We start from the raw sequence: 142,012 nt of genomic DNA, 5'->3' as shown, positions 1-142,012 counted from the left end.
TCTGGGCCTTTAGCTTAAGTTTTGTTTAACAGAGGAGAATTTTTCAGTTCTTCTTTTCTTGTTTCTTGCCCTGCTTGTGTGGTGCCTTTCCACCCCCCCCCCCCCACATTTAGGAGGGTCTACTTAGATATTATAGGCCCCAGCCAGATTTTCCCAGACCAAACTGGCCTCCTATCAGGAGGAAAGAGTCACCTGCATCGGTTTTCCCTGAGGGTGAGACCCAGCAGGTTGAAAGACTTTCCTGTGAAGTCTCTGGACTCTGTTTTTCTTATCCTGCCCTGTGTGTGGTGCTTGTCTGACTGCAGGTGCCACCAGCATAAGATGATGCAGTACCTTTAACTTTGTCAGACTCTCCCTGCTGGTGGCATGGTGGAGACAGAGGAAAGATTGTAGGCTGGTTTTAATGGCTTCAAATTATCAATCCCTGGGGTCTGAATTCCTTGAGGGAGGGATTCCACCTGAGTTGGGCTTCACCCCTCCCCTGGGGAAGGTACAGGCTCCAGACAAGCCCCCAAAAGAGCTCACTTCTGCCTATGCCTGGGGCAGTTGCAGCCTGAAAAGTCCTGCTGCTCTATCCAGAGGCAGTCAAGCCTTTGTAGATACACAGCCACAAAAACCTCTGTTTCCTTCTTCCCCCCCCCCCGACTTTTTTGTCAGTCCTGCCCCCTTGGCGCTGGGGCAAAAATGAGCAACCTCTGCTTTGATCAGGTTCACCTAAGCTGGGGGCCTATTTTTAGTAGTCAGAATTTGTTAATTAGTTCCACAATTGGCATTTGATTGTGCCCCATCCCTACTGCCGGTAAAGTCCTTTCCTTTCCCCTCTGGGAAGTGGCCTGTGGGGGAGGGGCACTGGCCGCCACAGCTTTGGGAACTCACGGTTCTGGGGGGTGCTTGCAGCCGATCCAGCTGGTCCAGCTGGTCCAGATTGGGGTACGCTGTGTGTCTGGTCACTGACGTGGCCCCAGGAGCTGTTCTGTACTGTTTCTGGTTATTTAGTAGTTGTTCTGGAGGACGAACTAAAACGTGCACATTGTTAAGCCGCCATCTTGACCAGGACTATTCTGCCCATTTTTAATTGGGTTGTTTGTCTTTTTGTTGTTGAGTTGAAAAATCTCTCTATATTCTGGATACTAAACCCTTACCTGATACGTGGCCAAATATTGTGTTCCATTGCATAGGCTGCCTTTTTACTTTCCTGACAAAGTTCTTTGATTCACAAAAGTGTTTAATTTTGAGGAGTTCCAATTTATCTAGTACTTCCTTCAGTGCTCATGCTTTGGGTGTAAGATCTAGGAAACTGCCTCCTATTACAAGTTTTATGAGATATTTCCCTACATCTCCTTCTAAAAGTTTTATGGTCTTAGTTCTAATGTTTAGGTCTTTGATCCACGTTGAGCTAATTTTTGTATAAGGTATGAGATATGGATCCTCTTGCATTCTTTTGCACATGAATATCAAGTTCTCCAAGCACCATTTGTTGAAAGGCTGCTCTGTCCCAGATGAGTTGGCTCAAATGCCTTATCAAAGATCAATTATCCATTGATGAGAGGGTTTATATCTGAACACCCTATTCTATTCCATTGGTCAATATATCTATCTTTATGACAGTATGATACTGTTATGACCGCTGTAGCTTCATAATATGCTTTAAAGTCAGGATTTGTGAGACATCCCACTTCATTTTTGGTATAATTGACATCTTAACTATATTTAGTATTCCAATCCATGAATATGGTATGTCCTTTCATTTATTTGGGTCTTTCATTATTTCTTTTTAAATATATTTTTATTCTAAAAACTTAACAAACATACAAATGTTCTTGACATGCAAACATTTCATACATGGTGTACAATCAATGGCTCACAATATCATCACATAGTTATGTATTCATCACCATGATCACTTTTTTTAATATTTTCATCACTCCAGTAAAAGAAAGAAAAAAAGAAAAGACTCATACATACCATAACCCTTACCCCTCCCTCTCACTGGCCACTAGTATTTTGATCCACTCAATTTATTTTAACCTTTGTTCCTCTGTTATTTGCTTAGTTTTTTAGTCCATATTTTTACTCCTCTGTCCATACCCTAGATAAAAGGAGCATCAGAAACAAGTTTTCACAATCACACAGTCACTTCAAGAAACATGACTATGGAACACAGCTCAACAGTTTCAAGTACTTCCTTCTACCACTCCAATACACCATAAACTAAAAAGGGGATATCTACATAATGTATAAGAATAACCTCCAAGACAACCTCTCAGCTTTGTTTGAAATCTCTCAGCCACTGGCACTTTATTTTGTCTCATTTCTCTCTTCCCCCTTTTCATCAGGAAGTTTTTCCCTATCCCTTGATGCTGGGTCCCAGCTCATCCCCAGGATCTCTGTCCCAAATTGCCAGGGAGATTTACACCCCTGTAAGTCATGTCCCACATAGTAGGAAGGCAAGAGTCCACTTGCAGTGTCGGCTTAGAGAAAGAGAGGCTACATCTGACCAACAAAAGAGGTGCTCTAGGGGTGATTCTTAGGCCTAATTTTAAGTAAGCTTCATGTGGTAGTTAGATTCAGGCATCAACTTGGCTAGGTGAAGGTGTCTAGTTCTATTGCTGTGGACATGAGCCAAAACCTTATCTGTTGTTCATTACATCTGCAGTTGGCTAGAAGGCGTTCCTGCTATAATGAATGATGTCTTATTTAATTGGCTGATGCTTAAATGAGAGAGCTCAGTGTAGCACAGCCCAAGCAGCTCAGCATACCTCATCTCAGTCTTGCAGCTCAACTCAGGCCTTGGAAGATGCAGAAAGGAATCACCCGGGGGAAAGTTGTTGAAACCCAGAGGCCTAGAGAGAAGGCCAGCAGAGATCACCCTGTGCCTTCCCACAGGGTGGGAAGTTGAAAGTTAGCTGCCTTTCCTCTGAAGAACTGTACATGAACTAAATAAACCCCCTTTTATTGAAAGTCAATCCATCTCTGGTGTATTGCATTCCAGCAGCTAGCAAACTAGAACACTTCACCTATCCTTTGGAAAGATAAGTTTCATAGGGGCATGTCCCAAGATTGAGGGCTTGGCCTATTGGTTTGGTTGTCCCCACTGCTTGTGAGAATATCAGAAATTCTCCAAATGGGGAAATTGAATATTCCCCCCCTTTTACTCCATTCACCCAAGGGGACTTTGCAAATACTTTTCTATTCAGTGCCCAAACCACTCTGGTATTTATCAGGGCATCACACTAACCTGGACAAACAAACAGAATTGCATGCCCTATTCAAGATTCCATGTACTTATGGTGTTCAGCTAAACTGACCATACAAGTTAAATTAGGAGACACACTAGTGGAAATATAAATTTTGCACTAAATAAACATCTCTCCCTTTACCAGCACACAGAAGTTGAAGCTTTAAAGTAAGGATAATATCATCCTTTACCCAGTCTTCTGATATACCTAATTCCCATCCAGATCAGCTTCATTCATATCTCACTCAATGTCTGATCACTTTTTCAACTTTTTTAACAGTTCCTGTTAAAAAAAAAAAAAACAGTTACGGCTGACTTTTATGACTTCAGAACTCTAACTCTGAGTCTCAGGTGTCACATAACTACCTGAAGATTCTGGAAAAGACCATGTTATATACAAACAGCCCCATACCTGAGAATTTAGAATTAACAGTTACACCTCCTAAATATATTTGACCGCTGTAAGAACTTGCAATCGAGGACCTTTTACAATACACCCCAACTTGATATCCCATGCTCTCAAATTTAGCTCACCAAATTTTTATATTATAGTTAGTCCATATGATTGAGGCATGATAATATTTGTCTTTTTGTTCCTGACATTTCATTCAACATACAGCTCTTATGGTTCATTCATCTAATTGCATACCTCACAACTTCATTCCTTCTTGTGGCCACTCAGTATTCCATTGTTGTATGCACCATAGTTCCCCCTTTCATTCCCAGTTGTTGAATGCATAAGCCACCTCCATTGATTGTGGATCATGAACACTGCCACCAGAAACACCAGTATGTAAATGTCCATTCATGTCCACACACTCAGCTCCTCCAGGCATATACTGAGCAACAGAGTTTCATTGATCACATGGCAACCCCACCCCTAGCATCCTGTGGAAGCACCACACTGCCCTCTAAGGGGTGGCACCTCTCCCCTCCTTACTGACAGTGAATAGGTATATCTCTTTCCCCACATTTTCTCTAGCATTTTCTCTCTGTTCACTTTTAAGCAGTTTTATTCACACATCATAGAATCCAGCCTAAGTGTAGAGGCATGCCTTCACCATCATACATTTTCTTTTCTTAGACAAAGAATCTATACCCCTTTCCCAATTCCTCCACCTGTTGGCACTTAGTTTTGGCATAATGCCTTTGTTACAGTCATTGGAAGCATATTACGCTGTTACTATTGACTATAGACTCTAGCTTGCATTGATTGTACTTTTTCCCATATACCATCTATTTTCAACACCCTGCAATATTGACATTCATTTGTTCTCCCTCATGCAAAATGTTTTTTAATTTGTACATTTAATCACCATCAATGTACACTCTAGGCACTCCTAAATTATACCATCTCAATCTTTATCCTCTATCTTTCCTTCTGGTTTCATACATGTCCCCAGCCCTTCTTCCACTATCATACTCACATTCAGCTTCATTCAGTGTACTTATATTATTGTGCTACAATCAGGTAGTATTGTGCTACCCATTTCTGGGTTTTTAGAATCAGTCTTGTTGCACAATCTGTATTCATTCAGCACCAATTGCCCAATCTCTATCCTATTTCTATCTCCTGATAACATGTGTTCTTAACAATAACTTGTGTTCTGAACTTCAATTCTCCAAGTTCAGTCATTAATGTTAGTTCATATTAGTGAGACCAGACAATATCTGTCCTTTTGTTTCTGGCTAATTTCACTCAGCTTAATATCTTCAAGAATTACAATTTCTTGTAGCTTTCTGTGCATAGGTCTTTTGTATCCTTAGTTAAATTAGTTCCTAAATATTTTATCCTTTTGGTTGCTATTGTAAATGGATTTCTTTCTTGAGTTCCTCCTCAGATTGCTCATTTCTATAGAAAAAGACTGAAATTTGGGTGTTGATCTTGTACCCTGCCTCTTTGCTGTACTCATTTATTAACTCTAGTAGCTTTGCTGAGGATTTTTCAGGAATTTTGACATATAGTATCATATCATCTGCAAAAGGTGAGTTTCTTAATTTTTCTTTCCAGTTTGGATGCCTTTCATTTATTTTTCTCATCTAATTGCTCTGGCTAGAACTTCCAACACAATGTTGAATAACAACGGTGACAGTGGGCATTCAGATCTTGTTCCTGATCTTAGGGAGAAAGCTTTTGATCTTTCCCCATTGAGGATGATGTTAGCTGTGGGTTTTTCATATATTTCCTTTAACATGTTGAGGAAATTCCCTTCTATTCCTATTTTTTATTTGAAGTGTTTTCATCAAGAATGTATGTTGAATTTTGTCAAATGCCTTTCCTGCATCAATCAAGATGATCATGTGGTTTTTCTGCTTTGATTTGTTAATGTGGTGTATTATACTAATTGATCTTCTTATGTTGAAATATCCTTGCATATCTGGGTTAAATCCCACTTGGTCAAGGTGTATAATTCTTTTAATGTGCTGCTGGATTTGATTTGAAACTATTTTGTTGAGGATTTTTGCATACATATTCATTTGAGAGGTTGGTCTGTAATTTTCTTTTCTTGTAGTATCTTTGTCGGGCTTTAGTATGAGGTTAATGTTGGCTTCATAGAATGAGTTAAGTAGCTTTCCCTCTTCTTCACTTTTTTGAAGAGTTTGAGCAGGATTGATACTAATTCTTTCTTGAATGTCTGGTAGAATTCACATGTGAAGGCATCTGGTCCTGGGCTTTTCTTTTTGGGGAGATTCTTGATGACTGATTCAATCTCTTTACTTGTGATTGGTTTGATGAGGTCACCTATTTCATCTTGAGTCAATGTTGGCTATTCATGCCTTTCTAGGAAGTTGTCAATTTCATCTACATTGTCTAGTTCATTAGCATGTAGTTGCTCAAAGTATCCTCTCATTATCTCTTTTATTTCTGAAGGGTCAGTGATTATGTTTCCTCTTTCATTTCTGATTTTATTTCTTTGCCTCCTCTCTTTTTTTTCTTTTTGTCAACCTAGCTAAGAATCCATCTATGTTACTGATTTTCTCAAAGAACCAACTTCCTGTTTTGTTTATTTTCTCAATTGTTTTCGTGTTCTCAATTTCATTTATTTCTGCTCTAATCTTTGTTATTTCTTTCCTTTTGTTTGCTTTGGGTTTAGTTTGCCACTCTTTCTCTAGTTCTTCCAAGCGAACAGTTAATTCTTTGATTTAACTCTTTCTTCTTTTTTAATACAGGCATTTAAGGCAACAAATTTCACTCTTAGTACTGCCTTTGCAGCATCCCATAAATTTTGATATGTTGTGTTTTCATTATTATTTGCCTCAAGATATTTACTGATTTCTCTTGTAATTTCTTCCTTTACCCACTGGTTGTTTAAGAAGATCTGTGAATTTTCAGGCCCTCTGCCTAGTATTGATTTCCAACTTCATTCCCTTATGATCCAAGAAAGTGTTTTGTATTATTTAAATCTTCTTAAATTTATTGAGATTTGCCTCATGACCCAGCATATGAGCTATCCTTGAGAATGATCCATGAGTGTCGGGATTTCCCTGAAGAAGAGGAGAGAAGAAGGGGCATCGCATAGGATTAAGAAACAGCAACACAAGAAATCAGTTACGTGGGTTCAGGGGACTCAAGCTCTTCAGAAGCAAGAACAAGAGCCCCAAATGTACTGTCATCCATATTTTTATTGTGCTCTTACACAGGAACTGCTTTAGGAAGTATAATCAAAGCAAGATTATTCTTGAATATCTGTCATGCCTGCAAAACTACAAAGTTTGGTTCACAGTTCCTGTCCCAGGAACTGTTTATTAGTTTGAGAATGCTCTCTATTCAGGTCTGTTCAGGCTCTTGAGTCACTGTCTTTGAGAGCATTTGCTTCAGCAGTTCACCACATTAGCAGGGTGTGGTAAATGCCCCATGCCCTTGGCTGTCAACCAACCACTCGAGCCCTCAAACAACTGTCTTACACATGAGCACTTGAGAAGAAGGTGTATCCTGCTGTTGTGAGGTATAATGTTCTGAAAATGTCGGTTAAGTTTAGTTTATTTATTGTATTATTCAAATTCTCTGTTTCTTTATTTGTCCTCTGTCTAGACGTTCTATCTGTTGATGAGAGCAGGGAATTGAAGTCTCCAACTACTATGGTAGAGTTGTCTATTTCTCCCTTCAGTGTTGCCAGTGTTTGCCTTATGTATTTTGGAGTACTCTGGCTTGGTGCATAAATACTTATGATTGTTATGTCTTCTTGTTGAATTGTTCCTTTTATTAATACATAGTGTCATTCTTTGTCTCTTTTTATTGTTTTACATTCAAATTCTAATTTGTCAGACTTAGTATAGCTACTCCTGCTCTTTTGTGATTGTTGTTTGCATGAAATATCTTTTTCCAAACTTTCACTTTCAGCCTATTTTTGTCCTTGGGTCTAAAATGAGACAGCATATATATGGGTCCTGTTTTCAATCCATTTTGCCAGTCTATGTTTTTTTATATCAGACCCCTCAGAGCTCATAGTCTGAGGGAGGGAGGAATGAGTAATACTGGAGTGACCACACTGCTTTTTCTGATGGAAATGAGAGTCCATCAAAATAATTCGTTTTTATCTTTGGAACCACTCTTTAAACATTCAAGTCACTGCCCCATGTCAAGATCTCTGAAATACTCAAACTTCTGGTGTCCAGCCAAAGCAGAGAGGAGGGACCATCCAGTGAGCATTCTCATTTCCACATTCTATGAGATCTGTGACTGGTATAATGAGCTCCAGAAATTGGGTACTACTGTCAGGTCTTTCTCTCCCTTGTGTTCTCACTGCTTTAATTTTAAATGCATCCCACAATTTATGCCATGGAATTTTTGTCACATTTTAATCTCCAGATAACATCCTCTATGTCAGAATCCCATAGTATCTCCACTCTCTGACACATTCTGAGTCACAAAGCCTTCAGGGGCAGTTAAGACTTCAGACCCTGGAGTCAGATCCTGGATCCACATCCTATTTGGATTGCTATATTGATTACTGTCCAATATTTTGCCCTTAGCTCAACTCAAGACATTTGTTATGCTCCCAATAAATACTTATGGAACAAATGAAATTTGGGTGAGTTAAGGGACTATGAAACTTAACATGAGAGAGACAAGAGCCAAAAACTTATATTTGATCCAACAAAGGCTCTGTAGGAAATCTGGTTGCTGGTAACCCCATGTGAACCAGAACTTGTGAAAGACAGGATGGTTGGCAGACTCATAGTTGGGCCCCCAGTGATCCTTGCCACCTGAATTACCCTTGGGCAATCCCTTCCTCTGAGCCTAGGGCTGGGCTTTGGTGAACAGAGGAGAATTCCACAAAAGAAATGTTTAATCAATTCCTAAGTGGGGTTACAAAAACCATGAATTCCAACTTGCTAACAGACTCTATTGCTTCTCAATTTGTGAGCTTGGATGAGGCAAATATCCATGTGGAGGTGCCCATGTGACAAAGAGATGAGAACAACCTCCAGCCAACAGCCACAGACCAAGGTCCTCAATCCACCAGTTGGTTTAAGAGAAGTAAATGCTGCCAAGCACCAGGTACATGACCTTGGAAGAGGATCCTCCCTAAACCAAGCATGCAGTGAGACTGCAATCCCATTGCCAATGTTCTGCTCTCTGCTAACACCCTGTACTTTATTTCCAAATATTGGCACAATATGTTATTAAACAATTGTTTGGATATTTAGATAGCATAGTCAGGAAGGAAAAATCATGTATTTTTCTCACAATAGCATACCCAGCCACTAACAAAATGTCTGTTCCATTTTCATGATCAATAGATTCTGAAAAGCAAATTTAAACATCATTACACTTGTATGTAAGAACATATTTCCTTTAATATGTAAAGACAGAGGACCATATAAGAGAACCATAAAGTTCAGATTCATTACCAAAAATTCCTAGTGCTAAAATAATGCAGAATATTTTTAATTTTTTTAAATTTTGATTTTATTTTTAAAAGGAAAGGACAAAATATTTCCTCTGGAAACAAACATCTCTCCCAAAAATTTCTATATATTTCTTGGTTTTTTCTATACAAATTTATTTTTATTTCTCTCAGGAGATGTCCTAGAATCTTTAAACTTTGCACTTTATTTTTAAAACAGTTGAAAAACATCATATCTGTAATGAAACTGGATAATTTATACCTCTGAATGCCTAATATTTAAGGCTTGTAGGATTTTACAGTCTTTAAAACATATATTAGTTTGCTAATGCTGCTGGAATGTAATATACCAGAAATGAAATGGCTTTTATAAAAGGAATTTAACTTACAAGTTTACAGTTCTAAGGCCATGAAAATGTCCAAATTACGGCACCAACAAGAGGTGACCTTCACTCAAGAAAGGATGATGCCATCCAGAACACCTCTGTCAGCTGGGAAGGTACGTGACTGTCATCTGCTCGTTCCTTGCTCCTGGGCTCTGTTGCTTTCAACTTCTGTTTCCTGTGGAGTTTCATCACTTGACTGCTCCAGGGCTGGGCTTCATCTCTTGGTTTCACTGCTGGTTTGAAAGGATTTATGTACCCTAGAAAAGTCATGTTTTAATCCTAATTCAGTCTTGTGGTCGCAGTCTTTTCTTTTAAACCTTCTTCAGTACTATAGGTTGGAAACATGATTAAATTATCTCCACAGAGATGTGACTTGCCCATTAGCGGGTATTAACCTTTGATTAGAGGGAGATGTGACTCCACCCATTCCAGGTGGGTCTTGATTAGTTTACTGGAATCCTTTAAAAGAGGGAACATTTTGGAGAGAGCAGGGCCACGAGAACTACCAGAGTCCACGTAGCCAGAGACCCTTGGAGATGAAGAAGGAAAACAGCCCTGAGGGAACTTCATGAAAGAAGAAGCCTGGAGAGAAAGCTAGCAGATGTCATCATGTTCGCCATGTGCCTTTCCAATTGAGAGAGAAACCCTGAACATCATCGGCCTTCTTGAATCAATGTATGTTTCCCTGATGCCTTAGATTGGACATTTCTATAGCCTTGTTTTAACTGGGACATTTTCATGACCTTAGAACTGTAAACTTGTAACTCGTTAAATTCCTCTTTTCTAAGCATTCCATTTCTGGTATACTGCATTCCAGCAGCTAGCAAACTAGAACAGCATCCCTTGGCTCTCTCCAAGTCCTGGCTTGCTTAGCATCTCATGGGAAGGCACATGGCAACATCTGTTGGGCTCTGCCCATATCTAGGCACCTGCTCTCTGTCAGCACTCCAAGCATCTCCAAACATCCATGTCTCTGTCCGCTCTGAACCAACTTTCTCCAAGTGTCTACATCTGGTGTTTCTCCAAAATATTTCCCCTTTTAAAGGACTCTGGTAAACTAATCAAGACCCATCTTGAATGGGTCATATCTCCATCTATTCAAATGGCCACACCCACAACTGGGTGTGTACATCTCCATGGAAGCAATCCAATCAACTTTCCCACACTAAACAATAGGTCTGGCCCCACAAGATTAAAACATGGCTTTGCTGGGGTATATCATAGTTTCAAACTGGCACAAGGTATCAGATAAATATGAAGAGACCTGTGTTCTGTGGTATTTTTCTACCTTGGTAGTAAAATATTTTTCTACCTTGGTAGTAAAATATGTGCATACTAGATGCATGAAAAAATAGCTTTCCACTAAATATGTCTTGGCCACCTAACTGTTTGTACTTATACAGAGCAGCATGACATCCTGATGTTGTCTTCATAAAACATGATCCTATATATAATTAAGCCTGCCTGATTCCACATCAAACCAAGAAACACATCTCTTGTTTCTGAAGATGCATCCACAAGGAATTGGAGGGAAAAAATCTTTCTAAGACCAGTTCAAAGTGAGAAAGGCGATTTGAGCTTTTACAGTCCAAACAGACACAGGAATGCAAAGGTCTAAAAGAAAGAAGAAAATAAAATAAAAATAATAACTAAGTAAAAGTCACAGGATTCATTAAAATTGCATAATGGCCACTTGCTGCATTTTGTTTGGTCAGCATATCCTGTTATCTAGTAGGCCCTTATATCTTTGTTGAGCATTCAGGGCTCTGATCTCATCCTTCATAAAGAGGGAAGGTGCTGATATTAGACCATGTGGTTTTCACCCTGCTCTGGGTGCTATTTTATTCCTGCAAGCAGAACTAGGGAAACCCTTATTAATGTAACGAAGAACAGAGAGCAAACAGTTTGGATTATGCCAGTGAGGATATTTAGGCTTGAAATGAATAGAAGGAGGAAGACGCTCTTAGTTCTGAAAGGTGGTGATAGCATCCTCAGTGATGACCAGCATCCCCTGAATTTTCCATCTCTTTGAGTCCACGTGGGTACTGTAGAGAATTTTCCCCAGGAGAGATGAACATTATTTTGTCATAAATTAATTTTAATCTGAAGATAATTGTGTGATCTCACTGCAGACATTTAGTGGCAGACTATCTAAGGGTAAGTTTGGTTATTATTCAGAAGGAATTCCTCTGGGATTTAATCCATAAATAAAGGTCAGAAAGGAATCTTCCTTATTTTAAGCTTCTGGGGTATATTTTCTACGATTAGTCCCACTGGGGTGATGGGAGACAAGGAAATGAAAAAATAAATAGCATATGTGAGAAAGTACAGGCATTTCCTGAAGATGAAATAGTACTCTGTTCAAGGTATCTTGGCTAGAAAAGGGGAAGGCTAATATAGGTGGGTATTCAGAAAAGGGAAGCTTTGGAGAAATTAACATTTAAACTGACAATGAAGGAAAACAAATAAGGAGTGGGCATAAGTGTGTCATGGACTGGAAGGGGGTCAAAGATGACAATACTGTTCAGTGCAGAGCGAATAACAATTTACCATAGTGTTACTTTGGTGCTGCAAGGGGGTTTCAGAAATTAATTCCTGGATGCCAAGTGGAGCCATTAATTAAAATTGGAAATGTGAGGATGTAACTTGTACTTGTTTGGGGGAAGGTAATGTCTTCAATTTGAGATATATTTTAATTTAGGTTCCAGTAACTGTTGGGCAGATATAAATAAAAGCAAAATCATCTCCCAATCCAAAAGCTCTCTGCAAAAGAAGAGAAAGAAAAACAATTGTATTATTAAATAAGCACTAAAGCAGAATGTTTTGCATCACTGGAAATCCACAAAGAGATTCAAAGAAAGAAAAAATCTTATGCTTTTTTATGGAACAAAGCAGATACAACCTATTTCATAAATAATCTCAAGTCATTTCTTCTATCTTCAGAGCCAGAGGTAGGGTTACAATTTGGAGCCAGGAACTCCCACCCCCAAACCTGATGGCCAGATGTTATGCTCATCTCTTATCAGAAAATTGGGAGAAATATTCTTTAATTACATTTCAAAAAAAATGGCTTCCTTTCTTGTGTAGACCTTCCATGGAAAAAATTTCAAGAGACTTATTTAAAATTTACACACATTAAAAGGTACATGCATTTCAAAGAAAGTAGTATCTCTTATAACTGTGGATTTTCTAAATAAATGCTCAGAGAGATGGGAAGGAGAAGGAAGACTCTTCCCTTATGGTCAACGGAGAAAATAAAGCTGTCTTCCACTTTTAAATTTGTATTTGCCCTTGTATAACAGGCAAATGAATAGAGATAAAAATCTCAGAAACGAAATCCAGATGATAATGTGTTCACTGTCATTGGAGGGATAGAAATGAAGGAAATGTCATTAATCTGAGATATGGGTCATCATTTCAGTAATGAAATGAGGAGAGAAGAGAGGCTAGAATTGATCATCAAGATGTTTCAATAATATTATATGAGGAGTATTTTAGTTTCTTTCACTGCTCAAGCAAACACCATGCAAAAGGGTAGTTCAAATGATGTCAATTTATTAGCTCATTGTTTTGAGGCTAAGAGAAAATCCAAATCAAGATGATGTCAAGGCCATTCTTTCTCTGAAAAGACTGGCATTCTGGGGTTGCCTGCAATCTTTGGTCCTTAGGTTGTCACATGGCAAGGTACGGGTCAGTGTCTCCCTTTTCTTCTGGGTTCTGTTGATGTTCCATTTCTGGCTGTTCCTTCTGTGGGGGTCTCTCTGTTTGGACTTGAACCTCTTGGAAAGGACTCCTGTAGGTGGATGAAGATCCCTCAATTGAGGTGAGCCACACCTTAACTGAAGTCGCCTCATCAAAAGTAACTCTTGTCTCGCCAGGTCAGAGGATGGGACGAGTCCTTTTACCACAGAATCAAGAAAAATTGTTCCAGTTAAAGTCACAGAAATTTAAATAATAGGCAGCAAGAAAAGCATTTGTAAAGACAAAAACTGGCCCCTTAATAGTAAGGAATGTCCCTAATGGGGCTTGATTGAGTTGTGATCTACAGTCTTCTGTCAAGATTGCTTTGAGAATTACTGATCATCATGACAATCTAACAGTTAAATGTAATGTGCCAGAATCTGTTCTAAGCATTTGACAACATTAGTTTTCTCATGAACTCTCTTAGTTAGACACTGTTACCATCAATCCCACTTTCTGAAGAGTAACTGGAAGGACAGTGAGGATAAGCCAATTGCCCAGAGTGGCACATCTATGAAGGAACATCCCTGATACTGAAACCCAGGCGAGGCAGCTGTCACTATTGAGCTGTGGAACGTGAGGCCAGGAGAGGCCTCTCAGCTTCTCCCAGGATTACCCTGGAGAGAACACTCCAGCTATCTTCAGGTACACTTGGAGGCTGAAAATTTCAAACTCCTTCACCTCAATCATCTTTATATACTCTTCATCTTAAAGAGATGAACACTCATGTTATAAAAAGTATTCACTCTCTGGGCGGGCCGCGGTGGCTCAGCGGGCAAAGTGCTTGCCTGCTATGCCGGAGGACCTCGGTTCGATTCCCGGCCCGAGCCCATGTAACAAAAAACGGAAAAACAAAGTACAATAAAACAAGAAAATGTTTAAAGATGTTTCCCTTTCTTCCTTCCTTCCTTCCTTCTCTCTGTCTTTCCTTTAAAAAAAAAAAAAAAAAAAAAAAAAAAAAAGTATTCACTCTCTTTGGTTTCAAAATACATACACATATATTTATCTATATGTATTTATTGTTTGATTGACTTATAACCATAATACATACATACGTATGTATAAATACCTACATATAATACATATATTAATTTTTTTCAACTTCCCACATATCTGTTCAGTGCCAGCTCTACCCAATGCTCTGTTAAATGAGCCAGGAAGTTTAACGATAAGAACCTTCTTGGAACTTCATGCCATGAGGAAGCGCACAGAGCTGGTCTCTTCATAGAACATTCAATGCCTCACCTCATGGTTAGCCTAAGACAGCTGGGAGGTGTCCTAGCTCTGAGAGAAGCAGTGGCATATTGAAAGTCCTTCATTTTCTACGTTCAGTGTACCCTGTTGTCCTGGTTTGAAAGGAAGTATGCCCCCTAGAAAATCCACGTTTTAATCAAAATCCCATTTCATAAGGGTAGAATAATCCCTATTCAATACTGTATGTTTGAAACTGTAATCAGATCATCTCCCTGGATGATGTGATTTAGTCAAGAGTGGTTGTTAAATTGGATTAGGTGATGACATGTCTCCAACCATTTGGGTGGGTCTTGATTGGTTTACTGGAGTCCTATAAAAGAGGAAATATTTGGGAGAATAAGAGATTCAGAGAGAGCAGAGAATGCTGCAGCACCACGAAGCAGAGAGTCCACTAGCCATCAATCTTTGGAGATAAAGGAAAATGCCTCCCAGGGAGCTTCACGAAACAGGAAGCCAGGAGAGAAAGCTAGCAGATGATGCCTTTTTTGCCATGTGCCCTTCCAGCTGAGAGAGAAGCCCTGACTGTGTTCACCATGTGCCTTCTCACTTGAGAGAGAAACCCTGAACTTCATCGGCCTTCTTGAACCAAGTTATCTTTCCCCAGATGCCTTAAATTGGACATGTCTATAGACTTGCTTTAACTGGGACATTTTCTTGGCCTTAGAACTGTAAACTAGCAACTTATTAAATTCCCCTTGTTAAAAGCCATTCCATTTTTGGAATATTGCATTCTGGCAGCTAGCAAACTACAACACCTGTACATTAAGGGGCATGAGGCTACCCCTCTTTTGGAAAGCAGAAATAACCTTGGAATAATTTGCCCTTCTTTCTTTCAGTTTTTTAATATTTTAAATAAATGTGATATTTGTGTATATAAAATCATTGCTGGTATCCTATCTCCCTTACCTCTTTCTCGGGGACCTACAGAGACCATAGTTTTGTGGCCCCATCTCTGGCTTCTTTCTTGAGCCTTGAAGTGTCCCAAGTTCCAGATCAGGGGTCTCCACATGTTGCCCTCCCTTCAACTGCCCACCTTGCACTTCAGCCTCCCCAGTGCTTTTCTCAAAGTTGGAGAGTAAGTATCAATAAGTAGAAGTATACAGGAGGGCTCTACCCAGAAAACAGCAGTTGTCAACAGAAGGGGATACGAAAACACCGAACAGTTGGGGAAATCCAGTCCCTCATTTCTCCTAACCCTGAAAACACTACCAAACTATTTGAGAATCACTTGGCAAAGAGACACATCTTGCTTTATTTTTTCCATGGGAATGGTTGATTCTAAGGGAAGCTGAACAGATTATCTAGGTATCCTAGAATTCATGGTTAAAAGGCAGGAGTGGAAGGATGAGAAGCAAAGTCCAGAAGAATATGACTGGACATTTCAGCCCTGGCTTATGGGTTCAGGATACTACTGCAGCAACATTGCTGTACCAGCAGGATTTTTAAATTAATCTTGAGGATGAATGAGTCATTCCTAATCTGCCAGGTGTTTCCCAGTGGAAATAGTCTAATTTTACACTAGGCAGAACATAGAGAAGTGATTTCATTTTCCTTGTCACAGCTACAAAGAGAAAGATGGGAAAACATGGATGAACCACAGAACTCACTTCTCTCAAGTAAGAATTGTGGCAAAAAGAATCAAGGGTGGACTCTTATATGACAAGTTGTTACTCTGAAACTTGCTCGTGAGGTTTTTAAAATTCAGAATAGGCCATGAAAGCATTAGAAGATGGCACAGATACTATTCTGAGCTCTTTAATTGTTCCCACCCAAACCTTACAGTAGCCCTCTGAATCAGGTTCGGCTTTCATTCTCTTTATATGTGGATGGTGACAGCGATGCAGAGAGTAAGACACAGTGAGCTTAAGATTCAGTGGCAGCTGGAGACCAGTGTTCAGGCAGCGCAGCAACTAAGACACTTATTAGGAGCACAGGGTGCGTCAGATTCAATGATATAAAGCCTTCCAAGAATGTCATTTCTTTTCTCCGTGTAAAACCAGCTTTGCAATTCTAATTAACTTGTTAAGTGTTCCCTCCCTGGGGACAATGTTTACATTGGGCACACATGAGAAATTCAGAAGAATTAAAAATAAAAGAGGCTTTTATACTTATATATTGGAAGCCCTGGCAGGGATTCCTTGGGGCAGGTTCCAAGAAGCAGGTTTGGAGAAGGGGCCTCAAACACCTCTTATGCTTAAGCAGCACCCTGCTGGGGTTCTGTGGCCCCTGCAGCTCTGTGGCCCTGAGATGGAAACACTGGGTTGGGCTGCCATGCTTCTATGCTGGGCAGGTCACCTTCATCGAGGCTCAATAAATTCACCAACAAACTGAGTATCTCCTATCTGAGTATCTCCACCTAGTGGAGGGTGATGCCGATGGAGACCGAGAGGACACCCTTTGTGATGCAGTAGGAGCGCTGTCATGGGACTGGCCAGATGGTAGGGTCGGGAACAGAAGCCTGACATGGATGGGGGACTGGGGTAGGGGTGGAGGCCCCCCAGCTCCTGCTCCTGCTCCTGCTGAGCCTGCGGAGGAGTCCATTGCAGCAGGCTCCAACTGACCGGTCTGAGCGCAGTCCCCTGACCCAGCCAGCACAACTGCCCTACCCCGGGAGGCAGTGCCCAAAGCCACTTGCCAGCCAGAAACACCTCCCTCCCCACTCCTGACTGGTGCCGCCTCTGGAGGAGAGAGATGGTGGGAACAGGAGAGACAGACGGTCCATTGCGGAAAAGGAGGGACAGACGGTCCCATCTCAGGAGCAGGAGGGACAGACGGTCCCATCCTGGGAGCTGCAGAGCAGGAAGGACAGACGGTCCCATCCTGGAGCACTAGGAACAGACAGTCCCATCATGGAGCAGGAGGGACAGACGGTTCCATCGTGGAGCAGGAAGGACAGACGGTCCCATCCTGGAGCTGGAGGGGCAGACGGTCCATCGCGGGAAATGGGATATTCCTGGCCTGGGCTGCTTGGGCTGCTGCATTGGGGGAGCAAAGAGCCACCCACTCAGACCTGAGCCAGGGGTGCTTTACCCGGGCGTTTCCTTGGATTTTTGTTTTTTCATAAATAGTGAGAACAAAACCTTCTTCTTCTTTTTTTTTTTGATCGTGAAGATTTTTATTAAATTAAAGCATGTTACATTTTTTTGTCCTAATAATAAGATTTTCATCTTTAGGGTATTGTGATATAAAAACCTACTTGATCACATTACTTCTTGAGTTTCTTTTGGGCAGCTTTCTTCTTGACCATCTGTAATCGCTTCATGGCATTGAGCGGTGATTCTTGTGAAGTTGGACCTTTGAGGGATGCTGAGGGAGAGCTGCTCGATTCTGAAGTGGTTTTGCTGGTGGTACTTCCACTAGGTCCTGCTGTCCCACTATTTCCATGCCCACTTAGTTGGCTGCTGCTTCCTGGAACTACACTACTAGGACTAGGAAGACCTACTTTGCTAACATTGTCACAACTAACTGAGCGACTGAGGCCAGTTTTGCCCAAGGTAAGAGGTGGAGGTGGTTTCAGTGGTACAGTGGGCATAGTGCTATTACTGGAACCTATTTTGGAACCTATTCCACTTTTGGATGATGTTGCCAGACCAGTCAAACCCACAGGCTTCTGGTTAGCTGATGAAGGAGCCAGTTTCCCGCTATTGTTTCGTGTTGTTGAACTCAATTTTGCTGTTGATGGACCAGCAGAAGAGGTTTTGGCTGCAAAAGCTGCCCAACCAGTTAGGCCACTAGTTACTGAAGAAGAAACACCCGTACTAGAAGAATTTCCTGAAATAACAGCAGATGTCTTGACTTCTGTTCTCTTGAATGCTAGAAAAGTTGTCTCTTGTTTGAGTTTAGTTTCTGGTTTCTTAACCAATGGATCTTTGACAGCTGGAGCAACAGAAACAACAGTGGGGGCTGATTTCTGTGGTGGTTTCTGAGTTTTTTGAGCCATTCTTTTCATTTGTCTGGTACATCGGGCACAATACCACACCAGGCGAGGGTCATTCACTTCCTTGTCTGTCACCTGGGGCTTATGGCAATCTTAGTGGTAGAGATTATGGCATTCCTGACATTCTACTAATTGATTACCAGATGCCACTGTCATTTGCCTACAAACAGCACAGGCCAATCCCATCTCCATTGCAAAATCATCAGCACTGGTCTCCTCAAAACTGGACAGGTCAGCCATACCTAAATCCTTGCTGGTTTGGACAGTAATAGGAAAGGACTGTGTCTCTGGTTTCTCCAGTCTAGGTTTCTTTGGAACATCAACTCCTTCATTGATGTCTGATTTCACTTTATCAGCAGGCCTCTTTTCAGCTTCCTTCTTTACCTTTTCAGTTGTGAGCACCTTGCCATTATTATTACCAGAAGAAAGACTGGGTGACGTTTTGGGCTCTTGCTTAACGGGAATAGTTTTTGTACTTGAAATTTTGGGTGGTTCCACATCCTTTTGAGATGGACGGTAACTTGAATCAATGCCTCGAGCCAAAGATTCATCAAGCAGTGCCTTTAGTTTTTCAGCAGAATCCTTACTCTTTGAATGTAAGAAGCCTAGTGCTTTCAAAAAAATGGGATCGAGTTCCAAATTCACAGCAGCAGCCATTGTAAACCCCGCCGCCGCCCCACAAAACCTTCTTTTCTGCAGTGATCCCATGTGGTTTATTTTCTACGTTCTCAGGCAATATTTTAACAAGACATATTTTATCAAAGCATCCATTCATCGAGGGCTTTGCCAGCTAGAAGCCTGGCCTAAGGTGGGCCATTTTATGGAATCAGGTTTCTCACTAGAGACAATCCTGATAAGAGATTTAGGGGAGGGAAAAGCATCCAAACACTGAAAGGGACATGCAAAATATTTCAGTCTTCCAGTGGGTCAAGGTGGGACAGGCCAGTCCCTGCTGAGCTTTATTAGAGTCAACATTAAAGGGAAGTGGTGCTCCATGTGTGGGCTTTTATGAATTATTTTTCCTGCACCATTTACATAATTGAAAAAATTTTGAAAAATTTACAAGACCTGGTAATGCAACTCCCAACATTGATTTTAAATTTTATTTATCCCAAATTCCAACATTTATAATAATTTTACTTTCCTGGCTTTAATAAAAGCTAATTTTTGAGGGCAGGCAATGGTGGCTCAGTGGCAGAATTCTCACCTGCTGTGCTGGAGACCTGGGTTAGATTTTTGGAGCCTACCCATACTAAAAAGAAAAAGAAAAAAAGGAAAACAGCAAACTTTTGAGTAAAATTTTTGAAGTAAACCTTTTATCTTCTTTTCAAATGACAAAATTGCCACATTGTACAATTTCTCATGACCAAGTGAGGCTCTTCAGTTCCTTTTATTTAGCTTGCTGAAATGTCTTTTATTTCAGTGCGACTGATTGTTAGGAAAAACGGTGCACATACGGACGGATGATTGCAGGTGGGAAGTTTATGGAGAAGCTCTGGGCTGAGGGGTCTGAGGGATAGACTTCAGCCCCTCTGGGAGGGTTGTACAGCATTGTATACACTGTGTCACATGGGACAAGGAGGGTATGCTGGTTTGAAAGGATTACTACCCTAGAAAAGCCATGCTTTAATCTTGATCCATCTTTCAATCCCTATTCAGTACTATAGGTTGGAAACTTGATTAGATTATCTCCATGGAGATGTGACTCACCCAATTGTGGGTATTAACCTTTGATTAGAGGGAGATGTGACTCCACCTATTCCTGGTGGGATTGCTTAGTTTACTGGTGTTCTAGTTTGCTAGCTGCTGGAACGCAGCACAGCAGAGATGGATTGGCTTTTAATGAAAGGGGATTTATTTCATTAGTTCTTCAGAGGAAAGGCAGCTAACTTTCCACTGAGGTTCTCTCTTATGTGGGAAGGCACAGGATGTTCTCTGCTGGCCTTCTTTCCAGACCTCCGGGTTCCGACAACTTTCCCTGGGGTGATTTCTTTCTTCATCTCCAAAGGCCTGGGCTGAGCCGCGAGAGCTGACATGAGGTATGCTGACCTGCTTGGCTGTGCTATGTTGTGCTCTCTCATTTAAGCACCAGCCAATTAAGTCAAACGTCATTCATTGCAGCAGGTCCACCTCCTAGCGGACTGCAGATGTAATCAGCAACAGATGAGGTTCACACACCATTGGCTCATGTCCACAGCAATAGATCTAGGCACCTTCACCTGAAGACTTAAACCCATCCCTTTCCCTCCTTAATGTAGCCAGAGTATCTAACAACAACTAGCCAATATCTCTATATGTCTTATTTCCACAAAACTCTGTAAAGGTGTCAAAAACATTATCCCCCAGAGTCTGGTTTCATACAAGTGAAGCATTAGGACAATAGAATGGTGATATTTTGACTAACTCTTTTGCCAACTCACTCCATGTGTTGGAAGTGTCATTCTGATTATGGGAATCAGAGTCCTTAGTGCCTTTGAGTTCAGAGTAGAAAATCATTCATAAAAACCCATTTTTAAGATTCTGTTTCTTAAGAACCACTCCTGGTACCAAGATGTATTAGTTAGGGTTCTCTAGAGAAACAGAATCAACAGGGAACACTCGCAAATATAAAATTTATAAAAGTGTCTCACGTGACCATGGGAATGCAGAGTCCAAAATCCTCAGGGCAGGCTATGAAGCCGACGATTCCGAAGGAGGGTCTGGATGAACTCCGCAGGAGAGGCTCACCAGCCAAAGCAGGAAGAGAGCCTGTCTCTTTTGAATCCTCCTTAAAAGGCTTCCGGTGATTAGATTAAGCATCACTCATTGCAGAAACTCCCCTTGACTGATTAAAAATGGAATCAGCTGTGGATGCAGCTGATATGCTCATGATCTAATTCTATGAAATATGCTCATTGCAACAGACAGGCCAGCACTTGCCCAGCCAGAAAAACAGGTATCATTACTTGGCCAAGTTGACACATGAACCTGACCATGACAACTGAAATCCTTTAAAAAAGGAAACATTTTTTGGGAAGCACAGCAGAGCCATAAGAGAACCACCCCAGGGGAGTTTCATGAAGCAAGAAGTCTGGAGAGGAAGCTAACAGACATCACCATGTTCGCCATGGGCCTTTCCAGTTGAGAGAGAAACCCTGAGCATCATCAGCCTTTCTTGAGTGAAGGTAACATTTTGTTGGTGCCTTAGTTTGGACATTTTTATAGACTTGCTTTAATTGGGACGTTTTCATGGCCTTAGAACTGTAAACCTGCAACTTAATAAACTCCCCCTTTTGAAAGCCATTCCGTTTCTAGCATATTGCATTCCAGCAACTTGCAAACTAGAACAGAGGGGTTAGTAATAGCTGATGGGTTATATTATGATTGGTGGAAATTACGGTAAGGAGAAGTGGCATTTTGACAGCTAGTGGGACTTGGTTATGGGTGTGGGGTGGGGTGGGGCGAGTTAAAGGCAAATGCAAGTTGCAGGGGCCTTTCTGTTTTATCTGAGATTAAGTGGAGCTGCTTCTTTTCCTGGGCTTGTTCTTATGGCCTTAGGAATCCCTTCTGTTTATAGGAATTCAATTGCTCCCTCTGTTTGCCTTTAAAGTAGACTTTCACTCCCTCCTGGGTGCTCTGTTGTATGATTTAATGCAGGGAGTCCTTTGCCCCAGGCTACTTCTACTTTATGTCATTCACTACTTTAGCTGTCAGCAAGCTGCTCCTCTGCCTGCAGGACAACTTTTTGGAGGAGAAGCCTGTCTTTCAGACTTCTACCTACTGGATTGTCACTGACGTACAGGAACACCAGTATGTGCTTGGGGGTGACTCTGTTCCCTCCAGAACAGTGCTGGGGCCCACGAGGGCTTGAAGACACCTCCACACTGAGCCAAGGAGGGTGGAGGAGCATCTGTTGAGGGTACCAGGAGTTTCGTCTCCCATTTTTCAGGCTGCTCTCCCTTGATTTGGCACTTGCCCAGTTACTGCAATTCTTTAACTACATGGTCTGGAGTTTTGAGAAAGATGGCTTTGCCGGTTTATGCTAGTTGTTCGAAGATTCTGTGGCAGGATTGTGTCTGGAGCATCTTATACTACAATCTTGCTTAACCAGATATCTTACTTGTCTGTAAGCTACAGTGTATCTACCAGTACCAGGGACACTGCCCCAGTGACGAGGAAAACTGTACCTAGAACAGGACACCCATGAGTTCAGCCTTGGTTAATGAGCTTTCATGATTCATTTAGAGCTGCCTCTAGTCTCGTTTATGTTTTATTTAAATGTGATTTTATTGAGATATATTCACCCACTGTATAATACATCCAAAGCATACAATTGATGGCTCACAGTATCATCACACAGTCATACATTCATCACCACAATCAATTTCAGAACATTTTTTATTACCCCCAAATAAAATAGATACCCAAAACATCCCATACCCCTTATCCCATTATTTATTTGTTTGTTTGTCTTTATTTTATTACTCATCTGCCCATACGCTGTATTAAGGAAATATCAGTCACAAGGTTTTCACAATCACCTAGTCACATGATAAAAGCTATATAGTTAAACATCATCATCAAGAATTAAGGCTACTGGATTACAGTTCCACAGTTTCAGGTATTTCCTTCTAGCTATCCTAACACACAAGAAACTAAAAAAAAAAATACCTATACAATGCATGAGAATAACCTCCAGAATCACATCTCCACTCTATTTGAAATCTATTAGCCACTGAAACTTTATTTTGTTCCATTTCATGCAACAGTCACTTGGGTTCCTATATATCAGTAATTAACAATCTGAAAAGGAAATCAAGAAAATAATTCCATTTACAGTAGCATCTAAAATTTTTTTAAAAACCTAGGAATAAATTTAACTAAAGAGGTGAAAGAGCATGCACTGAAAACTACAAAATATTGCTGGAAGAAATTAAAGACCTCAATAAATGGAAAGACATCTTGTGTTCATGGATTGGCAGACAAGATTGCTAAGACATCAATACTGTCTAAAACGATATATAAATTCAGTGCAACCTGTATTAAAATTCCTGCAGTCTGTTTTGCAGAAATGGCCCCCTCCCATTCAAGGGGGCCCAAATAACCAAAATAGTTTTGAAGAACAACAAATCTGTAGGACTCACACGTCTTGCTTTTAAAACTTACTACAAAGCTACACTAATTAAACAGTGTGGTACTGGCATGAGGATGGACACATAGACAATGAAACAGTCATTTCCAAAGATCTATAGCCATTGGATTTGAACGAGGTGCCGAGTCCATTCAACAGGGAGAGACAGGTTTGCTCGAGATGGGGATGGGGCCCGGCTCTTTCCCAGGCCTCCAGCCCTCCTCTGGGCAGTTCCTTTCTTCCTTCTCCTCTGTCCATACTTACAACTCAACTCAACAGAAAGTCCTTCAGCTCTGGGGGCAAACAACACAACTGACTAATGTTGGGGCCTCTCTTTCAGTCAGGTGGCTGGATTCTCACTGTGGCTGTCATCACGCTTGTTGTCACTCATCCTTCTTGCTCTCCAGGGGTCCGGGCCTCGTGTCCTTGAAAGTGAGACTTGTGCCCTGAAGGCGCATGCACTGTAACACAGATGATGTCAGAAGGGCCCTCACATATGGATACCATGTCCAGAGTGGCCCTCCAGAAAACCACCCAGCCACCTGATGAGGACAGCGCTGGCCACTAGCAGCAGAGAGGTCCCTCCAGCAGCCTCACTCACATCTGGTGGTCTGATAACTCTCAGAGACAAGCTGGATCTCTGTCGAGGCTGGAAGTCACTAGGGTATCATGAGAGGCCATGGCTGGGTCCCTCAGTGCCCAACTTTGGGATGTAGGGTGCCTCAGAAACATGCTTGGCCCCATCTGGCTGGAGAGCTCTTAGGGTGGGTCCTTTCACCCATGAGGAGCCTCCAGACCACCAACCATCCCTGATCCCACCCTGCAGCTGCTTGTGGGTCTGAGGGCCCCCACCACTGGCTTGCTGGGGCCTCTGGGGGGCACACTTGGCCGGGCTCCAGGCCGAAACCATCGCTGCGGCAGAGACCACGGCCGGGCAGTTCATGGCCAGCAGCCGGCCTGGCTGGACGAGGGCCCAGGGCAAACTGAGAAAGTCTCCACGACTCCACTGACCTCCAGGCTGGGGTGCAAGCCACCCAGGTGGCAGGCTGGCTGGGAAGGGCTCTCATCCACCTCCCACCCCTGGCCTTGGATGGCCCTCCTGGCCACCTTGGCGCTGCCTGGAAGGTGGTCCTGGAGGCCCACGAACTGCTCCTCATGTGAGGGCAGGGACCAGGAGGTCTGAGCCTGGTATCCCCACCCCAAGCTGGGGAGAGTTGGGATGAGGGGGGAGATGGAATGTTCATTTTCAGTAAGAGGGTAAGGGTGGCATCACAGTTACTGTGGTAGTCATGAGGAGGCCAAGTGGCCCATGAGGGGCCTTGGGCACCCGGCGCCAGGACCAATGTCCCTCCCACGAGATACCAAGACCATACCTGAGGTCAAGAATTGCCTGTGGTGGCCTGGGAAGGCCTGGAGGGTATTCTCAGACCCTCCTGGGTGCCCTTTGGTGCCCTCTTGTCCAGTGAGAGTCACCAAAATTTTCTAAGCCTACGGCAGAGGCATGGTGGACACCAGCTGGCCAGAAGGCGCTGAGCAGTGGGTCCCTCCACCTGGCCCAGGTGCCTCCTGTGTCCCCGACTGTGAGTGCACACCCACCTGCATAGTGTCTCCCAGGACCACCCGGCCCCGTGTGCTGGCGGCTCCAAAGCAGTCTCGCCTCAGCCCCAGCCTCTGCGACCTTGAGTCCATCCCACCTACTGCCAGCACCCAGTCAGCTGGCTAGGGAGACACAGGGGCATCAGCAATGGTAGTTACCTCCAGCCTTACTTTTTTTCACTTTGTCAGTCCAGCCACAGATCTGCCAATTCTATTCATCTTTTCGAAGAACTAATTTTTGATCGTGTTGATTCTATCGGGTTCTTTTGTTTGTTTTCTATTTTATTTATCTCCACTCTAACCTTTATTATTTCCTTACTTCTGCTTGCATTGGATTTAGTTTGCTCTTCCTTTTCTAGCTCTTCTTTGAGGTTCTCTGCTTTTAAGTCTGTCTTTTTTTTTTTTTTTAATGTAAGCATTTATAGCTATAAAGTTCCCTCTCAGAATTGTCTTTGCTGTATCCTGTAAGTTTTGGTATGTTGCATTTTCATTTTGAATTGCCTCAAGATATTTCCTAATTTTGCTTCTGATTTCCTCTTTAACCTATTGTTTTTAACAAGTATGCTATTAAATTTTCACATACTTGTGAACTTTCCGTTTTTCCTTCTGTTATTGACTTATAGCTTCATTCTGTTCTGTTGGAGAATATACATTGTATGATTTCAATGTTTTTAAATTTATATAAACTTGTTTTGTAACCCACCATATGATCTATTATGCAGAATGACCCCTGTGCAGTTGAGATGTGTGTTCTCTTCTTGCTAGGTGAAGTGTTCTATAAGTGTCTGTTAGGTCTAGTTGGTTTAGAGTATCATTCAGGTCTTGGACTTATGGCTCTTTTGATTAGATGTTTTATCCATTATTGAGAGTGATATATTAAACTTTCCTACATTTCTGCAGAACTATCAATTTCTCCCTTCAAATCTGTATTTGTTTCGTGTATTTTGGAACTTTGCTGTCAGGTGCATATATATTTATAATTATTACATTTTCCTGTTGAATAGTCCCCTTTATCAGTATATAATGACCATCTTTGCTCCTTGCAACTGTTTTTTACTTAAGATCCATTTAGCCTGATCTTGTTATAGCTTCCCCAGCTCTCTTTTGGTTACTACTTAATTGGTACATTTTTTTTATGCCCTTTCTCCCTCAACCTACTTTACCTTTGAATGTAAGGTAAGTCCCTTAAAGACAGCATATAGTTGGGTCATACTTTTGTATCCATTCCATCAAGCTCTACCTTCCAACTGAGATTGCCTTTTGACTGCAAATGGAGAGTTTAATCCATTTACATTTAAAGTAACTAGTGATAATGCAGGACCTTCTTCTGCCATTTTGCTATTTGCCTTTTGTAAGTCATAAACATTCTTGTCCCCCACTTCCATTAATGCCTACTTTTATATTTATTTTGAGTTTTGGGTTGTAGCATATCGAGTACCTTCTCATTTCCATTTGGATATAATTTTCATCTATTCTCCTTGCGGTTACCATGGGGTTAAAACTTAACATCCTAAATATATAACAATCATATTTGGTTAGATGACAACTTAAATTTAATAGAGTACATGTCTATTTTTCCTGTAGAAAGAAGTGAAGTTACATGCTTTGCTGGTTTGAAAGAATTTGTGTGCCCTAGAAAAGCCATGCTTTCATCCTAATCCAGTCTTGTGGGAACAACCGTTTTCTCTTAAACCTTATCAGCGCTGTATATTGGAGAGTTGATTAGATTACCTCTAGGGAGAAGTGACTCACCCAATTGTGGGTATTAACTTTTGAATAGAGAGAGATGTGACTCCACCCATTCCAGGTGGGTATTGATTAGTTTTCTGGAATCCCTTAAAAGAGGAAGCATTTTGGAAAAGACTTCATAGTCTGAGAGAGTCAGAGTCCACCAGCTAGAGACCTTTGGAGATGAAGAAGGAAAACGCCCCTGGGGGAGCTTCTTGAAGCAAGAAGCCTGGAGAGAAAGCTAGCAGACATTGCCATGTTCACCACGTGCCTTTCCAGTTGAAAGAGAAACCCTGAACATCATTGGCCTTTCTTGATTGAAGGTAACCTCTTGTTGGTGCTTTAATTTGGGCATTTTTATAGACTTGCCCTAATTGGGATATTTTCACAGCCTTAGAACTGTAAACTAGCAAATTAATAAATTCCCCTTTTCAAAAGCCATTCCGTTTCTGTTATATTGCATTCTGGCAGCTGGCAAACTAGGACACATGTCAATTGATAGGCCTCAATAATACTGGCATTTATAATTACCCAGATGGTTACCTTTAGCACAGTTCTTTATTCTTTACGTTGCTTTGAACCACTGTCTAGTGTTTTATAACCAGCTGGGTGATGACAGAGTTTTTTTTATGCTCAGCCTTCCTATGGGAAGGTCTCCTCAAGGTGGATGCAGCGTGCAGGGTTTTCCTGTGTTTCTGGGTCTCTGTCTTGTCCTGGGCCCTTGCTTGTTTGCTGTTTTTGAGTCCCCTGTTTACAGGCATTTGGTTGACACTGTGTTTCCCAGGAGACAGACTTCAGTGATTGAAGCGGGAAGGCCTTAGTCCCAGACTGTCTACCTCTACAGATTTGTACATGCCTCTCATTGTCTCAACTTGCACAGAGGGCAAATTCTGGGAGGAGGGGGCCACAGGAGCACAGGTTTTCCCAGACTAAAGAGGACAGCAATCCCTCAAGGAGGCACAGACTAACTCCAAAGCAGCCTGGGGAGCTTATGGAAGGACACCAAGACCTTCTCCCAATAAAATGCTGCCATCTGAAAATTTGACTCTGATATGTCTTTTGACACGTCCAATAAATTATTGTGGAAGTGATAAAATGAACACAAAAGTACTTTTTAAACTGGACTAAAGACTTCTGAGGTCTTTTCCAGCCACAAGAAATTGGTCACCTCTGCAGGAGCGAGAGTGCTGAGATTCTGCCTGCCAACCCTAAATCTGCCAACACTTCCGTGAACATGTGCAGGACAGAGTCCAGAGAACACTTGTCTCTCTTGACCTGAAAGTGGCCTGGCCATCACATTAATGACAATGCAGGGCCTATTACAAGCAAGGAAGCTGAGCTTAGGCCTCTCCCCAATATGTGCTTTCTATGGCTTTCAGCTTGAGGCCCCACAACACCAAACCAAGCCCTGCCCCAAAGTCCAGGAGCAGCCGACCACTGCCCCTAACACCCCAGGTGGGCAGTCACCCAGGAGCAAGCAGACTGTGTGCCCGATGTCTAGGGATCGCCCTCAGCCCCCCTCCTTCCACACCCTCCAAACCCAAGCCTTCACCAAGTTCTGGCAATTCTACCTTCCAAATATGTCTCAAATCCACACATTTTCTCTCTCTCCTCTGCCACCACCCCAGCTCACAGCTTCACCTCCTGGGCTTGTGCAACAGCCTACTTAGCTACACTGCAGCCACGGAGATGGTTTCTTAACCCTTTTTGGTGCACTCTGCTCTCAGAGTAAAACCCAAATCCCCGTCGTGGCCTGACGGGTTTGCACGATGGGACCCGGGCCTCTCCAGGCTCACCTGGGGCTTTACGTCGTTTTCAGTCCCCAAAATTTTCATCCTCTGCGTGGACAGTTTCCCCTGCCTAGCTTAGCTGGCTTCACCTGCCCTACCTCTCACCTGCTCCTGACACATTTTCTTCGGACTCCGCTCAGTATGTAATTTCATAAGTACAGTCACTTGATTTATACCTGCCCGCCCCGCTGGACGCCAGCACCAAGGAGACAGCTGGAGCGGGGCCTGGTGCGCAGCTCAACTACACAGGTGCTCGCTGGAAGGGCCGGTGCCCGCACCTGAGACGGCGCTCCGAGGCCGGCTGCAGCCGCTAGAAATGTGCTCAAATTCACAGAAAATTATACATTTAAAAACTGCCTGGTCACTTATGTCCCTCACCTAAGGCCTCCACCCCTCTCCATCCCCAAGGAGGACAGCCAAACCCGGAGCCGAGGCGTAGCGCCCTACAGCTGGACCTCTCGGACCCCGACGGCCCCTCCCTCCCCGCGGGGCCACGCCCACCGCAGAACTGCGCCGCCACGGCGCAGGGCAGCCCCCGCGGGTCCTTCAGGCATTAGCCGGGCAGCCCCCAAGGGGTCCTCGCGCCGTTGCGTAGCAGCCGCGAGGACGCGGAAGGGCAGGGTGCGGAGGCTACGCCATGTCTTTCGAACAGGCTGCAGCCGCATCCGCGCGCTCTTGCTGTCCTCGCCCCGGAGCCAGGTGAGGCTGGGTAGCTCCTCGGCGTGAGGACGGTGTCCGGAGACGTTGCCCCGCAGGGTCAGCCGCGGCCGTGAGGGCTTGGGGCAGGAAGCCACGCGTTGGTTTAGCTCTTCACCAGTCGGTCCGACTAAGGGATGCAGGTGGGATGGCGGACCTTGTTTACTAGTTTCTCTGCGGCTCTTGAGGTCGGGAAAACGGGGCTTACGCCGTGCCCGCGCAGAGGCAGCAGCCGGGCAGTGACAGGCGGGACACTCGGGCGCACAGCCCTGTTCTGGCTCTTACCGCTCTAGACGCTGCCGTCGTGTGTCTCGTGCTCTCTGAACCTGTGCTCACGGTGAACACTCGGTAAGTGTGCCTCATCACCGTGCTGCCCCGTCGGCATCGTCTGTGTGCTCCCAGCTCGCCCCGAGTCTGGAATATGGCCCATGCTCAGTAATGCTTTTTAAGTCGTTTTTTGCTTTGGGGGAGTGCAGGGAGTAGGGTTTGGGGTGAGTAGGAATTAAATATTTGTCTTTAACGTGTTGTTTGTGCCCAGCAGACAATTTCACATGGGAAGCTGGCAATGAAGGGACATCAGCATTTAGAAGATATCTGGACCTAGTACAGGTTGAAAGAGTCTTGGAGAAGAGAGACTGGGGACCCACCAGCGTGGAGGGAGGGAAGCATCCACTATATGCAGGAGGATGGAGAGTAAAGGGGAGTTGAGAGGTTCAGGTGGAGGACCTGGAGTGCAGGCTGTAGGGGGTGGTAGGCTTCATCAGTGATAGCAGCTCAGGTTAATTCACAGAGCACTAGCCTTGCCAGACACTGTCTTACATCAAACCTATAAGATGGGCACTGTTTTTTTTTTTTATTCCTGTTTTACAAGCAAGAAGGCTATTTTGTATGTAAAACCTGTAAAGCTTCAATAGGGCTTTAAAATAGTCTCTTCAAGTGACAGTGGTTGGGCTGGTATTGAGCACAGCTGCAGGAGAGAGAAAACATTGAGAAGTCACCTGAAGAGGATGATTGCCAGATAGTCTTGGTGGGGACTGCATTATGGCCCCAAGGCTCGGCATGTGGTGGCTAGAGTTATGGTGACCAGAGTAGGATTTGAGTGGGGCTTTGGGCCCTTCCTTCACTGGCTCACTGACACCCCTCTCAAGGTAAGGGGAAGAAGTAGGGTAGGCGAGGAGGCTTATCTCTCTGAATAACAGCATCCTCTTCTTGACTCTCCCAGACTGTAACAAGACCCCCTCCCCTGGGCTGAGCCCCTCTCCACAGCCAGGAGCCAATGGCTGGGGACAGAGCCAAACCCTGTGAGCTGGACCAAGAGAAATATGATGCTGATGAAAACGTGAAGATCATCTGCCTGGGCGACAGTGCGGTGGGCAAGTCCAAGTATGTTGGGAAATTAGGGAACAAGATTAGGGTCTAAGCAGAGGTCAGCAGGCCATTAGAAAAGTCCCACAGAGGCACAGGACCATGGCTTCTTGAGGCTGGTGAATGGGTAGCCTTGGCCAGAGCCCAGGAGTGCACAGGGCATTGAGGACAGAGCAGTCAACAGCTCTGTGAAACATCATGGGTATGGAAGGCCCCTGAGCTTTGTCCAGAGTGCCTGGCCCAGGTGTGGGGTGAGCCACCCTGGAGACTCTTGAAGCAGTCCAGACAAGGAGGTGAAAACTGGGGGTTTTGTGTGTGGACTGATGGGTTGAGAGGGTGGTGACAGGGAGAATGAAGAGAGGAAGTGTGTGAAGTGTGAGCAGTACATCTAGTCGCAGGTTGGGTGAAGGAGGTAAAGTTGTTTTTTTCCGGGGAGCTCACTGAGACTGAAAGGACAAATGACGGCCTTCATCATCATGAAGGTTTGCTTACCTGTGTGCACAGCCGGGAGAGCTGAAGGGAGGCTGCATGGTGAGGCAGCTGGTCTCTATAAGACATCAGCCTCAGGACATTCTGTTTCTCCCTGCCTGGGGCTGGTGAAGGCACAAGCCCATCTCTGCCTTCACATGGTGCTGAGCAGGGTCAGTTTGGTCCTGTATCCTCAGGGCTCTACTTTCATCTTTATTAGCACACCTTGGACTCAGGTAGTTGTGTTTTTTCTTCCTTCTGGGACTTCAATGACATGGATATTGTTTTTTCTTATAGTCCCACAGGTTCATTGTTTTTCATTCATATTATTTATCTTGGGTTGTTTTTACTGTTATATTTTCAGGTTCAGTGATTCTTTCCTCAGCTTCTCCATCCTGCTGTGAGCCCATCCAGTGAGCTTTTCATTTCAGTTATTTTACAGTTCTAAAATTTCCATTGGGTTCTTATCCATATATTCTATTTCTTTGTGAGACTTTCTTTAAAACCTTTGTCAGGTAATTGTAATTCTTTGTCATTTCAGTGTTAGCATCTGCTTTTTGTGTGTGTGAAAAAATATGCATAACATAAAAATCACTTCAAGTGAACAATTCTGGGACATTAAGTACATTAAAAAATATTGTGTAACCTTCATCACTGTCTATTTCCAGAACATTTTCATCATCCCAATCAGCAGCTTGTACCCGTTAAGCAATAACCACCATTGCCCTCTCCTGCTACCCCTGGTAATCATGGTCCTGCTTTTCAGTCTCTATGAATTCGCTTAAGAGAAATTGTACAGTATTTGTCTTTTTGTATCTGGCTTATTTCACTCAACATGATGTCCTCAAGGTTCACCCATGTTATCAGGACTTCCTTTTATAGCTTAATAATATTCCATCATGTTTATATACCACATTTAGTCCATCCATTCATCAGTGGTGGATGCTGGGATTGCTTCTGTCTTTTGGTTGTTGTGAATAATCCTGCAATGAACATTGGTGTGCAAATATCTGTTCAAGTCCCTGCTTTCAGCTCTTTTGGTTAAATACCTAGAAATGGAATTTGTTGGATCATATGGTAATTCTATATTTGGCTTACTGAAGAACCACCAAATTATTTTCCATAGCGGCTGCACCATTTTATATTCCCATCAAACTAGTGCTACTATTTCTCTGCAACCTCACCAAATCTTATTTTCTATTTTTTTAATAATAGCATCCTAGTGGGTGTGAAGCAGTATTTCATTGTTAGTTGTGATTTGCGTTTCTCTAATATGTAATAGTTGCACAGTTCTTCATGTGCTTACTGACCATTTGAATCTCTCTTTTGTAGAAATCTCAATTCAGATACTTTGCCCACTTTTAAATTGGGTCTTTTGTCTTATTGCTGTTGAATTGCAGGAATTCTTTATGTATTCAGAAGTTTTTTGTTTTGATTAAGTCCAATTTATGTGTTTTCTTTTGTTGCTCAGGCTTTTGGTATAAAAACTAAGAATTCATTGCCTAATATAGCGTTCTGAAGCTATTTCTCCTATATTTTCTGCATGAGTTTTATTGTATTTGGATAATTCGGTGCAAGGCTGGCTGGTGCACACACTCACTTTCACACCTGTTGAGTTTGTGGGTCACACACACTGCCCCAGTGTCTTCGTTTCTTCCACTGAGCTTGGTGCTCACCCTGACAAGGGGAAGCAGCTGTAGGTGCTGAGTTAGGCTGCAATAGAGAGGTGCCATGTGCAGACCTCAGGTGAGCCAGGAAGGGAGGCACTGTGGGGAGCATGGAGACATGCAGGTGACCCCAGGGTGATGCCTGGGTGTGACGCAGCGTTGCGGGGGAGGCCCTGGGCTGGCTGGTTGACCACCCTGCCCTCCTCCTTACAGACTCATGGAGAGATTTCTCATGGATGGATTGTATCCTTCAAGATGTGAGATAAACCTGCCACTTGTCGCTGCAGCCCTTCCCATGGGCACCTCAGCCCCACAGCTGCCCAGCAAGGTGTTGGGTGAGAGTACCCAAGTGGCGTCTTGTGAGTAGCACTGCATCTTTTGTCACTTGCTCATGCTCTGGTTTGTCTCATATTAGGAAGGCAGTAGAACAGCTAAGAGCTCCTCATCTAGGGTCAAATTCCCGGCTTCACATCCTGCTTCCCCCTCATCAATAGCCTCTGACTTTGGTAGGCCCTTTCACCTCTGAGCCTCAGGTTCCTTGTTGAGCAAGCTGGGAGCTTGTGGCCTGGTGCCACCAACCCCAGGAGGACGACATGGCCTGAAAGAGGACTCTTCCCTGGTCTGCCCAGGCTCTGGCCGTGGTCTCCAGTTTGTTCAGTGGAGTCCCCACCACCACTCTTGCCCCTGTCCCTCCCTCTGTCATCTGCCCTCCATCCTGGGTCTCCCCTGCCAGGCCCACCCTCATCCCTCCCTCTGTCCATCTGCCCTCCATCCTGGGTTTCCCCTGCTGGGCCCACCCCCCGTCTCTCCCTCTGTCCATCTCCCCCTCCATCCTGGGTCTCCCCTGCCAGGCCCACCTGCTGAGGAGTCCTGATTCTCACACCTAGGCCTGGCCTTGCTTGTGCCCCGTGGAGGCCCACTGTCTCCTGCTGCCCGTGTCCTCTGTGAGCTCAGAGCAAGGCCCTTTGATGATGAACAGGTTCTCAGGCCTTAGTGAAGCCCTGTCCAGGCAGAGCTTCCAGCCCCCCCTGCCATGACTGTCCCCTTAATGCAGGTTTAGTGTGAGCCCATCTTGGAAACAGGGATTTTTTTTAAAAACTGCCCAAGGACCCCACTGAGGATACTGGTGAGAAGAGCCAATTGGAGCCCTCAGCACCCTGCCCTGGCCCCAGCAGCCCACAGGCATTGCGCCTTCCTGGAGGAAGGTGGCTGCTGCTGCTACCTCATCCCAAGTGCTCTCCACGCAGCAGCACCATCCACACACCCCTCTGCTGGCCAGGTTGCCTGGGTCTTGTAGCTCCAGACATTCCTCTCAGGCACTTTGGGCTTCACACAAGGCAAACTATGCTTCATGAGCAGCTTGTCCACTGTCTGCTGTGGGAGCTTCTCCCTGGCCTGCTCCAGTTGCTGCCTGGGTCTGAGTCCTCCTGAACCTGCAAGAGGCCTGCCCTAAACGGGCTGCGTTTTCCAGCTGCATGATGCCATGTGTGACATCCCTGGAAAATTCTACTCGATGTCTTACCTTGGGCTTAAACTGCAGGATGAGCCTGTGGCCCCTCCACAGAGCTGGCAGGCAGAGCTGGGTGGACATCTGAAGTGAATACTCTGCCTAAAACCTCAATAACTCCAAAAAGGAAAGGAAGCAGAGGGCCCATTGTCCCCTAGCCTCTCCCCCAGCCCCTTTCCTTGCTGCCCTTTTGGTTTGCCTTTGACTCCTTAACCCATGCAGTCAGCCGCAGCAGCTGTCCACGTACGCCCTGACCCTGTACAAGCACACGGCCACAGTGGACGGCAGGACCATCCTTGTGGGTGAGCAGCTTGGGGCTAGTGGCCGAGTGGTAGGAGGGGATGGGCTGAGGTGGTAGAGGTGGGGCAGTCTGGGCAGAGAGGAGACTCCAGGCAGGAGCAGATGCCGGGTGGGACCCAGCATCTTGGCCAGGACAAGGGTGAGGCTGCAATGAGGGAAGGCTGGAAGGAAATGTGGCCATTGGCTTCATCGTAGGAGACCTCCTGTGTTTCAGGGGCTCTCATTCAGGTAATGCAGAGAAATAGCAATTGTGGTCTGAAGACTGTCTCCCACCATGGCTGTGACCTTCTCCTTGGCCAGTCCACATGCTCCGGCTGAACTGGCCACCACCCGTGGCAATCAGCCTAGCCTTGACCTTGGAGGTGCTCCTGTGTGTGTGCACCTGCTTTCTCCCCTTTCTCCCTTGTGGGCTTTCTGCCTGTGTTCTCCATTCCCCTCCCCCCAGCTGCTGGCCTGGCCCTCCTTCTGCCCAGGGCATGCCCAGCACACCGTTCTATCTCCTACTCATGTGGGAGCTGTCTGATCCCACACTTTTGTGCTTGTTAGTGCACACAGGCATTCAGTACTGCCCACTTTTTTCTCCCTAGGAGGTCTGTTCCTCCAGTCCCCATCAGGCTGTTTACATTGCAGATTTTTGGGACACGGCAGGCCAAGAACGGTTCCAGAGCATGCACGCCTCCTACTACCACAAGGCCCATGCCTGCATCATGGTACGCAACCTGCTGAGGCCAGTGGAAGCACTGGGCACACCTGCCCGAGGGGTAGAGGGGCAAGGGGTCCAGCAGCCCCAAGCCTTCATAAGGTCTGGGTCCTGGGAGGTGGGATCAGAGCCCCCAGGGGCTGACACGCCCACATGCTGCCAGAGGTTCCTAGAGAGGATCAGGCCAGGCAGAGCCTCTCGGGTGGGGGCGGGTCACTCCAGCAGCCAGGGTGAAGACAAGATGAGGAACGGCTATTCAAGCAGGTGGGCACAGGAGGGCTCCACTCCAGGTGTCACATCCTGGAGGCAGATACATGAGTGCAGTGGGCCACAGCCCTCCTGGGTGGAGCCCCTGCCCAGACAGGCTCTAGTGGTGGCCCATCTGCCACCACCTCGGCAGGCGTGGGCACTGGGGGCCTGTGCTTCACAGGGTATACTCCCTCCTAGACTAGCCCCTCCCCTCCATCCACGCCTCTCAATGGGCTGTGGCCCAGGATAGCAATGCCCAGAGACCCTAGCACGCAACCTTGGGAAGAGACATAAACGCCTGTCCTTTCGGATCTCATTCGTATGAACTTCTTGGATTGGTGTTCAGGACAGCACTTCTAGATGCTAAAAAGGAGCCTGCTTCTCTCTGATTGACTCACAAAACATTTTCGTGGATATATGCCATCTATAGCATATGAAGTAATAGACTTGTTTTCCAAATTATGAACCCTAGTTGCTGTCAGCAAGTGAAAACTTGAAACTTCTTACAACAGTATTCAGGGTGTTTTTTCTGTACAACCCCCAAGGTCAGAACCAGGGCAGGGAACAACAGGGACGGCGTCTCTGCTCCACCATTCTCACAGGCTGCATCTTCAGGGAGCCTCAAGCTTCCCCAGAGAGCAGCCTAGCAGGTCAGGAGGGGGCCCATGCCCTGGAGAGGACTGAGGGTGCTGCACCCTCCCCTGAGAACCCTCCTGGGGCTCTGAGTCCCACCAGCTCCTCCTTGGCATTCAGAATAAGGAGAGGACACTGGGAATTGCAGGAGGGTGCGAGGAAACCAGTCCTGCATGGGAGTTGACTGGTGCAGATAGCTTGGTGTGAGCGGATTCCAGAAGTTCACAGACACTGGACAGGGAATCTTTGTTGGGGATCCAGGATGGGTGGTCATTTGCTGAAATGATCCTGTGCCCGGTGCTGTGCGAGGGGCTGACTGGTCAGCAGTGAGGGGATAGGCCACCCACAGGCCAGCAGGGTGTCTGTCCCTTCTACACACACACTCAGGGCCTGCAGCAGCGGTGGTAGTCTCAAGAGTTGGTCCTTCCTAGTTTAAAATAGGTAAAAGCAATTATAAAAAGTTAATGAAATTAAGATAAATGACAACACAGGTAAAAATTGCTTTTAAAAAATGTGAATACAAATGAATAGAAGGTAAAGAACTTAAAAGTAAAACAGTAGTAACTGAAGGGAAATTCTAGAAACATAATTTTAAATTACTTCAAAGGAATGTTAGAGCAGAATTTAGACAACAAGATTAAGAATAAATTTTAAAAGCTATCATTTCTGTCAGCCTTTATCACTTGGTACAATGATGCAACTTATATGGTTGAAGTAGGTAAATGAGAGTAAGTGGTAAGATAATAAGAAAAGAGTGAAAGATGGTAACAGTAGCAGTGCACAGGTCCACGGCCCCGCCTGGCCGGCAGCTGCCCCTCTGTGCCCTGCACACCCGCTGGCCAGCAGCCGCCCCTTTGCACCTCTGGCTGGCAGCTGCCCCTCTGTGCCCTGTGCACCCACTGGCTGGCAGCTGCCCTCCTCTGCTTGTTGCAGGTGTTTGATGTGCAGAGGAAAGTCACTTACAAGAACCTGAGCACCTGGTACACGGAGCTTCGGGAATTCAGGCCAGAGATCCCCTGCATCGTGGTGGCCAATAAAATTGATGGTGGGGGCAGTTCCTGCCTGGTCCTGCCCTGCCTCCCACTCCCAGGGCAGCCTGCCCTATGTGACCACCCCCTTCCCAGCAGACCCTGAGCTCCAGCTCTCCCAGGGTACCACCTTGCCCCTGCCTCTGCCCGGGTGCACAGGCCATGACCTGCCCTCTCCCTCTACAGCAGATATAAAGGTGACCCAGAAAAGTTTCAATTTTGCCAAGAAGTTCTCCCTGCCCTTGTACTTTGTCTCAGCTGCTGATGGCACCAACGTTGTAAAGGTAATGGTGGGTGGTACAGGGGGAGGGAGGGCTGGGGGAGGGGAGGGGTGGTGAAGTGATGGGCACGTGCACAGGAGGGGATGGGAGCCCCGCTGCCACATCCCCCTCCCCACCTCCTCCCCCTGACCTGCAGCTCTTCAATGATGCTATCCGACTGGCCGTGTCGTACAAGCAGAACTCCCAGGACTTCATGGATGAGATTCTGCAGGAGCTGGAGGTAGGTGGGGTGCAAGCAGGGGTGTGGGACAGAAGCACCGCATGGAAACACAAGCACCGCATGGAAATGCGGGGGACCTTACATGCCGCCTTGCCCACAGAACTTCGAGCTAGAGCAGAAGGAGGAGACTGTGCCAGGTCAGGAGCCGAATGGCAGTGGAAGTCCCCCGCCCTGCTGAGCCTGAGAAGGGCTCTCGCCACGGCTCCCCTCAGGCTTCCATCTCATGAGCCATAGGCGGGTGTGGAAGGCCTGAGCCCCTCCCTCCAGCAGCCGTCCTGCAGACCCACCACCTTTTGCCCTCCTGCCACCATTGCCCATGACACCTGATGCTTCCACAGCTGACCCCTCCCCACATCAAGGACAAGGATGGAGTCAGCGCCAGTAAACTCCCTGGACAGCAAAATTCTATGAAGAATTAGGGGTCAACGTTCTAACCCAGGCCTGAGCCAGGGGAGATAATCAGGGAACACACCCCCAAGTCTCTGAAATAAAAGGAAATTAAGTTATTTTTCTTCACAGCTGATCTCTGGGCCTGTTCCTTCATTTTCACCAGGGGAATGATTTCTAGTCCTAAAGACCCATGTGGAATTTGGGAGGCCTCCATACTTTTCCAGCATGGTCTAGTACCATTTACTCTTCTAGGCACCTTGTTCTAAAGAGTGGATTTGAGTATCAGCTCTTTGTGTCACGGGTCTTTGAGCACCTGTGTTCCTGGATGACTTTGCAGTGCAGCCAGTGCATTTGATGACCATGAAGCTAAGCTCCCAGCGACAGCTTGTAGAGCAAGGTGACAAACCGAGTAAAGTTATTGCTGGTGAATGTCAAGGTTGGTTCCGCAACGCCCCAAGGAAACCCATTGGGATGGCAAGACTAACTGTGAGAAGCACTGCCTCAGCCCCTGTGTGAGCACAAGGGGCATTCCTTCCCTCTTTGAGGAAGTTAGCAATTGTGCCCTCGTGGGCAGCCGAAGGCCACCTCTTCCACAACTGCTGGTGTGGCCCCAGGGCACTCGAGGTAGCTGGTGCACATTGGTAAGGGAGCCTCATGCATTGTTTGTGTTTTCATCTTGTCTTGGCTGTTGCTTCCTTTTCAGTTTTTTTTTTTTACAATAAAGGTTAAATTACATGAACATTAAGTATTTTTGCAAGCTTTGTGAGTCTTAAATGTACTAGCATAAAAGCGATAAAATAATTTACAGCTTTTTAATGAAGGGAACCTGTATGGTCTGTCACGCTAGTGACCAAGTTAACTATCAAGGTGCTGTAAGGAAGCATTTGGATGAGATCTAGTGTTTTAAGGAAAGACTGTTAATTTGGAAGTTCAATTTTTCCTGTTTAAATTAGTGATGTTTACATTTTCAGTATAAGAGATTTCACCTGACCAGGAATTTTCAGGCAGGTAATTACCTGGTAAGGTGGGGCAAAAAAAGGTTCTAGTTATCATAAACAAGTAAAATCAGTGGTTTTTTCTTTTTGGTTTTTTTTTTTAATGTAACAGCTTTTTAATAAAATTCACCAACTATTGTGGATCAAGTTCCCTGGAAACAGAGCTGGAGTAGGGGGTTTCTTGTTGAAGCCGTTTTTTTGGAACTCATCTCAGGAGGAGATGAGGAGGGGGCAGGGTGGGGCAATGGCAGGAAGCTGGGGCAGCACATGGTCTTGGCTGGGGGCTTCAGCCTTGCCTCTCAGGGAAGTTGTGGAAGACAAACTGCCCCCCGAGCTGGCCCCACTTTGGGGACCTTTGTCCCAGTGAGGTTGGGGGAGGGAGGAGCAGAGGTATCAGCATGGAGCTGCCAGTGTAAAGGGGCTCCTGGTTTAGGAGGGTCCTCTGGAGGGGTAGCATGGGTTTATGTACCTGGGGCCTCCTGCCTCTCCAGCCAAGCTCGGTCCACCCTGGGAGAGCTCCTTGGGGGAGACGTACAAGAGGGTATCAGCGGGACCCTGCGTTCAGTTGGACCTCAGGCCAAAACTGACCTTATCAACTCTTCCCTCACACATCCGAGCCCTGTCCTCTCCCAGTCTGGTGGGGTGGTGCTGACCTGACCCTCATGCCTGAAGGCCTGGGTCCTGCTTCTCATGGCCTTGCCTGGTGGGTGCTGTGAACTGCGGGCATGGGGGTGCCAGGGGGAGCCCAGGATCCCTAGCACCAGCCAGTCCTCTGTGCCCTAGTGTGTGGCAACATCTTCCCCTCATGGTGATGTCGGGGTTGGTTGTCGCCTCTTTCCAGAGGGCTGACTTCTTTGCTTGCCAGTTTACTGGCACCAAGCTCAAGGCATCCAAGCGGCTGCTGTAGCTTTTCCACTTGGTGGAGACCAGGACCTCAAGGCAGTGGCTAAAGCTGCAGACAAACTCCCCAGACACGTCCCTAGAGCCATGGAGCAGGGCCACTCCTACTCCCCACCTTGCTCTAGACCTGTTGTGGACGCAGAACCATTAGTGGCCATTGATTTACAGTGCATGCCACACCCTGGAGCTCTCCATGCCGGCAGCAATCATCACCAGACTGGAACCTCCGCGGTGACTCCCAGAGACCTGGCCATCACACTGTCCAGGCAGAAGTTTCTGGATGGTGTGGCTTGTGATGAGGCTATGGCTTGTTTCTTCATTTTTTTCTTTCATACAGGTTTTTTAATGTCATATCTAAGAACTCTGCCTAGCGCAAGGTTATAAAAATTTTCTCCTGTTCTAAAAATTACATGGTTTTAGGTTTAACATTTATTTTAAATTATTGTAATATGTATACATATCATAAAATCATCTTAACCACTGTAAGTGGATAATTCTTCAATATTTAGCACATTGACAAGACTGTCCTTTCACCACTATTTCCAGAATATTTGCATTATCCCAAACCAATTTGAAACTCATTTAGCAATACCTCCCCATCCCCCTCTCCTGCCTATCCCTGGTAACTACTATTCTGTTTTCAGTCTCTCTGAATTTCCTTATTCTAAGTATTTCATATAAGAAAAATCATACAATCTTTGTCCTTTTGTGTCTGGTTTATTTAACTAAACATGATGACTTCAAGGATCCTCCATGCTGTCACATGTACCCTTCACTTCTTTTTACAACCGAATAATATTCCACTGTAGGCATGAACCACATTTTGCTTATCTAGCCATATATTTTTATGACTCTTGGATTATTTCCACTTTCTGGCTATTCTAAATAATGCTGCTGTGCTGTGAATATTGGTGTGCAAATATCTGTCCGAGTCCTGCTCTCAGTTCTTTTGGATATGTACCTGTTTCAATTTGCAAAATCTGCCAGGATGCAATATGCCAGAAATGGATTGGCTATTATAAAAGGGATTTATTAAGTTACAAATTACAATTCTAAGGCCATAAAATACCCAAACTAAAGCATCAACAAGAGGATCCCTTCACTCAAGAAAGGCCAATCACATCTGGAGTTTCTCTTTCAAGTGGGAAGTACAGGGTGACGTCTGCTGGCCCTTTTTTCCAGTTTTTTGTTGTTGTTTCTTTCAGCTCCTGTTCCAGTGGATTCCTCTCTGAGCTTCTGTCTCCAAGCATCTCCAAATGTCTGTATCTGATTCATCTGCCTTCTGTGTTAGCTCCTTTAAGGACTCCAGTAAATGAATTAAGACCCACCTTGCATGGGCAGGGTCACATCTCCATGAAAATGATCTAATCAAAAGGTCCCACCCGCAATTAGGTGGATCACATCTCCATGAGAACCACCTAATAAAAAAATCTTATGCATAATAAATCTGTACCCACAAGGGTGGATTAAAAGAGCATTGCTTTTCTGGGGTACATAACAGTTTCAAACCAGTACAATACCTAAGAGTGGAAATGCCTAGCATATGGTAATTCTATCTTTTGATTATCTGAGAAACCACCAATCTGCTCCACAGTGGCTGCACCATTTTACATTCCCACCAACAATGTGAAGTTCCTATTTCTCCACATCCTCGCCAACACATTATTTTCCATTCCTTTAAGAATACCCTTCCCAGTGGATGTGAAATGGTACCTTATTGTAGTTTTCATTTGCATTACTCTAATGGCTAGTGAGGTTAAGCATCAAATATTCCCCATTCTCTATCTTCATTTTGTCTTCCGGCAATTTATATTCTAGATAATAATCCCGTGCGTTTGCTCATTATATTTAATTCATATTAGTGAGATCAAACCGTATTTGCCCTTTTGTGTCTGGCTTATTTTACTTGAAATAGTGTCCTCCAGGTTCATCCATGATGCTGCAAGTATCAGGGATTAATTCCTTCTTATAGCTGAATAATAGTCCATTGTATGTATATAACACATTTTATTTATCCGTGTATCAGTGGACGGATATTTGGATTGCTTCCATCTTTTGGAAGTTGTGAATAATGCAGCTATGAACATCACTGTGCAAATGTCTGTCCACATCCCTGTTTTCAGTTCTTCTGGGTATATACCTAGTGAAGGATTGCTAAATCATATTGCAGTTCTATACTTAGCTTCTGAGGAGCTGCCAGACTGTCCTCCACAGCAGCTGTATCACTTTACATTCCCACCAGCAGTGAATAATGTTCCTATTTCTCTACATCTTCTCCAAAACTTGTAATTTTATGTTTGTTTAATAGTGGCCATGGAAGTAGATGTGAAATGGTATCTCATTCTGGTCTTGAAATGCATTTCCCTAATAGCTAGTGAAGTTGAACATCTTTTCATGTGCTTTTTAGCCATTTGTATTTCCTCTTTGGTAAAAAGTCTACTCATATCTTTTGCCCTTTTTTGAAACTGGGATGTTTGCCTTTTTATTGTTCAGTTGTAGGATTTCTTTATATATTCCGGATATTAAATCCTTATCAGATATGTAGTTTCCAAATATTTTCTCCCATTGAGTAGCCTTTTTTCAATTTCTTGACACAGTCCTTTGAAGAATAACGTTATTCATTTTTGAGGAGGCCCCATTTATCTATTTTTTCTTCCATTGCCTATGCTTTGGGTATAAAGTCTTAAAAAGCACTGCCTACACAACATCTTGAAGATGCTTCCCTATATTTTATTCTAATTGGTATTGGCTCTTAAATTTAGGTCTTTGATTCATTTTGAGTTAATTTTTGTATAGGGTGTGAGGTAGAGCTCCTCTTTCATTCTCTTGGGTATGGATATCCAGTTCTCCTAACACCATCTGTTGAAGACTGTTCTGTCCCAGCTGAGTGGGCTTGAGAGCCTTGTCAAAAATCCATTGGCACAGTATGCCAAACCCCAACCAATAATATTCCTGAAAACCCTAAAGAATACCTTGGGGTCTATTTAAGCCTCTGTAAAGTTTACTTAGTAAGTTTATTTTTTTTCAGAAACTTAAGGCCTCCAGATTGTTCCTAGCCCAGATAAGCCCAGAAACACAGAGGTACAGTCTCTCCAAGAACATCAACTGGGTTCATTCCTCTACCACATAAAGTCGACACCCCTTTCCATCATGAAGAAGTTAAAATGGTCATTGCTAAGATATCCCTGAAGATTGAGAGAAAGTTCGATTGAGAGGGAAGAGGTATAACTAAGAAATTAGGATTTAGCAAATGATTATGACTACTGAATCATTATATGGATGTTTCTAGTGTATTGGAATAGCCAGAAGGAAATACCTGAAATTGTTGAACTGTAATCCAGTAGCCCTGATCTTTGATAATGCTTGTTGTATTGGTTTATTAATGCTGCCAGAATGCAATGTACCAGAAATGGGTTGGCTTTTATAAAGGGAATTTATCAAGTCATAAGTTTACAGTTCTAAGGCCATAAAAAATGTCCAGACTTAGGCATCCAGAGAAAGATACCTTGACTAAACAAAGGCCAATTGTGTCCAAACACCTCTATCAGTGGGGGAGGGACATAGCTGACATGCGTTGTTCTTTGGCTTCTGGTTTCAAACAGCTTCCACAGGGGCATTTTCTTTCTACATCTCCAAATATCTCTGTCTGTGTCAGCCCTGAAACAACTATTCTACAAGCATCAGCATCTGAAGTTTCTTCAAAATGTTTCCCCTTTTAAAGGACTGTAGAAAGCTAATCAAGACCCACATTGAATGGGTGGAACCACATCTCCATCTAATCAAAAGGTCACACTACAATTGAGTGGGTCAATATCCATGGAAACAATGTAATCAGAGGTTTCCACCTTAAACAATAGGTCTGACCCCTCAAGATTGTATCAGGATTAAAACATGGCTTTTCTGGGGTACATAATAGTTTCAAACCAGCACAATCGTATAACTATATAGGTTTTATTGTGTAACTGTGTGATTGTAAAAACTTTGTGACAGTTACTCCCTTTATTCAGTGTCTGGGTATGTTCTAGTTTGCTAGATGCCAGAATGCAATATACCAGAAATGGAATGACTTTTTAAAAGAGGAATTTAATGGGTTGCTAGTTTACAGTTCTAAGGCCAAGAAAATGTCCCAATTGAAACAAATCTATAGAAATATCCAATCTAAGGCATCCAGGGAAAGATACTTTGGTTCAAGGAGGCCAATGAAGTTCAGGGTTTCTCTCTAAGCTGGAAGGGCACATGGCGAACATGGCAATGTCTACTAGCTTTCTCTCTAGGCCTCTTGTTTCATGAAGCTCCCCCAGGAGAAATTTTCCTTCTTCATCTACAAAAGTCTCTGGCTTGTGGACTCTCCTTCATGGTTCTGTGGCTTTCTGAAGCATTCTCCAAACTACTTCTTCTTTTACAGGATTCCAGTAAACTAATCAAGACCCACATAGAATGAGTGGAGACACATCTAATCAAGTTTAATAACCGCAATTGATTGAATCACATCTCCATGGAAATAACCTAATCAAGTTTCCAACTAAATAGGGATATTTAGTTCCAACTAAATAGGGAACTAAATAGGGATTAGAAGAAACCTTTGCTCCCACAAGATTGATTAGGATTAAAACATGGCTTTTTTAGGGTACATAAACCCTTTCAAACTGGCACAGGGTAGATGAGTGATAAAGACATGCATGGAAAAAAATACAGGTCAGGAATATGGGGGTGGGAGTGGAATACCCCTACATAAAATATGGACAATATTTATAGCATTATTTTAATAATCTTACATGAACTGTAACAAACATAATTGTCAAAAAAATAGTAGAATTACAAAAAAAAAGTATCATCAACTATAACAAATTTACCACACCAATGCAAGTGTTGGTGGTGGGGAAGTGTATGATAATCCTGTATTTTATGTATCAGTGTTCTGTAAATTCACTTCTCTGATAAAGACAGATTTAAAAGAAAATTCATTGAGCATAGATGTGAGGGTCTATTTCTGAACTCTCAATTTGATTTCATTGATCAATATGTCCCTCTTTATGCCAGTACCATGCTGTTTTGATGCCTGTAGCTTTAAATTATGTTTTAGAGTCAGGAAATGTGAGCCCTCCAACTTCATTCACCCTTTACAAGATGTTTTTGGCTGTTTGAAGCCCGATAAATTTGACAATTGGCATTTTCATTTCTGCAAATTAAGCTATTGGAATTTTGATTGGGATTGCATTGAATCTGTAAATCAATTTGGATAGAATTGACATATTAATGACATTTAGCCTTCCAATCTGTAAGCATGGCATGGCATGTCCTTCCATTTATTTATGTCATCTTTGATTTTTTCACAATGTTTTATAGTTTTCTGAATATAGGTCTTTTACATCTTTGGTTAAGTTTATTGGTAGATATTTGATTCTTTTAGTTGCTATTGTAAATGGAATATTTTTCTTGATTTTCTCCTCAGATAGCTCATTACTAGTGTATGGAAAACTAATTTTTGCTTGGTGATCTTGTATCCCAACACTTTACTGAACTCATTTATTTTAGTAACTTTGTCATCGATTTGGGGTGCTTTCTAAATATAGAATCATATGGTCTACAAATAGTGAAAAATTTACTTTGTCCTTTCTGATTTGGATGCCTTTTATTTCTTTTTCTTGCCTAATTGCTCTATCTAGGACTTCTAGCATAATGTTGAATAACAGTGGTGACAGTGGGCACCCTTGTCTGGGAGGGAAAGCTTTCACTCTCTCACCCTTGAGTATGATATTAGCTGTATGTTTCTCATACAGCATATTTGTTATGTTGAGGAAGTTTCCTTTGATACCTTTCTTTGAAAGTGTTTTTATTAAGAAAGGAAGCTGGATTTTCTCAGATGCCTTTTCTCTGCCAATAAGATGATCATGTGGATTTTCCCCCTTCAATTTGTTAATGTGGTGTATTACATTAATTGATTTTCTTGTGTTGAACCATGCTGCATACCTGGAATAAAAACTTGACCAGGGTGTGTAATTCTTTTAATGTGCTGTGGAGTTCAGTCTGAAAATGTTTTGTGGAGGATTTTTGCATCTATATTCTTTAAAGATATGGGCCTGAAATTTCCTTTTCTTGTAGTATCTTTATCTGGCTTTGGTATTAGGGTGATATTAGCTTCATAGAATGATTTAGATCATGTTCCCTCTTCTTCAATTTTTTGGATGCATTTGAACAGGATGAGTGTTAATCCTTCTTGGAATGATGGAATTCACCTATGAAACCACTCAGTCCTGGGCTTTCTTTGGAGGTTTTCTGATGACTGATTCAATCTCTTGTGATTGTTCTTTGAGGTCCTCTATTTCTCCTCTATGCTGGTTTGAAAGGATGTATGGATGTATGGATGTAAAGCCATGTTTTAATCAAAATCCCATTTTGTAATGGCAAAAATAATCCCTATTCAATACTGTATGTTTGAGTCTGTAATTAGATCATCTCCCTGGAGATGTATCCCAATCAAGAGTTAAACTGGATTAGGGGAGATGTGTCTCCACCCATTTGGGTGGGTCTTTTTGGTTTACTGAAGTCCTATAAAAGAGGGAACATTTTGGAGAATGGGAGATTCAGAGAGAGCAGAACGACATAGCCACGAGAAGCAGAGTCCATCAAGCAGTGACCTTTGGAAATGAAGAAGGAAAATGCCTCCCAAAGAGCTTCGTGAAGGGAAGCCAGGAGAGAAATCTAGCAGATGACGCTGTTTTCACCACATGCCTTTCCAGATGAGAAAGAAACTCTGACCGTGTTCACCATGTGCCCTTCCAGCCAAGAGAGAAACCCTGACCCTGTTCACCTTGTGCCTTCTCACTTGAGAGACCCTGAACTTCATCGGCCTTCTTGAACCAAGTTATCTTTCTCTGGATGCCTTTGACTGGACATTTCTATAGACTTGTTTTAATTGGAACATTTTCTTGGCCTTAGAACCTCTGCCAGCTGGGAAGGAGCATGGCTGGATCTTCTGGTCCCTTGCTCATGGGCTGTGTAGGTTTCAGACTCTTTCCTGTGTGGGTTCCTCACTTGGCTTCTTTGGGACTGGGTTTCATCTCTTGACTCTCCTTGGCTGTCTCCAAGTTCTGGCTTGCTTGGCATCTCATGGAAGGCATATGGCGACATCTGCTGGACTCTGCATCTAGGTGTGTCTAGGTGTCTGCTCTCTCTGTCAGCACTCTAAGTATCTCCAAATGTCTGCATCTCTGTGTCAGCTCTGAGCTTTCTCCAAAACATTTCCTTTTTTTAGATCTCCATCTAATCAAAAATCACACCCACAGTTGGGTGTGTCATATCTCCATGGAAACAATCCAACCATAGTTTCCACCCCACAATGTTGAATCAGGATTAAAAGAAACATGGCTGCCCATGTTTGGATCTGGAAAAAGGACATGACTTTTCTGGAGTACATAACAGCTTCAAACCAGCACACTGAAACTTTGCTGAATTCATTTATTATTTTTTCTTTTTCTTGCCTAATTGCTCTGGCTAAGACTTCTAGCACAATGTTGAATGGCAGTCATGACCATGGGCATCTTTGTCTTGTCCCTGATCATAGAAGGAAAGCTTTCACTCTCTCACCATTGATTATGATGTTTCACATATGCACTTTATCATGTTGAGGAAGTTTCCTTTAATTCCTAGCTTTAAAGTGGTTTTGTCAAGAAAGAATGCTGGATTTTCTCAAATGCCTTTTCTGTGTCAATTGAAATGATTGTGTGGTTTTTCTCCTTTGAGTTGTTAAAGTGTTGTATTATATTAATTGATTTTCTTGTGTTGAACCACCCTGCATACCTGGGATAAAACCCACTTGGTCATGGTGTATAATTCTTTTAACATGCTATCAAATTCAATTTGAAAGTATTTTGTTGAAGATTTTTGCATCTAAATTCATTAGAGAGATTGGTCTGAAGTTTTATTTTCTTGTAGTATCTTTATCTGGCTTTGGTGTTAGGGTAATGTTGGCTTCATAGAATGATTTAGGTAGTGTTCCTTCTTCTTCAATTTTTTGGAAGAGTTTGAGTAGGTATTCATTCTTCTTGGACTGCTTGGTGAAATTCACCCGTAAAACTGTTCAGGCCTGGGCTTTTCTTTGTTAGTAGGTTTTTTTTTTATTAATTAATGGAAAAAAGAAATTAACCCAATATTTAGAAATCATACCATTCTATATATGCAATCAGTAATTCTTAACATCATCACATAGATGCATGATCATCATTTCTTAGTACATTTGCATCTGTTTAGAAGAACTAGCAACACAACAGAAAAGATATAGAATGTTAATATAGAGAAAAGAAATAAAAGTAATGATAATAGTAAAAAAAAAAAAACCCTATAGTTCAGATGCAGCTTCAATCAGTGTTTTAACATGATTACTTTACAATTAGGTATTATTGTGCTGTCCATTTTTGAGTTTTTGTATCTAGTCCTGTTGCACAGTCTGTATCCCTTCAGCTCCAATTACCCATTATCTTACCCTGTTTCTAACTTCTGCTGGACTCTGTTACCAATGACATATTCCAAGTTTATTCTCGAATGTCTGTTCACATCAGTGGGACCATACAGTATTTGTCCTTTAGTTTTTGGCTAGACTCACTCAGCATAATGTTCTCTAGGTCCATCCATGTTATTACATGCTTCATAAGTTTATCCTGTCTTAAAGCTGCATAATATTCCATCATATGTATATACCACAGTTTGTTTAGCCATTCTTCTGTTGATGAACATTTTGGCTGTTTCCATCTCTTTGCAATTGTAAATAACGCTGCTATAAACATTGGTGTGCAAATGTCTGTTTGTGTCTTTGCCCTTAAGTCCTTTGAGTAGATACCCAGCAATGGTATTGCTGGGTCGTATGGCAATTCTATATTCAGCTTTTTGAGGAACCGCCAAACGGCCTTCCACAGTGGTTGCACCATTTGACATTCCCACCAACAGTGGATAAGTGTGCCTCTTTCTCCGCATCCTCTCCAGCACTTGTCATTTTCTGTTTTGTTGATAATGGCCATTCTGGTGGGTGTGAGATGATATCTCATTGTGGTTTTGATTTGCATTTCTCTAATGGCCAGGGACATTAAGCATCTCTTCATGTGCCTTTTGGCCATTTGTATTTCCTCTTCTGATAGGTGTCTGTTCAAGTCTTTTTCCCATTTTGTAATTGGGTTGGCTGTCTTTTTGTTGTTGAGTTGGACAATCTCTTTATAAATTCTGGATACCAGACCTTTATCTGATATGTCATTTCCAAATATTGTCTCCCATTGTGTAGGCTGCCTTTCTACTTTCTTGATGAAGTTCTTTGATGCACAAAAGTGTTTAATTTTGAGGAGCTCCCATTTATTTATTTCCTTCTTCAGTGCTCTTGCTTTAGGTTTAAGGTCCATAAAACCGCCTCCAATTTTAAGATTCATAAGATATCTCCCTACATTTTCCTCTAACTGTTTTATGGTCTTAGACCTAATGTTTAGATCTTTGATCCATTTTGAGTTAACTTTTGTATAGGGTGTGAGATATGGGTCTTCTTTCATTCTTTTGCATATGGATATCCAGTTCTCTAGGCAACATTTATTGAAGAGACTGTTCTGTCCCAGGTGAGTTGGCTTGACTGCCTTATCAAAGATCAAATGTCCATAGATGAGAGGGTCTATATCTGAGCACTCTATTCGATTCCATTGGTCGATATATCTATCTTTATGCCAATACCATGCTGTTTTGACCACTTTGGCTTCATAATATGCCTTAAAGTCAGGCAGTGCGAGACCTCCAGCTTCGTTTTTTTTCCTCAAGATGTTTTTAGCAATTCGGGGCACCCTGCCCTGTTAGTAGGTTTTTGATGTCTGATTCAATCTCTCAGCCATTGACAATTTATTTTGTCTCATTTCACTCATCCCCCTTTTGATTGAGAAGGTTTTCTCAATCCCTTGATGCTGAGTCTCAGCTCATTCTAGGATTTCTGTCCCACTTTGCCAGGAAGGTCCACACCCCTGGGAGTCATGTCCCACATAGACAGGGGGAGGGTGGTGAGTTTGCTTGTTGTTTTGGCTGGAGGGACAGGCCACATCTGAGCAACAAAAGAGGTTCTCTTGGGGGTGACTCTTAGGCCTAATTTTAAGTAGGCTTGACCTATCCTTGTGGGATTAAGTTTCATATGAACAAACCCTAAGATTGGGGGCTCAGCCTATAGCTTTGATTGTCTGCACTGCTTGTGAGAATATCGAGAATTCAATTTAGGGAAGTGGAATTTTCCCCCCTTTAAGAGACTCATTTTAGACCCAAAAGATACAAACAGGTTAAAAGCGAAAGGATAGAAAAAGCTATTTCATTCAAGTGGTAACTAAAAAAAAAAAAAAGCTGGGGTAAATGATGTAAATATGATAATATCAGACAAAATAGACTTTAACTGCAAAAAATGTTATGAGATAAAGAAGGACACTAGATATTAATAAAAGGCACAATTTACCAAGAAGAAATAATGATCATAAATATCTATGCTCCTAATCAAGGAGCCCCAAAGTACATGAGGCAAACATGATCCATCTATACACTGCTCACAAGAGATTCTTTATTTTATTTTAGCTTTATTACTTTTTAATTTTTTTAAAATACCAGAAAACTGGCAAAACTGAAGGGAACAATAGATGACTCTACCATAATAGTGGGAGATTTCAACATACCACTTTCTCCATTATATAGAACATCTAAACAGAGGATCAATAAAGAAACACAGAAACTAAATAATATGAAAAATAAATAAGACCTAGCAGACATATATAGAACATTGCATCCCAAAATAGCCAGATATACACTTTCCCAGTGTTCATGGAACATTCTCCAGGGTAGACTGTATGCTGGGACACAAACAGGTCTTAAGAAATTTAAGCACTTTCTCTAATCATAATGGAATGAAACTGAAAATCAATGCACAAATATACGGAGGTTAAATAACACACTCTTAAACGATCCATGGGCCAAAGAAGAAAATTACAAAAGAAATCAGTAAATATCTTGAGATGAATGGACATGAGAATACAGTGTATCAAAACTCATGGAATGCAGCAAAGTCAGTGATGAGAGGGAAATTTTTAGCTCTAAAGCCCATATTAAAAAGGAAGACAGAGCTAAAACTAACAACCTAATGGAGAAGCTGGAGAAACAACAGCAAACTAATTCCAAAGCAAGCAGAGGGAAATAAATAACAAAGATTAGAGCAGAAATTAATGAAATGGAGAATAAGAAAAGAATAGAGAGAATTAATAAAACCCCAAAGTTTATTCTTGAAAAGATCAATAAAATCGATAAACCCTTAGTAAGACTGACAAAGACAAAAAGAGAGCAGCTGCAAATAAATAAAATTAGAAATGAGAGGGGAGGCATTACCAGACCCCAAAGAAATAAAAAAGATCATAAGAGCTTACTATGAATAACTGTATGGCTACAAACTAGGCAACTTAGATGAAATGGACAGATTCCTAGAAACACATGAATAACCTACACTGACTTGAGAAGAAATAGAAAACCTCAACAAATCAATCACAATTACAGAGATGCAAATGTTCCAAGAAATAATCATGAATATGCAACTATGTGATGATATTGTGAATTACTGATTATATATGTAGAATGGAATGATCAAAAGTTAAGAATATTTGCGTTTGCTTGGTGTTTTCTGGTATTTTAAAAAAATTAAAAAGTAATAAAACTAAAATAAAATAAAGAATCTCTTGTGAGCAGTGTATAGATGGATCATGTTTTTAAATCCATTCTGCCAATCTATGTCCTTTGACTGGAGATTTAATCCATTAACATTCAAAGTTATTACTGTAAAGGCAATTCTTAATTTAATCATCTTTTCATTTGGCTTTTATTTGTAAGATCTATTTTTTCTCTCTCTCTCTTTATCCTTTAAGTTACTGTTTTAGTTTGTGGCTGGATTTCAATATATCAGAAATGGAATGGCTTTTATAAAGGGGATTTACCACATTACAAGTTTACAGTTCTAGGTCATAAACATGTCCAAAGCAAATCATCCAGAGAAAGATACCCTGACTCAAGAAAGTTCAGTGGCTGTCACAGGGGAAGGCACATGGCTGGCGCCTGTTAGGCTCTGTTTAATTCTGTTGCTTCCAGCTTCTGATTCCAGTGGCTTCCTCTCTAATCATCTGGGGGTCCTGACTTAGCTGCTCCAGGGAAAGCCTCTAGGCTTCATCTCTTAGTTTAGCATCTCATGGAAAGGCACATGGTGATGTCTTCTGGGCTCTAATTCCTGTCCAGCTCCTGTCAGTTCTCTCAGTTCCTGGCATCTCCTGAGGCTTTAGTTTCAAATGTCTGCATCTCTTTTGGCTCTGAAGCAACTAAGTTTACTCCAGAACGTCTCTCCTTTAAAGGACTCCAGTAAACTAATCAAGACCCACTTTGAATGGGCAGGGTCACATCTCCATGGAAGCAATCCAATCAAAGATTCCATCCTAAACAAGGTCTGCCCCACAAAATTGGATTAGGTAAAGAGCATGGTTTTTCTGAGGTATATAACAGTTTCAAACTAGCAAGGTTACCCTTACTAATACTTTTCAATTCTGTGTCCTCCTCCAGACCTCTTTCTCTTCTCTTTTTTTCATCCGGCAGAACTCCCTTTAGTAGTTTTTGTAGTGTTGGTCTCTTAGTAATGAATTCTCTCAGCTTCTGTTTATCTGTGACTATTTCAAACTCCCCCTCATTTTTGAAGGACAGCTTTGCTGGATAGAGAATTCTTGGTTGGCAATTTTCCCCTTTCAGTATCTTAAATATATCATACCACTGTCTTCTCACCTCCATGGTGTCTAATAAGGAATCAGCACTTACTCTTATGTAGTTTCTGTTGAATGTGGTGAATTGCTTTTCTCTTGCTGCTTTCAGAATTTTCTCTATTTGGCATCTGACAGTCTGATTACTATGTATCCTGTAATGGGTCTATTTGGATCTATTCTCTTTGAAGCTTCTTGGATTTGTGTATTTATGTCTTTCATAAGTGCTGGGAAATTTTCAGCCATTATCTCTTCAAATACTTCAAAAAGTTTTTCCTTCTCTTCTCCTTCTGGAACAGCTATGATGCATATGTTTGTGTGCTTTGTGTTATCAATCAATTCCTTGAGACCCTGCTCATATTTTTCCATTTTTTTCTGCATTTGTTCTTTTGTCTTTTTTAATTCAGTTGCTCAATCTTCTAGCTTGCTGATTCTTTCTTCTGCCTCTTCAAATCTTCTGCTGTGGGTCTCCAGTATATTTTTATTTTCGTCTACAATCTTTTATTTCCATAATATCTGTTATTTTTCTATGTATTCTCTCAAATTCTTTATGCTCTTCTGTTGAATTCTTAATGTTCTTTATTTCTTTATACACATTTTCCTTCATTTCTTTGAATTGATTCAGGAGATTTGTTTGCACATTTTAGTTAGTTGTTCTAGATTCTGTATCTCCTCTTTTTCATTTGTTCCTTTGATTGGGCCATTTCTTCTTAAGTTTTAATGTGCCTTGTGATTTTTTTTTGTGATATCTGCTCATCTGATTATCTCGATGGGGCTATTCTCTTGTCTAGGGTTAGTTGTTGCCTGAGTTTGTATTAGGGTACTGCTTTGACAGTTGGATCATCCATATTTCTCAGCCAAAACAGGGCCTGATTCCCATGCAGGGGTGTAGACCAGGTCCAGTGGGCCTGGGACAGGGTCTGGAGAAGCTCTGAAAGGCCCTGCAGTTCCCCTGCACTCTCTGAAATGCCCAACAAATGGAGCTGTTCACTGGCTTAATTGTCCTGTTTATCTCCCGGAGCCCAAGCAGTGGTCTGACCAGGTGGGGCTGCACTACCTCCTGGAGCTCAGGCTGAGTCTGATCTGGTGGGGCTGAATTACCTCCAAAAAGCTTTTTTTTTTTCCTTCCACTTCCCAAGGATGCACTTTCCTTGCCTGTCTGGCTGATGGCACTCTTCACCAAACCTTTCTGACTTTTTCTGAAAGTGTGTTTTCCTGACCTGCCCAGCAGATGGAGCTCTTCAGCAACCTACTCCCCTCATCCCTGTGAAGGCAGGCTATTTGTTAGTTCCACCTCTGACCTGGTGTGACCAGGATGGCTATAACAGCAGTGTCCAGTGGTCTAAATTAGCTGACCAATAGCTGGATTAGTACTAGGCACTGTCCCCCCTGTGCTTGGGACTGGGGGCTCCTATGTGCCAGGACCACCTGAGCTGCTTGCCTCCTGGTGGGGGGTTGGGGGCAGGCACCAGGAGCCATGGAGGGAATGACTCACAGTCTCTGTCCTTCACTTCCCTGGGTACTGCACAGAACTCTCTGCCTTTGGAGCCCAGAACAGTTCATCTCTACAGTTTCTATCTCTTTACTCACTACTTTTTGGGAGAGAAGTGGGCCCTGCAGCTCTCTCCATGTTCCTCCATTTTTCTGGAAGTCTCTGTTTGCCTTTTGTTTTTGAGTTGTGGGAATTCTTTATATGCTCTGGAGTTTTAAATGCTTATCAGATATATAGTTTCCAAATATTTTCTTCCATTTTGTAGGTCATCTTTTCATTTTAGAAGGAACGATTTACTTCAGCCATTTAGCTATTTTTTTCTGTATGTCTTGTATGTTTTATCTTAATTACTCCATTGCTGCCTTTTTCTTTATTTAGTTGCTTTTTTGTAGTATACACTTTGAAATTTCTTTCCTTTTCTCTACATTTTTGAGTTATTTTCTTAGTGGTTACCTTTGTAACTACAATGAACATCTTAAACTGATAGCAGCCTAATTCAAATAGATGCAACCCAGTTTCAGTAGATTATAAATCCTCTAATCATACATATCTCCATTCCTTTCCCTTTATATTGTTATTGTCTCAGATTACATCTTTATATGTTGTCTGCCCATTAGCAAAGTTTTCTAATATTATTTTACACACTTGCCTGTTAAGTCATTGTGCTGGTTTGAAAGGATTTATGTACCCTAGAAAAGCTATGTTTTAATCCTAATCCCATTTTGTAAAGACAGCCATTTCTTCTAATCTCTATTCAGTACTGTATGTTGGAACTTTAATAAGATTATCTTCATGGAGATGTGACTCAATCAAATATGGGTATTAAACTTGATTAAGTGAAGATGTGTCTCCACCCATTCCAGGTGGGTCTTAATTAGTTTACTGGAACCCTATAAAAAAAGAAGTATTTTGGAGAAAGCTTCAGAACACTGCAGAACCATGAAGTAAAGAGTTCCTTGTGGGAATGGCAAGCCAAGCAGAGCCATGAGGCCGAGAGAGCCACAGAGTCCACTAGCTGGCGACCTTTGTAGATTCTGAGAAAGCAGAGAAGGACAATAGAATAACAAGAGCCATGCAGCAGAGTCCTCCAGGCAGCAACCTTTGGAGATGAGGAGAATGCCCCTGGGGAAGCCAACAGACAACACCGTGTTTGCCATGTGCCTTTTCAGATGAGAGAGAAACCCTGAACTTCATCAGCCTTATTGACAAGGTATCTTTCCCTGGATGCCTTAGATTAGACATTTCTATAGACTTGCTTTAATTGGGATGTTTTAATGGCCTTAGAACTGTAAACTTATAACTTATTAAATTCCTCTTTTTAAAAAGTCATCACATTTCTGGTATATTGCATTCTGGCAGCTAGCAAACTAGAACAGTCATATAGGGAGAAGAAAATAAGTTACAAAACCAAAGTACGAGGATACAGAATTTTACATTTATCTATGCAATTACCTTTACCAGTGTCCTTCATTTCCTCTCATGGCTTTAAGTTACTATCTAGTGTCCTTTTATTTCAGCCTGAAGGGACTTCCTTTAGCAGTTTTTTCTAAGGCAGATCTTCTGGTAATTAACTCTTTCAGCTTTTGTTTATCTGAAAATGTCATAACTTCACCTTCATTTTGAAAGATAATTTTGCTAGATATGGAATTTTGGGATAAGGTTTTTTTTCCCCTAAGGACTTTAAAATATAACATCCCCCCAATGTCTTCTGGCCTCCATGTTTCTAATGAGAAATCTATTGTTATTCTTACTGAAGAGTCCTTGTATATGACAGTTTGCTTCTTTCTTGCTGCTTTCAAAATCCTTTCTTTGTATTTGGATTTTGACAGTTTTGCTACACTGTGTCTTGGTGTAGATGTCTCAGAGCATACCCTGCTTGGCACTCATTGAGCTTCCTGGATGTGTATATTCATGTCTTCCATCAGATTTAAGAAGTTTGTGACCATTATTTATTCAAATATTTTTTCTGCCCCTTTCTCTCTGTCTTCTCCTTTGGGACTCCAAAGATGAATATTTTGGTATGCTTGTTGGTGTCCCACAGGTCCCTTAGACTCAGTTTATTATTTTTTTCATTATTCTTCCTTTCTGTCCCTTGCACTGGATAAATTTTGATTGCCTTGTCTTCAAGTTTGCTAATCCTTTCTTCTGTCTGTTTATATTTGATTTTGAATCTGTTTAGTGAGTTTTTAATTTCAATTACTGTACTTTGCAGTTCCAAAGTTTCTATTTCATTCATTTTTTTATAATTTATACCTCTTCATTTTGTTCAGGCAATGTTTTCTAAATTTCCTTTAATAAATTGTTTATGGATTTCTTGAGCTCATTGAACATATTTAAGATAGTTGACTTAAATTTTGTCCAGTAGTTCCAATATATTCACTTGGAACTCAGGAGATAGTCTCTGGCAAACTCCTTTTCTATGAGTAATTTCCTGTTTCTTTCTGTGTTTTGTAAATTTTTGTTGAGAACTGGATAGTCTAAATATTATATTATTGTAACTCTGAAAATCTAGTTCTCCCTCTCCTTTGGGATTGCTTATTATGTTTTGCTTTGAGTGCTAGAGCCATCAATTTGTGACTTTCTTAAGCTATGTTTCCTCCCAATACGAAGTGGAAAGAGAAGAGAGGAAAAAAAATAAGCACTGTCTTTTGAGACTCCTCTGCCACTTTTGCCTGAGTAGAGGTTGGAACAGTGGCTGCTTTCATTGACGGCCCCACAGTGATTGGAAGTAGCTGATCAAAAGTAGTGATCACTGATCAGATTTAACCCCCAGATTTTGTAAGCTACTCCAAGAGCCTGAGATGCAGTCCCTCATTCTGCCTGGCCACTTAGAGAGGGTGAAATTGACTGGTATTTATTGAAGTTTACTAGAGTGCCCTTCCAGCCCTTCCCTGGATTATGCAGTGCTCCCACTAGACTCAAAGTTCCAAAATAGTTTGTTCAGATGGTACCTACCAGTTCAGTTGTTTTGGTGGAGCGGCCGATTCCTGGAGTTTCCCACGCCACCATCTTTCCTCTATGATTTTTTTGTTAATTTTTGTGTATGGTACAGGATATGCATCCAGGTCCTTTATTTATTTTTCATTTTGCATATGGATATCCATGTGTTCCCTACATTATTTGTGTCTTTGCATCTTTTTAAAACATAAGTTGTTCTTATATTTGTGGGCATATTTCTGGACTCTGTGCTGTTCCATTGGTCTATTTGTCTGTCCTTACAACAATTCCATACTGTTTTGATTACTGTAGCCTTTTAATAACTCCTAAAATCAAGTAGTAGTCACTCTCTTCCAGTTTCCTCTTCTTTTTCAGCTATTCTAGGTCCTGTGCCTTCCTATGTAAACTTTAAAATCAGTTTATCTATTTCCACCAAAAATAAAGCCCTCGGGATTTTGATTGAGATTACACTGAATCTTGAGATCAATTTGGGGAAGACTGTTGTCTTAACAATATTAAGTCTTCATACTCATAAACAAGCTATAGCTATCCATTTATTTCTTTTTATTCTTCAATTTCTCTCAGCAATATTTTGTAATATTCAGCATACAGGTCTCTAACATGTTTTATCATATTTATCCCTAAGGACACCAACCAAAATAAAGGTGGCATGGCTATTTTAATATTACATGAAGTAGATTTTAGAGCAAAGAATATTATCAGAGATAAAGTCATTTCATAATGGTAAAAGGGTCAAGTCATCAAAAGGCCTTAAAAATCCTAAAATGTTTGTGCACCTAATAGCAGAACTTAAAATACATGAAACAAATATGTATCCAAAGAAAATATACAAATGGCTAATAGGTACATGAAAAGTTGCTCAACAACCTTATTCATCAGGGAAATTCAAAGAAAAACCAGAATGAGATACTACTTTACACCAATAGAATGGCTATAATAATAAAAAAAAAAAAAAAAGATAATGACAAGTGTGGAGAAATTGGCAAAGATGTGGAGAGACTGAAAGTCTCATTCCCTGCTGGATGGGAATGTAAAAAGGTGCAGCTGCAGTGGAAGACAGTTTGGCAGCTCCTCAGAAAACTGAGTATAGAACTACCATATCACCGGGCAATCCCACTACTAGGTATATACCCCAAAGAATTGAAAGTAAGGACTCAAAAACAAGTTTGCCCACCAATATTCATAGCAGCCTTATTCATAATTGCTAAAAGATGGAAGGAACCCAATTAATTAACCAATGAAGGGATAAAGAAAAATGGGGTCTATGCGTACAATGGAATATTATTCGATCCTAAAAAGGAATATGTCCTGATACAGGTGACAAGATGGTGGAACCTTGATGACATCATGTTGAATGAAATAAACCAGACACAAAAGGGCAAATATTTGTATGATCTCACTGATATTAAATAATCAGAACAAGCAAACTCATAGAGTCAGGATCTAGGATACAGGTTATCAGGGGCTGGGGTGGGGTAGGGAATGGGGAGTTAATGTTTAGAGGGTAGAGAATTTCTGTTTGGGGTGATGGAAACATTTTGTCAGTGGATGGTGGTGATCGCAGCACAATATTGTGAATGTAATTAACACCACTAAATTACATATTTGAATGTGGTTAAAAAAGGAAAGTTTAGGTTGTATATATGTTACTAGAATAAAAAAAAAGCCATAGGACTGTGCAACATGAATAGTGAACCTTAATGTAAACTATGGACTTTAGTTAATATGCAGTTATAATATTGCATCATCAGTTGTAACAAAGGTACTGTGCTAATGCAGAGTGTTAATAATAGGGAAAATTGTGTGTGTTTGTGTGTGTGCATGGAAGAGGGTATACGGGAATGTTGTGTTATCTCTGATTTTTCTGTAAACCTACAATTTCTCTAATAAAAAATTATTTTAAAAATATCCATTCATGTAAGCATCCCCTGAGAAAACGGCAAGTGCCCTTCACACTGCACTGCTTGTGAGTGAGCAGGAACCTGTGTTCCAGGACCCTAGAGCCATTTCCAGCAGTAGACAATCTTCAGGGACATCGCTTCACTCTAAACAACTTCATTCATAGTTTTAAAAATAGTATAACACTAGGTTGGCAAAGAATAGGACATTTGATAAGAGACGTTGGCTTAGATGTGAGGAAACAGACACCACCCTTCACTGAGGAAAACTACTGCAGCAGCCCCACGTGTAAAAACCCTGCTGCGGAAGGTCCATCTAGAGAAACCAGATGGTCTGTATGTGCCAGCATGGAAATCTGTCCATATTTGCTAAATGATAAGAAAGTCATGGGATAGTGTGCTGGTTTGAAAGGGTTATGTACCCTAGAAAAGCTGTGTTTTAATCCCAATCCATCTTGTGAAGGCAGCTGTTTCTTTTAATTCCTATTCAGTACTGTAGGTTGGAAACTTGATTCGATTATCTCTATGGAGATGTGACTCACTGTGATAGTTAGATTCAGTTGTCAACTTGGCCAGGTGAGCATACCTAGTCTTGTTGCTGCAGACATAAGCCAATGGTACGTGAACCTCATCTGTTGCTAATTACATCTGCAGTCATCTAGGAGGTGTGTCTGCTGCAATGAATGATGTTTGACTTAACTGGCTGGTGCTTAAATGAGAGAACGCAATGTAGCACAGCCTAAGCAGCTCAGCATTCCTCATCTCAGCACTTGCAGCTCAGCCCAGGCCTTTGGAGATGCAGAAAGAAGTCACCCCCGGGGAAAGTTGTTGGAACCCAGAGGCCTGGAGAGAAGGCCAGCAGAGACCATCTTGTGCCTTCCACATAAGAAAGAACCTCAGTGGAAAGTTAGCTGCCTTTCCTCTGAAGAACCAAGAAAATAAATCCCCTTTTATTAAAAGCCAGTCCGTCTCTGGTGTGTTGCATTCCGGCAGCTAGCAAACTAGAACACTCACCCAATGGTGGGTATCAACCTTTGATTAGAGGGAGATGCGTGACTCCACCCATTCCAGGTGGGTCTTGATTCGTTTACTGGAGTCCTTTAAAAGAGGAAGCATTTTGGAGAAAGCTTCAGAACAAAGGGAAAGCCATGAGAACCACAGAGCCCATGCAGCCAGACCTTTGGAGATGAAGAAGGAAAACGCCTCCTGGAGAACTTCATGAAACAAGAAACCTGGAGAGAAAGCTAGCAGATGTCACCACGCTCACCGTGTGCCCTACCACTTGAGAGAGAAACCCTGAACATCACTGATGTCCTTGAACCAAGGTATCTTTCCCTGGATGCCTTAGATTGGACAATTCTATAGCCTTGCTTTAATTTGAACATTTTCACAGCCTTAAAACGGTTAACTTGTAACTTACTAAATTCCTCTTTTTAAAAGCTGTTTCATTCCTGGTATATCACATTCTCGCAACTAGCAAACTAGAACAGATAGTATAAACAGTGAAAACAGAGGGGATTGTATTATGTATAAACAAAGACGTGCGTGGAATATTCCAAAAGGGTACACAAGAAACTGTCTGCCAGGCTCATCATGTTTCACCCACTCTCTGGCTTCCATCTGAGTGCCCGGTAGATGTGGGCCCTGACACCTGAGGGAGGCAGGCTTGAGCATGTAAGTAATGAGGGCACACCAGGGAGACCCCTAGATCCCAGTAGACAGGGAAGAGAGGGGCTGAAGCATCTGGGGTGGAGGGAATGCCTGGTGTGTGTCCCCCTCACCATCGCCAGCGTCTGTCCTCCCCATCCCTGCTCCTGACCCACAGACCCCACCTGCTGTGACTCAGGCCTTTGCTGTCCTGCTTTCTAGGCCTTGTGGCCACTTGGCTTCTGTCCTACTCTGTGACGAGGCATTGTGTCTGGTTTTCTCAGCATTTACAGTGTACAAAGATTATATACCCAAAGATCAAGAAACTGGCCTGAGGGGGAAGAGACCAAAAGCCAACAAAATTAATCATCATGCCAGCACAAATTTAGTGGTTGGCTCTTAGCCAAGACAGAATTTGGCTTTTCAACTTTAATCCAAAATTGCTAAGCTACAGGTGGCCCAGACCAACCTGCAGGCCCTCCTACGTGGCCAGCGCCTCTCAGGGGTCCTGAGTGGACAAATTGTGGTGAGGGTAAGGCACCCGCCAGCCGATAGGAATTCACAGTGCACCAAACCCCACAGCAGCCCCGTAGCATGGGTGCTGTCGCCCCTTCAGGACCCTGAGGGCGCTGACCATCCGCCCCTGCCCCCTCCCACCTCCAGGAGCCCAAGGGCACTGACCATCCCTGCCCTGACCCCTCCCACCTCCCACGGCACCTCCTGTCCAGAGCATGAGACACTTCCACGCAGCATATGCTCAACCAGGAGGCAGGGTCTCCTCTCTCCCTGGGGCTCCCCAGGGCAGCCTCAGTGGCTGCCCCTCTCCCTCCAGGGCCCTCAGTGTCTCTGCAGTTTGTAAGTGCTGCAAGCAGTTCTCACTGACTGTGGCCCTGGCCTGGGTGGGCAGAACCAGTTTTGACTGTTCCCCTGGGTTTTCTGTAGGACAGTTTTTTAATCTTATAATACATAAATTTCCACTCTTAAATGGCTTGAATTGGCTTCAGTTGTTTGTGATGGAAGATAAATAAATGACCTTAAATGCAAGGCTGTCATTCCAAGCCCACCCCTGGCACCCAAGAAGCACCCCCTCTCACTATTCCTGGGAGGCTTTATCAAAGAAATGTTCTAATTTGCTGGAACCCAAGACTAATAGCCTTAACCCCAGACTGGTGATAAACTTGACCAGCAACGCCCCAACTGTCACCGCTGAGCAGCTTGCAGCCTGTGGTGTGAGTGGGCGCTGGACTGGGCGGCCCAGTCACGAGCCGTCCACCTGGGAGGACGCTTTCCACGGGTTTCTTCACGCCACCAGGACAACATGCTCAGCGGAGAGTGGGACCCACCTCCTGTTCCATCTGCCCAGCCCACAGCGCTGCGCCCTTGTCCAGCCTACATCCTCGCACGTGCAGCTCCGCCGTCAGCGGGAAAGCAGATCACATCCGGTCAAGTCCCCAGGTCCCACATCCAGTGTTAAAAAAATCAAGACGAAAAAAATCATAACGGACACTAACATCCAAGCAAGTCCACCTTGTTGGGGGTGAGAAGGGCTGCTCTGTGGGGAGGGCTGCTCCGAGCTGGGGGCGAAGGGGGGGTGCGGAGAGCGGGCTCCATGTGGGCGTGTCTGTGCGAGTCTGTATATACGGTTGTGCGTCTCTTTATTTCGCCTTTCTTTTCTCATGAATAGAGAACCCACTGGGTGTGCTGCGGTGGGCTCGGGTCAGGAAGAGGGGGTCAGGTCAGGGTGGTCTGCGGCTTCCAGGTCATAGGAGGCCCTGACATCAAAAGAGCTCTTCTTCTTCAAAGTCGCAATAAGGAGCCGCAGGCGCTTGGGGAAAGACAGCCCTTGCATGGTTTTGGTGGGCGGCGGGGGCGGGGGGGGTGGGAGGGGCGGCGGCGGGGGCGGGGGGGGGCGGCGGGGGGGGCGGGGGGGGCGGCCGGGGCTGGGGAGGAGGTCCAGGGGGGTGCTGGTAATACCAGGGGCGGGTGGAGGGGAGCCGGGCAGGGGTGGGCCGGGGAGGGTGGGGCCGGGTGGTGGTGGGGGCCGTGGTGGTGGGCTGGGCTGTGTGCAGGGCACTAGAACCGATCTTGGAAGCAATCCAGTCCAGATAGTGCCAGGTGGACGTGTAGACTCCAGGACGCTTGGCACGGGCACAGCCTACCCCCCAGCTGGTGATCCCCACCACCATGTAGACGTTCTCCACGTTGTCTTTGCACATGAGGGGCCCGCCGCTGTCCCCCTGCCCAGAAGGACACAGAGCTGACTCTCCCTGAGTCACTGCCCCCTGCCCCGAGGGATCTTAAGGCTCTGAGAGGACAATGTCCACAGCCACATGGTTTCCTGCAGCTAGGGACACAGGTGATGGCAGTAGAGCTTGTGGGATGTGAGCATGCGGGCTCGTGGGGGTCTCCTTGTGCACGGGTGGCTGAAGGTGCTGGACCAGGAGGGGTCCCTAGAGGAGGCCCTGGGAAGAGGCATGTAGATGGCGTCCCCAGGGACCCCAGGGCCTGGAGGGGGGTTGCAGGATGGGCTGGGAGGGCAGGGTAGCCGCAGGAGTTACCTGGCAGGTGTCGATCTTGCCCTCAGGGTAGCCGGCACACACGTTGGTAGTGCTGATGCGCCCATTATACCACTCCGTGGAGTTGCAAAGATCAAGGTCGATGAGCACCACGCGGGCCTCCTGCAGCAGTGACGCCGGCTGTGAGCCTGAGGGCCGACATGGGTGGGCAGTGACTGCCAGACACAGGCTCAGGCTTCCCCTCCACCAAGCCCCATGTCCTTTGCAGCGCTCCATCTGACCCTAAGCTCTTGCCATGACTTGTGTAATCAGTCACCCATGAGAGTCAGTCCCCCTGGCACCACCTGAAAGGAAGGAGATGCCCAACCAAAAGAGCAAACAAGAGACGGGCACTGGGCAGACACTGTCATTGGGGAGGGGCCGAGGCTAGGCAGAGGGAGCCAGGCTGGGAGGGACGTGGCTGCAGAGGCCACACACAAGGGGCACATGATGGCATCTTGAGTTACTATTCTCATTTGCTAGCTACCAGAATGTGATATGCCAGAAACGGATGGCTTTTAAAATGGGGGATTTATTAAGTTGCTAGTTTACAGTTCTAAGGCCAAGGAAATTAGAGGAAGGCTTAGAAAATTAAAGGAAGGCTATAGAAATGTGCAATCTAAGGTATCAGGGAAAGATACCTTGGTTTGAGAAGGCCAGTGAAGCTCAGGATTTCTCTCTCAACTGGAAAGGCACATGGTGAACATGGTGACATCTGCTAACTTTCTCTCCAGTTTCTTGTTTCATAAAGCTCCCCCAGGGTCTCTTTCCTTCTTCATCTCCAAAGGTCTCTGGCTGCATGGGCTCTCATGGTTCTCTCTCTCCAAATGTTCCTCTTTTAAAGGGCTCCAGTAAACTAATCAAGACCCACCTGGAATGGGTGGAGTCACATCTCCCTCTAATCAAAGGTTAATACCCACTAATGGGTGAGGTACATGGCTGTGGAGATAATCTAATCAGGTTCCCAACCTACAGTACTAAATATGGATTAAAAGAACAGTCTGCCTCCACAAATGGATCAGGATTAAAACATGGCTTTTCTAGGGTACATAATCCTTTCAGCCTGGCACAGGTGCATTCATGGCAGCTGATAGTCCATCCTCTGGACCCCCAAAAGACATGTTTTTCCCATATACAAAATGCATTCATCCTATAACAACATCAGGACATCTTAAAGCATTTTAGTAACAATACAAATGCAATACAAAGTCTAAGAGTTAGCTACAGGCATGGTCTGTCCTAACTGAAAAATTCTCCTCTGGCTCTGGACCTGTGAAACGCAAACAAGTTATTTGCTGTCAACATACAAAGGAGAGACAGTTACAGGATACATATACCATTTCTATAGGGAGGAATTGGAAGGAACACAGGGGTCACCAGACCCAAGCAATTTCGAAAACCTGCAGGGCAAAGTCCATTAGATTTCAAAGTCTAAAAGTCACTCATCTTCAGGGCTTTAGAAAGCAGCGGTTCCACCCTTTCCAAGGGCTTATGCAGTGGACTGCCTCTCTCCAAATGCAATCTTGGGGGACACTGGGGAGACCACCTTTTTCTCGGCTCCACCCTCTCCAAGCATCAGGGCCACACCCAGGTTCTTTGCCACCTCTGGGACACATGCTTAACCCCTCTATGTGGTGGCAGCCAGGCTCTCTCCAATCCCCAATGAATGTGCTCCATCCTCTCCAAGGCCTGAGGTGGTACGACTCTGCCACTGCAAGGTGGAAGGCCCACCCTCTCTGCCTTTGGGGCAAACTCACCCTCTCCAAGTACTTGGGTGAGTCCGCTCTCCTGCCCCGAGCTTTCTTGGCTTTAGACTTTAGCTTCCAGAGTTCTGGCTTTGAAGTTATTTTACCTTCATACTGTCCCTTTTCTAAGACCCCCAGTCCAGACTGACAGCAGCTCCATTTATACTGGTCCCACAGCACTCTTGTTTGTTTTCCATGTAGTAAGCAAGAATTGTGCCACCAGACAGCATGAGTTTCCAACAATCCTTCCTGGATAACTCCATTTCCAATCCTGGATTTTTCTGAAATGGCTGACTGGTTCCACATTTGGTTAAATCTTCATGTGGGGCACTATTCTCTGAAGTCTCCCCTCCTGGAAGCCCAGAATTTCCTAGAACATCAATTTCTGGTTTCTTTGCACCCAAGTGTTCAGTTCTCAGCTTATCTCTTTCTTGCTGCATTTCGCTATATACTATGAGGAGAAACCAGGCTGCACTTTCCACATTTAACTTGGAAATCTCTTCTGCTAAATATCAAAGTTCATGGCTTTTAAAATCTGCCTTCCAGACAAAGCCACTAGTCAACTTTGCCAGATTATCTGCCATTTTAAAACAAGGATTGCCTTCCTTCCAGTCTACAATAACACATGCTTCATTTCCATCTAGCTCGCCACAGGCATCCCCAGAGTCCACATTTCTACCAACAATCTCTACAAAGCATTTTAGGCCTTCTCTATCAAGCTCTTCCAGAATCTTCCCCTTGTCCAGTTAAAAAGCTGCTTGAACATGTTTGGTATTTGCAAACTGCAGCAGCACCCCCTCTCCAATACCAAAATCTGTTCTAGTTTGCAAGCTGCCAGAATGCGATACACCAGAAATGGAATGGCCTTTAAAAAGAGAGATTTATTAAGTTGCTAGTTTACAGTTCTAAGGCCATGAAAAGATCCCAACTAAAGCAAGTCTATAAAAATGTCCAAATTAAGGCACGAACAAGAGGTTACTTTCACTCAAGAAAGGCTGATGAAGTTCCAGGTTTCTCTCTCAACTTGAAAGGCACATAGTGAACATGGTGACGTCTTTTCTCTCCAGGCTTCTTGTTTCATGAAGCTCCCCCAGGATGGATCTCTCGTGACTCTACTGCTCTTTCCAAAAACTGTTTCCTCTTTTAAAGGATTTCAGTAAACTAATCAAGACCCACCTGGAATGGAATCACATCTCCCTCTAATCAAAGGTTAATACCCACCATTGGGTGAGTCATATGGCTGCAGGGATAATCTAATCAAGTTTCCAACCTACAGTACTGAATAGGGATTAGAAGAAAAGGCTGCCTCCAGGAGATGGATCAGGATTAAAACATGACTTTTCTACGGTACATGATCCTTTCAGACCGGCACGGGTGCATTCATGGCAGCTGACATGCTTGAGGAAATGGAGGCATTTGTTCCCTATGGGGTCACAGGCCTGAGGCCAGGAGCACTCTCCTCTGGTTGAGTCCAGGACCCCCGTTACCCCTCCAATCTGGCTCCACCTCATCTCCTGCCTCTGACTCCTTGCCAGGTTACCTCTGCTCTGTTCCAGTTATGATTTAGGAAGGTACAGTTAGGACTGGAGCTGGGTGCAGAAGCCCTTCCCCCTATGCCTGGGCTGTGCCAAGAAGTTACAGGGTGAAACATGCTGTGGCAGTGTGGCCATGGATGGCCGGATGAGCCACCAAGCCAGATCACAAGTCCCTGTCGTGGCACAGGGTTAGGAGAGGCCACGATGCATGTGGCTGGGGCAGAGACGAGGAACTTCTCACCAGAGTCCCGCAGGCCACTCGGACCCCTGACCAGAGCCAGGGTCAGGTGATGGGTAGACACAAGCACGCACCGTGCTTGGATTTGAGCCTGGCCTACTGCAGGAATGGACCTGCAATGGGGCTTGTCGGCCAGGACAGGAGACTGCAGCCCCAAGGAGCGACATGGGCGCAGGCCCACGGCTGCTGGGTGCAGAGCGGCAGGGTTCTGGTTGTGTGTTTTCAGTCCCTGTGACCTCCTCCTCTCCACTAGTCAAGTAGCACCCTTTGAGTGGGGACAGAACAGAGTGGCTCCTCAAGGCACAGGTGCGATGCTGGGGTCCAGTGTTTGGAGCCAGGTGCTCTGATCCCATGCAAGGCTCTTGGCAACCACATCCCCTGGGGAAGGAGGGGGCATCCTCAGGGTGCCCTTCAGCCCAGAGCAGATTTGTTCAAAGAAGAGGGGAAAGGGGAAGGCCTGGGGGGGTCACGGGAACATGGCCCACAAGGTGGGCTGTGCACACAGAGCAGCGGTGAGACCCCCTTGGGTTAAGTATCTGGAGCAAACGTGGTGTAGGCGTACAGGGGGTGACAGCACTCCTGACAGCAGCAGAGTGCAGGTGGTCCCTGGGTCGGCCCCACAGGGCCTGCAAGGACCTCCGAGCACTGGGCATAAGGCCCGGTGGGTAGGACGGGCCCGAGTCGTGGGTATCAGCAGTGGGACAGAGGCCCCTTCCCCAGGGAGAGGAACAATGTCAGAAACTCAGCCCCCCTCTAAGAAGGGGAGAATCCTGAAATTATCGACACCCCCCTACCCCGCCCCAATAAAAGAGCTGAACTGCCTAGAATTAGGAGAGCTGAATTTTCCACCATTGGGGAAAAAATGAGGTTGAGGCTGGGTGAGTCCCAGTGCGCCAGTGGGGCTGGCAGACACGCAGGGGAGAGCGGCAGCGGCCACACAGCAGCCACGTCCTGCCCAGCCCTGCTGCCGGGACTGCTCCCTTGAGGAGGCCTGTGTTCCTAGACCCCAGGCTCCAGGGACGAGTCTGTGGCCCTCACCCCCACAGAGAAACACCCAGGCGCTACCTGTGCTGGCCCTTGGGCCTCCCATGGGCATCCCAGGCGGCCTTGGCAGGACATATAACTTCGCTGACCCCACCTCTCTGGCCACTCCAGGGGACAGCTCGGCACAGCCTAGGCAGGTCCCCTGCAGCCCCAGAACCCCCAAAGGGCACCAGCCAGCACGCACCCTCAGTTGCCCTTTCCCACACTCACCTTGCTCTCTCAAGAACCCCCAGCCGGCCACCCAGCAGGCCTGCGGAATTGTGGGGGGCCCTGCTTTAAAGGGGGGCAGGCAGGCCTGTCCGACAAAGGCCCCACAGGAAACAGGAGGGGTGACTTTCAGAAGTGCAATGTCATTCATCTTCAGCCTGTTGCCGTACTTCTCGTGCACAATGATCTTCTCCACGAACCTCTCCTGCGCTGGTGGCCTCACGGGCGCATTGCTGCCCGACAGCACCTCCCGGGCCCCGAAAATCAGCCGCCACTGGTTCACTTTACTGAGGGCGCAGGGCCAAGAGTCAGGGACCCAACGCAGGGGACCCCAGCGTGGCACCCTCTAGCCCTGCCGGGGACAGCGTCTGTCCAGAGGCTGCCATGTGGCCCCCAGCCCCGAGAGGCTTCAGCCCGGAGAGGGGCTTTCAGAAGACCTCCCCCGACCCATGTCCCCCACACCCCACGCCCCGCACCCACGCTCCACACCGCCATGCCCCCAAACCCTCCATGCCCCCCCAACCCCCTGTCCTCCAAGCTCCCCACACCCTCCTTGCCCCTTCGCCAGCCTACTCTTTGTCCTTGAAGCAGTGGGCAGCAGACAGCACCCAGTGCGCGTTGAGCAGGATGCCCCCGCACGTGTGGTACCTCCGGCTGTTATGGTAGGTGAAGACCTGGACACTGACCATCCAGGGCCAGGCCCCCGGCACCGATGCCTGCCCCCCCACGACACGCACAGACCCCGGCAGGTTCTGCCTGAAGCGCAGTCCGCAGGGGCCACTGAGGAGAGACCACAGTCCCGCTGAAACTGAGGAAAGGCCCAGCCCGACGCTGTCCCTCTACCCTATGTCCAGGGCAGTGGGGCTGGGGGGCCTGATGACAGTGGGGGTTCACCGCAGGCAGTGCTGCGGGGCTACCCATGAGCAGTGCTGCAGGGGCTATGAGGGGGCACAGGCTCTAAGGAGAGGTCTTGGGCAGGGTGAGGATGATTTCTAGGGTCCTGTGAGTGGTCAGCAGACGGGGACAGGGATGAAGGAGGAGACCCGTGGGCAACAGGAGGAGACTAGAGTGGGCTGTAATGGCCTGGGATCCTGAGGGATAGTCTTCAGGGGGAAAACCCAGGGAAGAGCCCAAGGACAAGGGGCTCTTGAAGCTGCAGGGTTGGGGAAAGAGCGCAGCTATAGGTGGGTAAGGTGTCCCACGGTGTAGGGGCACTGGCAGCAAGTCTGGGAACTGTGCCGCTGGTGGGAGGCCACAAACAGCTGGGTATTTGTTAGACACTGGAGGGCACCTTGGGGCCGGGTGCATCCACAGATGGAGTGGCCATCCTATGCGGTGGCGTGATGACAGCCTGGGGCATTTGGGGTCAGCCACATGTTGGAAGGTCTCAGTCATCAGTGGGAGGTCAGGGCTCCTTAGAATCAGGACTTGATGTCCAAGGAGCAGTGGGCTCAGTACTTGAGGGCCAGGGGAACCTAGTGCTGAGGCAATCCATCTCAGAAGGAAACTAGAGACAGCTGGGGACCTATGGACCCTGGACAGTTGATGTGGAGAGCAAAGAGGGCCTGAGCTAAGGACATGGCTCACAGGAGCTGAAAGTCCCAGGAGAAGGGCTGAGAGAGTGTAGGGGGCAACTGCTAGTCAGAAGACTCATTTCTCCCCACTGAGGTGCCCCTGACACTTACTCACAGGTGTCGTTATTTCTGGCGGCCACGGACGTGGCCAAGACCAGTAGAACGGCAGTTGGCACCATCTCCACCATACTTCTGCCCCACCTTGGCCGGAGCCTGGTGACCTCACAAAGCTCAGTGACCTTCTGACCAATCAGCAGGGCTTCCACCCACCTCCAGGCAGGACTCCTGGCTTAACTGGTTGATGCTGAAGTGACTTCCTGACTTTCATAGACGTCCCCCGCCAACCTTCCTGAGGTGAGGGACACTCCCTCTGCCCCAGAGGAAAGGTCTTCATTCACAGTCCATTCTTCCAAGGTCCTCTATCACCAGCCGAGGCTCTGGTTTTGAGCAGATTTGGGGTCTGCCCCTGAGGTGAGCTGTAACCACAGTCCCTGTTCCTTGAGAAGCAGCTCAGCCCTTCCAAGATGAGAAGGTGCAACATGTCAGCGGTTAAAGGGAGTCGGTCTCAACAGATTGACAGGTTCTTAAAGCTTGGCGGGCAAATTATTTCCCTTTTCCAAGTGGATGTTATCAGCACACTTTCCAAGAGCCATTTTGAATTTCCTTGTGTCTACAAAGTCAACCTTCATGTCCTTTACTGAGCATCACAAGATCTCCTATTCCCCAAGGACTACTGGATCTCCTCTAGAACCTCAGTACCACAAGATTTTATCTCCTATTCTTGAGTGTCAGAAGATCTCACCTTAACAACCTGAGCATCATGAAGTATAATTTCCTCTATCTGCATGTCAGGAGATAGCATCTCACTGGAGTGTGACATTCTCACTTTACATCCCCAAGCGTTAGAAGGTGTCACCTCCCCTGCAAGAGTGTCTGAAGGTCCTTTCCCCTCAACCTGTACAAGGGGCAGTCTTTCTTCCTCTGAATCTCACCTATCCCACCTGAGAGTCAAGAGGATGCATTTCACCTGTATGAGTGTCAGGATATATCATCTCCTCTCCCTGAGTGTAGCGTTTTCAAATTTTCAGATGATCTTAATTCCTCTGGGCATCTTTAACTGAATGTCTTACTTTACCTCCCCTTTCAGGAGGTCATGCCCCCTCAATCAGATGTCCAGTGGGTCCCCTATACTTTATCTGGATATCAGGCAGATAGCATGCCCCTGTCTGTGAATATGAGGATGTCTTGTTTCCTCTCAGCTCCAGAGGTCTCATCTCTACCATCTGAGTGTTACCTTGCTGTGTCTCCGCTATCTGAAAATCAAGAGGTATTGTATCCTCTACCTGAATGTCCAGAGCTTGTGTTTCACCCAGGTGAGTGTAATGAGGTCCCAGCTGCCTTCTTGGTGTGTCAGGAGTTCTCATTTCTCCTAAGTGCCAGGAAGTCTCACATCCTTTACTGAGTATCATCTCAACTCCTCCACCCTAACAAGTGGCCAGAATTTTCATCTCACTAACCTTAATGCCAAGATTTCTCAACTCCCTGTCTCAGGATTTACTCTCCCCTTCCTGGTTGTCCTGTTCAGGCTCTCATCTTTCCTACCTGAGATTCATGAAGCCTCCTGTCTCCTATTTGAGAGCAAAGGGGTCCTGAAGCTTTGTCTCCTCTACCTGAGTGTCAGGTGCTCTCCCTCATCTCTTTCACTGTCTATCTAGAGACTCCATCTCTTCTAAGTGACCATGGTGACTTGTCTCACCCACTGGCGTTTAAACATTTAAGGGTCACGAGGCCTTATCTCCCGTACCCAAGGGTCATGAGTATCCATCTTTTACCTGATGGTCAGAGCGTCTCATTTCCTCTAGAGGAGTGTCCAGAGGTCTCAGCTCACATACCGGAAGTCAAGAGTGACCCTCTTCGATGCTTGAGTGTCCCAATGCTTACTCTCCCTGAAGCCCAGAAGGCCTCATCCTGCCAATCACTGGGTCAAGCCATCTCATCTTAATTTTCCAGGGAGCGGCAAGGCCTCCCTTACCTAAATGGCAGGATGATTTAACTCCCTTGCCTAAGTGTTGAGACACAGTATTTCCTATTTGATAAGCAAGAGGTTTTCTTTCCCTGTATGAATGTAAGCCGGTCTCAATATCAACTCCTTGAGTGTCATGAGATTTTATCTCTGCTACCTGTGTGTGTGTCAGGAGGTCTCCCTTCCTCCACCTGAGTGCACCAGGTGTGGAATCTTTCAAGTGCATTTTCTGAGCATCAGCCGCTCCTGTCTGAGGCCAAGTGGCAAGATTCATCCCTTACATCAGCATCCAAGGTCCCTTTTTTAACAATCAGATCAGCCTCACTTATTTTAACTAAGTATCAGTTGTGCCTGATAAAGCAACCAAAACAGACTTTGGGACACACAATTCAAGAAATGGAAACAATTCAGAGAATTCCAATTCAAACAATTCAAAGAAAGGATATAAAAGTTTCTGTCAAGAGTGCTCAGGTGTTTTTAAGGATTTTGATGGGCATAAAGTTGCTATGGTATTTAGAGCCGTGAGAATGGTTTGAAAGAAAGATGTAGCAGTTTATTTCAAATGTTAATATGTAGAATTTTCTGGAAATCCAACCGTTGCAACTATTTGAATGTTTGGCCAAGTGCAGGGCAGGAGAACAAGCTTGGGCAGAACAGTCTGTGAAATGCACGTTCTGCTCAGGAGCCTTGAGTGGTGGTGAAGCTGCACGGTGAGTGACAGTGTGTGTGGGTGGTGGCAGGATGCAGATGCAGCAAAGCTTGCCCCAGCCAGCTCAGGGGGAACCTTGGGATGGTCCTGGTATCAGAGGACGAGGGTAGAAACAGAGACAGAAAGCGACGACGGCAAGTACCTCCCAGGGAAGAAAGCAGGCCTGGCCCGAGTAGCAGCAGCAGGGGCAGGTGTGAGGCAAGAGGTGGTAATTCATAAACGGGTGAGTGTTGGGGGATGGGGGTCAGGGGTTCCAGAGGGCCGCCTGGTTAGCTGACACAAAGCAGCACGCTGCTGCAGCCTAGCGGCCTCCGGAAGGAGAAAGCCGATAGCAGGGCCAAAAGGGGGCCAGGAGGGGGCGGTGAGCTGCCAGCACCTGTGCCTGATGCTGATGTCAAGGGTGAAGCCGGGAGGATGCGAGGGGCAGCAAAGGGGGCAGAGAGGAAGGCACGCAGGACATCCTCTCAAGCAGACTGAGACGTGGCTGCATTTCTTATAAATTTATTACATAATAATATTATAATAATTATTATCAATAATAATAATATAAGAAACATAGATCTCTGTGGGGTGTATCACAACGTCAGGGTCAGGAGGCCTCGGGGCTGGCGCAGGGGTGAACCCCCCCGGATGGAACTCCATACAAAAGGAGGGGGAAGCGGAACTGACCCTGTAAAGTTAAAAACCCAAAGTGAATGGAACCAAAACCCACAGGTGAGCGTGAGACTGAGTGTGCATGTGGCAGTCTGGTACAGCGACTGCTGTGGGCGTGGGACCTGGTTTGTTGGCGACAGGGTTACGGGGTGAGTCCAGGGGCCACAGGGGTAGGGGCCAGGCAGGGGACCCAGCACAGACCGGCATGCTGGGCCCCCGGGCTCTGAAAACTTCTGTTTTCTTTTTCTTTTTTAATTTTATTAAAAAAAGCTAGAAATACAAACAGAAACTGGTGAGTGAAGTGGATGGAGCTCAATCCAGACTCCAAACCCAGGTTTAAAAACGGGTCCCAGGGCCCCCCACCCCACAGGTCATTACTGAGTGTGAGGAGTCACAGTAAGGGGGGCTGGGGCGCCCTCAGGGTTCCTCATCTGTCCCAAGGGCCTGCCATGGCCTACACTGGGGGTCCTCCTATGATCCCCTCGCCCCAGAAGCCCAAGAGGCCCCTGAGGGTTGCCCCTAGGCAGCAGGGGCCCAGCTCAGGATGCAGCCAGCGCCCCTGGAAGCCCCGGGCAGGTGCAAACAGCAGGTTCCAGGTCGCCGGCAGCCTCGAGCCTTTCTTTGGAAGAGGAAGCGCCCGCGCTCGCAGCGCGCACCTTCTGCGGGCCGCCACGCGCTTGGAACGCATACGCAAGGCTGCCACGCGTTTGGGCGCACTCAGAGCTTCACACACGCACACACGCGCCCCCGCGCCGCAGGGACAGGAGACTCTGAGGTCGGACGCAGGGTGGCTTCTCTGCGCAGACGCCCGAGAGCGTGGGGACGGAGGCGGGACCCCACGTCGGGCGAGACCCTGTGAGGGAGATGGCTGGGGGTGGGGCGCCAAGGCCCTGCGGCTCTCCCAGGCCAGCCGTCCCTGCTGGGTACCTGCCGCCTCCGCCCCCCGCGCAGCACCTGAAGGGCCGGGGTGGGGGGCACACCACAGCTCAGCGCGGGAGGGCTGAACCCGAGCCCCACATCGGGTCGTAAAGACCCTGGCCAACCCCAGACCAGCTGGAGCGTCCCCTGCCCCCGTGGGGGGGTCGCAGTGGCAGTGAGGGGCCCGGCCGGAGATGGAAGACTTGGGACCGGGAGGTGGAGGAGGGTATCTGGGGATAGGGGGACAGGAGGGTTACAGACAGAGATATTTGTTCCTTTTCTCGTTCCAAATAGAGTGATTTAAAATATGCAAAACGGGGGGAGGGTCCTTGGCCCCCAACGGAGAACCCCAACCCCTCCCCCCTCCCCCCGAGTCACCAAGGCGCGCCTTGACCTCACATGCTGAGCTAGGCCCCCCTCCTCTGGAAGAGGGACTGCCGGGGGCTGTGCAGGAGACGGTCAAGCCAGTGCACCCCGCCCCCGGCGCCGACCCTCCTCCGGCCCCGGCCTCCCTGGACCGCGCCCTTCATGACGGTGTGCTGGGTGGGGTCGGCGGCCAGGCAGGGCACTAAGCAATGTACAGGGCAAGTCTCCGAGCAACAGCAAACAGGACGATTCATGCAACATTCCTGGCTCGGGCGCCGTCGTGGGGGGCGGACCGAGCCCGCGGCCCGGGTTGGGGGGCCCTGCCGGCAGGGCGCGGCCAGGGGCGGGGAGCGTCAGCTGCCTTCCAGCTGCCGAAGTGCGCGCTCGATGTTCATGCGGTGGCCCACGCGCGTCACACCCAACTCCACGAAGTCGTCTTTGGTGAGCGCTGGCAGGTGCGCGCCCTCGATCTCGTGGTCCTCGAAGCGGTCACGGTGCTCGCCCAGGTGGATGCTGTCCAGCCAGTCGCCCACATCGAACTTGCTCCAGAGTTGCAGTGGCTTCTGCTGGAAGGGCCGGCGCGGGCCGGGGGCACCCGGGCCGGCAGCAGGCGAGGGCAGCGGCGACGGTGAGGGCGAACGGCTGCGTGCGCTCACGCTGCGCACCACGAAACGCACTTCCTTGGGCTCGTGCGGGATGGAGAGGCTGGACGACTTGAGGATGGTGGGGGGCGTGAGGCCGAAGGGCCGCCCCGCGCCCCCCGTGCCCGCCCCCAGCCCCTCCACCCGCTCCAGCGACGCGGGCTTCACCGGGCTCGGGGCGCGCCGCGCCACGGGGTAGCGGCCGCCGGGCCGCACTGGGTAGGAGGACCCGCCGCCAGGGCCCCCGGGGCTGCGCTGCGCTGAAATGGAGCTCAGCTCACCGAGGCTGCTGAAGAGCCTGCGGAGGGAGATGGGGTCAGGGCCAGGCGAGGGGCGCTAGGCGAGGTGGGGGCGGCGGAGAGCAGGGCAGGGCAGGGTAAGGGCAGGATGCTGGACACTGGGCCAGGCTGGGCTCCTCCCGGTTAGAGGATGAAAGGAGGAATCCTTGGTGCGCCCTGGCCCTACTATTAGGTGTCCCCGGGATGGGGGGGTATTGGAGCCAGTGCCCTGACTGGGCAGGAGAGGAGTCCCCCTAGACTGAATAGACTGGGGCGAAAATAGGATGGCATACTCCCTGCACTACAGCAGCGCCAGCAGCAGCCTGCTGGAGGAAGGGCCTTTGGTGGCAAAGGGCTGACTGCCACTCCCAAGCCCTTGGTGCCTAGAGCTGGGCAGTAAGACCCAGCCAGTCCCCCACCATCCCCATACCAGGGTAGAGAAGCCCAGGGCTGGCAGTAGGGATGGCTGAACTGTGACAGAGGCAGCACCCGCCCCCCAGATAGGCCAGGCACAGCGGCAGCCTGAGGACACAGCCGCTCATGCATGCAGACCAGTGCGGAGCATCAGTGCAGCAGCACACGTCCTTGGAGCACAAGCACACACTCCTACTTGGAGAGCACTCGCTGACCTCGCAGACTTGTGGACCCTCCCCAGACTGCTGCTGAGAAAGCCCACTTCTCCCCCCATCTCGCCCCTGCACCCCCTGTGGCCAGGGCAAGCAGCACACACGCAGCCAAGCAGGCAGACGTGGGAGGCAGTGGCCCGCGCGGGCAGTGAGGCGTGGGATGAGCATGCTCACTTACACAGCCGGCGCTCGGGGCCGCCGCGCAGCCACATGCAGATGGGGCAGGAGAGAGCAATGAGAGAGACGGTTAGCGCGGGCAGCTCCCAGCGGCACACGCCTCGTCGTGGCCCTATGGCCGGCAGGCTGCACAGCGACCCTGCCTGGGTGCTGCCCCCGAGCGCAGGGAGGAACAGCTTGGGGGCAGGCAGGGCTGAGCGTGCAGGCGAGGGCTGTGTGGGGCTGCGGATTTGCCTGGTCTCTGGATGGAACTCCAAGTGCTCTGCCTGGAGCTGGCCATAGCGCTGGGTGTCACCTCCCATCCTCTCCACTGTTGGACCCAGCCTGGAAGTCCCTGCAGTGGCTATGCCCTCTCCCTGAGCCCACCCGCACTGGCTAGCCCACCACACCAGGTGCCCTCGGCTCCCTTCTCTCCAAGCACAGCACCCCTCTTCAGTCCCATGTCGGGTCCCAGGGCAGTCGTCCGCCTGCCCAAGGCCAACCCCCACCCCCCACTGCCTCTCCTTCGAGACCTGTCTCCAGAAGACAACGCTTGCTTCATGTCTCCCAGTGCTGGCTTACCCCCCTCAGCCTTGTTTCAACTGCTTAGATACACAGCAGAGCACCCCAAGAAAGCCAGCCTACACCCCCAGAAGAAAGGGGCTCCAAGCACACCTGGGGTGGCTGTAGGGAGCAAGTGCCAAGCACCACAAGATACCTGACCTGGGCCACCAACTGGGTGACCTCCTCGTGGGCAGGGCATGCGCACAGGAGGTTCGTGGCCCAGGGAGGGCCCCAGGCAGCCAAGCTGCGGGAAGTGAGACCTGCCAAAGCGCCAATGGTGTGGGGAGGGCCCAAACACTGCAGGGTGAGCCAGGGCACCTGGGGCCCTGCATCAGCTTCTTTTCTTCTCTCAGGGAAGAGGCACTGCCCACACCGGCCAAAGAGCAGAAGGCCAGCAATGCTGGCCATTACCACTCCTGGAGTGCTGGGCTAGGCTCTGGGTACCCAGCCCTCCTGCACCAGTGGCCGCACACCTCTGAGACACGGCTTCCCTCATGGCAGCCCTGGTTTCAGCCTCTCCCACCAGCGTCAGAAATCTTGTCCTGTTTCCTTCCTGGAACCTCCCTGGCTGGCGAGGTCCCCTCCCACCTGTTGGCCTCTCATTTGCTTGCCTTCTCCTGTCACAGCGCCCTTCCCTCCCCCATCTGTGCCTTCTCCTGGGCTGGGTCAGCCGCCCCACCATCAGGGGTGCCCAAGAATGCCACCTGCAGCCCAGTCTGTCTACCCTGGGCCCCAGACCCCACAAGCCCACCTCCATCAGCAGGTCCTCCACCTCCGCACACCATGCCAGTCGGCCGCCCACCCACCTGCATGCACCAGACCCTGCACCCAGTTGCCACTTCCGCGCCACCCACCTGCTCTCATCTGCCACAGTCCCCAACTGTGCCCAGCACCACACCCGAGATACAGTGTGCACCAAGGAAATACCCAGCGAGACTACAGGCCATGGCACCCCTGTCTTGACCAACGCCATGGGCCCAGTGGGAAAGGCCAGCTCCAGCTCAGGCACTGCCTCCACCTTCGACCCTCCACGCAGGGCAGGGCTGTAGTGTGGGATTTTGCACCTTGGGGGCCTCGTAAAGAAAATTAACACGTAATTATGGGCACATCATTAGATAGGGCCCTGAAGCTAAGCTATTCAGCCTCCTGGCAAATCCATCTGACTCACGTCTTCTTCCTGCCACCCATGCCCTCTCAGGACCAGCAGGTACACTTCAACTGCCCCAAGGCCCCTCTTCTGGGTCCACTTGCTGGTGTCTCCAGAAGCCCTCGTCATGTGTCCTGGGTATGTGCTGTCGACTCGAGTCCTTGCAGTGTGTGCAGAAGCCCATGTGCCACCTTCCCCAGATCCCTGGCAGACATGTAAGCAGACAAAGCCCTACTGGTTCTCAGCTGTCATGAAGAACAAGCATCCTCTGCAGTCTACCAAAGAAGTCGTCTGAGACTGCACCGCCACAGCGAGTGAGGAATCCTGTACCTGCTGCACACCTGACCTGCTGCTGCCAAAATTACTTCACCCTCTGAGGCTCGGACTGACAAAAACAGACACACAACATTCGATTCTCATGTGTACCCATGGCCAGGGAGCGGCCGAGGCAGTGTGTCCAAGCAGAGAGCTGAGCCCTAGGGCTGGGAGTTCAGAGCAGAGAAAGGCCCAGGATCAGTGTTCCGAGAACCATCCAAGGAGACCCAATGATGAGGAAGGAGGAAATTCCTAAAGGCCAAAGGCACAGTGGGTGCTGCATCCTCCAGCTTCTGCTTGAAAACCAAAGCTGGCCCAGTTCCACTAAGCCAATCACGTCCACAAGTTACTGAGCTTTGGTTCCAGGACATGCATCTGCCTGACCTGTTCAGAAACATCTCAGGCCACAGAGGATTTCGTGGCTAAACAGACATCAGAGCCTGCACCCAGCCGCGGGTCGGAGAAGATGGAAGGAGCAGGGGCATCTGCCTCCAAGGGCTGTCTATCCACTGGGCTTGGGTCCAGGCTGAGGAGGGGCTGATGACCCCCCAGGGGCACGGCTCAGGGGTGAGACTCTGTGCGTGGCCATAGCAGGCCACCAGGGATTGGTGCTGGGCAGGATGATATCTCACCCCTGGGCATTTCTCCAAAAAGCCTTGCTGGCTGCAATGGCTGCAGGCGGTCTTCTCTGGCCATGTGTAGGGCCAGGCCCGAGTCAGGCTGGATGGCGAGGGCAGGGGGCAGGGCCAACAAGGGGAGCACAACAGGGTGAAAAAAGAGCAAAGAGGAGGGCAGGAGGTGATGGTGGCAGGGTGGCTCTCCTGCAGTTCCATGCTGCGCGACTCGCCCGAGCTTCTGGGTGACAGCTACTGCACCAGCCTCCGGCTGCAGCGACCGCCTCCTGAGAGCATCTGCCTTACCACCTGGAGAATGGAGGCGAGGCCACCGTCCACCTATCGGACGGCTGTGAAGATGGAATGCCATGATGAGATGTCTCCTGGCGCCGTGTCTACCACTGTTATTTCCACCAGAGCCAAGAGCTGACCACAGAGGTGTCCAGCTGAGTGCTTGAGCACCAGGAAACGAAAGCAGCAGCAGCGGCCGATGCATGGGGCCAAGGACAGGCCCTTGGCGGTGGAGGTTCCCCTCAGGCTGGTGCCAGGCAAGCTGTGCCAAGGGGACATCGCTTGTTCTGGACCATCCAGCATGTGTCCCTGCCACTGGCTGCACAGCCGCCCTCTCCGGCCCACAACACTGCACCTCCCTGCCCTCAGTGAGGGATGGGGAGAGTAGGTGGCATATGGAGGCAGCGCAAGGCCAGGGTTTGTGGGAACCACTGACAGAAGGGTGGGAGCTGCCAATCCTGCCCTTTCCCACACCAAACACAGTATCCTGGTGACCCAGGAGCCCCGATGAGAGGCCGTGTACTAGAGACCAGGTGCCCAGGCGGTGCCCGCTGAGGGGCCGCCTCCACCTATCCTTCCCTGTGTTGGCCTCAGGGGAGAAGGGCTGCAGCCTGAGCCTCTGCTGACCTTGTCCTGGCCACCTCCCTACACCTCAACCACAAAAGACAGCACTTGCATTTGGCTTCATTCTTCCATCTGCTCAGCAAATGTTTATTGAAGAACTGCTGTGTGCCCTCGGGCACTGGCTGGTACTTTTCATGGCTTTGATTTTCACAGGGACCAGGGGGCAGAGTAGGGAGGGGCTGGCAGAAGGCAGAGAAGCCGGGCGCACAGGGAGCCCAGCAGGCCAAGCAGGAGCCCTGACCCTCCAGGGCCTGCTTCAGCCACTCTGGACAGAGCCAGCGGGCAGAGGGGGCTCCGTGCTGCCTGTCACATCCCTAGGCCCCTGACTGCCCACGCCCACAGGTCCCCTGACAGCACTGCCTCTGTGGGACTGGCTGAAGCTAACGGGGGAGGGCCGCAGACCACCACCCCAGGGGGCAGGAATGGGGGGCACCTGGGGGCACCTTAGGGAAGCATGTGGGCTCCTAAAGCTCCCACTTAATTTTTGAATCCTGAACTGGAAGAAGGTAGAATGACCAATACTGCAAGAATTCTGCAAGGTTCTTAAGATCTGAATCCCCAATCACCTTGTGAGCTCTTTCCCAAGGTCCGCAGTCAGGGGCCTCCCAGGTGGTCTTCAGGGCAGCCAGATGGGGGAGTTGGGAGGTGCCACCCCCACACCCCTTGGGGCCGGGCGGGGGAGAGGTGGGGAACCCTCAGGGCACAGAAGGCAGACGCCAGAGGGTGAGCAGCCCCCGCCCTGAGACCAGTACCTGGGGGCAGGTACCCTGTTCTCCCACTGTCGTCCATGCTGCCCACAGGCCCCAGAGGCCCCTCTTTGGTCCTCAGGGGCTCCCGCAGCTTCTGCCAAGCCGAGCGCCTAGACCATAGCAGCCCCGCCCCATGCCGCGGACCCCCAGTTCTAGCGTGCAGCGTGGCCCACACCCCCGGGCTGGCTCAGACAGAACGGGCGAGAGGGTAGAAAGCAGAGCAGACCAGCAGGAGGAGGGCTCGGAGGGAGGTGGCGGGTTCAGGGGCACTGTAAGTCCCTTCCCTCTTCCTAAGTGCTTCAGGCCACCCCGGGGAACAGCAGTGTCCCTGGGCAGGAAACAATCAGGCGGAGGCAGGTCCCCAGAGGAAAAGAAGCCGCTGCCTGAGCCTCAAGGAGACAAGGCGTGAGGCAGCTCCAGGGAAGCCGTGGGGAGGCTGGGAGTGGGGGCTCAGCTTGAGTAAGCCTCTAAACACGCCCTGATGGCAGAGGAGCACTAGGCAGGAGCCAGGAAGTGAGGGCCAGACCCAGCCAGGGTCCCTGACAGGGACGGCCCCCACCTCACCAACCGGGGGCAGGGCAGCCACCCTACTGCTCTGATGCCCGAGAGCCTGCGCCCAGACAGAGCAGGCCCGTGGCCCATGGGGATGACAAGGATGGGGGGGTGTGGGCAGGCGGGAGGTGGACGATGGAGGTGGGGCATGGGCAGGCAGGGGGAAGACGATGGAGGAGGAGCATGGGCAGGCGGGGGGCGGGACAGAACAGGACACAGAAGGGGAAGCGTGGGCAAGTATGGGGGTGGACGACTGAGAGGGAGCATGAGCAGGTGGGGGGTGGGACAGAACGGGCCATGGGGGGGTCCAAGAGGAGCCCGTGGGTGGACAAGAGGAAGGACAGAGGGGCCCTGGAGCTGGGACATCCCCCGCCCCCCAGCCCACCCCCAACCCACGCTGCTCACCGAGCTGCCGCGATGGGCGACTTCTTGGCAGGGTCCAGCAGAGCGCCCAGGCCGCCAGCCGGCTCCTCTCCCAGGGAGCGGGTGTCCTTGTTGAGCTGCTGCAGGCGGGAGCTGAGCTCGCTGATCACAGTCGGCTTGTCGTCCTCGGGCCCAGGAATTCCGCGGCTCTCCACGGCATCCCCCCACAGCTTGGACCTTCTCTGGAAGAGGTAGCGAGGGCGGGCAGGCCCGGCGGCAGAGGCAGCATGGTGCTGCTGGGCCACGAGCTCGCTGTCCGAGGACTGCTTCAGCAGCGGGTCCCTGAAGGTCACCGGCCCCTTCCCCAGTGGGGACTTGAGCTTGGGCTTGGGAGGCACTGGCGGCTTCTCGAGTAGAAAAGTGTGTCCATCGGCGAAGGAGGTGTGGGTGTCGGTGAGCTCGCTGCTCTCTGAGCTCAAGGTGGACATGCTAGACACCGTGGAGATGGTGCTTGTGGTCTCCAGGTGGGGGTCGCTGGAGCTGCGGGTGTCGGCCTCCTCCACGCCAGAGTCAGCCGCAGACTCAGGGGCAGGGGGCGGCTCGCTGCTCGGCTTCCCTGAGGCCGGGCCAGGCACAGCGGCAGGTGAGGGGCCTGGCCCAGGCAGTGGAGTGGACAGTAGGACCCCATTGGCAAACTCTTCAGGAGGTGGCACCAGTCCAATGCGGGCAAGCTCTTCCCGGGTCTCCTCATCGCTGGAGGACAGCTGGGCAGGCGGCAGGTTCACAGCAAACACCAGCTCTGGCTCCTCCTCTGAGCTGCCCTGGCCCAGGGTAGGGTCCCCCGGAGTAGAGGGGGGCTGGGCCCGAGGGCTGGGCAGGGGCTCGGTCACTGCCACCACCGATGGCTGCGTGGGGGTTGGAGCCCGTTGTGGAGAGCTGGGGCGCTCTTCCTGGGCCCCCAGCCCACCGGGCCCTTCCCCATTGCTGGTGGCATGCACAACGATGAGGCCAGCCGGCCGCTGCAGGGACGTGTCCAGGACGCTGAGGATCATGGACTTTTTGTCGTCAGGGGGCTTGCGCTCCTCTCGGGGGGCCTTCTCAGGCTCCCTGCGTACTGGCACGGGGACCCAGGTCGGACCACGTGGGGAGAAGGCCGGGGATGCCAGGCCTCCTCGCTCCGAGTCCCGGGCCTGGACGTCCACGAAGAGAGGTCCGGGGCGGTCGGTGTCGGGGCTGTGCACAGGCGTGGGTGACCGGGAGGGCACCTGGGAGGCCAGAGCCCGCTCCCGGGCAGCCAGGGCGAGGGCCAGGGGTGAGCTGGGGTCCAGGGGCTTGCCCGTGAGCGGGTGGATGAAGGTGGAGCCGGAGGCCCCGAGGGTGGGGCCGCTGACCAATGGCTTCAGAGCAGAGACAGGTGAGGGCAGCAGCAGGTCACGGCCACTGGCGGGGCCAGTACCCAGGAGGCGCTCATCTATAGAGCGGGAGGGCTGCAGTGAGGGCAGGTCGGTGCTGGGGGCACTGCCCTCGACGGCGCCCACCGACAGGAACACCGTGGAACGACGCCGTTCCTCCAGCCGCCGGTCCTTGGGGCCGCTAAACGCCAGGCCGGGACCGTCCCCGGGGCCGTAGTCGAGGCCGCCAGATCGGGGCCCGCGGTGCGTCGGTGAGGGATCGCGGGCGAAGCTGCCACCAGACGGACCGGGGCCACCGACAGCCAGCGCCGCACGTTCTTGTGCATCTTCCACTTGCAGCTGCTTTACCAGCGGGCTCTTGCGGCGCTGCGGCTTAGATGGTGCAAAAAGGCTGGCACTGAAGGCGCCCAGGTTGGCGTAGGGGCTGTCAGGCCCCGGCGGCCGCGGCCTGCGCTTGGGGCGCTCTGGGGGAGTGACGGCGGGTGGGGGCCGGGCGCCGTCGGTTTCCGGCGCAGAGTCCTGCAGGATGATCATGGAGCGCGCGCGCTTCTGCCGCTCAGGGTAGGGCAGTGGGCCCAGGGCTGTGCCCGCTTCGTACAGCCCCGCACTCCCCGCACCCAGGCGCGCCTCCAGGCCCGGCTTGAAGCTGGAGCGCACAGTGTCGTAGGCACGGCCAGGCGGCGGCGGTGGCGGCGAGAAGGCAGGGGGCGGCCCCGAGTCGAAGTAGTAGGGAGCAGGGGGGGGTGGCGGGGCTGTCTGCGGGGGGGGCGGGATGCCGCGGCCCTCGCGTACCGAATCCTGCATCGATGTGCTCCGAGGGAAGCGCCCTTCCAGCAAGGACGCCAGCTTCTCGTCCTCCCCTGTGGACAGAAGGGTGGGTAAGGCTGGCGGGGGGGAGGGGGTACGGGGGTCGCCAGGGACCCACACCTTCGGGGAGGCATCTTGGGCCCGCCCTGCCAACCTCCGGCAATCTGTAACCCACCCCCTCTCTGCCCGAGGGGCCATGCTGCTTAGGGCCCATGAAAAGGGGGTTCTGAGGACACTGTGGGAAAGCGGGGTGGGAGGGCAATGGAGGAGGAGGAGCCCCTTGGGAACAATCTAGAAGAGGAGAGAGGTGAGATCAGATACAGGGTGAAAGGGTACAAGGAATCCAAACTCTGGCTCCCTGGAGTGAACCACGACCTGCCTGAGCCCAAGGACCATAAGCAGGTCCTGAGAGGGCAGCATCCCAGGGCAGTCAGCCCACACCCAATGTGGGGCCACCAGGACAGGTTTTCACCAGGAGAAGTTGCTAGAAGGGGCTGGTGGCAGGGCTTCCTACAGAAACTGAGCAAAGCCAAGGCTCAAAAGGACCAAAAGTGTGAGGAGTTCCAAGTTTGAAGCCAAATGTCACCAGGAGGCACTGGTGGCAGCAAGAGATGGGTGAGACAGAGATGAGTAGGGACAAGAGGTTCAGAGGGAAGGAAGGACACACTGACTGAAGACAGAAGGGAGCAGGACAGGCCCATGGCAGGAGAGCGAGCCGGTGCTCAGTTAAGGGGCGCTCTGTGGAAGGAAAGGCTCTGACTCCAGAGATCCACATTGGTGGGCCTGGGAGAGGCTGCCAGGCAGCTAGGAGAAGCAGACAGGCTACAGTTAAGGAGAAGCCAGGTGGGTGGAAGGAAGGAAGGAAAGAGGATGGATGGAATAAAGGATGCAAGGAAAGAAAGACAAATGGATGGATGGAAAGAAGGGTAGATGGAAGAGGGGACAAAAACAAGTAAGGAAGAGAGAAAAGAAAGATAGAAGGGTGGATGGATGGATGGGTAGAAGGAATGAAGAATGGATGGACAAAAGAAGGATGGAAGCAAGGAAGATGGAAGGAAAGGATAGTATGGTGGGTAGGAGGAAGGAAGGAAGACAAGGAAGTGTGGATGGGTGGATAAATACAAGGACGGACGGAAGGAAAGGAGGAAATGTGGAAGAACAGAAGGAAGGAAGGGACCGATGAATACATGGAAGAATAGAAGGAAGGTGGACGGATAGAAGGAAGGCTAGAAACAAGCAAGAAGGAACAGGATGGATGGCTGGAAGGAAGGAACGAAGCAAGGAAGGAATAGCAGAAAGTTGGACAGGTGAATGGATGGATGGGTGGACAGATGGGTGGAAGGAAGGAAGCGTGGATGGGTGAATGGAAAGACGGATGAAAGGAAGAGGGAATGGGTACATGGAGAGAAGGTTAGAAATTGGGAAGGAAGGATGAATAGGTAGAAGGAAGGAAAGGAAGGAGGGAGGAGCTGAAGAAGGATTCAAGAGGCTGGAACATTGTGCAGATTCACCCAGGGAAACATGACAAGGACACAGGCAAAAGGAACTTGCCCAGGAGCAGAATGGGGACTGTGTGATACCACCTGGGCTGGGGAGCCCATCTCGAGATGCAGACAGGCCCACGGAGGCCAAGGCCCTTCCTTGTGCTGCCCACATAGTGATGGCGAGCCCACGCCCAGGCTCGGCACCGACCTCAAGGTGCACCTGCTGCAGCAGCCGTCACGCTGCGGGCTCCCTGCGCCCCGACGCTGTGGAAACCCTCAAGCACAGGACACAGGAAGCCTCTGAGCAGCACGTCGAGGTGGTGCTGGAGCCATCCCATGCTCATGGCCAGCACCTTGAGGCTGCAAGGGTTAAATGGGCTACCCAGGGCCACACAGCATGGGCCTGGGTGACCCCAGGCCAAGAGGAAGGGGAGACAAGGCCCTTCAAATGTGTACAGAGGGGCAACAGAGACTCCTCAATGTGGTGTGGCTGGGCCAGGCCAAGGAGGGGCAGTCAGAGTTAGCAAATGCTGGGACCAGGGAGCTGGAGACAAATGTCCCCGGACGAAGCATGAGATGCAGGCTAAGGGTGTCCCAATGGGGCCTGGGACACCACAGAGCCGCGAAGGGTGAAGCCAGAAGGTGATGGTGTAGCTGCTCTGTAGAAAGCTCTCTCTGACCAGAAGGATGGACTAGAGGGTGGGACCAAGGTAAGCAGACATGAGACCGCCACAGTGGGGGTCCAGGGGCAAGATCATGAGGCCTGACCTGGACAGGGCCCAAGAGGGTGGCTGTGAGGCCTGTAAAGAGGCAGCACCTGCCAAATCTTCAGGGACAGGGGAGGGCAGAGTAAAAGGAGGAACTATGGGGGCACCCAAGGTGTAGGCAGGAGGGGGCATCTCAGCCCCACAGGAGCTGCGGCCTCACGCCCCTTCCCACCCCCCACCCCCCGCTGAAGTGACCACATGCCTCCTAAATGCCATCTTGCACCCTAGAAACGCCCATGCAACCTACACTCAGCCCAGATGCCCCACGCACTGGCTGCCTGCAGCCCTGCCCTCCTAGGGCCTGGTGCTGGGTGGAGCTGCCTCCTGGCACCCTGCAAGGAAGGCTCCACAGCACCTCCTCCACATGGCTACCAAGTGCCCCTGGGCATGCTGCCTGCTCCTGGCAGGAGTGGGGACAGGGGTGGGGACAAGGGTCTGGACGCAGGGGTGGTCAGCAGGTGGGCAGGGCCAATTAGAAGCTCTGGTCTGGTGGGGTCGCAGGTGTGGGCGACAGCCGGGAGGCCGAGGGTGTCACCGGGGGGCTGGTGCAGAGCGGGAGACGGAGGACAGGGCCTTCAGAAGCACCTCGCGGAGGGGGCGGCCTGAGAGACGGGAGGAAAAGCAGGAGGGAGCATAGTCCTGGCGGAGGTGGGCGGCATGCTCCCAGAAGGAAGTGGGCCCACCGTGCCCAAGGAGGGAGCAGTTCAGGGCTGCTGTACAGCCTCTGCCTGGCTGAGGAGCAGGTGAGAGTGGGGGCTGGACATGCTAACTGTGGGTCCCATTTTGGGGAGCAATGGTGTGAAGGGGAGGGCAAGAGCGAGAGCTGGAAGAGGGGCAGGCTCAAGGGGAAGGGGCACTGGAGTTGGTGGGAAGTACAGAAGTGAAGGGGCCCATGGGACGGGGCACAGTGGATGGGGAGACAGCAAAGCTTGGAGTCTCCTTTAGGAACATATCTGTGGGGAAAGGATGGATCCCCACAAATGGAGGTCCACACCCCACCGGAGCCCTCCCAGCCCCCAGCCCTGAGCCCGGCCGTACCTACTGACTTTGTCCGGGGAAGCCCCCTCCGCAGCGAGCCAGGCAGCTTCTCGGGGCCAGGGAGGCCCTGGCGCTCAAACAACGACTGTGGGGGGTGGGCACAGAGGCTCTAGGGCATGGGCCCTCAGCTCTCCACCAGCCCCTGCCCCGCCCTCCTGGCCACGAGACCCCTCCCCACCCCACCCCCTCAGGGCCCTGGCAGGGAGGCTGGGAGCACCCCAAGGTATGGCTGTGGGTGCTAGGTGGGGCAGGGGCCCCACGCGCTGCTCAGGAGAGGCACTGGGGTCAAAAGATGGCCCTCATCCCAGCAAATCTACCACCAGGAGGGAGCTCAGCAGGCAAGAGGTGCCATCAGACCCCTGCATGGAGTGTGAGGGTAAGGGTGGCCTGGGTTAGGTGTCACCACATCCCATAGACACAGGCGCAAACCCACACATGCCCCTGGAGACCCCTCCTCCCCAGGACTGCCCGCCGCAGCTTACACTGATCTCAGCTGGGGTCAACCTCCGACTGGTGGGCCGCTGTTTGACCGTGGCAGCTCTGGAGTCAGCATCAGCGATGTCGGGCCTCAGGGCCGGCTCCGCCGCCGCAGCCAGGATCTCATCCAACTTCTCTGCACAGACAGGAAGGTGCACTCAACTTCGGCGCCATGGGGGCTGGCGGGGGCATAGGGGCCCCCAACCTGTTCCCGGATCCACCTCCCACAAGGCTCCCACGGACTGCCAGGCCCCCAGCGACGCTCCCAGTTCTGCCTGCACTGCCCCAGCCCCACTGCCGCCCCCTGCAGTCAACGCTCACCAGCTACTGTGATTTAGGTGAATAAGTCTGTAACTAAGGGACGAACAAGAGGACAAGGAATACTTCTGAAAACAACTCACTGCCCTAAGCCTGGGAGCTAAAAGACAGCTCTGAGCCATCTGGGAAGCCTTCCCAGGGTGGGAGGTGCCAAGCTAAGGGGAAGGGGCAGCCCCTCCTCCTGGGGCTCTCGCTAGCCCCTCACCCACAGCAAACTAGGGCAAGGGAGCAGCGAGGAAGGCCTGGACAGCATTCCCTTAAAATATGCTATAAGACAATGGCCGTGTGTTTGTTTCTACTAGTCAAAATTATTGAAATGATTGCTTTTAATCATCAAAATGCTTTGGAAGTTTTCATTGCATCTCAGACCCTGGAGAGAATGCCCAGCCCCAACAGCCAGCCACAGTGTGCACCCCTCGCCCCATGCCCACAGCCACCCCCTCACCACCCATGTTGGGCACCGGTCCTTCCATGCCCTGCTCAGATGAGCTCCACGGCCACTGGAAAGCGCCGACCTCACCCCACCCCGGCACCCCAGCTGCTCCCACCAGAAGCCCACTGGGGGGCTTCAGCCAGGACCACCCCCACTTGTGTATGGACTGTGCCGACTCAGCCTCCCTGACTTGGTTTTCTCATCTGATAAATGGACATGAAACCGTCCCTGCTTCCCGAGGCTACGCAGTTAGGGCAGGAATCCCATCTCCCCAAACGCACAGGAAGCACCTTCCTGCCACCTCCCAGGCCTGCCTATGCACCAAATCAGAGGAATTCAGTCACCGTGTCTGATTTCCCCCAAATGTGGTGCCACCGCAGAGCTGCCAGCCCAGGGCTGCCTCCCAGCCCTTCTGGTTTATTTCTGTAATGAAGTCAATTCCTTTCCTTTAGAAGCTAAAATACCACCACTATCATTCATTAAGAGCTTACTGTTTCCCACACAGCAGCCCCATGAATTTTCTTCCTAACCATGGCACAGCCCAAGGATAGCACAACTGTCACCCCTATTGCCCAAGAGGAAATAGAAGCTTAGAGAGAAGCTGCCCCCAGCCAAAATTCAGTGAGTGAGAGGTCAGACCTGGCTCCAGGCTTCCTGGGCCACAGGACTGTGAACATGAGTGGACAGGAGACGCCCCACGGGGCCCCCAGGGCAGCAGCCCCCACAGGCGGCATGGCCTCGAGCCTGCTCTGGCCGCCAGGCCATCCAGGGTGCTGGTGTCAAGCAGGGATTCTAAGCTGCGAGCCATGGGGCTAAATGACAACATGAGGACTAGGCAGGAGACCACTGATGAGCTGGGGGGCTGACCCATATGATCCAGAAACAGCCCATATATGCACCCAAGGTTGCTCAAGAGCCTGTAATAGCCGGTATAGTGCTGTGGAGACACCCTCACCTGGTCAGGGCAAGGGGCAGGGAGGAGATAGAGAGGCAAAGGAGGGAGGGAGAGCAGCAGGTCATGCAGGAGAAGCAGGGCAGCAGGAAGGCCTTGGAATCCTGAACAGGGGGTAGGTGGTCACTGGGCTGATGGATGAGGGTGTGGGGGAGGAGCCAGCCCAGCAGAGCAGTGGGTCCCAGGGGGGGGAAGGGAGTGGTGCTAGACCCAGGGCCAAGGTCAGGGCTTCTGTCTGGGCCGAGCCTCTGTGCAATGGAGCAAGGTGGGGAGATCGCACCAGCCCCTATACGCTGCACGCTACCAGCTGGACTGACAGGAAGGAGTCCCAAAGGCAGTGGCGAGGTCTGAAGGGGTGCCGAGTTATGTCTGTGGCATGGGGTTGGCAGGAGTAGCGGGCCCCCAAGTTCTGTTCCCAATGCTAAGTCCTGGGCCTGCCCCAAAGTGACTGTCAGCAGCCAGGAGCTGGGAGCAAGGCAAAGCCCAGCATTGCCCTTCCTGGGCATCAAACGGGAGCTCAGAGGAGGGCAGGGGCCAGCATCCCCTCCCTGGCACAGCCGTAAGGCTCTCCGCCCTGAGGGGCCACGGCTGTGGCTGCAGCTGACCCACGGGCACTCTCCTGACCATACCTCCCTGGGCCTGATCTATTTCTGTACCCACTGCAAACCCTGCAGAAGCTTCCCAAGGAGAAGGCTGCAGGGCCACCCTTACTTGAGCCAGAGCCTCCTTGGATACCCACACTCCCCTGGATGGGATCAGGGGAAGCCAGGGCCCGGCCGACCAACCATGAGACCCTCAGACATGTGACTCACCCCCTTTTCTTCTCCGAATTGAGGCTTGGAATCAAGAAACAGAGCAAACGGGGTAAGAGGCAAGCTCCATCCCACTCCCCATATCCCTCTCCCAGCCCATACCTTCCCCAGCCATCTGCAGCAGGATCCCTCCCCATTGCTCCCCCAGCCTGGACCTCCACTTCAGATTGGGTGACCTCCAAACACTGAGTCAGTAAACGGCTCGAAACTCAAGAATAAAAGAGCCTCAAGCGAGAACATGCACTTGCACGTGTTCACACAGGCATGTAAACACATGCACACACGCATGCATGCACGCACATGCACACCTGTGCAGAATTCCCTGCACAGTTAAACCATACTCTCAGTTCAGTTCAAGTTTGTTTAGAAAAAGGGCAAAACCCCCCTAAAGACCAAGTTCGGGGGCCACTGTGACTTGGTCACCCTGTGCATTCTGTACAAATACACTTCAAACTAAAGGGCAGGTCACCTGTGCCTCCAGACCAAGCCAACCCCAGGGACCTCACGCCTGGCTGAGATCAGCCCTGAATTCCTTTCTGGTTTCATGACCAGAGAACAAGGGACCGAAGAAATTATATAGAATAAAAAGTAAAGACTTCTGCAAAAACTGGATGAACAGAGGGCATGCTCCTGGTCCTGGTTCAGGAGGTGAGAATGACCTCCTCCACAAGACAGGGGTCTGTGGAGACCCCCAATCCCATCAGGAAACAAACTGTGGAGGAGCAGGAGGAGGGGGAACCTGAGTCGGAAAAGAGGAAGGATCACCAGACAAAACAACCCAGAGGGCAGAAGGCAATTCTTCCGCTTTCCTAGAGCCACGCCCCAGGATCACAGGTCTCAGGTGTGATCCTAAGGACATGCAGTTGCACACAACTGCACCACAGCCTCTGGAAGACTCCGGGATCCACCCACCAGAGTCCTGGTCTGGTGCCCAGCCAGGCCGTCACCTACTGGTATCTGGTTCATCAACCAGATACCCTCAGTACAAGCGGGCAGCTCCCTAGACTTGCCCTGGACCCCTGTGACTATGGGGCAGGAGGTCTGTTGGCCTCACTTGGGCTTAGCTGGGCACAGATTCTCAACACTTTGCAAATACTGTTCCACTGTCTTCTGGAATCTACTATTGCTAATGAGAAGTCTGCTATAAATCTAATCATCACTCCTTTATAAGTAATCTGACTTTTCCTTCTGGTAGTTTTTAAATCATTCTCTTTGTCCATGTTGATCTCAAGCTTTACAATGATGGGTCTAGGTGTAGGTTTGTTCTTACTTTTTTTTTTTTTCTCACATGGGCAGGCACCAGGAATCGAACCCGGGTCTCCAGAATGGCAGGCAAGAACTCTGTCACTGAGTCACTGTTGCCCTCCCAATATAGATTTGTTTTTAATCTTCTTGCTCAGGACTCCTACTTCTTTAAAGTGGAGACTAATGTCTTCATGAATTTTAGAAAGTTCTTAGCCATTTACTCTGTCCAAACATTGCTCTTCTTCATTCTTTTTATTCTTTCCAACTGGAACTCCCATTAATTAGATTTTCTCATTTGTTCTTCATGTCTCTTACCTGCTCTTTGACATTCTGCATCTCCCTTGTCTTGCTGTGCTGCATTCTGGGTAATTTCCTCAGATTTATCTTCCAGTTTACTGCTTCTTTCTTCAACTGAGTTTAGCATACCATTTGTCCCATCTGTGGAGTCTTTAATCTTGGTAACCATAATTTTTGTTTTTGCGGATCATTTTTAAACCTGCTTATTCTTTTTCTGAACTGTCCTGTTCTTTCATTCTAAGCTGTTAGTTCTTTCAATCTTTTTAATAATTTGAATGCTTCATTTGTTGTCTCTTTCACATTCTTCTAGGATTTCCACTTCACTTGATGCTATTCCCACTTCTTGGACTTGGTTCTAGCTTTCTTGCTTGAGTCCACAGCCATGTCTCCTGGCCTTGGGGGTGGGTGATAATGCCCAAACCCTTGCCTTTGGAACCTCTATCCTGTGTCAAGTCCTCACAAGCCATGGACACATCAGCTTCCTTGGGCTCCCCTGGCTTTGATTTCTCCATTTTTGAAACCTAGAAATTCCTCTTTCTTTGCTTTGAGCAGGATCTGTTTTTATTTAGTTTTATTTTACCCAGAATGTCTATGAGGAAGGAGCTCCTGACCATGTCAGCCTAGCCTCTCTTTCCATCTGTTCTCTAAAATGCAGTCAACAGCATGAGCATGGGGTAAGGACAGGGTCAGCCAGTGGCCAGGTCATGGTCAGGGCTCAGTCAAGGACAAGGTCAGAGCTCAATCCATAAGTAAAAGCAAGAATTATTTTCTGGGTCAGGGTCAGGGTTCCTTCTATGGATGGGGGCAAAAACAAGTCTGAGTCCAGGACTGGAGCTCAGCCTGTAGAAGGCAAGAGCACTGTCAAGTTACCTGTGTCAGGACAAGGTCAGGGTCTGCCCTATTTATGGCTCTCAATGGTCACTGTGTCAGGACACCTCCAACAAGGTTAACAGTCACTGTGCCAAGACAAAGTCTGATGCAGCTAATAGTCACCTGTGCCAGGAGACACACCTTATGCAGCTAACAGTCACCTGTGTCAGGACATGCCCCCAACAAGGCTAATGGTCACCTGTGCCAGGATACACATCCCAATGCAGCTAATGGTCACCTGTGCCAGGACACACCCCTAACAAGGCTAACAGTCACCTGCATCAAGACACACCCTCGAAGTGGCTAACAGTCACCTATGCCAGGACACACACTCCAATGCAGCTAACGGTCACCTGTGCCAGGACATACCCCTTATGAGACTAACAGTCACCTGAAAGACACATCCTTGATGAGGCTAATGGTCACCTGTGAGGGACACAAGCCCTGACAAGGCTAAAGGTCACCTGTGTCAGGACATGCCTCCAACATGGCTCCATTAAAAGCCCCACACACAGGTTCACCTTCTGCAGCCCATATAACCCTTTCCCATCATTGTCCTGTTGGCTGTTGCCAGACGTTAGGTCACCAGACTCAGCGCCATCACCCCTGCTCAGCAGGTACACCAAGGTCAAATAGCCAGTGCCCCACAGAGCTGGGAGCAGAGCTCACGTCCCCTCCCCTCCCCCCACTCTCCCAGGGCTGCCCTCCCTTGCCAGCACGGACAGGGACACAGAGACCACAGAGGCAGCACACATGCACACACACACCTGTGCAAAATGCACACAACTGTGCAAACACAACACATCCAGTAGACCCAGGCCCCACTGCCCAGGCCACATCTGTCCCTAGCCACCCTACTGCCCAGCCCATCACCGCATCCCAGCCCCATGGCCAACCCACAAATGTCCAAGTCCCCCCACTGCACCAGCAGCCTACCCATTTGCCCCTCTGACCTATCCATCCATCCATTCATCCATACCCGCATTCATCTCATTCTCTGCCTGGCCTAACCCCTGGCTTTCTACCTGTCTGTGTCCATCTGTCCCTAGTCTGTCTGCCAGAGGTTGTCTGTCTATCCATCTGTCCCCCTGCTGCCCTGAGCTGTCCATTCTCTTGTCCGTCCCCATCGCTGTCCTGGGCTGTCTGTCCATCCATCCCCACTGCTGCTCTAGGCCATCCCCACCATTACACCAGGCTGTCCATCCTCCTGACCACTGATCTGGGCTGTCTGTCCTCTCATCCGTCCCCTCCACTGTCCTAAGTTGTCCGTCCATCCTCCTGTCCATCCCCTGCACTACCTTGGCCCATCTGTCCTCCCATCCGTTCCCCCATCTGTCCTCTCTGCTGCCCTGGGCCATTCATCTACCCATCCATTCCCCCTGCTGACCCACATCATCCATGTGCCCGTCCATCCCCTCTGCTGCCCTGAGCCTTCCGTCCTCCCAACTACCCGCCCCCCATCTATCCTCTCTGCTGCCCTGAGCTGTCCATCCTCTCATCCATCCCCTCCACTGATCTAGGCCACCTGTCTACCTGTCTGTCCCCTCTGTTGCCCTGGGCCATCCGTCTGTCTGTCTTCTCTGCTGCCCTGGGTGTCTACCTGCCTGTCCACCCCCCTCCATGCTGCCCTGGGCCGTCTGTCTGCCTTTCTGTCCTGTTCCATACCCCACCCCACCCCTGCTGCCACAGGCCATCTATCTGCCCGACTGTCCCCTCGGCTGCCCCGGACCCCATCTCACCGAGCTCCTCCAGTTCGGCAGTCATAGACTTGGAGCGGAGGGTCAGCGTGGTGCTGGGGGCCCTCTTGGGGGGCGGTGGGGCTGCAAGGAAAAGGGAGGCTTTGGCCCTCCTGTCCAGCAGGAGGCGGCGCGGCGTGGCCAGGTGCAGGTGCCACTTGCGCTCCACGGCCTGGATCTCCTCGTATTCCCGCGAGGATGCGTCGCACTGGGCCAGCATCTTGTTGAGGCTGCGACTGGACGCGAACTTCTTCATGGCGCTGGGGCGGCGCCGGGCCGGCCGCGCGGGGAGGGCTCATGGGCCCCGGCGGGGGTGGCCGGCCCTGAACACGAGGGGCAACAGGCAGGGGGCCCGCAGCGCCATGGGGGGGGGGGGCGGGCTCGGGTCCAGGCACGGGGCAAGTGGGGACGCGGGGGGGAGCGCAGGCCGGGGACGCGGGGGGCGCAGGCCTGGGCCGCGGCGTCTCGCTCCTTCAGGTGCCGCCCCTCCCCCTCCCTCGACAATAAGGCGGCGGCGTCAACCTCCCGGTTGCCATAGCAACTCCGGCCTCCAGGCAGCCGCTGCCGCGGGAAGAAATGCGCGCGAGCGGGGGCGGGGCCGGCGGCGAAGGCGCCCTATCGGGGCCGGGAGCCGGGTTCAGGCAGAAATGAGGGTGCGGGGCTGCGCTAGGCTCGCAGGTCAGAGGCCAGGGATCGCACGTCAGGCCCTCACCTCTCCTCCTGGCCCCGTCTTCCTCCGGCTTTCTGGTCACCGAGACGACCTTCATAACCAGGCGGTTCCCGCCCTGGCGGATCAGAGCTACCACCTGCTTGTGTCCGACCTTGACCACGTTCACCCCGTTCACCTGGGGACAGACCGGCGGTTGGGCGGAGCGCGGGCGCAGGCCCCAGCGCGGACCCCACTGTCCCTACACAGCGCAACCCCCAGCGCAACCCTCAGTGGCGTCCCAGCGCGGATCCCGGTGGCCCCCTCAACGCAGACCCTAGTGCTTTCCCAGGCCCCCCCCCCCCCAGTACGGCCCCAGCGCGGACCCCAATGCCTCCCCCAGCACGCAGCCCCAGCGCCCGCCAGTGACCCCCAGTGTACCCCCCAGCGCGGACCTTAGTGCTCCCCCAGCGCAGGCCCCAGTGCCACCACCCCAGGACAGACCATCAGCGCAGACCCCAGTGCCCCCCCTCAACATGGACCCTGGTGTCCCCCCCTCACGCCCCCCCAGCACAGTCCTCAGTGTCCCCCACCCCAGCCCACCTCGATGAGGAAGTCCCCGGTGCGCAGCCCGGCCCGCCAGGCCACGCCCTCCACGTCCACGGACTCCAGGTACTGTAGCGCGGGGAAGGCCGGCGTGGGCGTGAACTCCTCGATGGGGGTCTCTGCTGCGGGGCGGGCGGGGCCGGCCGTTAGGGACCCCCAGCAACTCAACACACGTAAGGGTGACTGTGGGGACACAGCGGCCCGGGAGGGGGCCGCCCAGAAGCGGCTGCAAGGAAGAGGCAGGGGACCCAGGGATCTGGCACACCCAATGACAAAAAAAGCCCCAATCTCTGCCGCACACCCCCACAGCAAAGACCAGGAGGCCCAGACTGGGGTAGGAGTCGCTGCCCTCTACCGGGGACAGTCGACGGGCTGAGGGGTGAAGGGTCCGGCACACCCCAGCCCCCACCCCCCTAACCTGCAGTGCTACCCGCCTTCACCAGAGTCACCTTTGGCCCCTCTGAGCACGAAGCCGAAACCCTCATGATCCCGTTTCTGCAGAACGGCCACCTTGTCTTCGATGACATAATCACTGATGAAGGAAAAGGAAAGCAGGGAGGGGTGAGGGGGGCTGGCACGTGGAGGCCATGTCAGCACCCACAAACTTTAGCCCTGACAGTCCCACCGGCCCACTTCACCCTTAGGGGATGCCCAGGCCTGATCTGGGAAGGCAGAGAGGAAGAGGGTGGCCTGGGGCTCCCATCTTCTCTCCTCTCCCCCACCACACCTCTCCTCCCTCTGGGTAGCCCCCAGGCCCCTGCAGTTCCCATCCTCTCTCCTCTCCCCCCCCACACCCCCTCCCTCTGTATAGCCCCCACGCCCCCACAGCTTCCATCCTCTTGCCTCTCCCCCACCATATCCCACCTTCCTCTGTGTAGCCCCCAGGCCCCTGCAGCTCCCATCCTCTCTCTTCTACCCCCCCACACTCCCCCCTCTCTGCCTAGGCCCCAGGCCTGGGCAGCAACCTGGAGCCTGTACCTGTGAGATGTGAGGCTGTCGTAGGAGCCCACCGTATAATGGCGGAAGAGCCGCTTTGTCCGGTCCTCACGAGTTTCTGAAGGGAGTGTCAGGAACTGATGGGGGACTCACGTCCTCCAGCTGGCCCCGCTGCCCCTCGCAAGTGCTGGTTACCAGTCTCCCCAGGCACAGGCCGCTGGCCTCATCACGCCCAGATGGAAGTGGGGGGACCCAAGTCCTGGGGCCCTGAGGCTCAGAGGCAGGAATGCTGAGGGGACCATGCCTGGAAGTCTGGTCTGAAGGTCTGGGGGGAGACAGCAGTACCCCTCACTCCTCTACGGGGCTGACTGCAGCAGAGCACTGAGACAAGGGAGGCCTCCCAGCATAGTCAGCACCCCAAGGCTGAGAGCAAAGAAGGGGTGTGTGTGTATGTGTGTGATTGGTCACAGACAAGCATGTGGATGGGTGGGGTGTGAGCATGGCCATGTATGTTGTGCTTGGGCACATGTGTGCCTGTTTATGCAAGCATGATCATGTGTAAGTGCTGTGTTCATGCACTTGTGTGTGAGCATGCTGTGTATAAGTGTGTGCTCATGCATGTGTGTGCACGTGAGCATGGTCCATGTGCAAGTGCTGTGGTCATGCACATGCGGGTGCGTGCATGAGTACAGTCTTGTGCAAGTGCTGTGATCATGCACATGTGTATTTGCAAACAGTTGTATGCAAATACTGTGGTCATACACATTTGTGTGTGAGCACAGTTGTGTGCAAGTGCTGTGGTCATGTACATTTGTGTGCGAGCACGGTCATGTGCAAGTGCTGTAGTCATGCGTGTATTTGTGTAAACATGGTTGTGTGTAAGCGCTGTGGTCATGCATGTGTATGTGTGCATACATGGTTGTGTGCAAGCTCACTGGCAGAGAAGTGGCATACTGTCTCACCAAATTCCTCACAACCACACCCTCCTCCTGCTCCCTTACAGGTCCCTTGTCGAGACCCTGTGTCTGAGGGGAGCAGGGATCTGGCTCCCCTCCCTTGGTCACTAAACACCACAGAGCCTTCTGTCACATCTCCATGGCCACCATGGTCCAGTCCCCACCTCCTTCCTGCTCCAGACTTGTTTCTCCTGCCGTCTCTAAGTCAGACTTCACATGCACTCTGGCACCCACAGCCTCTCCTCCTGGCTTCCCAGCACCTCTGGCTCCAGCTCAGCCTGACACCCTGCCATAAAAGGACCCACAGTGCCTCCCTCACTGACTCTCATTTTCATATTTCTCAAGATTCATTTACTCATTCAAAAAGTACTTGCTGAGCTTCAACTATGTACCAGGCACTATTTGTTCTAGGCTCTGGAAATAAAGCAGAGAACAGAACGAAGTTTCAGACCTCGTGGAGTTTACAATCTATTAAAGAAAAGAGAGCAAACAGACAATAAATATGGAAAAACACAACACGTCAAATGCTGATACATGCTTGAAGGAAAAACAAGCAGAATCAAGGACAGTGAGTTTGCAATCCAGTGGGGGTCACACAAGTTAGACAAGGGTGTGACATTAGCGTGCAAGCCAGTGGTTTCACAGGCAAAGGGCGTTCCAGGGAGGAAATGGTCAAGTCAGAAGCCACAAGGTAGGGGTCAACTTTACGGTCAAGGGACAGTGAGGAGGCCCATGTGGCTGGAGTAGAGGAAGCACAAGAGAGAATGGTAGGAAAAAGCTCAGAAAGGGAACCTACAATTTTTGATGGCCTGTCCCTTGACTAATTATGAGTTCCTTGAGGGTAAGGACTGTGTCTATTCACTCCTAGCACAGTACCTCGCACATAACAGGCTCTCAAAATGTTGGGTAGATGAACAAACAGACAGACAACTGGCTGGGGGGGGGGGGTTGTCAAAGGGTGGATGAATGGAATAGAAGATGGACGGAGGGGTAGATGGATAGAGAAATGCATGGAAGGATGAACCAACAAGTAAACGGAATGATGCTGGGACAGCTGGAAATCCACAAGCAAAAGAATGAAAGTGGACCTTTACCCCCACCATATACAAAAATTAACTCAAAATGGGTCAAAGACCTAACTATAAGAGTTAACACCCTAAAACTCTTACCAAAAAACATAGGGAAATATCTTTAGGTCTTTGTAGTAAGCAAAGATTTAGATTTTACACCAAAAGAACAAGCAACAAAATTAAAAAAATAGATAAAACAGACTTTATCAAAATTAAAAAACTTTCGTGCACCAAAGGACATTATCAAGGAAGTGAAAAGAAAATCGACAGAATGGGAGAATATCTGGAAACCATATATAACCATATATCTGATAGTATTTAGTATCTAGAATATATTAAGAACTATCATTCAACAACAAAAAGATGAATAACCCAATTTAAAAATAGGCCAAGGATTTGAACAAACATTTCTCCAAAGAAATATACAAATGGCCAATAAGTATATGAAAAGATGTTCAACATTTTTAGCCATCAGAGAAATGCAAATTAAAACTACGAGATACCACTTCACATCCACTAGAATAGCTATTATTTTTTTAAAAAATGGAAAGTAACAAGTCTTGGCAAGGATGTGGCAAAATAGAAACCCTCCTACATTGTTGGTGGAATGTAAAATGGTACAGCCACTGTGGAAAAGCCTGGTGGTTCCTCAGAAAATTAAACACAGAATTACCACATGACCCAGCAATTCCATTCCTAAGTACACACCCAAAAGGGGACTAAGATATTTGTACACCAAGTTTCAGAGTAGCATTATGCACAATAGCCAAAAGTGGACACAAACTGAAGTGCCCATCACAAGGTGAATGTATAAACAAAATGCGGTGTATCCAAACAGTGGACTATTACTCAGCTGTAAAAAGAAGGGAAGTGCTGGTCATGCTACAACATGGATGAACCTTGAAGACATCATGTTGAGTGAAATAAGCCAGGCACAAAAGGACAGATATTGTATGATTTCTCTCATATGAAATTCTTAGAATTATCAAATTCATAGAGACAAAAAACAGAATGGTGGGTACCAGGGTGGGGGTAGGGGGTAAGGGGTAATGGAGAGTTACTGCTAAATGAGTCTAAGTTTTGGTTTGGGGTGATGAAAATGGTCTGGAAATAGATAGTGGTGAAAATTACTACAGTATTGTCAATGTATTTAATGTCAAAGCATTGTCCACTTGCAATAGTTAAAATGATTTTTTGTTATGTATATTTTACCACAACTAAAACTAGATAAATTATTTTTAAAAAGTAAACAACTTGTCTCAGTAATGTCATTTCTCCTCAGAGTTTTGGCTCTACTCAAAACAAACTAAAAAGCAAATGGATATATGTAAGTGGATAGGCGGACTGAGGTTGTGAAGAAGGAAGAGAAAGATGGATGGAATGGTCAGAGGACAGAATTGTGAGTAGATGGGGAGATGGATGGGTCAATGTATGGATGGATGGGCAGATGGACTGGATGGGTTGATGGGTGGGTGAGTCAAAGGCTAAATGGATGGATGGGTAGAAGAGGGGGTGGAAAGAGGGAGATGGCTGGGTTGGGTGGACAGGTGGATGGAGGGGTGGTTGGATAGGTGGATAGACTGAATGGGTAGACAGGTAGGTGGATAGGTAGACGAATGGATAGACTGACGGATGGATGGATCAACTCATGGATAGAAGGACTGGGTGGGTAACTGATGGATATACTGATAGATGAATAACAGATGGATCGATGTATGGATTGAGTGGGTAGACATCTGGGTGGATGAACAGACAGACTGAGTGGGTAGACAGGTAGGTGGGTGGGTAGGTGGATGGATGGACTAATCTATTAATGAATGAATCAATCAATTTATAGATAGATGGATTGGATAGTTAGTTAATGGATGGACAGATGGATTGATGAACAGATCAGGTAGGTAGACAGGTGGGTGGGTAGGTGGGTAGTTGGGAGGATGGATGGGTGGGTGGATGGATGGATTGAGTGGGTAGATGTGTGGGTGGGCAAGTGGGGAGGGTGGATAGATCAATGGATAGATGGGTGGATCAACAGATGAATGGATGGATTGAGTGGGCAGACAGGAGGGGTGGGGAGGTGGGGAGGGTGGGTGGATAGGTGGGGGGTGGGTAGATGGATCAATAGATGGATATGTGGATTGGGTGGTAGGTGAATACACAGATAGATGTAAAAGTAGATGGATGGCTGGAGCAGTAATTGGATGGAAGGAAGAAAGAGCTTCCATGAATAACACAAGACACAGAAGGCAAGAAAAATACTGGTCGAGATTTAAGAACCCTGCCTCTAGTTTGTGGCATTTCAGTAAAACCTCTCCTTTATGGCACTGGAAAGCTAACCTCGGAGGGTCCGCTAGGTTCTGTTATTTTGGTCCTCTGGCATCCTTCCAAGCATTCATCCTGCCTCTCCCACATACTCCTGATAATGGCTGATGCCCTCTGCATGTGCTGGCACCACCCTTCCTGCCATTCCAGGGCCTCCCCATAGCTCAGGGGGCGCCAGACCCTTCTTTGACTCCATCCTACCTTTCTCCACATCATCCCAGTCACAGAGAAGCTCCCAGAGCTTGCCTGTCCACAGAAGGATGTCCCAAACTCCGCGGTTCATCATCATCCAGATTTGGTCACACACACAGGTGGTACTTATTACATAACACATATTCATCTTCCAGTTTTATTAGACACATAAAAGCCGCCTGGATTTTCAATCCCCAACATGACCACCCCCGCCAAATGGCCCAAAGGAAAGAAGGGGCAGCAGACAGCGTCCCACTGGGCCACAGCCTCCAGGACGCACCCAGCCTCATTTCTGCCCCTTGCAGATTGGCTCTCTCCACACCCCAGGTCATGGGGAAGTGGCATCTGCATGGGTGAGTGGGTGTACCCACCTCCCAGGGCCCAGAGCAGATGCTGACCTGGGCACCCGCCTGGCCTGGGACTTAGCACAGCTCCCCACCTCACCTCTTTGACTTTCAAGCCCTTTCCTATCTGGACTCCAGGCTGGGAAATGGATCTTTTTTTTGGGATTTAGGCCTGCAGGAAGCAGGTGTCTGTTCCTGAGCTGCCCTCTGGCCTCTGGCAGAACTCAGCCCCTGGATCCTGAATCAGAAGTTCTACCCAGAGAAGCCGTGGATCCCACAGCTGAGTTGCAGGGAGGTCACCAGATGCTCCCACCCCCTCCAGGCAGTGTTCCCAGGAGACCCCTCTCCCTCGGCCCATCCCTAAAACACTCCTGATTACTGACATACCTTCTAACACTCCCCAGAGGATGCACCCCAGAGTTACCTCTTCTGGGAGCCCAGTAATTGCCCCAAAGTCTCCAGCTCCTTCATTCCTACACCAGGGTAGTCTGGGCACTGTACGATGACCTGGGACCACCTATACTAACCTCTGTCGTCCCCACCCCTTCTCTGCTATCCCCCGCCCTCCTGCCCACTTGGGCCCATTTCCTCTCTGCCCATCACATGAACCCTAAACAATGCACACAATCAGGACAGCCCTGCAAACACCAGAAAGGGTGAGCTCAGTGAACTGTGGCCAGCTCCTCTCTGCAGATTCCGCGGAGAAGGGGCCCCACTGCCCCAGGCACCCATCCCTGTGTGGCCACCAGCAGTCTTGGGAGGACTGAGAAAACAGTCCAGCAGACCACTTTCTATAGGCCTTACTCTCCCTTGGCTCTCCAACTGACAATATGTGTTACATTCATAACAATCAACGAAGACTCTCCTTATAGGGAGAAATCCCCCACCATCTCGTTACGCAGGAAAAGCAGAGCATGACTAGCTCACACTACGCTACCTTTCATGTAAATAAGGATGAAAATAAAGATCTACAGTCATTAAAAATATATATTTTTAAAAAGCCATGGCATCTCAGCCAGAATATGCTGCAATTAAAAAATAACATTTTAATCTTAGAAGATGACAGCCTCTTCCTGTCTCTCTCACACACTGCCCAGGGAAGGTCTGTCCAGTAACCCCTAGAAGGCACTGCCCCTGGCCACGGCCCACCTGGCCCCTCCACTCGCTCCTGCCCCCTTCAGCACCCCCAAGTCACACACCCACAGCCCACGACATCAGCCCCACAGGGAACCATGACCTACCCCTCGGGAACAGGGGCCCACCCTCTGTGACTCAGTTTTCTTGTAAAGGAATAACCGGACCTGCCTTGCAAGTAGGCTGCTGCAAACCCATGGCTGTTCACATGTAAAAGTGGCTGAAGCAGGCCAGGCCCCTCGAAGCAGCATGGACCCCTGGGGCCAGGCTGCCCACTGGTCCTCCCTGCCCTGCCACGGACCCCCAGAGAACGTGGCTGTCCTTCGAGGTGCAGCTCAACCACCACCTCGTCTCTGCTGTCCTCCAGGCCAAGCCGGGACCCACCTGCTCCCAAGCCTGCAGCCCACACCCCTATCACAGCAGCTATTCTAGTGCATCCCTAGAACGGCTGCATGTACCTGCTACCACGTGTACCTACGACTGCGCTCACCTGCCACGACGTGCACCCGCCACTGCAGGCTGCACAGAGGCCGTGCCGTGTCACCACCCCATGAGCTGGCACACGGTAAGCCCTAACAAGCATTTGCTCATCTCAGATACCCACTCCGGCCAGTCCTCTCAGCTAAGCTTCAGCCCATGGATCCGCGGCTCTCAAAGCACAGGTGTCACCCACCCCCAGGGGCAGGCCCTGCTCCTGGGTTGATGGCAGCACCTTCACCCCAGCTCCCAGTGGGATGGCCTAGAGTCTCCCCAGCCCACGGGCCCGAACCCCTGAAACCTCCTCTGCCTCTTCTCTCTAAGCCCACAGCCCCTCATTCCCCCCTCGCCCCCACTGCTCCCCTCTCCTGGTTACCACCCACCCCTCCACGCTCTGCAGGCAGAGAGCTGAGGAGGTCCTGTGCCCCGAGTTCAAGGGCATCTTGGGGACCAGATGAGTGGAGGGGGTAGGGCAGCGCCTTGCTCCTGCTTCCAGGCACCATCACACTCACCCCGGGGCAGAGACGCTCTTCCCTCACAGCTAAAGAGAGGCACACCTTGGCTCGCAGCTTCCCGTGCACAGGAGACAAGTCCCAGGTCTGCCTCGCCCTGTGGACCTGCCGCTCACAAGGGTTTCTTGTCCCACCTGACCTCCAGCCCCTGGCGGCACCTGCAGTTCTGACAGCCCCTTATGGCAAAGCTGGGCCCAGGCCTGCAGCCGGTTCCATCCTGGGGACCTCAGAAGAACAAGAGCCCCTTTCCATCAAGGCCTTCTAGGACAGGCCCCTCCTGCAGGGCCAGGCGGCTGGAGCAGGGGGCTGCAGCCTGCACCCCGATGGCCTCCTGGCCATGCACAGGACATGGTCCACCCCTCACCTGCCACCCCTCCAGTGAGGCCCGAGGGCATGGAGAAGGCCCCCCCACCTCAGACTGGCCTCGTTTTCCCTGGCTGGTCCCAGGCCCCCCTGCTCTACCCACTCTGACAATCTGTCCACTCTGGAAGGGCGCCTCCTGCCTCACACTGACCTCCTTTACTCGCCTGCTGGCCAGGCAGGAATCGCATTTCCCAAGCACCTGGCTCACCCAACAGCACCTGTCCCCCTCCCGTGTGTGAAATGCATGCCCCTACACAGACAGGGCACGTGTCTGTGCATCCGTGTCATGTGCACAGCCTGTGTGGAATCCCTGTGTGGCTGTCCACAGGGCTGGGGTCACTCACCGTGCCGCGTGTCATATTGCCTCATCTGCACCTCCTCCACGCAGTCAGCCGGGAACCAGCCAGTACGACCCTTCACGGTGCCCTCCCAGAAGCCACCCTCCCCGATGCTGAGCACTGGGGAGGAAGCCAGACAGGCTGTCAGCTGGGGGGGGGAGGCTGCACACGCCCCCGCCACCCCCTCCCACCCGCCTCCGCTACTCCCTCCTACTCAACCCACTCCTGCCCCCCACCATTTCAGGCCACCCCTCAACCTACTCTGTCCTCTCCCTCCATCATCTCAGGCTTCCCCCCTTCTCTCTCCTTCCCTCTGATCTAACATCCTCCAGGTCTCTCCCTGGTAAGATTTTGGGATCAACACAGAACAGAAAAGCAAACAGATGGGCAAACCACAGGATGGGCATGTGGGGGGCAGGAGGACACAGAGGCAAAGGCTGGGCCCCACTCCTGCTGCTGTCCCTTCCAGCTGACCTGTCACCCACCTCCTGGACCGAGCCCACCCTCACTCTGCCATCCACCCCAGGGGTCATCACAAGAGCACAGGTCATCCCATTGTGGCCAGAGGATGAGTCAAGACCACCCGCACAGCCTCATGTCCCTTGGGCACCCCTGAAGGCAGAACTCCAACAACAACAGGGAACAGTGGTTCCCCCCGAAACAGAAAGCCCCTAGGGACAGAAACCCTGACCATTCAGAGACCCCTGAGAATTGTCACGGATGTACCCCACCACACCAGGGACCCAGGAACCCCCTTATCACAAGGATTCCCAATGAGGAAACCCCAGAAATGACCCAGGAACCCCATTAGAGGAGGAAGGTTTGTAATGGGATAGGATGCTTCAGACACACAGACCCCGTGACAGACACCCCCATGACAAGTGGGGAGCTTCTGTCAAGACCCGGGAACCCCGTAACGACAGACCACTCCAAGGATGCGCACGGCAGCGGCCCCGAGGTCCCCCTCCCTGCCAGAGCCCCTCGCAGGGACACCAGTAATCCCCAGCGGCAGGCGCACCCCCCAACCACACCTGCAGGCACAGAGACCCCCAAAGGGACCGTCAGCCGCAGGAGGCCCCTGAGAGCGCCCCACCCCCGCGGCCGCCCCGCCCCCCCGCCGCGCCCCCCATTCCACCACCCCCACCCCCCGCACCCCGCGGCCGCCCCGCCCCCTGCGCCCCCGCGCCCTCACCCTTCACGGCCTCGCCGCGGTGCAGCGGGATCTCGCCCTCGCCCTGCGGGCTGTGCGCCTTCACGGCAATGAACTTGCGGCCGGGCACCGCGCTGTAAAGTTTCCGCTTCGGGCCCCGGGGCGGCGGCGCGGGGGGCGCGGGGGGCGCCGGGCCGGGGCCGGGGCCGGGCACGGGGCCGGGGCCGCCAGGGCCGCTCGGGCTGTAGACGAACACGTAGGTGACCGACGCGATGCCGGGGGCCAGCGGGCACGCGAAGCCGGCGCCCGGGGCCTCCATGGCGCGCGGCCCGGCCCCGCCGCCGGCCTCACCGCAGCCGCCGCCGCAGCGCCCGCCGCCCGCCGCCCGCCGCCGCCCGCCCGCCCGCCGGGGGCCCGGCCCGGGGCCGCTCCATGGGCCGCGCCGCCGCGCCCGGCCCGCTCCCGCCAGCGCACGAGCGCCCGCTCAGGGCTGCGGGGCCGCGGGGCTGCGCTCCCGGGCGCGCCAGGCTCGCTCCATGCCGCGGCCGCTCGCCGCCGCCCCCTCCCCGCCCGCGGCCGCGGCTCCTCCCTCTGCGGGCGGTGGCGGCGGCCGGGCCTCCTCCCTCCCTCCCCGCTCCTCTCCCGGTCACCCCGCCCCCGACCCCCTACCCCCTCCCCAAAACGCTCCCCCCGCCCCGCGGACCCTACAGCAAGGGCCCACGGGATGGGATATGGGGGCTGTGGTGCTCCGAGGTGGGAAGGAGGGTCCGGGAGTGGGGCTGGGGTAGGTATGGGCTGCAGAGGAGCTTCAGGCCTCAGAGAAGCCTGGAACAGCCAGGAGGGCCCCCCAGCATGTCGGGCCCCCTGCCCCTGCTGGCTCTGGTTCTGCCTCCTCAGGACCTCCCCTAGTGCCCTCCAGATCCGTGTCCTCTCCTCCAGGGCACCTGTCCCTGCTGTCCCATATGTCCCACTGACCACCCTCCCCAGCCCTGCTGTCCCATATGTCCCACTGACCACCCTCCCCAGCCAGTTCCTCACTTGGGCTCCACCAGAACCTCATTCCTCCAACTCCCCCAGCTCAAAAACCTGTACTGGCTCCCCAGTATTTGGCAGGCCAAGTCCACATTTCTGGTCAACAGCCAGGCTCCATGGGACATCAGAACTAACCACACCCCAGTCACAGGTTAGGTGCATTCCCACTCCCTCCACTGGGCTGCCAGAATCCTCAACTACCCTAGATCCCACTCCTTGGGTTATCAGACCCCCTTCCCTCTGGGATGTGAGGGCAGGTGGCCAGCCATGGTTGCAGGGTGGGCTCCCCCAACAGGGGGCCCCAGATGGAGACATCACTGGTCACATGAGCTCACCTTGGCAGCCTCTCCCTGGTCCAGAGGAGAGCTGTACTCCAACACCCTCTTCCTCCTCAGTGCCCCAAACAGCCTCAGCCCCTCTGAAGGACTGCAAATGCTCCACCACACACCAAGGCAGTCCCTCACCGGGACCACTACCCACCCTTGGGTCTCAGCTGTCAGTGTCCTTCCGAGACCAGCTGGGATGCTCAGTGCATACCAGGTTCCTGGTAAATGCTGGTGAAAATACAGACCCTGTCGCCCCTCCAAACGAGTAGCCTGGAGTCTGCGGTTTTCTGTGTCTGGGGCAACCCCACAGCTCCGATGGAGCTGCCCTTCTAGGGAACAGAGACAGCTCTGAGTTTCACTTCAGGCCCCTGGGCATCTAACCCTTAGCACATCCCACGGACCTAAGCAAACGCTTCAGGGAGAAGTTTTGGGGTGGGACAGATGCTGTGGGGTCTAGCAGGACCTGACCGGGCATCTAGCAGAAAGGCAGGGCCACAGAAGACACCACACTAGAAGGGCCCCGGGGGGGTGGGCGGAGGAGGACAGCGCTGCCCCCACAAGGCTCCTGCTGCACCCCAAGCCCTGAGCCCCATACTCTGCTGAGACTTGGAGGTTCTGGGAGTCAGGCCTCGCTGGGCCCAGCAGGCTACTTACTAGCCCTGTGATGGTGGACAGGCCACTCAACCAACCCGGGCACCATAAAAATGGTGTTAATAGAGCAGAGCCTCGAGACACCATTCAGGCCAAATGAGATGTTTCGAGTCCACCGGCTGCAGTGGGGGGCAAGGGTGTGAGAGCTGGTACCATGCAAACAGCCTGCCCTTTATGAAACCCATTCATCAGAGAAATGTCGCCTTAGTACCTTCAGGGCGCCTGGCTCTAGGAAAACTACAGGAAGTGACACAGTACCTGACCTGAAGGGTCAGGGATTCCAGCAGGGAGGAGAGAGCCCGTGATAGGCAGGAGATCCCAGCAGAGCCCTCACCTACCAGGTCATTCCAGGAAGGCTTCCTAGGGGGAGGAAATAGCTGGACCATAATTAGTCCCGTCTTACTGAGGCACAGAGAGGTTAGGCCACTCGTCCAATGTCACACAGCCAATGACTCAAAAGCCATACTTGACCCAGCCAGTCCCTCTGCAGAGCCAGTGCCCTCTCCACCCCCAACCTCAAGGGCACCTGGGCCCAGGCTGCCTGCTCCACGTGCAGGGAGGCCACGTCCTCCCCATGGCCCTGGTCTCTCAGAGTCTGAGGGCTTGGGATGGGGGTAAAGAACAGAAACCACAGAATCCTATGGGGGTACAGTCTCGGGGAGGGCAGAGCATAGACCAGGACTCCCCATGGGGGCAGGGCCAAGTTATGAGCCCCCATGGAGTGACAGCTCCACCACTGAGTCCCACCCCTGACCAGCAGTTCCCTCAGCCCCCACCTGACCCCACACTGCCCAGCCCTGCCCTATGCCACCCTTGTTCTCTTCCCTGCCCCCACAGTGACCTTTCTGACCATAGAGCTGACCATACCCTCTCCACCCAATATCCTCCCTCAGATGCCCACTGTCCTCCAAGCAAGTCCCAGGTCTAACCTGAAACCACGATCCATGGGCCTCATCTTCCCTTCCCTACCCCCAGAGACCTGGCTTGTGGGGAAGGAGCTTGCCCTAACCCTGGACATAGCCCATCACTGCACAGGTGCCCAGCACCACCAGGCCTCTCCCCGCTTCCATACGGCCCCCTCCTGGCTCAGAAGCTGGCACCACATATGCCCCGACTCCACCGAACCCCTCCAGCCTCCTCCTACCTGATCTTGCTTTGGCTGCCCCTGGCTGCTACGTGGCCACTGATGTCGTTCTCCTGCTCGCCGTGCCGGTCGCGGTCGCGGTCCTTCTCCTCCTGCAGGCGCTGGAGCAGCAGCTGGTGGGGAAGGCTTCGTAGAGAGGGCCCAGGAGAAGCTGCTAGCTGCACCTCACCTTTCAGATTGATGTCGCTGGCTGAGCGCTGCAGGGGCCGTGGAGATGCCAAGCCACTGGGGCCGGCTAGCCGCCGGCGCTTCGCATAGCTGGGGGTTTCCCTGAATGGCACTGAGGTGGGGAGACACAGGTGAGACTAAGCGGCCAAGAGGGTTGCCAACTTGCCTTGTTTGCCTGGGATTGTCCTGGCTTTAAAACAGGAACTCCCTCAATCCTGGGCAAACAGGGACCTCTGATCACCCTACAACTGCTGCTGAAAAGCTGCATCTCACTCAACCTCCAGGATCAGGAGCCTCCTCTCAGCCAAATGAGGACTTAGAGAAGCTCAGCTCTGATCTTGGATCTGCCCGCTGTACAGGCCTCAGGAGAGACAGACCAGGCCACATGTGACAGTTCTCACCAGGCTACTGATGTATAGGACTATTTGCTATAAACTGCAGCCAGGGAAATTGCAAAAGAGTTTCTAGACCAAAAGTTGACAAACTTTTGTTGCAAAGGGGCAGATAATAACTATTTCAGGCATTGCAAGCCATATAGTTTCTGCCACAAAAACTCAACTCTACCATTGCAGTATGAAAGCAGCCACAGGTAATATACATCAGGGAGTAGGCTTGGATGAGTTCTAATTAAACTTTACTTAAAAAGCAGGTAGTGATTAAAGAAAACATGATCCATTATATGCCGTGTACAACAGACTCCTTTGTAGATCCAAGACACAAATAGATTGAACATGAGAAGATGGAAAAAGATATTTCATGCAAATAGTTATCAAAAGAGAGCTGGGATAGCTATACTAACAACAGACAAAACAGATTTTAAGTAAAAAACTGTTATAAGAGATAAAGTAGGATGTTATATATTGACAAAAGGATCAGTTCAATAGGAATTGAACTGTTATATTCAATTATAATAACTATAAACATATATGTACCAAACAACAGAGCCCCAAAATATACAAAGCAAACACGTACAGAATTGAAGGGAGAAATACACATTTCTACATAACAGTTAGAGTTTTCAATACGCCACCTTCACTAATAGAAGCTCAGTAAGGAAATAGAGGAGTTGAACAACACTAAAAACCAACTACCTAACAGACATACACAAAACACTCCACCCAACAACAGCATAATATACATTTTTCTCAAGTGTACATAGGACATTCTCCAGGATAAATCAAATGGCAGGCCATAAAACTAGTCTCAGTAAATTTTAAAAGACTGAAATCCTATAACGAATCTTCTCCAATCACAATGGAATGACGTTAGAAATCAACAAGAAGAAAACTGTAAAAGATACAAATATGGAAATTAAACAACTCAAACAACAAATGGGTCAAAGAAGTAATCACAAGGGAAGTTTGAAATTAGTTTGAGACAAATGAAAACAAAAATACAACATACCAACACTTATGGGATGCAGTGAAAGCAGTTGTCAAATGGGAGATTTATAGCTGCCTACATGGAAAAAAAGGAGAAAGATCTCAAATAATAACCTAACTTTACACTGAAGGAACTAGAAAAAGAAGACTGAACTAAAACCAAATCTACCAGAAGAAAAGAAATAATAAAGATGAGGGTAGAGATAAATGAAATAGAGAATAGAAAAACAATGAAGAGAATCAACAAAACCAAAAGCTAGTTCTTTGAAAATAAAATCAACAAAATTGGTAAGTCTTTAGCTACACTTATTAAGGGGAAAAAAAGAGAAGATTCAAATTACTAAAATAAGAAATGAAAGTGAAGTCATTACTACCAACCATACAGAAATAAAAAGAATCATAAGAGAATATTATGAACAATTGTTTGCCAATGAAATAGGTAATCTACAAGCAACAGAGAAATTCCTAGAAACACACAAATTAACTAAACTGACTAGAAATAGAAAATATGAACAGACCTATAAGAAGTAAGGAAAATGAATTGGTAATCAAACACCTCCCAACAAAGAAAACTCCAGTACCAAATGGCTTCGTGGATGAATTCTACCAAACACCTAAACAATAATCAACACCAATCCTTCTCAAACTCTTCCAAAAAACTGAGGGGACAGAATACTTCCTAACTCATTCTATGAGGTCCACATTACACATATACCAAAGTCAGGTTAAAACATCACAAGGAAACTACAGATCAGTAATTGCTGATGAAAATGGATGCAAAAATCCTTAAAAAACATAAGCCAACTGAACCCAAAGGTACATTAAAAGGATTATTCACCATGACCAATTGGGATCTATCCCAGGAATGCAAGGGTGGTTCAACATAACAAAAGTAACCAATGCAATATACCATATAAATAGAACAAAGAAACAAACACATGATCATCTCAATTGGTAGAGAAAAGGCATGTGAAAAAATCCAACCCGTTTTCATGATGAAAGTACTCAGAAAACTAGCAAAGAATGGAACTTTCTCAATGAGATAAAGCACATTTATGAAAAACTCCAGCTAACATCCTACTCAATGGCAAAAGACTGAAAGCTTTCCCCATCAGATCAGGGCCAATGCAAAGATGCCCACTTTCATCACCATTATTCAGCATCATACTGAAAGTTCAGACAATCAGACAAGAGAAATTAAAGGCATCCCAACTGGAAAGGAAGGTTAAAACTATTACTATTCACAAATGACATATCCTACATAGTGAAAACCCCATAGACTCCACACAAAACAACTACCAGAGTTAATAAACGAACTCTGCAAAATTGGAAGGTACAACTGCAATATACAAAAATGCAGCCATGTTTCTAAACACTAGCAATGAACAATCCAAAGGAAATAAAGAAAACAATTCCATTTACAATAGCATCCAAAAGAATAAAATACTTACAGGTAAATTTAATCAGGGAGGTGAAAGATTTATACACTGAAAACTACAAAACATTGCCAAAAGAAAGTAAAGAAGACCTAAATAAATGGAAGGATATCTCATGTCATGGATTGGGAGACTTAATATTGTTAAGATGGTAATACCACCCAAAGCAACCTACAGAGTCAATGCAACCCCATCAGAATTCAAATGGCCCTTTTTGTAGAAATGGGGAGACCTGATCATCAAATTCATATGGAATTTCAAGGGGCTCCAAAAAACAAAACAATGTTGAAAAAAAGAAGAACAGAGTTGGAAAACTCACACTTTCTGATTTCAAAATTTACTACAATGCTAGAATCATGTAAACAGTGTGGTACTGACATAAGACTTATAGAACAACAGAATCAAAATGCGAGTCCATAAATAAATACACACTCTATGGACAAATGGTTACTGACATTGACAGTGTGCCAAGGCCATTCAATACGGGGTCGGGGGGAGTAATAATGTTCAACAAATGGTGCTGGAAAAGCTGGAAATCCACATGCAAAAAGTGAAGTTGGACCCCTACTTCACACCATATACCAAAAACTAATCAAAATGGGTCAAGAAGCTAAATAAGAGGTAAAATCATGAAAATCTCAGGCGAAAACTTACAGGTAAGCATTTACGACCTTGGATTTGGCAATGGATTCTGAGCTATATCAAAAGTACGAACAGCAAGGGAAAAAAAGGCAAATGACTTCATCACAATTAAAACTTGTACATCAAAGGACATTATCAAGAAAGTGATAAGAAAACCCACTCTTACACTCAACAGCAAAAAGGCAACACAACTTGGCAAAGGACTTAGACATTTCCCCAAGAAGATAAATGACCAACAGACACATAAAAAGATGTAAAATATTATCAGCCATTGAAGAAATGCAAATCAAAACCACAATGAGATACCACTTGAATGCTAATTAAAAAAAAGTGTTGACAAAATGCAGAGAAATTGAACCCTTCATATATTGTTGAGAAGAATATAAAGTGCTTCAACTGTTGTGCAAAACAGTTTAGTGGTTTCTCAAAAAGTTAAAGTCAGTATAAGTCCCAGCAATTCCACTTCCAGGTTATCTACCCAAAAGAATCAAGACCAAGTAGCCAGAAAAGATGCGGGGTTCACAGCTGCAATATCCAAGATGGCCACAAGGTGGCGGTAACAAGAGCCACCAGAGGGAGTGGATAGACAAGCAAGCACAGAACAGAGCTTCCCAGGCCATGAGCGCCAGTAAGGTTCTGTCACAAGAGTCCCACATTGTGTGATTCCACTGCCCTGCGATGCCCAGAATAAGCAAATCCATGGCGGCTGCAAGCAGATGGGCAGGGGCCAGGAGAGTGAAGTGCTTTTGGCACGGGGCTCCTTTCAGAGGAGAAGTCTGCAGTGAGTGGCAGCACATGCCACTGCCCTGTGCACCTTATATGCTTCATTATAAGGTGAATTTCATTTCTTTTTTTTGTTGTTATGCAGGTGGGAGGTCAGGATTGACCTGTGGGCACTGTTTTCCAGCCACCACTCTGGATACACTGGCCAAGTAGCTCCCACGGGGGAGGCTCAAAGGCACTTCTCTGGGCTCTGTGGAAAGGACATGGGACATCAAGTCCCTGTAAAGGTGCCTGGGGGGGGCAGGTAGGAGAGGGAGGAGACAAAGGCGGACCCCAGGGTTCTCCCAGCCAGGGTCCACACCCCAAGTACCTGCCCACCCAGGTCACCAGGACACCTGCTCCTGGAGGGAACCATACTGCCCCTATACAGCCCCAGCCTATAAACCAGGTTAGCCCTGGGGGCTCTCTGGGCAATGACAGGGCTCACTGCAGGTACAAAGGACACTGAGCCTGTCCTCCACAGACGGGCCGCCACCCCCAGTCATGGGGTATTTGGACAGTGAGTGGACAGGGGGCCCACATGGAGCCCCTCCACTGACCACACCAACACAGCCTGCGCACAGATGGCAAGCCAAGGCAGCAGCCACCCCCAAAGGCCCAGTCTATCTACCTCCCAGGGCAGGGTGCCTCAGCCAGCCGACAGGATGCCTTGGACAGGACCACTACAAGCTCCTGCTGCTCCAACCGTCCGGGCCCTGGCAGGACAAACCCGCTGGCCAGAAGGCCCAGTGGCAAGGGATGCAACTGACCTCTGAAAGCTCCCTAAATTCAGGAGAAACTGAGGTATGACAGTCCTGAGCAGCTTCCCCAAGGCCAGACAAGAAACCGTGCATCATCCAGACAAGGGTCCGCCAGGCCACACACCCCGACCCAGCCCTTCCCTGACTTGAATCTCAACCCCAACCTGCACCCCAGCAGCTCAGTGCTTGCTGTACACAGGGAGCAGGCTGGCATGAGTCCTACTGTATACAAGGTGAAGCCTGGTGTGAGGCCTGCAATATGCAAGGTGAAGCCTGGTGTGAGGCCTGCTGTACGCTAGGTGAAACCTGGCGTGGGGCCTGCTGTATGCAAGGTGAAGCCTGGTGTAAGGCTTGCTGGATGCAAGATGTAGACACGTGTAAGGCCGCTATAAGCAGGGGGCAGCCTGACATGGGGCCTGCTGTATGCAAGGTGTAGCCTGGCGTGGGGCCTGCTGTATGCAGCAGGCAGCCTAACGTGGGGCCTGCTGGATGTAAGGTGTAGCCTGGCATGAGGCCTGCTGTATGCAGGGGGTGGCTTGACATGAGGCCTGCTATATGCAGGGGGTGGCCTGACATGAGGCCTGCTGTATGCAGGGGGTGGCCTGACATGAGGCCTGCTGTATGCAGGGGGTGGCCTGACATGAGGCCTGCTGTCTGCAAGGTGTACCCTGGTGCGGGACCTGTTGGATGCAAGGCATAGCCTGGCATGGGCCTGCTGTATGCAAGGTGTAGCCTGGCATGAGGCCTGCTGTATGCAGGGGGTGGCCTGGCGTGGGGCCTGCTGTATACAAGGTGAAGCCTGATGTGAGGTCTGCTATATGTAAAGTATAGTCTGGTATAAGGCCTGCTGTATGCAAGGTAAAACCTGGCATGAAGCCTGCCATATGCAAGGTGTAGTCTGGTATGAGGCCTGCTGTATGCAAGGTGTACCCTAGTGTGATGCCTGCTGTATGCAAGGTGTAGCCTGGTATGAAACCTGCTGGACGCAAAGTGTAGCCTAGTGTAAGGCCTGCTATATGCAGGGGGCAGGCTGGTGTAGGGCCTGCTGTATGCAGGGGGTAGCCTGACATGGGGCTTGCTGTATGCAAGGTGAAGCCTGATATGAGGCCTGCTGTATGCAAGGTGAAGCCTGGTGTGAGGCCTGCTGTATGCAAGGGGAAGCCTGGCACAAAGCCTGCTATATACAAGGTATAGTCTGGAGTGCAGCCTGCTGTATGCAGGGTGAAGCCTGGCATGGGGCCTGCTGCATGCAGGATGAAGCCTGGAGTGGGTCCTGCTGTATGCAGGGTGTAGCACCCGAAACACTCATGGCAGAAGGGGAGACTGGAGTCTGTGTTCCTGTACATCACAGCAGAAGAGCCAGCCCACTCAGAACCACACAGAACCCGAGGGAGCCAAGGAGGGGTCCCAGCGCAGGTGAACCTTTATGGGAGTACAGGTTCTGAGGGATGTCACCAAGACCACTGCCAGAAGCCTCCAAGGCCTGGGTGGGAGGGGCCTCCCATTCCCCACACCTGCCCTGGAGGCCTATTCCAGCCTGCCCTGCGTCCATGCATCCCTCTCACATGGGTGTCCCATCCTGGACCTGACGTGGCCACCCCAGGGGGACCACTGGCCTGAACCCAGTCTCAACCTAACTTGTCCCTAAGCCAGCACTGGCCCCAACACAGCTGTGGTCTTGGCCCTCTGCTGCCCATGCCGTGGCATTTGTGCCCCCGATTGAGCACTGGCCGCTCAGGGAGTGCTGTAGGAGGAAGCTCAGGCATGAGGCCCCAGAACAGTCCCCTAACCCCCAAGCCTGGTGACCCCGATAACCTACGCGAGCCCACATCAGTGACAGCTCACCAACATCAGAGTCTTTGTGGGTCTTGATGACTTCGGCCAGCTCAAAGTTCCCTGCGATGATGGCCACCTGAGGAAAAGGGGGCGTCAGAAGGGGGCACAGGGGACAGGGGGAGTGGAGGGGGAGGAGGAGGCAGGGGACAGGGGTGGGGGGGGCCCAAGGGGTGGGAGGAGTGGAGAGGGAGGAAGAGGCAGGGGCAGACCTCAATGTTCTCCCCTTCCCCTCCCTCCTGGGTTGAGTCCCCATGCTTAGACCCCAGATCCCTCTGCCAATAGGCATGTGCTCCCTGAGTCCCCTACACAGGTGACCAGTGTCCTAGCCTAGCCAGTCCAAAGGGTTTTCCATGACTTTAGTGCTAAAAGCAGGAAAGTGCTGGGCATATGGGGCACATGGGTCACTGCTGGGGATCGCCCCCACAAAGGCAGGTTGAGGCGCAGCCCCAGCCTGGGCATGGCCCCATATGTGCAGAGACCTTTGAAGAGGGGCTTGGCTGAGAGGTGGGCCTGGGCCCCATGGCACTGACGTCCACCAAGGCCAAGGGAACTGGACATGGAGTGAAGCCTCAGGGAAAGTCAGGGGTCATCAACGGGTCCCAGAGAAGGGGACACGCCATGTGCACGGCCATGAGACGGGAAGTCCAAGGACCCCTACAACGGCTGGCTGGACAAAAGCCACCAAGCCTGGGCCGCCCCATCCAGGAGCATCCCAACAGCCAGCCTGACTGGGCCCCCACATGCGCATCCACCCAACACAATAGCAGCACCACCGCCCCTCAGACCCACCCTTCTTCGCCCGCCCCCTTGCCCTTGCCCTGGCTCCATCGTCCTTCCCTGAGGTAGCACCACCCTGTGTGGGCATTGCCTGGGCCAACCCCTGCTCCCCACCTCATGGTGGACCTGGGGCTGCTGAGCTGAGGACCAGCCCCCTTGCCCCGAGGTACCCCGCACCAGCCCCCCAGCCCCAAGGCACCCCGTACCTGGAAGGCTGTCTGGCTATTGAAATTGCGGACGTCCTTGTTGGCTCCACGGAAAAGGAGGACGCGTGCACAGCTCTCCTGGGGTTGGAGGGACAGTGCAGGGTCATGATGGGCAGGTCAGAGACACAGGTGGGGCCATGCCCCCACACCCTGCCTCAGCACGCACACCTGATGAGCAGGGCGCCTCCATACATGCTGGGACTCACACTCACAGGTTCAGAGCCCACACAGGTAACTGGGCTGAGTGGGCACAGCTGTGCACACGCAGAGCCCCACCTGCCCCAGAGTGTCTGATTCACACCTGACATGCAGAACACAGGTGTGCACGTGTAGGTCTGGGGCACATTGCAGGGCACACCTGGGCATAAGTGCACACACATGTACATGTGCGGCCACACCTGACCAGCCGAGCAGGTGTGTGGGCCCCAACCCTGCAGGTCCACAGCAGATCCACAGCGGGTCAGGCGCACACTCGGTCGTACCTGGTTGTAGAGAGCGCAGATGTGCAGGGCTGTGTTCCCTGAGGCGTTCTGAGCCCCCATGTCAGCTCCATAGAAGAGCAGGTGTTCCAGGTGCTGCACGTGCCCGAAGCGGCAGGCCTGGGGGAGGCAGGTGCTGCAGAGGCCGCTGAGGCCAGGACCCCCACCCCAAAGAAAAGCTGGAACCCCCACCCCAAAGAGAGAGGCCAGGCCCCCCACCTAAAGATGGAGGCCAGGGCCCCCATCCCACAGAGAGAGGCCAGGCCCCCCAACCCAAAGACGGAGGCCAGGACCCCCACCCCAAAGATGGAGGCTGGGACCCCAAAGATGAAAGCCAGAGCCGTACACCTGAGCGCCCACCTGGTGGATCTCCTGCCAGCCGTTCTCATCAGTGGTCCCCAGCCGAGCATGGTCATGGAGGAGCAGCTCGCAGCACAGGGCGTCCCCCCCACCCAGGGCACTGTGGTACAGGGGTGTCAGGCCGCGGCTATCCTTGTAGTCAGGGGACGCCCCCAGGTCCAGCAGGGTCTGGGGGAAGGAGCCTCCATGTCCACTAGGGTCCTGATCCATCCGCCCCCACCCCAGGCCGGGCATGCCATACTGACTGTCAGCGCAGCTGCGTTCCGCCGCCTGGTGGCACAGTGCACAGCTGTGAGTCCATCCCGAGTGCGGAAGTCCAGGTGTGCGCCGCCGTTCCGCAGCACCTTAAGCAGGTCTGCCGCGTTGTCCAGCTGGGTGGCGAGGCTCAATGGGCACTCTGCGTTCAGGGCCAAGCCAGAGTCACAGGCAGCCCCCAAGGCAGCCAGGGGTCTGAGCCACTCCCTTCCTGCCCACTCACCTCCCGAGTCAGGGTCGTGGAAATTGGGGTCCAGCCCCTTGTCCAGCAGGCGGGCGACCTTGTCCGTGCTGTGTAGCTGGACGTACTCCATGAACTTCTTCAAATTCGCCTGAAAGGCGTGTCCCGCTCAGCCCCGCCCATTGCCCAGACCTGCACCTGCCTACCTATGGCCAGCTCAGCCACCTGCCGGGCAGTCACTGCCCTGCCCCCATTGCCCCAGCCTTGCACACACACCCGGCCCTGCCCACTTACTGCTCTGAGCCCCTCCTGCGTCCTGGCTGGAGTCCACACCTGGACCCCCAGCAGGCTGGCGCCTGGCCACGTCCTGAGCCGATCCACCCAGGACCTCTCGCCTTGTTAATGTCCTTCCCCTGTCCTCCCTGCAACATGGCTGGGCCTGGTGCTTCAGTCACACATTAATCCACTCATAAAGAAGTGAATTAACGTCTTGAGGATGCTGCCATGGGGCAAGCCCTCAGAACGGTGGGACAGTGAACAGGGGAAAGGGACTGTCTGAGACCTGAGGGAGAAAGCGCGAATGTTCATCGAGAGGTGGCAAGACCTAAAAGCAAGTGGGTCACTGAAGGACCAAGAGCCATGTGTCTTGTTGGTCACCAAGAGAGGAAACATTTGCAGGAAAAGAGACCCATGGGGGAGGGATCCAGTGTGACAGGGCCACAGCAGGACCAGTGCAGGGAGGGGGGCCTTCCACAATGACCTCTGTCCAGCCCCAGAGCCACGGCCACCAACCATCCCTGAGCCACAGTCACTGAGCATCAGAGCCACAGCCTCCTTCACCTGATCCCCCAACACCAGCCTCATCCTTTCACCCCAGCCCCATCCTCTCACCCCAGCCCCAGAGCCCACTGCAGGCCCCCTGGCCCCCGCGCTGTCTGCACCATCAGCTGCTGACCACCCAGCCCCAGCCACACAGCCCAACCCCGCCCAAGCCCCAGATGAGTGAAGGAAAAAGCAGCTGAGGCTGGGGAAGCTGCGGGGTGACGGCCCACTGGGGAGGGCAGGGAACCTGTGGAGCTCCTCCCAGGGCAGCGCCTTACCTTTGTGTGAAGCTTCGCAAACTGCTTATCATCAATGAGATTCTGGGCATAGACCCGTCGCTTGTATCGAAACTGCTCAGAAAAAGAGGTGCTAGTGAGGCAGTGGGCGAAGCAGTGACTGGAACTCGCCCAGCACAGCCAGCACTGCACGCCTCCCAGGCTCACTGTGGACCTCAGCCCTGCCTGTGCTGTCCCCGAGAATCCACTGCGGCCCGCAAGGCATGGCAACCTGACCACCACCCAAGCCTGGAGGCAGCCCCTAGGTGCCCCCGCGCTCAACTGTGGTGCCAGTAGTGGCGACAGAAGGTACCACCGAGCCGTCCCCTTCTGGCCTCATTCCCACCACAGAAGCCCCTAGAAAACCCTGCTCTTCCCCCAAGACCCTGGCCCAGTTCACCTTCCTAGACCACTCCTGCCCAAGGCAGAGGTGACCACCAGGGAGACCACGCAGGCTGCCCACCCGTTCCCCGCCCCCAGCTTGGGTCCGCCGTGTCAGCACTGTCTGGGGCCCAGTCTGTGCCCCCAGGCCTGCAGGAAGCTCTGGACACTGCAGCGGGAGGGCAGGAGCAAAGAGAGGAGGCTCTGCCATCAGGAGGGATCCAGTGTGGCAAAGGGATGACCACAAGTTCACACTGCCCGTGGCCTGGCATTGCTCCTGCTCACAATCCTCCCTGCACAGACCCACGATCACAGCTCACACAGCATATGCTCACCTGGCACATGCTCACATGACACACAGCTCACACAGTTCACAGTTCCCATTGCTCACGCTCACACTCATACAGCTCATGCTCACATGCCTCACAGCACACTTCACACAGCTCATGGATCACAGTTCACACTGCTCATGCTCACAGTTCACACTGCTCACACATAGCTACGGCTCACACGGCTCACACAGCTCACGCTCACAGCACACAGCTCACACGGCTCATACTCACAGGGTACACAGTTCACACTGCTCACATAGGTCATGCTTACATGGCTCACGGCACACTTCACACAGCTCATGGCTCACAGTTCACACTGCTCACACTCACACAGCTCACGGCTCACAAAACACAAGGCTCATGGCTCACCTAGCTCACATTCACACTTCTCACACTCACACCGCTCACGTTCACTGCTCGCTCTCACAGAGCTCACAGTTCACAAGAGACATGACTCATGGCTCACACAGCTCACGCTCACACTGGACACATGGCTCCCAGCTCACCCAGTCTACAGTTCACAACAGCTCACGGCACACTACACAGCTCATGGCTCGCGCTCACATGGCTCGCGCTCACACGGCTCACGCTCTCACGGCTCACGCTCACACGGCGCCCGCTCCCGGCGCACACTCTCGCCTTCCTCACTGCCTGCCCTCCTCCCACCCGCGCCGCGCCCACCGCCGCGCACCTCCAGGTAGGGCAGGGGCGTGTCGAGGCTAGGCGGGTACTCCCGCAGGAGTCGCTCCTCGTCCAGGAACTTGCCGGCGCGGCCCCGGGAGGGCGGCTGGAACAGCCCGTAGTTGAGCGCGTCCTGCAGGCTGTGGTTGAGGGCGCAGAGTACGCGCTGCCGGGCGGCCCACACGGGCGCGGCCGGGTCCAGACGCAGGCACTTCTGCGGCGGAGCGGGCGGTGAGCGCGCAGCCGGCACCGCCCCGGGACCCCGCGGGCGCCCGGGCCCCTGCAAACCCAGCGGGAGGCCGGGCGCCAGAAGCGGGAGCCGAGGACCCAGCGCCCGGGAGTCTGGCGGACGAGGCCCCGCCCCGGGGGCTGGGCTCCCCTGGCCCCGCCCAGGCAGTGGGGAGGGTCCCGGCGGAGGTGGCGGGGGAGGGGTGAGTGGCCGCGGGCCGCGAGCCCCGGGACCCGGGCGCGAACTGGGGGTGGGGGGCTCACCGTCTGCTGCAGGTCCGGAACGCCGATGCGCACGACCACTGCGCTGGCCCCGGGGCCGTCCATCGCCGCACCCGGGCCGGGGCCGCCCGAGGCCGGGAGCGGGGCGCGCGGGGGCTCAGCGCGGCGCCCCGGCCCCCCCTTCTCCCCCTCCGGGGCCCCGTTGGGCGCGCTGCGCGGGAGGGGGCCGGGGGGGGCCGGGGCCGGGGCCGGCGCGGAGGGCAGCGGCGCCGGGGGCTCCGCAGAGGCGGCGGCGGCGGAGCGGCTCAGCGGCATCCGCTCAGCTCGGCGCTGCCTTCCCCGGGGGCGGGGGCGGCGGGGGGGAGGGGGCCTGAGCCGCGAGGGGAAGCGGGGGCGGCGAGGGGGCTGCGCCGGAGGCGGGGGCCGGGGAGGGCTCCGGGCCGGCCCCGGGGCCGGGCTGTACGGGGTCGGGGGATGAAGTGGGGGGCTGCGGGCGGGGGGCCGGGGCCGCGCCGCGGGGCGGGGGCCCGGGGGACTGTGCGGGGTTGGGGGGTGGGGAGTCCTGGGCCTCGGCGTTGGGGAGACAGTGGCTGAGCAATAGGGCCGGGCTGCCCTCCTGCAGCGGGCGAGTCTCCGCGGACCACCGGGCAGGGTGCGGCGGCCAAGGGGTCCTGGAGGCTGTGGCGGGGCGCGAGGGCTGGAGGCAGGGGCGGGTGGGGGGAGAAAAACAGGAAAATTGATTTCCGGGGGCTGCAGCCTCTCTCCCGCTCTAGCGACCCCCACCGCACTCCTCTCCGGGCCCGGGGAAGGTGCGGAGAGCCCACCGTGACCCGGTGCAGGGAACTGGCGGCGGGGACCCCGGGCCGGGGAGGAGTGGGGGCCTTTCCGCGGCCGCCACTCTTGGGTTCCCTGAGTTAACCCTTCCCACCGCGGCAGGGAGCGTTTAGTGTAGCGCCCCCACCCCGCGCCGAGTTTGGGGAGTTCGCTCTGGACGCCCAGACCTGTCGCCCCACCTCCCAGACCCTCGTTCTACTGAGATCCAACGCCGGTCGCCCCCTTCCTGTCACCTTAGCGACGCCGGCATGGGGGCGCGACCTACGAGGAAGGGCTTAGGGGAGGGGGCGCTACTAGTCTCCACCTGCGGCTGGGAAGTGGATTTTTAGTTTTACGCGTTGTCTTGGCAACGCGGGAGGGGTGGCGAGTAGGCGGCGGAGGGGGGAGCGCAGAGGAGAAGCAAGCTCGGCGCCGCCGCCCCGCGGGAGCGACCCAGCTCCCAGCCGGCTGCGAAGCGCCTCCCGGACCCACGGAGCCGGGAGCAGCCCGAGCCGCCCCGCCCCGCCCCGCCCCGTCCCGTCCCGTCCCGTCCAGTCCCGCCCGGGCGCCCCGGACGCCCGCGGAGCCCCGACGCTCTCTGACGCCACCGAGGACTAGTCTGAGCCATGGAGGGACTCCCGGGGCCCTCGGCTGCGGTGCCCGCTCTCTCCAGAACACCCTACCCCTACCTGGCCTAACCTCCAGCTTTGGGACTCCCTGCAGCCGCCTTCAGCCCCACAGAACAGTCCCTAAGCCTCTCAGGAATAACCTTCACCCCGCTCCGCCCCCGCAAGGCACCACCTGGGTGTCCTTCCCTTCAGAGCCACCCCAACCCCACACCAGCTCCCAGGGACCAGCCCTGCTCTGGGGGTAACCCCTAGCCCAACGCAGGCTTGCCCCTGACCTGGCTCCACTGACCCTGCAGAACCGAAGCTCCAGCGGCGTCCGGGCCCAGGGCCTGAGGCCAGTCCTGCTTTCTCCCCGAGCCTGCTGGACCCTCCCTGCGGGAAAGCGGGCCCCAGGATGCCAGCACCTCCAGCCCCCGTGCAGGCGCCTCCCCAGGCAGTGACCACTAGCCAGGCCAGCCTGGGGAGCAGGGGGTCTCCTGGGACTGGGACAGGATGGGAGGGGTGGGGAGAGGTAGCAGGATGGGCGGCCCCCTCCTGCTTATCTACAGGAAGCACCTTGGGAAGCACAAGGACTGGATTTCCTGCAACCAGGCCCTGGGCGCCCCCCTGCCCTTCATCTGTCTCCACCATCTTCCTGCCCAGGTCTTTTTCCCTTCCCCAGTCACCCAACTCCCTGCCCTCCAGGCCCACCACTGCTCCAGGGCCGCCTGGCGCCACTCTCTGCCCTCCCTCAGCCCCAGTCCACCCTGGTGGAGCCACCAGAACTGCCGCCTTCAGCCCAGATCTCTGATTTTCACCCACTATGGCTGGCTGCCCACCAGGTGGGCGAGTCTCATGAGTTCTTGGTTTCTGATGGGCCTGGAAGGAAGGAGGAGGAGGAGGCTGCACCCACCTGCCCTGCCAGAGCCTTGGAACAGCCTTCCCTCCCTGCCCTCCCTCTTGCTCCCCTCCTCCCATCCTTCCCTTCCCCTCTTCTCCCCTCCTGCCCTCTCTCCTGCCCCCCTCCTACACTCCTTCCTGCTTTCCCAATGCCCTCCCTTCTACCCACCCTTCCACCTTACTCCTGCCCTCCTGCCATCTCTGCAAAGCCTGCCCTTGGCCTCGATGGCCCCTGCTTCTTTCTACCTGAACCTCACAGAGGCAGCTTCATCCTGCCTTGCCCCAGCCCCAGCTCCTGCTGTCCTGGGTAACCCACCACCCTCCCACCCCCACCCCCACCAGGCCAGCTCATGGCTGCTGAATGTTTCTGGGGAAAACCTCACTTCTCTGCCAGTTGGCAGTCAACAGACCCATGGTCTCCAGCTCAGCCGGGCCTTACACTGCCAAGGGAGACACGAGTCCCTGCTACGCTCTGACCCCTGCACACCAAGATTTACCCCTCCGCAGACTCACCTGACCCTCCCTCCCAGGCAGGGCCGCCGGCTGGCCTGTCTCAGGGGCTTACGGCCCACTGCCCTGTCTTGTCTTTCCTTCCCATCAGAGAGCATCCTCACCTACATTCTCCACTGCATCCCACACTCGAAGGCCAACAGGCTCCTGGGACCTGGAGGACTCAGCGGGTGGTACACCCGGAACTGCCTGACCTCAGGATGGGGCAAATGGCACCCCTGGGCCCCCCACCCCCACCTCACGAGCCCGGCACCCAGGACCTGCTCCCCAGCTTTGGCTGCCCCACTTCACCTGCCTGGCCCTCGGATCACTGCAGAGTTGCTCCGCAGCTGCCCTGGGCCCCTCACCATCTCTCCTGCTCCAGTTGGCCCCGCTGTCCCCTGGGCACTGCGCCAGGGAACCTAGAGATGTGTTTTCCTGTCTCACCTGGCAGGGCAGGTGTCTTCTCTTGCCCCAGGTGTCTTTCCTCATGCTGTCCCACCCTTTTGTGATGTGCTTTTCTTTCTTCCTTGATGCCTTCTAATAGGCTCCATAATCCCCTGGACTGTTGTGTCCCAGTTAACATCGGTCAGAATCAGGACCCTGCCTACCTGTCCTCGCTGTCCCAGGCCCCGCGCTCAGGGGCGGCTCAGCATGGGCTGGTTGGCTAGGAAGGCAGAGCCTAAACCTCCGTCACCCACTCACATCCAGGTAGCTCAGGTTAGATCTGCCTCCCAAACCCGGCAGCAGTTGTAGAAGTCCAGGATCCCTTGAATATTTAGTCAAACTTGGCTGTGAAACTGGATCTGGTATATTTTTTGCAGGTGTAATTTTTATTTCTGCCATTTCTAGTTCTTTAATATATATAGGTGTTTTCAAATTTTCTATTTCATCCTGAGTCTAATTTGTTAAATTTTATTTTTCTTGAAATAAATGTATTTCCAAAGAATCAGCCTTTCATTTTGTTGATAATCTCTGTTTTCTATTTTGTTTTATTCTGTTCTTATGTTTCTCTCCACCTTTTTTTTTTTTAATTTCTTGAACTGGAATCTTTAGCTTATTAACGTTTAGTTATTCTCTCTTCTGACGTAAGCATTTAAGGCTTTAAATTTCCAACTGCCACTTTTGCTATGTCCCTTAAATCTTTATATGCAATGTGCTAAACTTCGTTGTCCTGATTTTTAATTTACTAAAATATCAATTTTAACTTTCTCTTGACTTGGGAGTTGTTGAATAGTCTGCCTATTTGAATTTTCAAATATATGCTAGGCTTGGGTGGGGCAAGAGGGAAAATAATGTTTGGTTCCTGATTTCTTGTTTTATACAAACAAGGTGATTTGTATTAAACGGACTGTTTTGTTTTGTTTTGGTGAAGACTTTCTTTGCAGCCTTTGTACAGGATCAATTTTTATAAAAGTTTCTTATCTGTTCAATAGGAATTGTGAATTGTGTTATTCAGATCTTCTTTCTAATTCTTTTTCTGCTTGATTTATAAATTACCAAAAGAGGGGTGTTAATTTCTGATTTGACAGTGCCTTTATCAGTTTTTCCTTGAAAATGTTGCCAATTTTTTATATATTCTGAGGCTGTATTAAGTGCATGCAAATTTAGAATTATAATAGCCCCTGATAAATTGTTCCTTTTATCCTTATATGGTACCCCACATTATCCCTAATGATGTTTTTTACCTTAATTTTATTTATTCCTGGAGTTTTCCTGCTTTTTTGATGAATATTGGTTTCACATATCTTTTTCCATCATTTTCCCTTTATTTTTTCTCTGTTTTTATATTCTCAGATGTGCTTCTGGTAAATAGTATATGTAGCTAGATTTTTAAAAGATCCATTTTGACAATTTTCAGCCTTTAACTATGTGTTTATTACAATTAATGATGTATTCAATTAATTGCTACCATCGTATGGTGTTGTTTATCCTTTTCTTCTCTGTGCTGTGTGAAAAATTTCTTTACTCCCATTCCTTCTTGCACCTCACTCCTTCCTTCTAGGTTCAATTTTCTTCTTCCTGAAAATATATCCTTTAGAAGTGTTTTAAATTAATGCCTGGTAGTGACAAATTCTCTTAGTCCTTATTTGAAAATGTCATTATTTTGCACTCATTCTTAAATGATGATTTAGATACTATAGAATTCTAAATTGGCAATTATTTTGATAATTTGAAGACTTTTCTCTCTGTGTGCTGTATTCTAGGTAATTTTCTCAATTCTCACTTCTATATCACTAATCATCTCTTGGACTGTGTCTAATCTGCTGTTAATCCCATTTTATTTGTTTCCTGTAACAAAGCATCACAAACTGGGTGGCTTAAAACAGCAGAAATTCATACTCTCACAGTTCTGGAGACCGGAGGTCAGAAACAAAGGTACTGACAGGATCAGACCAAGACAGGAGCCGTCCCACCACCTGTGTCCTGGCTTCTGGTGGTTGTTGGCAGTCCTTGGCTTGTGGCAGCATAAGTCCAGAAACTTCCTGTCAACACACAATGTTTTCCCCTCTTTCTGTATGTATTCAAATTTCCCTCTTCTTGTGAGGACATCAGTCATATTGAATTTAGGGCCCACACTAACCTGGTGTGGCCTCATCTAACTTAACTAATTTTATCTGCACAGACCATATTTCCTACTAAAGTCACATTCTAAGGTTCTAAATGAACCAGAAGTTTGAGTGCCCAGCTTCAACCCAGGACACCCATGCATAGAGTTTTAAATTTCAGCAATCTTAGGTTTTTATTTTTAGAAGCTTTGCTTCAGTACATTTTCAAATCTGCTTGTTTTTGTTTTTAACATTAACTCTCTCTCTCATTAGTTTTTTTCATTCCCCCTTTCTCTCTCCTGCCTTCCCCTGGTAACCTCTAATCTACTTTATTTCCCTGTGAATTTATAAGTGATGTCTTTCAACATTTGTCCTTATGTATCTTGTTTATTTCACTAAGCATAATGTTTTGAATCAGGATTCAAATAAAATTTAAACTAATTAAAGGTTTCCTTCTGCATTTCCAAATGTCTCTGGCTGTGTGGGCTCTGAAGCTTTTTCCGAAATGGTTCCCTCTTGAAGAAGTCCAGTAAGCAACCACACCTTGAATGGGTAGAGACACATCTCCATGGAAACAACTTAATCACAAGTTCCTACCTGCAGCTGGGTAGGTCACATCTCCATGGGAAAAATTTAATAAAAAAGATGCCACCCAGCAATATTGAATGAGGTTAAAGAACATGGCTTTTCTAGGGTACACAACAGTTTCAAACTGGCACAGGGTTGTAACTATTTTCTCCTGTTCTGTAGGTTGTCTTTTTTCTTTATTGATAATTTCCTTATATGTGCAAAAGTTTTAATTTTAATGAAGTCAAATTTATCTATTTTTTCTTTTATTGCTCATACTTTGGTGTCATATCTAAGAATCCGTTGCCAAGTCCCAAGTCATGAAGCTTTGACCCTCTATTATCTTCTGAAAGTTTCATAGTTTTAGCTCTTATATCTAGGTCCTTGAGCCATTTTCAGTTGACTTTTGTATATGGTGTGAGGTAGGGGGTCTAACTTTACTCTTTTACAAGTGTATCTCCAGTTTTCCCAACACCATTTGTTGAAAGACTATTCCTTCACCCAAAGCGTGTGTACCTAGCACCCTTGTCAAAAATCAGTTGGCCATAAATGTGTGAGCCTATTTCTGAACTTTCAATCCTTTTTCCTTGGTCTATTTGTCTATCTTTATCCAGTGCCACACTGTTTTGATTACTGTAGCTTTACAGTACAATTTGAAATCAGGAGGTGTGAGACTTCCAACTTTGTTCTTCCTTTTCAAATGACTTTTTTTTAATGCAATTTTAAAATTTCCTTTGTCCTTAATCATTCTAAAACCACCTGTTTTTAAATTTCTAGTCAGTAGTTCTAGTATGTGAATTTTCTTATATTCTAATCTTACATTGGTGGTATCTACTGACGCTCACTCATGGTAGATTGTTTCTGTGAGATCTTTGTGATTTGGGGTATGAGCTCATGTTGGGCCTGGATTTATGTGGGAATCTTGTACAGCCTGAATGTTTCAGAGAGGTGTACTACTAGCCCACTTCTTTTAGGTTAACTTCCAGGCTTGGTGGTCCCAGGGGAACCACAAAGAGTAATATAATCCAAACTTCAGACTGGACAAGCACAAGCAGTAGTTTTTACAGTTTCACAGAGAGATTATATATTTTGACCCACATCCCAAAGAGACAGAAACTTCCTTGTTATCTTCCTGGGCTGGTGAGAAAATTACTTTCTTGTCCACTTCTTCCTCTGAGGTGTGATCCTTTGAAGCCCAGACTCTAACTTCTTTACTCACTGAGGCCTAAGGCCAGTCCCTGGGCGGTGTCCCTGGGGCCAGCCTGCATCCTCACTGTCTGGTTTTCTACTCTGCTTAGCTTTTGGCCCCTGGGGGCTTCCCATTCTCTCTTGTCGTCTCTGCTATGTATTTCTAAAGATATTAATTATATCATATCCATTATTTCCAGTTTCTTTTATGTAAGAGTTTTCAGTTATTCAGCCCACAATTTTGCTGGAAAAATAATCTATTTTTACAAATCTCAGTGCATATTTCTTTTTCATTTAAGTGATTTTCATAGAATTTTGGTTGTAATGCTTTTGTCCTGTGAGAATTTCTCCATTTGTATAGGAAGTACTCCTCCGATTGCAGAATCCAGGTGGAGACCCCACCTTCTTACACCATCCACATGTGGACAGAATTCGCCCCTCAAAAGGTTAAGCTGAAGTCCTGCTGCTCTGTTCCTAAGAACATGACCTCATTTGGAAATAGGGCCTTTGCAACGTCATCAAGTTAAGGTGAAAGCAAATGGGCCAGGAGGGGCCCCAATCCAGTATGGCTGGCGTCCTTATAAGAGGAGGAAAAGGGACAGATAGAGACATGCAGGGAGGCAGCCACGTGGGGGGGAGGGGCCACATGATGGGGAGGGTGGGCACGTAGTGAGGAAATCAAGCCTGGGTGACACAGCCACGTGCCCAGGAGTACCTGAGGCCCCTTGAAGCTGCAGAGGGGTGTGGCCCGGATTTCAGCCTTCTCCCCTAACTGGGAGAGTGAATTTCTGAGCTCCTAGTCTGTGGTGCTTTGTTGTAGGGGACCCAGGAGACAAGTGCAACCCCCACTTGCTCACTCTGCTGTTCTGGCACGTGCGTGTCGTTCTCAGCACCCTGCGTGGACAGCTGGTCCCATTGTTGGAAAACCTGGCTGAAGGCCGGACCGTGGGGCCAGCGGGGGCTGAGCCTGGGAGTGTAACTAAGGGACATGCTCTCTCCACCTCTGGGTACACAGAAAGGGGCGAGCCCGGGAGCTGCTAGCAGTGGGTTCCAGCCTTGTGAAGGAAGCCACACTGGGAGAAACGTGATTTGGATCCGGGATGCTCTGAAACGGAGTCCCTAGTTTTACTCCCTGATGTCCAGTAGGCCTTGTGGTGTCAGTAGCCTGGGAACTTCCCTACTTCCAGGCTGAAGTTCATGGCAAGGGCGGCTGGACAGTGGCCTTGGTCCTGGGCCAGCCTGTATCCGCATGCCCTGGGGCCTGGGAAGTCTCCCAAATCCCCCGGTCCACTCTGGTCAACAAGACAAGGGAAACTTGTTTTCCTTGAGAGCCGCCCTGCAGGCCATGGGGAACTCGGGCCGCATGCCATTTCATGAGGCCAGTCCAGACCTTCCGATTTCTCTCCTTTCCCCCAAAGGGAAGCACTCCTGAGGCTAGACTCCACCTGCAGTGGCCATTCAGCTCAGAGTGGGTAGGGCACTGGTCACGGCCCCTCTCCAAGAAGACTTGGACTGGAATGTGACTTTAACATTGGAATGTGAAAACTAAAGTGAGAAAGCCTTGTCTCCTTAACTTTCACGTTAACTTAGTAAATTTAAATGTTGTGTTGAGGTATCCCAGCCTCCTTTTTAGTTGAGCCTGTGCATGTTCACATCTTTCACCTTCCTCACTCCTCAGAGGCACTGATGATGCAAGTGCTATGTATCCTGAGAAAAATAAATTCACCCAGTGTTGGAGGACAGAACCTGGGCAGCAATGGGATGGAAACCTAGAAGGATTCCTGGGAGACATGATACAAGTGAGGCCAGGCAGAAGGAAGAGGGCCTCGCAGAAGAGGTGGGCAGGGCCTGCTGGAGCCAACAGGGTCCCAGGGGGTGGGGGCCCCTAGGGCCATAAGTGAGCAAAGGGGAGGGGGCTGGGGGACCCCTAGGCCAGCACGGAGCAGCACGGAGGAGTTCCTTCTGCCAGAACTCCCACATCCCCACCCCCACCCCCATCCCCTGCCCCCCTCCCCTGCAGCCCACTCCCACTCCCACCCCAAAGGGCTGACCTCTAGGATAAACCCCACCCGGTCCAGCCCATGCACAGCTCAGGGATTAACCAATTCACAACACTGGGACTAACTTTTTAAAACCCTCAATAAAAGAGTGAAATAGTAGAGTAGACAAAGCTGCAAAGTAAACTAGTGAAATAAAATGGCAAGTTTTGCAGCAAAATGACAAAAACAGACTAATTATAATAACGGCTCACATCAGGCTTGAGCTGGGGCCAGGACTCTCTTGTTTTAAGAGAACTTTGTACTGAATTGAAACATTTATACAAGAAAGTGCCAGACTGTAAGTGTATGGCTCAACACGTTGTCACAGAAGCCCCGCATGTCTCCCAGGCCTCCGCCGTCCTGGTCTCAGTGCCACAGATGCGTTGCCCGTTTGAGCCTCCAGGGATGAGGCGTGCCCGGTGCTCTGTCACGCGTGGCTTCCTCCACCGACCTCTGAGCTGTGAACCCACCTGTGTTGTGAGCGCTGTATTGGTCCTTTTTTATTTCCATGCCGACACCGGCACGTGTCAGCCGTTCGGCACTCAAGGCCATGTGTGCAGGTCACTGCGCCACAGAGGCGTGAACCCACCAACTGTACTTTGCCGGGAGCCTGGGGGTGTGTGTGCAGCTTCAGGGGACGTGGCCGGGCAGCATCCGCTCCACCTGCAGCTGTGGGATCCCCACGCTCCACGTCACAGTGACACCTGGGGTATGTCCGGGAGGAGAGGCTGTGTGTCCGCGGCGGGGGCACAGCGACCGCCTGCCTGTGCCCCTACCCACCCCTCGCCGGGCTTGAAGGGGTCAAGGGCCCCCCTACTCCCGCGGGAACCGTTTTAAGGAACTCCATCCTCGGTGACCACTGGTCATATGCGAGGCCCTGGAGTCAGGGTCCTAGCGTGACCTTTGGGGGACACACCCTTGGTTTTGCACATTGATGGGGGATAGCAGTCACCCACTGCAGCTGTCACTACCTGCCCTTGGTGACGTGAGGCCAGACTCCTGGGGGGCTGAGTTGCATCCACGGTGGAGACGTGTCCAGCCTCCGTCCATGCCCTATGTTGTGGGCCCGCCGTGAGAGGCCCCACGTGGCATTGTTAGGAGGGACAGCAGGGGCCAGGGTGGACAGGACCCCGGAGGCCCTGTCTGGTGGAGCCTTCCCCAGAGGACTGGAGGCTGCGATTCTGGCTGGACACACAGACACTGGGGCAGGAGAGGAAGGGGACCGGGAGAGGGCAGGTCCACCAACCCCCCAACCAAGAGATGATAAATTCTCGTTGTTTAAGGCACCCTCTCGTGTAGGGTGTGTCTTGGCATATGTCCTCTGGCCGTCCTGACATTCAGTCTGTGGGCTGCCTTTTCCACCTCGTACTGGTGTCTTCTGATCATCATAAGTTCCTAACTTACACGTGGTGCAGTTTATCTGCTTCCCTTTAGGATCAGTACCCTGCATTCTGTTTAAAAGCACATTTAGGGTGCACGGGTAATTCAGTGGGAGAATGCTCGCCTTCCGTGCAGAGACTCAGGTTCTATTCCCCAACCATGCACTTAAAAAAAAAAGCATATTTTCCTATCCCAGATGATGAAGATACTTTCCGTTTTCTTCTAGAAGCTTCGCTGTTATTTCGTTGACACTTAGATGGTCAGTCCTTCTGGAGTAGATGTTTGTGTGCAGTGGGAGGTAAGGATGAGGATTTGTTTCTTGTGGATCCAGACACTGCTTAAAGTTCTCTGCATGGTCACTGGGCCTCTAAGTCTTTGGGAGTCTGGCACCAGTTTGGGAGGGTCCTCGACAGCTTCAGTCTCAGCCTTAATTCTGTGACAGCAGGAAAAGTCCTCTTTGACATCCTGCCAGAATAGTATACAGAGAATGTGAAACAAAGTGGCAGTCTCAGCCAACCTGGAGTGATGGATTATTTTAAAAGACCAACTTTTTAACTGGGTAAAAGGAAGGAAGAAAGGAGGGAGGGAGGGAGGAAGTCTATTCATTGGACAGCATAGACTTGAATTTCTTATGTAAATACTGGAAATAAAAGAACTGAGAAAAATCACATTTTTAATAAGAGATATACGTACCTTTCTCAAAATCAGACAAATAAAGAAAATGTATGTGACTATGTTAGAAAAGTTCTTGAGTTGCAAGTGAAAGGATGGAACTGATGAACTGAAGTGAGATTTGGCAAACCTGGGCCCCTCCTGCCCTCAGCTGCCCTCCAGAGTCAGTACAGGAGGTAGCAGGAGGGGAGAGCTCAGGCCGGGTCCACGACTTCCAGGAGTGCATGGCCCGTTACGGGTGGACACAGTGAGTCCAGGTGAATCAGCAGTTCCCAGAGCTGCAGGCAGAAATGCCTCCCCCACTTATGTCCAGGCTGTCCTGCACGGGGAACAGCGCACAGGGGGAGGCGCATGGGGAGGGCAGGGAACAGCGCACTGAGGGAGGGGGGACAGTGCACGGGGAACAGCGCACGCCTGGATGTGTGGCCAGCCCAGGCCTGACCACGTTCTAGGCCCCTGGAGTCACCACTCCCGCAGCAAGGAGGGGTTTATAAAGCAGGCAGCCTAATGCCTCCTTGCCCCGGTCTGGCTGTTCTCCCGTTATTCTGTGTTACTCTTAAGGCGCTCACCTTCTATCCCCCCCACCCCACCCCAGTAGGTGGCGGGGCCCAGCCCTGTGTGCTGGCAAGGCTCAACCCCATTCCCCCCTCACCCTTTCCTTCTGCAATCCCTGTCCTCCTTCCTGAAGGACATTTTGCATTGTGAGGCTATGTTCCATTTCTGTTTATCCTAAAATGGCTTTATTTCACCTCATTCTTAGATAGTGGGTTTTCCCTGCATATGATTTTGGCCTAAAAACGGCTTTTCTTTTCTTTGGTGTAACTGGGAGTTAGGAGATGGTTGGGGGGACCAGAGTCGGTGGCCCATGGCGGGGGTGGGGGGTGGTGCACGAAAGGCAACAGGTATGTGCAAAAGAGCCCCCTTCTTTTCAACACCGTCACCAAAGTATATTTTATATGCATTCGACCGTAGAGGTTAAAGTGTGTGAATAGCGAGTTTGACTGATGAGTATGCGCTCGCGCCGCTGCGGTCTGGACTAGAAATGGAATATTTCCATCACCCCCGCCCCCTAACCCCGCGATCTCACAACATCCCCCCCACCCCCATCACCCTTCTGCAGCACATCCCTCCCCCACCCCTGCCCATCCTATCACTGAAGATCGGTTTCCGTGTTCTAAAATTTAAATAAATAAGATTACACTCTTTTGTGTCTAATTTCTTTCATGTTTTTGAGATTTATATTACGTTGCTGTGTGTATCAGTAGTTTATTCTTTTTCTCTTGCCCTGGGCAGTATTACTTTGTATGAAAATGTCACTTTTACTTATCAAGCCATCTCTCCTGGCAGGTTTGGGTTGTTTCCATTTGGGACTGGTATGAACAAAACTGCTATGAATATTTGTGTACAAGCTTTTGTGTGGACATATGCTTTCCTTTCTCTTGAGTAAATGATTAGGAATACAATGACTACATCTTTAAAGAAACTGGCAACTGGTTTTCCAGACTGATAGAATTTTACATTCTAACATTGTCGAATTCCACCATATCACTGCCAACATTTGATATTGTCAGTTATTTTTAAAATATTAACCATTTTAATGGATGTGCAGTGGTATCTCACTGTGGTTTAATTTGCCTTTATCTAGAGAATAATGATGCTGAACATCTTTTAAAGTGCTTATTAGCCTTTCACTTCTTTTGTGAAGTGTCTATTCAAATCTATTAATTGACCATGTTTTTAAATTGGGTAGTTTGTTATTGAAATTTAGGAGCTCTTTATATATTCTGGGCATAAGATTTTTATAATATATATATTACAAAAGTTCTCTCGAATTCTGTGACTTACCTTTTCATTTTCATTTTAGTCTCTTTCAAATAATAAAAAGTTTTTCATTATTATAGTATCCAGTTTATTTTTTCTTTTATGATTCATGTTCTTTGTGTCCTAAGAAATGTTTGCCTGTTGCACAATCACAAAACTTTCCTCCTGTGTTTCATGTAGGTTTTACATTTATATATATGATTAATTTTGAGTTAAATTTTATTTATAGCATCAGGAAGAGATTGACATTCATGTTTTCCCTTTGAGCATATCTAGTTGTCCCAACACCATTTTTTTTATTAATTAAAAAAAAATTAACTAACACAACATTTGGAAATCATTCCATTCTACATACGCAATCAGTAATTCTTAATATCATCACATAGATGTATGATCATCATTTCTTAGTACATTTGCATCGATTTAGAAAAAGAAATAGCAAGACAACAGAAAAAGAAATAAAATGATAATATAGAGAAAAAATAAAAATAAAAAATACAAAAAATATATTAAAAAACAAAAACAAAAAAAAAACTATAGCTCAGATGCAGCTTCATTCAGTGTTTTAACATAATTACATTACAATTAGGTAGTATTGTGCTGTCCATTTTTGAGTTTTTGTATCCAGTCCTGTTGCACACTCTGTATCCCTTCAGCTCCAATTACCCATTATATTACCCTGTTTCTAACTCCTGATGGTTTCTGTTACCAATGACATATTCCAAGTTTATTCTCGAATGTCGGTTCACATCAGTGGGACCATACAGTATTTGTCCTTTAGTTTTTGGCTAGTCTCACTCAGCATAATGTTCTCTAGGTCCATCCATGTTATTACATGCTTCATAAGTTTATTCTGTCTTAAAGCTGCATAATATTCCATCGTATGTATATACCACAGTTTGTTTAGCCACTCATCTGTTGATGGACATTTTGACTGTTTCCATCTCTTTGCAATTGTAAATAATGCTGCTATAAACATTGGTGTGCAAATGTCCGTTTGTGTCTTTGCCCTTAAGTCCTTTGAATAGATACCCAGCAATGGTATTGCTGGGTTGTATGGCAATTCTATATTCAGCTTTTTGAGGAACCGCCAAACTGCCTTCCACAGTGGTTGCACCATTTGACATTCCCACCAACAGTGGATAAGTGTGCCTCTTTCTCCGCATCCTCTCCAGCACTTGTCATTTTCTGTTTTGTTGATAATGGCCATTCTGGTGGGTGTGAGATGATATCTCATTGTGGTTTTGATTTGCATTTCTCTAATGGCCAGGGACATTGAGCATCTCTTCATGTGCCTTTTGGCCATTTGTATTTCCTCTTCTGAGAGGTGTCTGTTCAAGTCTTTTTCCCATTTTGTAATTGGATTGTCTGTCTTTTTGTTGTTGAGTTGAACAATCTCTTTATAAATTCTGGATACTAGACCTTTATCTGATATGTCGTTTCCAAATATTGTCTCCCATTGTGTAGGCTGTCTTTCTACTTTCTTGATGAAGTTCTTTGATGCACAAAAGTGTTTAATTTTGGCGGGCCGCGGTGGCTCAGCGGGCAAGAGTGCTTGCCTTCCATGCCGGAGGACCCCGGTTCGATTCCCGGCCCCAGCCCATGTAAAAAACAAACAAACAAACAAAATATAATAAAAACAAGAAAATGTTTAAAGATGTTTCCCTTTCTTCCTCCCTTCCTTCCTTCCATCCTTCCTTCCTTCTCTCTGTCTTTCCTTCCCTTCCTCCCTCTCTCTTAAAAAAAAAAAAAAAAAAAAAGTGTTTAATTTTGAGGAGCTCCCATTTATTTCTTTCTTTCTTCAGTGCTCTTGCTTTAGGTTTAAGGTCCATAAAACCGCCTCCAATTGTAAGATTCATAAGATAGCTCCCTACATTTTCCTCTAACTGTTTTATAGTCTTAGACCTAATGTTTAGATCTTTGATCCATTTTGAGTTCACTTTTGTATAGGGTGTGAGATATGGGTCCTCTTTCATTCTTTTGCATATGGATATCCAGTTCTCTAGGCACCATTTATTGAAGAGACTGTTCTGTCCCAGGTGAGTTGGCTTGACTGCTTTATCAAAGATCAAATGTCCATAGATGAAAGGGTCTATATCTGAGCACTCTATTCGATTCCATTGGTCGATATATCTATCTTTATGCCAGTACCATGCTGTTTTGACCACTGTGGCTTCATAATATGCCTTAAAGTCCGGCAGCATGAGACCTCCATCCTAGTTTTTTTCCCTCAAGATACTTTTAGCAATTCAGGGCACCCTACCCTTCCAGATAAATTTGCTTATTGGTTTTTCTATTTCTGAAAAATCAGTTGTTGGGATTTTGATTGGTATTCCATTGAATCTGTAAATCAATTTAGGTAGAATTGACATCTTAACTATATTTAGTCTTCCAATCCATGAACACGGTATGCCCTTCCATCTATTTAGGTCTTCTGTGATTTCTTTTAACAGTTTTTTGTAGTTTTCTTTGTATAGGTCTTTTGTCTCTTTAGTTAAATTTATTCCCAAGTATTTTATTCTTTTAGTTGCAATTGTAAATGGAATTCTTTTCTTGATTCCCCCCTCAGCTTGTTCGTTGCTAGTGTATAGAAACACTACAGGTTTTTGAATGTTGATCTTGTAACCTGCTACTTTGCTGTACTCATTTATTAGCTCTAGTAGTTTTGTTGTGGATTTTTCCGGGTTTTCGACATGTAGTATCATATCGTCTGCAAACAGTGATAGTTTTACTTCTTCCTTTCCAATTTTGATGCCTTGTATTTCTTTTTCTTGTCTAATTGCTCTGGCTAGAACCTCCAACACAATGTTGAATAATAGTGGTGATAATGGACATCCTTGTCTTGTTCCTGATCTTAGGGGGAAAGTTTTCAATTTTTCCCCATTGAGGATGATATTAGCTGTGGGTTTTTCATATATTCCCTCTATCATTTTAAGGAAGTTCCCTTGTATTCCTATCCTTTGAAGTGTTTTCAACAGGAAAGGATGTTGAATCTTGTCAAATGCCTTCTGTGCATCAATTGAGATGATCATGTGATTTTTCTGCTTTGATTTGTTGATATGGTGTATTACATTAATTGATTTTCTTATGTTGAACCATCCTTGCATACCTGGGATGAATCCTACTTGGTCATGATGTATAATTCTTTTAATGTGTTGCTGGATTCGATTTGCTAGAATTTGTTGAGGATTTTTGCATCTATATTCATTAGAGAGATTGGTCTGTAGTTTTCTTTTTTTGTAATATCTTTGCCTGGTTTTGGTATGAGGGTGATGTTGGCTTCATAGAATGAATTAGGTAGTTTTCCCTCCACTTCGATTTTTTTGAAGAGAGAGTTTTTTTTTTTTTTTGAGCAGAGTTGGTACTAATTCTTTCTGGAATGTTTGGTAGAATTCACATGTGAAGCCGTCTGGTCCTGGACTTTTCTTTTTGGGAAGCTTTTGAATGACCGATTCAATTTCTTTACTTGTGATTGGTTTGTTGAGGTCATCTATTTCTTCTTGAGTCAAAGTTGGTTGTTCATGCCCTTCTAGGAACTTGTCCATTTCATCTACATTGTTGTATTTATTAGTGTAAAGTTGTTCATAATATGCTGTTATTACCTCCTTTATTTCTGTGAGGTCAGTAGTTATGTCTCCTCTTCCATTTCTGATCTTATTTATTTGCGTCCTCTCTCTTCTTCTTTTTGTCAATCTTGCTAAGGGCCCATCAATCCTGTTGATTTTCTCATAGAACCAACTTCTGGTCTTATTGATTTTCTCTATTGTTTTCATGTTTTCAATTTCATTTATTTCTGCTCTAATGTTTGTTATTTCTTTCCTTTTGCTTGCTTTGGGATTAGTTTGCTGTTCTTTCTCCAGTTCTTCCAAGTGGATAGTTAATTCCCGAATTTTTGCCCTTTCTTCTTTTCTGATATAGGCATTTAGGGCAATAAATTTCCCTCTTAGCACTGCCTTTGCTGCGTCCCATAGGTTTTGATATGTTGTGTCTTCATTTTCATTTGCCTCGAGATATTTACTAATTTCTCTTGTAATTTCTTCCTTGACCCACTGGTTGTTTAAGAGTGTGTTGTTGAGCCTCCACGTATTTGTGAATTTTCTGGCACTCTGCCTATTATTGATTTCCAACTTCATTCCTTTATGATCCGAGAAAGTGTTGTGTATGATTTCAATCTTTTTAAATTTGTTGAGACTTGCTTTGTGACCCAGCATATGGTCTATCTTTGAGAATGATCCATGAGCCCAACACCATTTTTTGAAAAGACTTTTCTTTCCCATTGAATTGCTTCACATCTTTATTGAAAATCAGCTGACCATATATGTGTGGGTCTATTTCTAGATTCTCGTTTCTGTTCTTTTGATCTGTATTTATAAAATTATTTCTCCACTACCACACTATCTGGATATCTGTGACTTTATAATAAGTCTTGGAGTCAGATAGAAAGTCTTACAACTTTTTTTTCCCTTTTAATTGTGTTGGTTATTCTAGGTCATTTTCATTTCAATGTAAATTTTAGAACCAGCATGTTAGTTTCTGTATGCACAAAAAAGCCTACTGGGGATTCTATTGGTATTTCATTGAATCTATAGATTTCAATTTGGGGAGAAAGGATGTCTTCACAATATTGACTCTCCCAAAGCATGGAACCAGTCATTTATTTTGGTCTTCTTTAATTTATCTCAGCAAGGTTTAGTAGCTTTCAGTGTAGAGTTCTTACACATTTTTATTAAATGCTTACTAAAAATTTTATGTTATTTCACATTATTGCAAATGATATTTTTAACATAAAATTTCATATTAAAAAACAATTGATTTTTTGTTTGTTAACTTTGTAGGTGACAACATTGTTAACTCCCTTAGTGGTGTCAGTAGCTTTTTGGTAGATTCCTCAGGATACCTACATAAACAGTCAGGTCATGGCAAATAGAAATGTTTTCACTTCTTCCTTTTGCATTTTATTTATTTATTTGCACCTTATTGCAATGGCTAGGGACTGCCATTACAGTGTTGAATAGAAATGGTAAAATCTTAGGGGAGAAGCAGTTCAGCATTAAATACTCTATTATCTGAAGTTTGTTTTTTTTGTAGAGGCCCTTTTCAGATTTAGAAAGTTCCTTTCTATTCCTAGTCTGCAGAGGGTTTTGTGTTTTGTTTGTTTGTTTGTTTGTTTGTTTTATCATGAATGCATGTCTGACCCTCTTAAGGAACTTCTTTGAAACTCACTCAATGACTATGCCCGTGTCTCATTGCCCAGAACTGGGCCACAAAACTGTATCTGCAAGGGAGGCTAGGAAATGTGATTAATTTTTAGCTGGACCCTACAGAATTGTTGCTCCCTACAAAATCAGGGCTCTGTTAACAAGGAAGCAGTCAGAATGGGTATTGGAATTGGCAAGTAGTGTTCTTCCACACTGGGGCTACAGTTTTAGATTAACAGTTATTTACATTCTCATTTTAAAGTTAATATGCTATTGCCACCTGAGTTCTAGCTGTCAAAACAAATGCTGTCAATTTAACTGTCATTGTTTCTATAGGTAATGTGTTCTTTCTGGCTTTTTTTTTTTTTAATATTTTTAATTGTGAAATATATATATACAAAACAATAAATTTCAACATACATGGTAACTAGTAGTTATAGAACAGATTTCAGAGTTTGGTATGGTTACAGTTCCACAATTTTAGGTTTCCTTCTAGCTGCTCCAAGACACTGGAGACCTAAAGAAATATCAATATAAGGATTCAGCAGTCATACTCATTGGTTAAGCCTGACCTTCTCTGTATAACTCCACCTTCTCCTTTGATCCTTCTCCCGATCTTTAGGAGTATTTGGATTATGCCCATTCTAATTTTTTCATCTTAGAAAGGGCTTTCAATAATATGGGGAAGGGGAAATGGAATTAGTTGAGGTTCTGGAGAGGCTGGGCCCTCTAGGATTCAGGACTTATCTGGCCTATGAACCCATCTGGAGGTTGTAGGTTTCTGGAAACTAATCTTAGTGCATGAAACTATTGTAGAATCTCAGAAAGAGCTCTGGGTGTTCTTTAGGGTTAACAGGAATGGTTTTGGATGGGGTTTGGCAAACCATGGTAATTAGCAATATTTAGCTGAAGCTTGCATAAGAGTAGCCTTCAGAATAGCCTCTCGACCCTAACTCTCTCAGTCACTGATACCTTATTTGTTACACTTCTTTTCCCCCTTTTGGTCCGGATGGCGTTGTTGATCCCACAGTGCCAGGATTGTACTTATCCCTGGGAGGCATGTCCCACACCACCAGATTTTCACCCTGGATCTCATGTCCAATGTCGGGGGAAGGCAATGGTTTCACATGCAGAGTTGGGCTTAGAGAGAGTGACCCCACATCTGAACAAAAAGAGAGGTCCTCTAGAGATGACTCTTAGGCGTAACTATTGTTTTAGGCTAAATTTCTCCACTACATACATAAGCTTCATAAAAGTAAACTTTCTGACTGTTTTTAAGACCCTAGTGTCTTTAAAGTTCCTCAGTTTCAATACCATGTGCCTGGGTGCTGCTTCAGTTTTATTTACCCTGAGTCTGAAGAGTTATGCAGTTCAACAAATCTGGAAATTCTTTTTGAATATTGCATCTTCCCTTTACCTCTTTCTGGGACTGTTAAAAATACATTAGGGCAGGCAACAGTGGGTCAGTGACAGAATTCTCACCTGCCATGCCAGAGACTTGGGTTTGATTCCCGGTGCCTGCCCATGTAAAAAGACAAACAAAAAAAATATGTTAGACCCTCTCATTCTAACGTCTTGAAAATGTTCTCCATCATCTAGTCTGATTATTCTGATTCTGGATAATTTCTTCATTCCCATTTTCTAATTCATAATTCTTCAGCCATGTCTAATTTGCTATTTAACCTGCCCATGGAAATTTCAATTATCATATTTTCCATTTCTAAAAGTTATATTTAGTCCTTTTTCAAATCTGTCATATTCTTCTCTTGTTTTCCAGGTCCTTTTTGATAATTTCTCATTCCTTGTTCATGTTTCAGTTGCCCCTTGTTTTCCTATAAACATTTTTAATGTGCTACATCCTTCATAATTTTAGATTGTGATCTCATGGTAGATGATCTTAATCTGTGGGAATCTTGAGGGATCAGTTGGCCTTGCATCCTCCAGAGATAATTTGCATTTTCTTCTGCCAGGTGCCCCAGTGCTGCCAGTCAACAAACCATTTCAAATTCAGTTTTTCATATGACAGTCTCCAAACCACTCATGCCATTTGTATTTAAACCCTGCACCCATCTGAAGGTAAGTCTGTACTTACGAATTCTTAAGGGAGAGTTTTGATTTCTACCTGGTAGTGAGATCAAGTTACTAAAATCTTTCATTTCTCTTTCCTGGAAAGCAGACATTTTCCCCCTAGTGTTTCCAGGCTTTCACTGAGATTGTGGGTCTTCAGAAGTCCTGGCTTTCTGTGTGAGTCTCACTTCCAGTTTCTCATTTGGCACAGGCCCAAGCCCTTGCCGCCTGCCCCCTAAAGCTGTATTCCCGGCCCTGAAAAATGCCCCAGATTTCATATTTGCTCTCCATGCTGGTTTCAGCATCCTCTCCATTTTGTGTCTCTGAGGATATCCCTTGCTTTCTTTCCAGCTCAACAATGCATTTAAAAGAATGTTTCTTCTATTTTAGTTAGCATTTCCAGGTGTTTTACTGTGGTGGAGGTGGATAGACTATACTGGGGAAATCTCCTTTCCTTTCTAGTACACATACGTGCTTAATAGTTGATTGCAGATAATGGATGAATCCTAAATGAGGAGAAGGACATGATGCATTTTAAAACCTTTAATCCACCCCCAAGGTATGAGGCTCTGGGGATAGTGTAGTGATTGAGCAGGAAGGCCCTGCCAGCTAGCCATGTCCTCTCCTTCACCGAGGACTTTGGAGTCCGGGGTTTGGGGTCACCTAGCTGCCCCGGTTCCAGCAGTACTGTGTCCTCATCAGTGTTCTGCATACCGGGCCTCTCAGCTGTCCATCGTCTCACTCACCGGCTATAAGAGCCACGGGTTAGGCAGAGTATATGGACACACCAGTAGCTAGCTGAGCAGAAAGATTTAATACAGGGCTTGGTTCCTACAGAATCATTGGAAGGAAAGGGTCTAGATGGAGCTTCTAAAAAATCATTCCTGTCCCCAGCACCACCGCAGACTGGCCCCCACAGGATTCATCTCTCAGCTAGTCAGGCCCTGGGGAGAACCGGAAGGCTGGTATCCCCACAGAGGGCTCTGGCCACAACCCCACTCCGCAGGATCTGCACTCCCCACCCCTGTGCATCCGGGTCTGCATTCTCCGGGTCTGAATGCCGCAGGGTCTGCATTCTTCACCCCTGTGTACTCCCTACTACTGTGCACCCTGGAGGGGGCAGCAGGGTCTGCACTGCCCACCCCTGTGCATCTGGCAGGGGGTGCTCAGAGTCTGCACTCCCCACCCCTGTGTATGGGGGGGGGGGCTCAGGGTCTGCACTCCCCACCCCTGTGCATCCAGGGGGTCCGTAGGATCTGCACTCCCACCCCTGTGCATCCGGGGGTGGGCCACAGAGTCTGCATTCTCCACCCCTGTGCATCCGGGGCAGGCCACAGGGTCTGAACTCCCTACCACTGTGCACCCTGAGTGGGGGGAGGGCCGCAGGGTCTGCAC

General features: G+C 49.2%; 3 protein-coding genes, 1 long non-coding RNA gene and 1 pseudogene across 21 annotated transcripts; 2 read left to right on the top strand and 3 right to left on the bottom strand.

Annotated features, from left to right (window-relative positions):
• Window positions 1-17,577: 17,577 nt before the first annotated feature.
• LOC143689642 (integrator complex subunit 12 pseudogene) lies at window positions 17,578-19,071 on the bottom strand (annotated as a pseudogene).
• A 10,147-nt stretch (window positions 19,072-29,218) lies between these two features.
• RABL2B (RAB, member of RAS oncogene family like 2B) lies at window positions 29,219-38,262 on the top strand. Of its 13 annotated transcripts, XR_013179394.1 has the most exons (12): window positions 29,219-29,331; window positions 29,622-29,676; window positions 29,870-29,937; window positions 30,551-30,711; window positions 33,042-33,071; window positions 34,558-34,637; window positions 35,266-35,345; window positions 37,151-37,262; window positions 37,432-37,529; window positions 37,663-37,746; window positions 37,847-37,980; window positions 38,085-38,262. XR_013179394.1 is itself a non-coding variant. In XM_077169326.1 (11 exons), exons 4-11 carry the CDS (start codon window positions 30,605-30,607, stop codon window positions 37,922-37,924), a joined length of 666 nt encoding a protein of 221 aa, XP_077025441.1. In that variant the 5' UTR covers window positions 29,219-29,331; window positions 29,622-29,676; window positions 29,870-29,937; window positions 30,551-30,604; the 3' UTR covers window positions 37,925-38,262. The 13 variants fall into 13 exon arrangements, 12 of the variants coding, with proteins under 12 accessions (XP_077025441.1, XP_077025431.1, XP_077025434.1 ...); XM_077169326.1 differs by having other exon boundaries at window positions 37,435-37,529; window positions 37,847-38,262; XM_077169316.1 differs by having other exon boundaries at window positions 37,847-38,262.
• A 24,058-nt stretch (window positions 38,263-62,320) lies between these two features.
• Window positions 62,321-69,949, bottom strand: ACR (acrosin). Its single transcript, XM_077169314.1, is given in 6 exon segments — window positions 62,321-62,720; window positions 62,722-63,045; window positions 63,367-63,512; window positions 68,136-68,419; window positions 68,706-68,912; window positions 69,818-69,949. Coding segments are annotated over 6 exon segments (1,233 nt in total). The 5' UTR covers window positions 69,895-69,949; the 3' UTR covers window positions 62,321-62,525.
• Window positions 69,950-72,923: 2,974 nt separating this feature from the next.
• SHANK3 (SH3 and multiple ankyrin repeat domains 3) lies at window positions 72,924-120,641 on the bottom strand. 4 transcript variants are annotated; one of them, XR_013179390.1, is made up of 22 exons: window positions 120,369-120,641; window positions 119,887-120,090; window positions 118,486-118,557; window positions 117,428-117,536; window positions 117,195-117,346; window positions 116,950-117,117; window positions 116,593-116,709; window positions 116,111-116,188; window positions 115,137-115,203; window positions 108,141-108,420; window positions 105,030-105,229; window positions 103,844-103,957; window positions 96,175-96,250; window positions 95,646-95,728; window positions 95,194-95,318; window positions 94,657-94,789; window positions 93,948-94,028; window positions 87,287-87,417; window positions 86,805-86,889; window positions 81,339-83,568; window positions 80,199-80,294; window positions 75,300-79,270 (listed from the first exon to the last, which is right to left on the bottom strand). XR_013179390.1 is itself a non-coding variant. In XM_077169311.1 (21 exons), the coding sequence occupies exons 1-21, from the start codon at window positions 120,639-120,641 to the stop codon at window positions 74,730-74,732; spliced, it is 5,364 nt and encodes a 1,787-aa protein (XP_077025426.1). In that variant the 3' UTR covers window positions 72,924-74,729. The 4 variants fall into 4 exon arrangements, 3 of the variants coding, with proteins under 3 accessions (XP_077025426.1, XP_077025427.1, XP_077025428.1); XM_077169311.1 differs by lacking the exon at window positions 80,199-80,294 and having other exon boundaries at window positions 72,924-75,315; XM_077169312.1 differs by lacking the exons at window positions 75,300-79,270; window positions 80,199-80,294 and adding an exon at window positions 74,992-75,089.
• Window positions 94,504-109,490, top strand: LOC143691189 (uncharacterized). 3 transcript variants are annotated; one of them, XR_013179392.1, is made up of 7 exons: window positions 94,504-94,622; window positions 95,162-95,262; window positions 97,136-97,656; window positions 99,441-99,557; window positions 102,515-102,712; window positions 108,239-108,439; window positions 108,536-109,485. It is a non-coding gene; the product is annotated as an uncharacterized LOC143691189 (long non-coding RNA). The 3 variants fall into 3 exon arrangements; XR_013179393.1 differs by having other exon boundaries at window positions 97,136-99,557; window positions 108,593-109,490; XR_013179391.1 differs by having other exon boundaries at window positions 97,136-99,557; window positions 108,536-109,488.
• Window positions 120,642-142,012: the final 21,371 nt, after the last annotated feature.

Source organism: Tamandua tetradactyla, chromosome 7 (genome assembly GCF_023851605.1).
Source record: "Tamandua tetradactyla isolate mTamTet1 chromosome 7, mTamTet1.pri, whole genome shotgun sequence".
Taxonomy (NCBI): Eukaryota; Metazoa; Chordata; class Mammalia; order Pilosa; family Myrmecophagidae; genus Tamandua; species Tamandua tetradactyla.
The sequence above is the reverse complement of the archived record's forward strand: the minus strand, read 5'-3'. Positions and strand labels throughout refer to the sequence as shown.

Excerpts from the sequence above, each read along its gene's own strand:
- RABL2B (XM_077169324.1), top strand. The coding sequence starts at position 30,605 with ATGGCTGGGGACAGAGCCAAACCCTGTGAGCTGGACCAAGAGAAATAT. Across the intron at positions 33,072-34,557 it reads AGATTTCTCATGGATGGATT|TCAGCCGCAGCAGCTGTCCA; the intron begins GTATCCTTCAAG and ends TAACCCATGCAG. Across the intron at positions 34,638-35,265 it reads CGGCAGGACCATCCTTGTGG|ATTTTTGGGACACGGCAGGC; the intron begins GTGAGCAGCTTG and ends TTTACATTGCAG.
- SHANK3 (XM_077169311.1), bottom strand. The coding sequence starts at position 120,641 with ATGCCGCTGAGCCGCTCCGCCGCCGCCGCCTCTGCGGAGCCCCCGGCG. Across the intron at positions 120,091-120,368 it reads TTCCGGACCTGCAGCAGACG|AAGTGCCTGCGTCTGGACCC; the intron begins GTGAGCCCCCCA and ends GCTCCGCCGCAG. Across the intron at positions 95,319-95,645 it reads CGTGCTCAGAGGGGCCAAAG|CAGAGACCCCCATCGAGGAG; the intron begins GTGACTCTGGTG and ends CCCGCCCCGCAG.